Source organism: Perna viridis, chromosome 3 (genome assembly GCF_037379345.1).
Source record: "Perna viridis isolate PV_CMFRI_1.1 ecotype Kerala chromosome 3, ASM3737934v1, whole genome shotgun sequence".
Taxonomy (NCBI): Eukaryota; Metazoa; Mollusca; class Bivalvia; order Mytilida; family Mytilidae; genus Perna; species Perna viridis.
Genome location: NC_142447.1, coordinates 2554118 through 2668415, shown reverse-complemented (window position 1 = coordinate 2668415; position 114298 = coordinate 2554118). Strand labels below are relative to the sequence as shown.

The 114298-nt window shown below is 32.0% G+C and overlaps 3 protein-coding genes across 6 annotated transcripts; 2 read left to right on the top strand and 1 right to left on the bottom strand.

The window, feature by feature from the left end:
- Positions 1-31137: 31137 nt before the first annotated feature.
- LOC148620646 (anaphase-promoting complex subunit 4-like) lies at positions 31138-87813 on the bottom strand. 3 transcript variants are annotated; one of them, XM_088574318.1, is made up of 27 exons: positions 87738-87813; positions 86026-86193; positions 84222-84321; positions 82095-82302; positions 80536-80568; positions 79356-79400; positions 78439-78544; positions 77868-77975; positions 76768-76851; positions 75774-75869; positions 73470-73531; positions 72049-72091; positions 71287-71363; positions 70360-70512; positions 67693-67748; positions 66505-66551; positions 66267-66332; positions 64888-64956; positions 64566-64653; positions 63678-63775; positions 61998-62059; positions 61022-61051; positions 60086-60187; positions 59621-59707; positions 32616-32789; positions 31928-32036; positions 31138-31396 (listed from the first exon to the last, which is right to left on the bottom strand). In XM_088574318.1, exons 2-27 carry the CDS (start codon positions 86140-86142, stop codon positions 31181-31183), a joined length of 2436 nt encoding a protein of 811 aa, XP_088430444.1. In that variant the 5' UTR covers positions 86143-86193; positions 87738-87813; the 3' UTR covers positions 31138-31180. The 3 variants fall into 3 exon arrangements, with proteins under 3 accessions (XP_088430444.1, XP_088430445.1, XP_088430443.1); XM_088574319.1 differs by having other exon boundaries at positions 87694-87782; XM_088574317.1 differs by having other exon boundaries at positions 87644-87775.
- Positions 36354-51085, top strand: LOC148620647 (uncharacterized). Its single transcript, XM_088574320.1, has 3 exons — positions 36354-36871; positions 49076-49589; positions 50346-51085. Exons 1-3 carry the CDS (start codon positions 36788-36790, stop codon positions 50648-50650), a joined length of 903 nt encoding a protein of 300 aa, XP_088430446.1. The 5' UTR covers positions 36354-36787; the 3' UTR covers positions 50651-51085.
- An 8-nt stretch (positions 87814-87821) lies between the features above and the next one.
- Positions 87822-113008, top strand: LOC148620645 (rho GTPase-activating protein 19-like). Of its 2 annotated transcripts, none has more exons than XM_088574316.1 (13): positions 87822-87906; positions 103964-104197; positions 104626-104718; positions 105033-105242; positions 105514-105734; positions 106276-106362; positions 106866-106958; positions 107765-107929; positions 108673-108753; positions 109215-109304; positions 109709-109801; positions 110639-110968; positions 111702-113008. In XM_088574316.1, the coding sequence occupies exons 2-13, from the start codon at positions 103972-103974 to the stop codon at positions 111795-111797; spliced, it is 1785 nt and encodes a 594-aa protein (XP_088430442.1). In that variant the 5' UTR covers positions 87822-87906; positions 103964-103971; the 3' UTR covers positions 111798-113008. The 2 variants fall into 2 exon arrangements, with proteins under 2 accessions (XP_088430442.1, XP_088430441.1); XM_088574315.1 differs by lacking the exon at positions 87822-87906 and adding an exon at positions 97586-97693.
- Positions 113009-114298: the final 1290 nt, after the last annotated feature.

Sequence of the window (114298 nt, the reverse complement as noted above, 5' to 3'; positions counted from 1 at the left end):
AAAACGACACGCTTTGAGCACAATAATTCATATAATCCCTTCTCATACCGGACTTCTATATAATCTACTCGTTGAATATGTAGGGGAATCAGAGGGAAAATTGAACCAATCACTTATTGATACTTTTCAATTGTTAAGATTTAGTTTGGCACATATTAGACACAAGAACTAAATTGTGTATAGCTTCGGTTTCATGATATAGACGAAAATACTTGACTGCATGATGTATGTGATAGAGTAACGATCGTATCGTATCCAAACGCCACAAAATCATGTAATGTATACATTGAATACTAAGGAAATTCTCTATATACTAATAATTTAATTTGACCTGAAATGAAACTTTAATTGGTGAGTTCTCTTTAGGGCAAGATAGGTAATTTTACATAGACTAACTTGGTACTGTGACGTCATTAAAGTCGGTTGGTTCGCAGCCCGCGATTTAAATCATTTAGAACAAAATAAGGTTTTGATGAGTAATCAAATTTGTATTTTGACTAAAGACGATTAGAAATTAAATTACAAGTGTTGTTTAATAAATGAACCACGGAAACTCCATTTTATCATTGTTTTACTGCGGGCTGATCATTTATGTCGCATTGTTTTGCCATGGGCGATAACGAGGGCTTTAGTGACGATATAAATGACCAGCCCGTGGTAAAACAAAAATAAACGGAATTGCTTTTTTCCCTGATTTGTTGTGATTTTAAAAAGGACTAATTTCTTCATTTTTTTTAAGGACGCAGCCTCTGTGTTGCACGAAATGTTGGTAATATGTTTATCACTTTTTTCCCATGGCTGTGGTCTAAAGAGCTTTGAAGCACATCATATTAGAATCACAATTTTGGACCAAGTTATTCTTGCTTAACCTACTTTATGCCAGTTAACGTTTGTTTACAAATCGCTTCGCGTAAACTGCCTTTAATTTGGTTATTTTGCACAATTTTTTATCAAATGTTAATTGATTGTCTGTTAGTTTGTTTTGTTTTGTTTTGTTGTTGTTTGTTTGTTTGTTTGTTTTGTTTTGTTTTGTTTTGCTTTTATTTTTTGTTTTTTGTTGTTTTTTTTTTCTTTACGTTGGATGAGAAGGTGTTTGCGTGTTATTTATGATTTCTGTGCAGCTTATGTTTTATGTTTTATTTTTTTTTATTTATTTCGTGTCATCATGAAGCCAACTTGGCTAAATGTATGATGTTTAAGCTTTCCAAAAGAACATTTAATTACACACTTGAAAGTTGTAATCAATAAAATCCGAAATAAGGGCACTACAATAGAAATACCCAGCAGTTCTGTAAACATTAAGATGTCAACTCTACCCTAGGTCATTTCATCTTTAAATTAAAACGTTCCTTAGCCTGCTTTGAAAATTGCCAGGGCCCAATAGGTCAGTGTTTAGAAAATAACAGGGTGTTTAATTATATCTCCTCCCCTCAACCTCCGGTAACCCTGATTATCACAACGCTCCTGTCTTCACGGCAAAGTGCAGCACAATCAGTTTCTTTATTCGAAATGAAAGATACATAAAGGCTACAGTTTTTAGCCTCAAAGTAAACTGTGAATGTGTGGAATGAGTTTCTTTTGTTTAATGTCCGTGTTCATACAACAAATTTGATCATCCACTTCACATCATAAATGCATCGTTTCTCAAAGTTGAATATTTGTTTTAGTGCAACCGTTAAAGAGACAACGAATTACATAGTAAGCATTGACTTTCTTTGAAAAAAAGAGAAAACTCTTTATCTTTGCAAAATTTGGTTGTTTTGTTATGAAACTTTTAAATCGGTTTCCGAGCCATCCATCGTCGCATTATTTTTTTTTATTATTATTTGACATACATACGATATAAACATTACATTAGAACAAAATTTAATTTTCAATGGGATAAAATTTACCATGTGCCATACATTTCATAGGATCTGCCTGATTTTTACATGAACAACCTCTTAAATTTTGTTCTTTCACAAAGAAGATAAGTTGCCCTATCTCAGATATTGAAGGCATTCAGTTAGTAACACTGGAAAATTCGCGTTGTGCTTCACGCCTGAAAGATATTAATACATGCTTTTGGTTATGTTAAAAATAATCTACAATCAAAGCACGTTTAATTGATTATGGCTACGTCAAAGTTTTGTTTCGTTTTTACTGTTTTTATGAATTTTTTTTGCCTCTTGAAATATACATTTTAAAAATAAAATCATGATTCTCTTCATAATACGTATGACAGTTTTAAGATATTTAAGATAACGTGCGTCTTTCTGCGCTTAGTTAATTCTTCCATGACATTTTCTTAAACTATAATAGGAAATATTGTTGTAGATCCAAGTTTTAGTGATTACGATTTAAACCAACTTGATGGTCAGATGCCCGATTGATAAACCATCACTTTTTATAAGTCCTATTCAGTTAACAAAGCAACCGCATCTGGAGCATAACCTTTGTCCCATGATCTCCCGAGCGGCTGAATGAAAGTTCAAAGGGTAAACGACCTTCGGATTGTCTTTGGAATGACCAGTGGTCATCACATTTAAATCTATTGCATTCAGTGTATCTGGGTGAAATAAAAGACCCAAATGTAATTATATTACTCGACATAAAACTAGATTATTTAGCCATATGAAGTCTTTAAACGAGTCTGATATTTAATCAATCTATACTATGATAATTAATCGTGTGCCATTTTTTACCTCTTTAAAACTTAACTCCAACAAGAGTTACATACGTTTTACAACCTAACTGTGGAGTCAATAGTCAATGTAAAGAACAAGCGAGATGCAATCACCAGCCGTACATAACTCTTAACCATGGCATTAAAATACTTCCATTGGTATAATTTCTATTGATTTTGTTTGCGTATTTGTTTGTTTGTTTTGTTTTGTTTTTGCTTTGTTATTTTGGGGGTGATAAAATGAAGGGTAATAACAAAACTAATAATCTCTAGACAATAGTCCAAAGGAATACTAGTAGTCAAAAGGAAATTCCGTATAACAAATGGGTATATAAGGGTAAAAACCGAAAAACACTGGAAATCAATGCCATAATCGTAATTTGTTACAGGAATTTCCGATCGGAATGATGGGTTAACATATTTTAAATCTTCTATAAAACGCTTTCATATAATAGTTAAGAAACGATTGTTTTTTTTATTTTTATAAAAGTGTAAATGCACTCATTTGACATGAAGCGGTGAAAATGCTCCTATGAGTCTCGCTTTCCCTTGTCGTACCTAAGCATTCATTCCAAGCAAGTAAAACTGATTATGGAAAACATTGTTCAATGTATTAGTCTAAATTTACTTTTTATGACTTCAATAGAGATATATTATGTACATAACTCTATTTTTTTTACAGCTGTTGGTGTATTTTTCAATGTCTTTCAGACAATAATTTGTCTTGTTGTGTTTTCCAACTGTGTTTTGAACTGTTTGACAAAAGGAAAGAATTTGTGATTTTAACACCATTGAAAAGGGGACTGTTGATCTAATTACCATGAAAACATGAGACATGATAAAATGAAACACTAACTCAGCAATTTTCGCTGTTATTTATCAAACTTCGCTGTGTGACTTTGGGTATCTTTTTCTGTATCAAAAAGTAAAGAACGATAGGAATGGAAAATAACAGATTTTATAGTTCGTTTTATAGCTGTATTTTTCCCACCACTGAGATTTGAGCTAGCACAAACATTTTTAATCCCGCCACATACTTTTTTTGCCTCTCCCAAGCCAGGAGCCTGTAGTCAAGTAGTCAAGTGGTTGTGGTTCTCGTTGTTTTTATATTCATGTTATTCGTTTTTCGTTTTTTTTTCTGTAGATAAGGTCTATTTTCGTCTTCTTTATACATAGTTTCACTTCATTTGTTTTAGGACCTTTTACAGCTTGCTTTATGGTATGGGGTTTGTCCATCATTGAAGACCTTATGGTGCCCAGTAGAAATTTAATTGTTATTTGTTTGGCTTGTGGTGGATGACTGCCCCAATGACAATCATACCATATTTCATTTTTTTTATATAATGCATGCAAATCAGATGTTCAATTGCTTTTGCCTCGTGCGTTTAACATCTAAGTAAATATCATGAGTATATTAGTTATTAGCATTATCTATGATATATTACCTATTGATTATATATATTAGGGTTTTGATGACTATTGTACTTTTATTTTAGAGCAAATATGGGAGTATGGAATATTTGAAGCTGACAGATGAATTTTACTGCACAAATAAAAATCGCACATTGATTGCAATAACTAATGCAATAATTTCTGAGTATAACAACCATTTTTTGTTTAAAAATATCTTCCATTGCAACAAATATCATTGTTTTGTCTTGTCCTGTTTATTTGTTTCTTTTTAGTTTTTGGTGTTGTTTTTTTATTATCCCGTCAACAATTTCAAGGCGTCAATTCTTCAATACTGTGACAAATGTTTCTGCCTCACAGGTGTAGCGTAAAAGTGATCAGGGATGATACCGGACACACAATTTAGCGCTTTGTAGACACGAAAGGACACAAAAACATTCATTTTACGATACGACAGATAAAATCTATAAAAGAGAAAGTGTTGTAAAATTTCCTTCTTCATTTACATACTTATCAAATATGAAAATCTAGAAGTATGCATAACAAATGAGCTATTTGAATGTAAATTTAATGTGCTATTTCCCATTTTACATGGTCAATTCATCATGCTTAAAAAAAAAATAGTTGAAGAAATCTATGTACACGAGGACGAAAGTCTTGCTATATTTGATTTGTGAAACTGGAAAAAGAAGGGTAATAATAAATTTACCGAACTGATAAAATACATGCGGTAGTCATAAGGAACATACTATAGAGAAGACCGTAAAAGAAATGCCAATATAACGGCAAAAACCGGAAAGCTCGAAAACCACCGCAAAGGTCCTGACTTGGAACAGGATTTTATTTAAAATGAACCTAAATTGAACTTTGATTGTCATTATTAGGATTTTGTTATTTAATGGTTTGCTCTCTTCCTTGTCCACTCTATTGTACGTCTTATACTATTGTCTGTTCGAACAATTGACTAGACGATCATGCAAATAATAAGGACGAGTACAGTTCTTCATTTTTTTCACGATTTTCAATGGGTCATTTAAAACAAGAAATTGGAAATTCAGAACACTTTAGTCCAATAATCTAGAAAGTACAAATAAGCAAGAAATAATGCTTCAGTTTAAGGGAAGGAAGTGCCTTAAGAAGTCGCGTTTGTTCTTTAAATCGATCAACAACTATTTTCTGCGTTAATTCTTCAATTGATCTCTTTTCAGTGACCTGCCATTTTACGCCAAATACGCCAGAAGTGGGGAACAGTATAGATAAATGAGGGTTTTTTTTTAAGTTGGAATATCGTCTATTATAAACTATCAAATTAAATAGGCAAACTATTCTTATCATTAGTCCTTATAATACTAATATATGTACACTATTTTGTGATACAGCAACTACTTGATTCAGGCGCAAATCCAGGGATTTTAAAAGTGGGGAGAAATAGAGGGGGTTTTCAAGGCTTTTTGTGCTCAATATTTGACCAAATTTTCAGGAAATTAACATTATTTACAAACAGAAGGGGTAAATTCAAGCGGTGTCTTCTAGCTATTCCAACATTTTAAAAATATATATTCTTGATATTCCTACATGCAGAGAACAATGGATGTTGTTTTAGTAGGTTTTATTGTTTTAGTAATTATTGCCTAATTAATTTTACAGGTAAATTTGGGATTCAACATTGGATTTAAACATTTTATCAGCAAAATTATAATGCGTTTTAGAGAAATGTGGGGCTATTTTTGCCAAATTTATATTTTTTTTCATAGTAATAAACATCTAAAATATAGACTTAAAATGTTGAAATATTGGAAAAAAGATAGAGACTGAAAATTAAATTCAGTTAATTAATAAACAAACGAAGGAGCCGTCCATGCCTGCACCTTGCTCCAGTACCACGCCGATGGTAAACGTGTCCCAAGAAAACGCAGATACCGAGAGATCGACTCCAGACTGACAACACTAAAGATTCGTCTACAGAACCAGGAACTCACATCAGTCGTTTGCTTACGCTGCTTCTCATCTTTTGCATCTAGAGTAGACTTGTGAACTTTTGATTAGTGCTTGAGCTGTTGTGCTTTGTATGTTTTATTTATGCATTTATTGTATGATTCTTTTAAACAAATCATGTGTACTTTAACTTTATTTACTGCTTTCTCATTTATTTACAATGTTATCAGTGCTTGAATATTATGTACTTATAAAGTGTGTATTATCAATGACTTATTGTCATCATGAATATTGAATATTTAATAAAATTGTGAAAAAAATCATATTTTTTTATTTGTTAAAAAAGAAAACTTTAAATGACACCTAAACACTTGCAAGTCTAAAATTCATAAGAATTTTCACATGAAACCTCTACAGATCCCAAATAAAATTTCATACATACAGCAAAAATGTGACAGGTAACTCCAACACATTTAGAATTCCGATTAAAGTTTTGTTTTTACAGTATACACAAACTTAATCCCTTGTTTATACAACCGTTCTGGCTATTCCTACATGGATTTTATAATTTTTACCTATAAATTTTAGAATGTTGGAAAAGCCAGAATAAACCATTCCAGCTGCCGGACCCAATCGGTACATCCTCAGCCAATCCCGACAATGCTCGGAATAAGCGGAATTAGTCGAGAAGTTGCTGGCGGACCCATCCGTCAGATCTGGCATTGAGGTGAATAACATAGTTCAATAATAAGAGGCCCGTGCAGGTCAGGGTTTTAAAAGAATAGGCCTGCAGCAGCGCTAAGCTTGTCGTAAAAGGCGACTAAATAGTGCTCAGAACCCTAGCCGGGGGCTAGGGCGCTTTACCCACAGAGCAACTGGGATAGGTGCCCCAGGTGGTTGAATGGGGTACCCCAGGCGTGTTACATGCTGGGGTTGTCAGGCTATAATACGGAAAACTTGACCGCAAACCATAGTGGTGCACCGTGTTGGGAAAGATGCCACGTTCCTCGCACGTTAAAGAACCCTACTGTGGTATTCTCCCAGAGTAGGAACCATAGGGCTCCGCCACAGGATGCTTAATTGCCCGACCCTACCCACCTCTCCCTATTTCCAGTGGCAATCAAAATTTGTCGATCCCATTGTCCTTGTGTCCCATCCCTTTTTTCATTTCATCATTATTTCATGTTCATTTTATCATCAATTTCATGTTCATCGTCTGAATATAGCTGAAATATTGCTGCTCGGACGTTAAACCCCAACAAACAAACAATAATAAGACAAACTACGAAATTGTCAATTTAAAATTAAGCGTTTTCTAATTGTATGTAAGTAAAAAACAAATGTACTTATATGTGTTATTTTCTTACAAACAATGACGTAATTTCTTACGCTAAATAAACATTTCAATTTAACACATTATCGTTCGTTTTAAACTATAATATATATATATATATATACACCTAGGAGTACGAGTCCTATTACATACCAAATGTCTCACTTAAGATACAAGAGCGAAATAAAATCAAATGGTATACAACTATCCTAAAAGCCATTAAGAGTACATTACATAGGTTTACACGTAAACCATTGGGAGCAGTAGGACCATCGAAAGACCCTCGAAGTATTCATCTTTCTCCTAAGGTAATAAATGATCATCTTTGATTACCATTTAATGAAAATCAATGCCCTGAAAACATTATTATAAACGAGCATAAATATTATGTCAAGTGATGGTTTGAAAGGCAAAATTATCATCTAATTAAGGATGGAATTTTACTTTATCACTGAAAGTGTTCAATATGTTATTAATTATTTTTATACACTTCATTCGCAGTGCTTATCGAAAAGACGCCCGTTGTAATATTTGTATAATATTTTGCACTATAATTTCGGTTGAGCATTAAATATTAACACAACTTTGTGGCGTCTATAATTATCTATGTTATTTTTCGTAATAATTATGTAAACTTAATTGATTACGTTCTCACGATTTGACGACTCAGTATACAAATAAAAATAAACACAAACACAAAAACAAAAACAGCTTTGACACAAAACTTTCGATGTAAAGAGAGAGTGAAACCGATAGATAGTAAATAAAAAAAGAGACGAAACTAGATAAAGTGTTTATACCATATTCATACGTTTCCTCATAGGAAGTTTTTAGTTTGTGTGAAATTAATTCTTAAAAAGTAGAAAGGGTGAATTAAGAGCAATACTGCAATTTATTCAATTTTCCTCTTACCTAATTTTCCGACTACATAATCAAGATTCCTTTTTTTAAGAAGCCAAACATAGTGTACAAATGTCATTTTGATATTACTACTCACCTACGTCTTTAATATAGGAGGTAAAATGTACTCCTTGTAACGAATGATGCACTCCTTTTTTTATAAACATTGTGGACAACTATACATGCCCTTTGCAGAAAAATGTACCAACCTTCATTAAGATAGACTTAAATACGGAAAAACTGCGAAACTTGTCTTTGATTAAATCTTTAAGAAACCAGAATTTATTTCAAATGTAAGTCTACAACCACAACCCAACGCAATTTGGTTGGCATAGGCATCACTCGGTCATCGTGGTCATTTTATCAGTTAAAGGATTTTATCTGTTATACATTCGAGAACTAACACTAAAACATTAAAAAAAACATCGTAATGTTTTGTTTTCTTAATACAATACCTTGTGTGTAGAAACGTAGTGCACCAAAAGAAACAAAAAAATATAGAGATTTGAAAAATCGTAATCGCTCTCATATGCCCTTATATAGAATTAAGCAATTACAACATTACGACAGTGTCCTTAATATTGACAAAGATACCATTGATTTTCTTCTATCCCAAAACTTGTAACGAAAACAAACTAAACCAAAGATGTTTTATTATCCATTCTGGCCCAAGCGCCACTAAACCCGAAAAGTTACTCTGTTTGTGACGTCATTTACTCCACCGACTTTGATTGGAGTTATTATATAATATTCTCTGACTTAAGTATTTTTCAAGTTTTGTGGCGCCAGGACCAGTTGTTACAAAGACAAATGCTACAAACCCATTTCGAGAACAAACGACGAAGGGTACAAATAAACGAAGTAATGTAACATTGATCAATTGAGGAAAACAGGCAAAGAAAGGTTTTCAATATTCATTATTTTTTTTGTGTGTGAATCTGATAAAATGTGACTTGCATGGCTCCGAGCTTTTTGTAATTCATACAAAAAAGAATGTAATCCAAAAACAATGACCAGACATGGAAAACAGACATACAGAACAAAGAACATAAAGTAACTAAAATAATACATACAAAGTAACAAAACAAATGAGCAACTCGAACTCCACTAAAAACTGGGAGCATGGACAAGGTGTACTGGTATGCTTTTCTAGAAACACCCGCCGAGTTGCTAATGAAAGGTCAAGTCCGGGGTAGACGAAAGAGAAAAGGAAAACTATGATACATTGAATAAATCAGTTTTCATGGCGCAGATGGATACACCATAACGATCCACGAGTGCATGATGACGATCATAAAAATATCAATCAATTTTTCTTCAGAACATGAATTTGATTTTTACATTCATAGTTGCATATCAATACAATTAGAAAACATAAACATAACCATATTACGATAAACATTCTGACACGGGAAACAAAACAATAATTTACAAACTACAAATAAGTAATCGTACGTATCCCGTATTAAAACGGTTAAACAAGAGATAAAATTAAATTTATATATAAAACGATAAATAAATTAGTCACACTAGTCATATGGGACTTTAAAAAAGCATATAAAGGTAAAATACATTTACATACTAAGTGGGTCAAACACTTGTTCACGGATATTACGATTCCAGTTTTTGTAATTTCTTCTTATAATAACTGTTTTCATAATGTCACTTTTTGCTAACATCATCAGACAACTAATTTTCACAACAATAAAGAACACTTACTTCCTCTCCTATAAAGTGCATGTGGGGGAATGTTAAATTTCAGCGTTGTGCCACTTGTAGACACATGTTTCATTACAGCGTCTCACAACTTGTAGAGAAATGTTTCATTAGATCGTTTCACCACTTATAGGGAAATGTTTCATTACATCGTTGTACCATTTGTGGAGAAATATTTCATTAGATCGTTTTACCACTTATAGGGAAATGTTACATTACATCTTTGTATCACTTGTAAGGAAATGTTTTATCATTTCGTTGTACCACTTGTAGTGAAATGCTTAATTATAGCGTTGTACAATTTGTAAGGAAACGTTTAATCACAGCGTTGTACCACTTGTCGGGAATTTCTTTAGCATTTCGTTTTATACCACTTGTAGATGAATGTTTTATTACAGAGTTGTACCACTTGTAGAGAATGTTTTATTTCATAATTGTGCCACTGGCAGGCGATTTTTTTCATTCTTTCGTTGTGCCACTCTAACATTTCATTAAATCGTTGTACCACTTATAGGAAAATGTTAAACTTTAGTGATGTACCAATTATAAGAAAATATTTTATCACATTTTTGTACCTATTGTGGGGAAATGTTTTATCACATCGAACAAAATTATAAATATTTCCGAACAATTACATACAATTATGATACGCTTTCATGTAGTGCAAGCAGGATCCCCAATATCATAGCCAGGGTTGCAATAATCATATATGTAGTCTTTTCATCAACTATTTCCTGAGTCTTTTTGTTTTTACAGTTCTTATAACTTTGTGAAATCACTATAGTGTAATCTGGCATTAAACCTTGGGCCATCTTGTAAAGATATGAAGGATAATTCAGTGATCAAATTATTACGGAAAGACTCAATACATACTTACATTTATTGACAATATAGAAAATTTTCAATAAGTATTTCATAATAATGTAGTATACAGAGACAGTGCTTATTCTTAGTCAAGTGTCAAAATGCAATATCATCATATATTACGAAGTATCTTTAAATAGAAATAAGTTACAAAATTCACCACATATTGTATAATTATTAATTATCCTACCAATGATTTTGCATAATTAGAATCCAATGATTCATTTGATGAAAAAAAGTCATATATTTTTATTGTTGATGCAAGGTAGCTTTGTAATAATAGAATGAACGATGATTTCCATATATTATCCTTCAAGTAACACGATGCTTTCGAAAAGTCAGAGTGAATGAAAATGACAAGGACTCCCCCGCCCACCCCATCCCTGCTTGAAGAATTGTGGTATATTTCAACATATTGGTACAACATTTTTAATATTACAACCCATAAATCATGATTTTCAGGTGAACGCATTATTAAATGTCGTTTATCTATAAACTATCTAAAATCTATCAGTAACACTGATTGGCTGTGGGATACTAAATTTATATTTTCAGACTTATGGACATAGTTAATTGTCTGTTTTTCCCCTCTGGTCTATGTTCCTAGATTAAATTTTTTTGATTTCCGATAGACTCTTAAAGTTACGAGATATATCTATCAGAACAGGAAGAAATATAAAGTTGCGACTTAACCCCCACCAAAATGAATATATTAAATGGTAATTAATATCAAGCTTCGTGCCTTTTGTTGATTCTAATTAAATAGTAATGTTCTAATTGATAGGGGTTTCTCATCCTGTCTGGGCACACGTTATTTCATAGTAGTTATTTTCAGTCGTAGCATTGTTGCAAGACCACCATTATTCACAATGCTATTTTCGTAGGGTGTTTCCCTATTTAATTGAGTTCTAAAAACAAACCTTACGAAATTCTCAATTTAACATGGAGTTCCCTAAATATATTTTATGTTTAGATTAAACAAGCAATGACATAAGCAAGGCTCAAAAAGAAGAATATTATTTTATTCATTAATACTCAGTGATCCATAAAATATACATTTAAGGTTGGCTAGCATACATTGTAATTTTTTTAGTTTCTTATTGTGCATACATTTTTTTATTTTATTATTTTTTTTCAAATATCCACCGATCGCACACATTTCTATATATTTTTTTTCTCCTCGGCTTAATATTGTGAATACACAGGAGACATATTTTTTGTTATTGCGATATAAATCATGAATTGCATAACCATTTAAGAAATGATCGAAATGTTCAAGTGTGCACACTAGACTTTGAGACTATTTAAGATAAATAAATATCATAGTCATTCCTCATAATTTAATTTTGGAATTGAATTTTAACGAGTAGATCTTCAAAAATCTGTCGGGATTAATTTAGGGACGTTCTAGGCCCGCTCGCTATGACATCACGTCACATTAACCGTCATCGCTTTTGTGACGTTCTTACACTGTTCAGCTCCAATACAAGTGTCAAAACAAACTGATGTTCCTTTTAACCTAGGCGAAACAAGAATTACATTCGAACCACTCTGTGCTATTTGTACCGTGACAAGTATTATGACTTTTGAGGAAATTCGATGAAATCCAGGATGACGAAAATTGAACAGTGAACATCCAGGAGCTAACGAAAAGCATCCACATTCCTGTGAAGAAACAGGAGACTTTATAGTTATTAGATCAAGAAGTTAAACGGAATTCGGAAGAAGCGGATATAGAAGCAGAAATCGTTGATTCAGATATGTTTTACCGATTTTGACTGGTGGCAATTTGATGCTGCACATTTGTGCTGAAATATACCGGTATACTGGAAATAATGCACTGTAATGGAGGCGGGCGGTTAAGCACGCTATTAAACCTGGTTTTTGGTGTACTATACTAAATTACATTTAGGCGCACTGTTTCGCAAACGAAGTTGACCTGGTCTAACTTTGTAAAATTAAAATTAAAAGTTAAAATTTGTTGGATATATTGTTTAAATGTAGTTAAGCATTTATACATGGACAGAACTTTAGGAACTAAAATTGCGAGAGAATGAATCGAAAAAGGAGTTACTGTTTTTACCCTTTTTCACCTCTTCCATGCATGCTTTCATCTGTGCCCGTAATTAAGTGCCTGATATTTTATATAACATAGATTTATGTTATTTTTGGGAAGGCATCCTTGATTTGTAATAAAACTCAGTAATTTTTTTTCAGTATGTTACCATGGCTAATTGTGTTTATGACAATAATCACTAATTAACTTATAAATTGTTTGAACCTCCAAACACCAAGGATTTAAAAAAAATATATGCGTTTAATAAAAAAAAAACACTTGAAATGTCTGTGTGGACAGCAAGCTTCTACTCTCGTAGTGGCATTAATTAAATGTGGTATGTGGATACTTAAAAATTCAAAAAACAAAAAAAAAAAACAAAAACAAAAAAAACAAAAAAAAAAAAACTTTAAAACCTAAAATCCCGCAGCTTTTTGGATATTAGCTCTTTCGAAACTTTTGACTTTGACTTTTGAAAAATTTTGTTTTTCTTGGAAACAATTCCAAATATTTTTCTAAAACATCGCAGAAGGGCAAAATGTGCTACACAGGCAAGCAGTTTCGCGATATGCTTGATTTTCCCCACTGATAAGATGTTATCACATTTGGACGAGCTATTTTTCAACAAAAAGTTGGCATTCCAATGGGCAATTACTGATTGTGTTGGTATTCATACAAGATTGAATTTCTTCAGAATTTTGTGAAGAATAAAAATGTAAAAGATGCTAAATCCTTTTTAACTCTGCATACAGATACATTGATGAGGCATTGTCCATCCAACAACCCTTCCTTTGGTAAATAATTATCCACCAGAGCTCGAGATAAGGAGACTCCAGAAATAGTTTGTTCTGCATCTTCTTTGGACCTACACCTCAATTCGACAACAGTGGTCATCTCAGTGCCAAGATTCAATGATCAAAGAAACGTCTTAGTTTTAATATTATAAATTGTCCTTACCTGTGCAGCAATGTACCTTCATCTCCTGCATATGGTGTTTATATTTCAAAATTGATTCGCTACGCTAGAGCAAGTACTAACTACTCTGATTTCTTTGAACACCATACATATCTGCATAACAAACTCTTGAATCATGTGTTTGAGGCAAAGCGTCTCAAAATGTTTCTTACCAAATTCTTTTTTCGGTATCATTCCTTGGTTGAAAAATACTCAGTTTCTTCTAAAAAAATGGAGTAATGATTGTTTTTTTTTAATTTTTTTATTTTTTTTGTAAATTGTTCTTTGAACCGCTGACTTCCCGATAATGACGCAATACTTTACAAATTTAATGTAATATTTAATCAACATTGGTATATTCACGCTGCAATGGAAGAGGGTGGTTTAGCGCGCTGTAAAACCTATATTTAACCCACCATTTCGTTTGAAATGCCTGTACCAAGTCAGGACTATTGCGATACCAGCTGCTCCGGTGGTGTAATAACCATTTACCAGATTTATTTTGGACTTGACTTGATTACGGATCAGACTAATGTTCGGTAATTTTTGTTGTTACCCTTATTCAGAAACTATTACTAGGTTTTCATGTTTTGCGAAAATGCGAGATTTGTAGTTGCAACAATAAAACTTGCATTTCGGATTACTTTGCATTCTTAAAAGATTTATATCATTATCACCAAAAACATTTTCTCCTTAAATGACAAAATCTCAATAATTTATGCATGCAATAGTTTCCAAGTTTATTGTTATATTTCAAAGCTACAGTTGGAACTTCTTGTCTCTGACATTGATCTGAACTGAAGGCAAATGGCTAATGAATCAATTGAAGTGAAAAAAGCAAATTAGAAGAAGAAATGGAGCACTTCGTTGGCGTTATAAGCAGAGATGGTTTCTTTGCACGCTAGTCCTAAATGATGTTACTGTAAAAGTGAGATAAATAATAGGACAAAATAATATAAGACATCAATAAATCCTTAAAAGATGGATTTTGTAACCTTATTTTTCTTAAATTTAAAATAATAAAGAAAAACTGAACATTTTTTTTTCTTTTTTTATTGAAAGTGAAACCAATTGGACGTTTTCTTATATAAAGTTTACGAATAAAAAATGTTCATATTAGAAATACGTATTAAATTTTGTTCTCGATGAATTGAATTCTACATGTAGTATTGTAATGGAAGTCAGTATATGACCTTTAATTTCGGATTTAGATTTACGAATTTATCACTGTCACATATTTTTGTCCCTGATATGTTTCATACAAAAGCTTTTTTCCAAACTTGATATAAATTACTGTGAATTCTAACATATGGGTTGGTAAAAGATAACAAATAGAATACGATAGGAAAGTAAATAGTATCATAATTCAGATTCTTATTTACATAAAATCATTCATCCTAACTTTTTATTCTTTCTAAATGCATTAAAAACATGATACTTAATCACCTACTTCTCCATATGAATATATAGTATAAGATTGTATGCCCAAATGTCTTGCTTAAATGCCATTTTATTTTTAAATTATAGATGCATATCACAAATATATGTAGCGAAAGTTATGACAGCCGCCATGACTCACTATCCTGCTCCTATTGCCCACATGTCTTCCTTAAATGACTTCTTTTTTTAAGTTCAGATGCGTATCACAAATACAAATACATGTAGTAAGTGAAAGCTTGCGAGATTAATAAAGCAACCATGGTTCAGTATCCGGTACTAAGTTAAACATTAAAATAGAGCCTTTGACGATTCGCTTTGATATTGATATGTTGTCATTTTGGCAATTATTATTTTTTAAAAACTTTACCGGTTGACCTAAACCATGCTCACAGATTACACAGTTCACCTGGCAGGGCTCCCAGTTTACACAGTTCAACTGGTCCATACTTCTAGATTACACGGTTCAACTGGTCCATGCTTTGAGTTAACAAGGAGTCTAGGTTTCTAATTTATTCTTTAGTTCCTGTATGTATTATTTAACTAAGCATTGTTCAGGGAGTTTGGTCTGCCTCTCATATTGGTCTAGTCTCTGTGTCCAGATTATGAATATCAAATTTATAATTCTTATTATAGTTTACTTGCATTGATTTATATTTTGTCAACGTTAAATAGGAAAAAATAATGCATTGCTAATTGACGAAATCTATATCCTATAAAAATTGCGGTCTTTTGACGTTAAATCTGAAGAAAATCGGGCCTTTTGGATCACCCTACAAGCATTTCATATTCCTATCGTATTCCTGTACAAACATCTTCAGACTATCTAATAGTGGTATTGTTATATATAAGCGTGCAGCTCTAGGCTGAATGGAGTTAATTCCCTTTCCAACTATCACGATTGTTTAGATATATGGTGTCTCCCAAATGCACGACTTTTTCAAAGGTACATAATTTTGATGTAAATAACAGTTACCGTTCTTCTGGAGTCGATCAGTGTTTTATGATATTTCAAGAAGATATACATTTGACCATGTAGTATGGCTTTACTCTATTTAAGTTACGTTTAACATGTAATACGTGCAAATATTTATTTTTGACAAATTTTATTTAAATGTTTACAGAGAAACCTTTCTATTTTTAGACTGTCTACATATAATCTGTTCGGATTAGACAGTTGTTTGATTTCTGCAGGTTCAAAATGAAAAAAACTAATTCCTTGTAGATTTGTTATCGGTAAATACATGGTTCGGTTTAGACAGGTTTCACTGTATATGATATTTGGTAAAACATGTCATCCGCTTCCAGTTCGTAATTTATTCGACTTCAGTTGATGGACTAAGCAGTCTATAATGGGCCGAGGATATGTAATGTAAACCAGGCGCGTAGCTGAGGCCAAATTGAAGTGTAGGCAAAATTACGGCAGGGGGTCTGGGAGCCGCTTTGGGCCCCCAGCAGGTCTAGGGCTTCGCCCCCCCCCCCGAAGCTCCGCGGAGATAGCGTTTTAGAGCATCATTTATGCCTCTCCTGGATGTATTGGCAAAATTAAGTGCAGGCAAAAGCTTTTTTGCCTAACGGCAGCTACGCGCCTGTAAACTTTATGGTAATAGAATAGTTCATACTTTCTAGCGAGTTTTTGTGGCATGCATGTCAACAAATCAAATTGCTTTTTACTGCAGAACCGTACGCACTTAGTTTCTTAAAAATATGTGTTTCCTGAATACTTGTAATAGGCTACAGTTTTGTACGTCAATAATAGACCGTTATATGAAGCCCAAAATGATTGATGGCACAGTAATATTGAAGCATGTGTCTAGGTTTGAGGCAATTCAATTTACAGAATAATGATAAATATCCATATTATATGGCTCGACAAATATATACCTCCGAGCAAGCCTTGTGGTCGACATGATTTTTAGGAAGGGACGATCATGGCATGTGATTATGAAAGAGTAATCAAAGGAACCAAGGTTATAAATACAAATGATCTTGTATATGTTTCCTCTCTTTACAGCACTATATTTTTGTAAGGTTCTATTGTGGCGTTTATGACATATGGAACCATATTTATGTTGTAAAAATGAAAGCAATTCATTAACTTAAGACGATACAATTTATGTGAAGTTACAAATTATCATTAACGAATTAACTGGTTTACTATCTATCTTTACCTGAAGTAAAGTATGATAGATAATTCTGCTTTGATTTGGCAGCTTGGCAGGGGATATAAATCATATTTTTGGTGCTGAGTACTTCTTGTATACAGTTCATGTTTGGACGTCGCCCTTCCTATGTATTTGGTTTTATTGCTGCGGATGAGGGCAGAAAACGTGTGCAAAGGACGCCTACCTTACCGGTGCACCTGGTCAATGCTACCAGTTTTAGTGGAGTCCGAGTTGCTCATTTACTTTTGTTACTTTTTATGTTTTATTTTAGTTACTTTATGTTCTTCGTTGTGTTTGTCTCTTTTCTATGTCTGGCCTTTTTCTTTTGATTTCCGATAGAATATTGGTTCCCTTATTACTATTGCGGCATTGCATTTTTATACATATAATTGTAATTGTATATATCTATTGATAATTGCCATTTACTTTAGTGATGGTGTGGGTCAATCAGCTAGGTCCTTTTGTAAGTATACTGAACTTGTAGAAAGCCAATATATACAAATTTGAGTCACTTAAGTCAAACAGTATATGAGATGTTTGGTTCCTTCATCAACGTAAAATTATTAAAAAAAATCACCCCGTAATGATAATATATAGTCGAGGTCGTCATGTGAAAGCCTTGAAATACAACAAAATATGGGGCAGAAAGAATATACTCTTATAATAAGCAGTTTCAGGTGCTGCTTTGTTTACAAATATCGCATATACACTGTTATTGCTCAGACCCCAGAAGTGATAAATAGAAAATATTTATGGTAATTGCTAAATAATCGAAACAGCTGATAACGGCATGGTTTATATTTCATTTAATGATACTACTTTCTGTAAAACGATACTTGTAACCTCAAAACAAAATAATGACTTGCTAACAACATAAAATATTTTTCACACATTTTAATATTGGATGTGTCATAAATTTCTACATTTGACGCCTATTATACAAAACAAACTACTGCATGGCTGTTTAGGCTATTTATTAAATTATCCCCATTATATTGAAAATGTTCCTTACATCTATTAAAGAAATTTATATAATCAGGAATATTTCGTATATTTCTATACAGCATTTTGAATTATGAAAATTATTCATCTTGAACGAATCTTTGGCTAATTTTATCGGCATTTCGGACACAATGGTTGATTGAACAATCCACATCTTTCCACATGTCTACCAATTGTTTTGGATATGATTTTTATCTAGAAAATTGGGACCTAAAATACTAGTAGAAATATATTTGTCCTACAATAATCCTTCATCATTTTTACTTATAATAAACTACTTTCTGCTTTTCGTATATAATTATGATTTAGCATAGAAACTAACGTATACTTACTAATAATGACTTTTTCAATTATTATTCTATTTACGTGTGTATATGCTGGAAACCTGCCGATTCTGACATAGTTACCCTGAAGCTAGTTTGTTAGTATTCACAAAGACTGACGCAATTTTACATCTGTACTTATTAAATGGAAATATGATCCACGTTACGCATGCCTGGCACGAGTTCATATGTATATCTTAAATATCTTTTAAACATATATAATAATTGTCAAATCAATGACGTCTCTTCATCAAATTACATGTTTTACAATTATCCATGTACTGCATAACATTTGTCAATGGCATGTCTTCAATTTTGTACCATTCATTCATTTCACAAATTAAATCGTCATTAGTATTCCAGTCACATCTTTTAACAATTCGTATAACCTTAATTTTTAAAATGACAAACTCATGTTTATTTTTCATAGATTTCTTTTTATCATTTATGTTTTTAGGGTGTTTAAAAATTTTAAAATGACATTACGGGTAGTGTTGACCTTACAAATTATACATCAGCACTCTATGTGCAGGTGAATGCACTTCATGTTATTTATTTAATATTCGAACAGATTGAACTCACGGGTTCCTCGTTATTCCTAAAAATCATTTTTGTCGCGTCTGCTTCCTGTTGGATATGAGTAAACCGAACAAACTTGTGCTGTAAATCATTTTGAATTCTGACATAAAATAGCATATTGATAGTCAGTTGAGCAATATTTTATTATTTAGCTGTGATTTGTATAGTTTAAATAAAGAGTAAACAAGGAACCAAGATTCTTGCGGAAATCAAAAGAATGTAATCCAGGGACTAAGACCAGACATGGTAAACAGACAAACACAACAAGGAACATAAAATAACCAAAATAATACATACAAAGTAACAAAAGTAAATGAGCAACTCGGATCCCACTAAAAACTGGGAGCATGGACCATGTGCACTGGTAGGGTAAGCGTCCTCTGCTTTTCTAGAAACACCCGCCGAGTTGTTCATAAAGAGCAATATGCAATTGTTGAGAGAATTGAGACTTCAAATAATTGCGACTTAATAATGCAAAAAATAAGTCAACAAACTGAATAAGTAAATTTGTATACGAATATATTTGAGAAGAGTTTGGTAGGTCGTTGAAATGTATGTATGTATGTATGTAAGTATGTATGTTTGTATGTATGAGTACTCAAGAGAACAAAAATTCTAACGGAAATCAAAAGAATGTAATCCAAAAACAGAAACCAGACAAACAAAACGAAGAAAATAAAGTAACTAAAATATTACATTTGAAGTAACAAAAGTGAATGAGCAACTCAGACTCACTAAAGACTAGAAGCATGGACAAGGTGCACCGTTAGGGTAAGCGTCCCTGCTTTTCTAGAAACACCCACCGAGTTGCTCTTAAAAAGTCAAGTGCGGGGAAGATGATAGAGGAAAGGAAAACTTTGATACTACAACATAAACCTGTCCCAGAAGCCTAATTGTAAGAAGTCTAGTGCGATACAAAAAGTCTGCGTAGTTACAGCAAGCTTTTGCATAACTTATGAGTTATCATATGAAGCTTATGTAGACAGGTGCTGTAGGGATTTTGCCACAGATGAAAGGAAAGTTGACGATGCGGAATGAAAAAAGTCATCACGTTTGTCGTAAAGTGTGGTCGATAATTTTCCTTTACAATCGATCTCTAAGTGTAGGTCAAGATATGAGGCAGTGTCTGTAGCATCCTTTTTCTCAAGTTCTTTTGGGTAGATGCTATGTATCAACGCCCAAAACTAGGGTGATCGTTTAACGCTAATACGTCATTTATATAGCGGAAACTGAGATTAAAGAATCTAGCTAAATCCTGTTCTTTCTTTGGAATCGGATCAGCTATAAAGTCAGTCTCGTAAGAGTGAAGGAAATGGTCAGTAAGTAGAGGAGCACAACTTGTTCCATATGAAATGCCAAACGTTTGTTGAAAAACGCGTCGACCACACTGGACAAATATGTTGTCGATCAAAAATTCTAGCATTTTGAAAACATCTTCTTTTTATTTGGAAGATGACTTGGAATTATATTTTACAAAGTATGTGGAATCTCTACCAAGAACTACAGATTTGTATCTAGGTGTACCCTCTTTTTTGGAAAAAACAACGATGATCATGTTTTTGAGTCGAGATTTTAACTGAGTATAAGGAATAGAAGTATACAGTGTTGAAAAATCAAAGGTTTTAATCCAATTATATTTTGATAACAATCTTGAACTGATATGTATGTATGCAAATATGTATGTATTTATGTATGTATGCAAATATGTATGTATTTATGTGTGTATGTACTTATGTATGTATGTATGTAAGCTTGTATGTATTATGTTTGTATGTATTATGTTTGTATATGTATGTATGTTTGTATGTGTGTATGTATGTATATGTATGTATGTGTGTATGTATGTAAGCTTGTATGTATGTATGTATGTAAGCTTGTATGTATGTATGTATGTATGTATGTATGTATGCATGTATGTATGTATGTATGTATGCATTGTTTGTATGTATGTATGTATGTATGTATGTATGTGTGTGTGTATGTAAGTATGTTTGTTTTTGAGTATGTATGTATGTATGTATGTATGTATGTATTTATTTGCTTTTAAAATATATGACAACAAATTTTAAAGAGAAATCCTGCAAAGGAACAAACATAAACAAATCACCCATACTTTACGTTTCTGTATTACAGCTATAAACATTTAGAAAACGACTTCAATAACATTAGCGGTAAATATAGAACGTTTTCAGAATAAGAAGTTTAAGCTTTAGAGAAAAAAGTATGTTGCTTAATATCAAATTCTAATTATACTTGATACAAAACTCACATCAAGGTGGTCTGTGAAACAGAAAAATATTTTCTTGATAGATATAATAGTTGTAACATCTTGGAATTCTCGTTAACTTGATGGCCTACAACGTTATCTTAAACGATTTTGCTTTTATGAGTCTTTACTGATAGTCACGGCTTCATTTAAGCATTCTCATTTATTAGATGACCTACAATGTAATCTTAAAAGGTTTATCTCGTATAAGGCTTCTGATATGGTCATGGTTGCTTTGAATCAAGCTAAAACTTCATAACATTTTCATATTTATGAGTATTAATGAAAGGTAAAAACGACTACCAATGATTTTATTTAGATCTATGAATTCCAATTTGTTCACTGGTGGTATGAAGTTTCTGAAGCGTCATTGTTATACTTTGATAATATCGTTAATGTTTTGCATGGAAGTCAACTGTTTTACAATAATTTAAGATTTTGCATTGTGATGCAGGGAAAATAGTAGTATTTATTTCCCTGTATTAGGTTGACCAATCGTGTACCCTATTCAGGTAAAAGGAAGTAGAACTTTGAAAGGGCAGATTGGTGTACTGACAGTTTGTAATGATGATTTTTCTCTCGAAGATTCTTAAAAGGATTAAAGTTTTAAAAAAAAATTAAATTTATTTTTTTATCCTTCAAAATTCATAGTTTATGAAATTTTAAAAAGACTGCATAATACAAATGAGTGCGGAACCAAAAAAAATGCAAAACTTCCGGTACCTTCAAACTTTTGATGGTGGTTGAAAAAAAGATGGTCAACCTCTATACCCATGGTGATTTTTTAGTCTCTACATGAAAATATTACAACAAAAAATGGTTTTTGAGTCCTAGTTTTAGTTAGAAATTACTGAAAAACTTGAAAAGGTTAGTATTGTCAGCTATAGGAAAATAAATACTACATCTACGTTCTACATCAGAAATTCCGAAAAGGGAAACTGAAACTAGGACGAGACTTCCAAACCCTATTACACAGAGAGGACTGCCTCATATTCCAACCTATTGTTGGAGATTGAAGACGAAAGAAGACTACACTATACGACAAACACGACGACTTATTATTTAGAATTCTACATTTGACATTTTTCTGTGGATCATTCCTTCAGCCCTGTGTATTGAGTTTTCATATCACAATCAAAGCCTGTCTAAGCTACACGGGTTTTATGTACCGTGCTCAACTTCTTACAAATACGCTTTGTAATAAGGTTATAATGTTATAAAACTGAAGTCACCAAGTAATAATGTAATGGTCAAAATCATAAACTCATTGAACATATTGTGGCAAAACCATCATCATCGTTGTAATTACGTTATATTGGTGCCATATTTTCACGTCATTTAGCAAAAAATGCCGAAAATTGTCAATTTTCATGTTTTATGAACATATTTACATTCAATAAGTTATGTCCACTAAAAAACAACTTTACACTTTGACATATGGTAAACTATGTAATAATGAATGTATTCATGAAATAAGAAGTTGGTTATTTTATCGGTGTGGACACCATTTCTTTGCCAAAATATGACCAGAAAGTGACCAAAAAGTACAAAATTTTACAGAATATTTGAAAATTTGTAAACTTTCAATGCATGAATTATCAGAAGTCTTTATGTTTTCATCTTGGTTATTCCAATGGAAGTTACAATACTCATTTGATCATTTTAAATGTTCTGAAGGCACTGAAAATAAATCCATTTAACATAAAATATATTTAGGATGAGACCCAAAACCCACCAGTTTTGTGTAAATAATCAAACTGAAATTCGAATTCTGCGTTTAATGACACTCAATAAATTTACAAAGTTTAAAATCTTTCAATATAAATTCATAATCCGGACACCGTCGAGGGACAGACAGGCGGATATACGGACATACATTTTTTATTGGTGTCAGGTAGTACCTCACAATTTCGTGTTGCGGAGTATAAAAATTATATAACATCTTTAGTCAAACGAGCAATTTTACTGTCAATAAAATCGGCGGTTATTTTGCGAAGACAAAGAAAATCAGATTACATCCATCTGGTATAGAAAAAGAAATGTATACCGTTGAAAATGTAAAAATAGAGTTGTTTTGAAAAAATTTTAAACTATTTCTTATGATCTTCAAAAAGTATGTAAATCGAAACTTTAGTGTTAAAGTAGTAAATGGACTTTTATGGATCATTCATGAAGTAAGTTGAGTAAAAGGGGTTGAAAAAGTTTACAGCTACACAAAACGAACAACTACGTATCATATAGCATAGTATTGAATACCCTTTTTTTTCTTACTTAAAAAAATAAACGACGAACTTAGTTTTCAAACATTGTTTAAGTAAGAAGTATGTTGATCTAGACTTGCTACAAGTCTCTGTAATATATATTTTATTTGATGAAATATTATTACTATCAAATATTCATTCACTATCCAACTGCTGTACAGTTGTACAGTTTCAAATTCCCGAAATTAGAAAGGTACGTTTTGCATTGCAGTCGAAAATACAGATATATTCTTTCCAAAACAGGTTTAAAGGAAATAAAATGCATTTGAAGCTTTCTTTCCCTTCTTGTTTGTATGTTCCCAGCAGTACAATCTGTGGATCAGTAAAGTAAAAATTCTGATGTTTTGCAAATTGTCTTCTGTGTGTATTTTCTAGACTTTTGTTGGATTTGGACTCCTTCTGATTTATTTATTTATTTTATTTATTTTTTTGGTGTTTTTTAAAATACTGTTTTTCCGATTAAGCTAACTACACGATGTGATGAATAAAGACCACACTAATATATATGGATCTCCATATAGAAACGGAACGCATATATTTGTCCTTTCTACCTTGTACTACCTTTCCTATATTTTTTCTGCAACAATTTTTAACACAAACTGCATTATTTATAATGACATTGAGTTATCTTAAGGATTCTAAGCAAATTATTTTTCTCATGAACAAAAGGTAGGAAACTGAGGAAAAATATGAACCTAGATCACTAGAATGGACTTTGTGCAGGCGGTATTGCCGTAGATGTCACAGCGGTACGAGTTCGAGTCCCGCGGAGGGAACGACCAAATATTTGCATCGCAAATTTGACAGTTCTAACATCGTTGGGAATTTTTCAGACCATTCTATACGTTTACTTTATTTTCCCTGTATCAAGTTGATCCGATGGAGCAGTGTAGCGAATAGAGTCGTCACATTTGAGACGTTTATATAATATTGATATGCTGTGACATGCATCATTAATTTGATCCTCTATCCTACATAATAACACCTAAGTGAACCGTCCCGTACTACCATACATCGTGTACTGTCATTAATCCTACGAGGAGGAATGACCCGGCCAGCGAAAGCTATATTTTTATATACCCTAGCTGGCCGAGTGGTCTAGGGCGTTGGACTTTGTGCAGGCGGTGTTGCCATAAATGTCACAGCGGTACGAGTTCGAGTCTGCAGAGGGAACGACTAAAAATTTGCATCGCAAATTTGACATTTCTAACATCGTTGGGAATTTTTCAGACCATTCTATACGTTTATATATCTTCCCTGTATCAATTTGATCCGATGGAGCAGTGTAGCGAATAGAGGTGTATATCAGAATTTATTGGCAGTCTTCCATTCTTCCAATAATTTATTATACAACACATTATTTTTTGTTTGCAATGTATTTTTCTTACACTGGTGACGCTTAGGTTGTGTTGTCTTTCAAATGGAAAGTTATGAAACAAAGAATGTTGTTTAATTTCAGGACAAGGCATTCCCAAGAAGCACGTGAACATGAAACATGCGATGAGTTTAAGGTAACATCGTGTTAAATCATTGACAGTTTGTTTTTATCTTTCATATATGACGTTTTACTCCGATGTGAATGTCGAATGTTTTCATATGAAGCCCCCTTGTAAAAGATATTTGAAATGGCCAATATTATGTGTTTGTAAAATAAGACAGCACATTCTATCGATTCCTACTAGAGGACCGATTATATGACAGTATACGATCGCCTTGATGAGTGCATCAGGAAAAGATTCCCCAGTTTTTAATGAAGTCCGGAGGGCAGATTTATTCGTTAGTGTATGGGTTCTTAAATAAAATTCATCGGTGTTTTGTCTGTTTCCTGTGTCCACTGATAATTATTATCCTGCTCCTTGTTCTGGTAGTGACCTCGTTGCTTTTACTTTCAATATTTAAAGCATTCTAAAGAACATATTGATATTAAAATATGTGATATTTTAACCCATAAATCACCTCTCACATTATTTTCAGAATTTAAGGACAAATTCAGAACACTTACCCTACCGGTACACCTGGTCTATGCTCCAAGTTTTTAGTTGCTCATATACTTTTGTTTATTTGTACGTATAGTTTTAGTTATTTTATGCTCTATGTTGTGTATGTCTATTTTCCATGTCTGGTCTTTGTTCTTGAGTGTATTCATTTGATTTCGGTTAGAATCTTGGTTCCCTTGATTACATTTGCATGATTCTTCGAATAACTACAACTTAAAGACTCACAAATAGGGCAGATGATGCATTTATCGCAGTCTTAATGTGCTCACATTCTTATTACTTTATTTCTGTGTCGTAAATTTTGATGAGTATTTGTTCCTCGACTTGCAGAATTATTACTTGTTCAGTCCATGCAAGTCCGGCTCTCAGAATTAGTTTAGTAGCTACATGTCCCTTTAAGATTTAGCATAGTAATTCGTATATGCCGAATCTCAAAATCAGTTTAATTAAAAGAATTTATTTCTTCTTAGGAATCTTTTCAATGAATTCTGAGTAATTCTCCGCAATGTTATCAGTAGAGAAAACCATATGTATTCTCTCTCATAGCAACATTTCTCCATTTTATCATATTCAAGAACTAAAAAAGGGACTCGGTATCGAAGCATGTTCGAGGTACAGAAAAGGGGCTTGAATGAGACACATTGGTAATGTACGGTCTCTAATTATCTAGAAACAGCAGTCCTCTTTCAAATACACCTTGGTGCAGGTATCTTCCTTTACAATATTTGGATTCGAAAATTGAAGTGAAAGTCATAGACTTTTTTCAAAGTTTTGATATGGTTATTATAACATTTCCACACACGTGCCCTCTGTTCTTTATATGATAATTATGGTACGATTTAAGGTAAACACTGGTGATTTAACATCGTAGTTAATTAAAATCTTATCAAAAACACTCATTTAATCCATAAACAAATTAAGAAAATGGCTTAACAAACAAAATTTGTAATCGGCAAAATTTAATTGAAAAGGTTACTCCAGAATATACAAACAACATAAATATTTATTTTGTAGTACTGAGGTTACTATAACAAATAATTAAATTTGATCGTGTGTCCTAATTAAAGTGTATCACTTATCTAAATATGAACATTGGATTATCTCTATTATCCAACATTGTAGTAGATTTCTTCCAAAATACAAAAATACCGATCATATTGATACTTAAATTTCGTAATGTCGTACACGTGTTTCGAGCAGCAATCTCTCATTGCAGCATTAGACCCAACTGTTTATTGGCACACACAACGATCGAGATAATCCATGACAAATACCCCAACGATGACCGTGGTAATTTCTCCAACTTTTGGGTGGAACTCGACTGATTCCCTTCGTAGACCTAAAACCGCTACACGAATTACAACGTAGCACACCGCTTACTGATCAAATCGAGTAAAAGATTTGAAACATCAAATTTACCTCCGCACAAAAGACTTCCAGAAGTAAAGATGACTTCCTGACATCAGTTTTCTGATTGTTATCTTTGTAACTATCTGTAATTTTCGGTTCGATTTTTGTCGCCGTCTTTCGTCATTTTACTTTAAATTAATAGTGGATAAAGGATGATTATATCATTAATTAATCATCATACCCTACCAGTGCACCTGGTCCATGCTAATAGCTTTCATTAGAGTCCGAGTTGCTCATTTACTTTTGTATCTTTGTACGTATTATTTAATATTTTTATATTCTTTGTTATGTGTGTGCGTTTTTCCTGTCTGGTCTTTGTCCCTGGATTACGTTCTTTTGATTTCCGCTAACCATCATAATGGCACATAATGCAGGATTTGCGAGCAAATACATTCAAACAACAGAAAATACTTCTAACACACTTGAGTGTTTAAGTATTCATTGTCACTTAAACAATACTTTACTATTTAGCTATGACTTGTATCGTTGCAATAAAGCATACAATTGCGACAACAAATAAATGCGACTAAGAAATACCAAATAAAAAAGTCAATAAATAAATAACTTAGTATAGATATATTTAAGGAAAGATTGGGTCGGTCGTTGAAATGGATGTATGTACAAAATGATACCTTTGCAACCGTCATTGCAAGAATGCAAAACCGTAAAATCCGACGTTAAATCAAAATTCCGTGTTTTGCATCAATGACAACATTTTTGAAAAATTTGCAGATTAAATGATGATAACGGGAGTGATAGATATGGATTTAAGGGCCACCACAAACCGTCTTGTTGTGAAAAAGCTAAAAAAGAGACAAAATCCGCTTTGTCTACATTTGCTTTTTAACGAATGTTTGATAAAACGGTACAGGTATACCACTGAATACACGCTTCTGCTTTTAGCTTGATCACTGTATCACCTAATGCTCATACCGCTATATAGATTAACGAAATTGTCATTTATATCGGAACAATTTACTTAGGTTATCCACTTATTTCCTCAGGAAATGACCGTAATTTGTTCCCTTGATTACTCCTTAACAAACACCAGTGTTAAAAAAAAACGTGAAACCGGCGTTGGAACCTTACAACCTGCTTTTGTGGGTTCGACATGGTGTTCTCCCTCTTAAGACCCCCATTGTCTGAAAAAAATTTCTACTCCCCCATACACCTTAACATTTCATATCGTGCAAAATACAGTGGAATTTTATCTAGGGAAAGTAACCACGTTGTATTCCGGTGGTGATATAAAAAACACTATTTACCGACAGATTCATTAAGACGACTGTATATTATTTGATGTATTGTGTCTTGTACGAAAAATAAAATATTTTCCAAATTCGACATTTTTTTTTTTTTTTTTGGTTTGTTTTTGGTTTTGATTACTTCTTGCATGCAGTTTGTTTTTTATTAAGATATTCCTATGCATATGAATCTAATTCTGCTGACGAGAGTTAACGTGTACAGCATACCGACATTTGTAATATCAATTTTGTATTTAACAAAATAATATCATTTTAGTATGAAAAAGTCATCTAACAGACTGACTTCGGTCATTTTTGACACTAGGATAAAATTTAAATCATTTTAATGTTCAAAATACTTTAAGTATTGTTATTAATAGCAAAACATAAAATAATTATCATGTGGAAAATATTTCAGACATGGTCATAAAATGTGATGTATAGGTGTTTATTTGTGGGATTTTAAATGGATATAGGATACATCATACGCAAGCCTGGCACGAGTTATTTACTTATCTACGAACTATTTACATATGTTTTATTAACAAAAGATCATTTTGTCCTCAAATTTCATGTCTTAAACCTTATTACAGTTGTCAATGAACAAATTGGCGTCTTTTCAAATTCTTTCACATTCGAATTCTCGATATAATTGGTTCTGCGTCCTGGGTAATTGGGATTGTTGTAAAATAGTGCTCAAAAGCTTAAAATATAAATTAAATGTAGGCAAAAAGTTTGCCTTATGAAAACTATTAAGTCCTCTCATTTCGGTGGTTTCATTTTTATGTTCAGTTGGTGTACAAATTCAAAATAGTATTGTTTGAATATTTCATCGTATATTATCTAATTTTCGATCGGACAAATCAACTTGCATGTAGAAATATCGACTATTTGCATGGACAAATACACTGAAACCTGTCTAACAGAACCTCTTTCGGACTGTATAATTCCGTCGGTTTAGACAGGTGTTCGGTTCATCCAGGTTCAAAATACATTAAAACTGACACAATGGGACTTCAAAATGTGTCTGGTTTATACAGGTTTTTGGTTTATTCAGGGTTCGGTGTATACAGGTTTTTGGTTTATTCAGGGTTCGGTGTATACAGGTTTTTGATTCAGGATTCGGGGAAAAATCTGGCAAAATTAAAAAATTATGAATAATGAACAGAAAATATTAGCATATAGTTTATGGTATATTGAAGACAGTTCAAAGTTATAATAGTTTTTTTGGGGAAAAGTGAGGTATCACACTGTAATGCAAATAAAAGAAATTATTGCCATTTTGGCATTTTAGAGAATATCTTTAAAAAAGGTTTCATGGAAGGACTCGTGTTTCTTTTTTACCATGACTCATGATTTGCCTGATTCTTACACAGAATATCTTTTGAAAATATATTCGGCGACTGTAAACACCTTACAATGCGATAAAACTTTTTTTTAAAAATCTGGTCGTACAAGAAAAACAAAATCCATACTTGCGCCAAATTTCATAAATACCTCTCACTTAAATCTGGATGTGAACAAAAGCAGTAATCTTTTAAAACGGATGTATTTCATCATTCATAACTCGCTGGACTAATTCAGTACTTGTCAACATATTGCAAGTATAGCCGTCATGTCGCGTGCATGTTTTATCCAATCAAAACACTGCATTAACTGATAAGTACTCGCACCTGCAGAAAATTATATAATTATAGTCTTTGAAGGAAACAATTAAGACGGTGCTTAAGTCTTCCAAGTAGGACAGTTAAGGTATTTATACGCAATTTAATGTTACATGACACTGGACTGAGAATCTTAATTAAAAATTGAGTTGAAAAGATCGCAAACATAACTACCCATATGAATGCAGAAAAATGTATTATTTTTACTTTATAAATATCTAATTGTACTTACTTTTAAGATAAGTTTTTAAATGTTCATAGTTTATGTCACTTAATGAATCACTTACTTCGTTTTCTAATATACGTATGTCATTTATTCAATAAACGATGTCAGCAACGCCTAAAGAAAACAAAATCTACAACTGTAATGCTTTCAAAACTTGTTTTATACCTTTGAAAGATAACTACACTCCGTTTACAACGAAGCAAAGGTTTTGCCTTCTACAGCCATAGTGATATATTGATACTAAAAGTACTTTTAATGGTTTGTTTTCCCGTCAAGAACTTTCTCAAAAGATAATTCAAACCTGAGCATGTTGCATATCAAAGCGATCTATTTGATCTAATATCTTTGGTAAAACACACGAAGCTGTTTTCAACGTAGAGTGGAATACACTTACCAGCATAAAACATCAAGTGAGCTTTCTTTGATCAAGACATCAAAAGCCCTTTCATTGACATTTCTATTGTTTGTAAAGTTCAGATTATTTGACAAAGAAACAGCTACTGTTTGTTAAATTTACATTTATTAAAAGCTCTCAGTGCCACCTCTAAGAAGTACTAAGTGTAATATAACTGAAAAATCATAGATTCAACCTTTGATTTTTCTGCGAAAGGAGTTGAGAAATAACATTAATGATTTTGATAATGTATAGCTGAAAAAAATACATGAGTTCTAAAAAAGAATCAGAAAAACGACCCAAAAAAATTTAAACGAAAGAAACACACAAAAACAGTTTTCTATACCACTAATTTTCATTTTAATTATTTTTAAGTTCATTACACATTACTTGGACCAGTTAAACTGTGATTCTCTTTGTTTGCTTCTGCTTCCATGTCAGTCTCGTCCTCCGCCTCGTCTATTGTCGTCTCCTGTTGGACAATATGGCTTGTATCCTCCATGGCACTACCATCAACATCGTCATCCTCATCTTCCTCTTCTTCATCCTCCGCATCCATCCAAAATAACCTGACCCTTCGCCTCGAGGAAAAAAGCTAAAATGTTAAAAACATCTTTTCCTGTTAATTAAATTGTAAGATGTCTTATTTCTTATGTCATGGGGTTTCCGAGAGCCTATTTATTAGAATAGGTATAAAAATTCAAGGAGAATTTTAATCTTTATCTGAATAATAAAAATAAAGAAAATCAATATTTTTAATATATGATATGACGAGAATAGGTATGGTGAATATTTAAAAGAGACAACAACCTCGCCAGAATGAAAATGTCAGCCTAAGGCCACCCTTGCATAGAAATTACTTATGTTGCAAGCGTATATTTCATCTCACTTTTAACATATTAATTTTCGCGGTAGTTAATTTTTGCGAATTCTGTCGAGTGAACATAATTTCTGTTCAAAATCAATTTTGTGAGTACAGTTTATAAGCTTTTTGTCCAACGTAAAAAAAAAACCGAAAATACATTAACAGTTATTTAAGGAACATTTATGAGACAGATTTACATGTATACTTAAGCCGAGGACGCTAACAAACGGGCAAAGAAAATTACACGAAATAGTTGCTTACCACAGCTGCAGTTTTTCTTGTTCCACTAACAGCAAAACTACTAGCTTTCATATTTTCCAGTTTTCTAAAGCAGTTGCTTTCAATTGCACTTCCTATATCTACACAGTTGCTAAAAGTTATAAGATGCAATCACTTATTTGTTCATAATGTTCAAGAACAGAAATAAAAGGATAAACGTACTTGTCTTACTTCTATTGTGGTAGAACACAGAAAGAATACAGATGCTTACTGACTGAATGACTTGAATATTTTTTTTTAAATAATATGGTCTGACCGGCTTCTAAAATAAGGTGGCTAAGTCTTGTTAGTTTTCTAAGGTCAAGAAAGCATTCGATATTGTTATTCGTCAGGCGAATGATCTGAATAGTTTAGTTATTATAATCCGTTCGGATATATGTTCGTTCAAATTAATTGTCAAACCAACCAATGAGTTCTTTGGTAACGTATTCGCCTTCATAACAATGCTTTCACAGTTTCATACACCTGTTGACCTAGACATATAAAGTCGTTTAAATGTTGCTAATGATAAAATATTATACGCTTTTCTACGTAATTTTTCATTCAGCTGGAACCTCGTTACTTCATAATTTTTCTTTGCATCAAACAAAATCGAATATTATGCGCAATGTAGTAAACCCCCTAGGAAATGTACAAAGATAAATAAAACTTCCAGTACGTGTGTACTTACACTTGTGACTGTATGTCCCCTCTCTCATGTAGAGCTGTGTATGCCCCATCCGTCACAAGTGATAAAGACAACTGAACAAGTACGGGAATTTGATCATCAGTATTTTCAATCAGCAACAGTGACAGGGTTTTCTCATCATAGAAGGCTAAATCAATTATCTTATGGTCCTTGCAACTGTAAGTAAAAAATAAGTAAATAATAAATCAATAACATGTCGTTCAGAATAGGACGTTTGCAAATAAAAAAATTACAGTTGAATCCAAACACGAAAATGCAAATTTCGGAATGCTGTATATGCATCTCTCAGCAGCTGTATAGTACTCCAAAAAATCACAAGAAGACATGGATTCGAAAATTAATAGCCGAGAAAGAAAATAACAGATATGGTGAAATGCAATGAATGGACTAGCGTATAACCTAAATACAAAATAGTAAATAATTTCAGAGATCACAAAAACGACTTCCACAGGTATACACACACCTTTACATAAGTTCTGAAAGGTCCCGACAACGAAAGTAATAAAAATCCACGGTAACAGAAATAAAACTAAAAAGAAAACATAACGACACGAAAGTATATTAATGACCAACATCTTCTGACCTGACAGTCGGGTGTCTGTGGTGAGCTTAAACTAGTTTTATAAGACCTTATCCATCCCCCATTAATGGAAAATCAAAAATAAACCAAATAACAAATCAACACACAATAAACATTCAACTCTGGCCATGGAATACCTCAACATTCAACATATAGACAAAATGAGATGTCTATTTAAAGAACGCGCAGTTACTGAAAGCTAGCTCAGAACATATTAAAGAATGACAATACCATCAAAGCATTAGAAGTTATCGTTTTTATTTACGTATGGGTGCAATTAGGGTTCGAACATCTCTAGTTTAGAAAACAAGATTCAAATAATTGGTAATAATTTGAAAAAGCGTATACTTTACAAATAAATCTATTAAGGGCAATTAATTAATCTATCTATTGATAAATCAATTGGATCTTATTTGAAAGAATGTGCTTCAAAGACGTATAATAAGTACTCAAAACCGAAAATATTAAAAAAGGAGGCAAGACCCAGTAGCGAAAATTTTTACCATTTACAATGCAAGCAATAATGGTGTAATGAATTGAATAATGTCAGACAAGTCTGATATCAATAAACGTTGTAAGTCTACGACAAAAGTAATCAGGAATTACACTAAGGCACATTCAACCGATGAATGACCTGGCAGTAAAAATATGTTTTCAAATGAACTGAAGAACCGGAAGAATTGTAAGCAATTGTATATTTCTGAAATTTCGAGAATAGAATATCTGGTCTATTTCGCGAACACAGAGTACCATTGTGAAGCATTATTACAAGGCGAAATATTTTACATTACACTGTTCCTCGATTCAAACCTACCAAGGCTATTTATTTGGAATGTCACAATTCATAAAACAGACTTATCATTTGTGCCTAAATACAATAACAATAATAAATGAAATGTACATTTCCCTTCTAATTCCCTTGATATGTAACAATCATATGAAGACCTAAGTTTCCAGTACGAATTTATCATTAGTGTCAAAATTTCAAACTGTAGAATTCGGTGCAATAAGTTCAATAGTATAAGCTCTCATTTCTGTGAAACGTGTCAACGAGTGTAAAGTTACCGGGATTACATAATTAATGTCTTTGCCTCCTAGGGATATTTCAAAGACGGACCGAAAAAAAAAATAACCCAACTAGTGCAATGAAGGAAAGTACAAATGAATTTTGTTTTATACAAGAAGTGGAAAACTTTTATGAACAATATTCTTCAAATATTTACTCCATGGAAAGTTATTTGCTGGTATCAAAGTTAGTACCGACTTGAATAACTACTAATTAAGACCATGATATATCAGTTTAATACCGAGTGGTGAAAATTAAACCCGCCATAATTTTCTCTTACAAAACAACCCACCAAGCTTGATATGACAATCAAGTGTTTCTAAGAAAGCAATGAACTAAACACCAGGCAAAGATGCCGCAAAACTCCTGATCTATGCTCCGACTAAGCGAGTTTCCCTCTGTTTCCATCCTAGTTGGCTTACAATTAATTCCCCTACATGTCGTGAATTTACGGTTATCGGTTCCATTCTAGGGAACGGTTGTTTATAGAGTAAAGACTATACTATTTTAAACGTAAACAAAAACAAACAAAAAAAATATATAATAAAATATTATAATAAGTTTTCAGCGTACATGCAGTTCCAATAAATCTGTTCCTGCCTAAAACAATTTTACAAACTTTTTATTTATTAGTTCAATTTATGCAAATTTAAATTTAGAATCGAAAAGGTCAGCTGTTTACTTGATAGGGGAACTCCCAAAGCTGTAAAAAAAAAAAAAGAACAAAGCAATAAAATGTATTTTAAATACTGATCTAATTAACAAAAATTGTAGGAGTTATTGGACAAGTTTAGACTAATTATAGAGAAATCCCAACCAGCTACAAATGGAGAAAGATCAATGTCAGTTAATGGTATTATTTATGAAAGCTGATCTATTTTAGATCTGATTGCAAAACAAAGACTTGTGAAAGACTGTAAAGACGGTTGAAGCACGTTCTCCAGGTGGGTACAAAACCTTATGAACAGTTGAGTAATTCTTAAATGCATACTTACGTTTTACTATGCGAAACTCTATGCAAAAATGACACAGAAACCCGTTAGACTAAGACGGAAAGGGGTGCAATGATTGGTAAGTGAAACTAATCTATTAATAATGAGTCTTGCTTAAATTTCATATCAATGAATGCACACGTTTATAGCTGTAAGACGGTATCCAAGTACTCATGGCGTCACTGAAGCGATAAACAGGATTTGGTTGCATAGGTTGACACTTTTTGCTTTTCTTTAATAATAATAAAAAAACGGCATTTGTTAGAAGTAAAAGCGCGAAGACCATGCGTAGAACGAGGAGCGGGACTAAGAGTAGAGCAAGAATTACGAAGACAAAATGCTATATAAATAGTTAAATTTACAAAAATACTGAAAGAATACACTAAAATATCGACGAAAATGTGAGCAACTTGGACTTTACTAATAACGAAAACCAGTAGGGTTGGGTAGGAAAATCGTGTTCCTATTAAAACCAGTAGGGTTGGATAGGAAAATCGTGTTCCTATTAAAACCAGTAGGGTTGGGTAGGAAAATCGTGTTCCTATTAAATATTTCAAATATCTGGAATTTTAATGTCACACCATACGTAATCAAGAAGACGAAAAATTATTACACAGGACGACGAAAAATTATTAAATAGGACGACGAAAAAAAATAAACAGTTAATCTAATATCTCATTATACGTCGGAAATGCGTTCATAATTAATCATAATTAACATAATTTACTAACGTGAACTTAAAAACACACAATATCAATCCCAATGATGCATTAGATAGAAATTCTATACTATTTTCACTTGTTCATATATAGATGGGAATTAAATACCTGTTATTATAGGTAATGGTCTACTTGTATATTCTTAAAGCGAAGGTTAATTTAATATAAAGCATCATATTTTACAGTCATTTCAATTCATTGTGGTTAAATGGTTATGATCTATGACGCCCCGCCCATTCCAATTCATTCCATTAATAGTAATTCGCTTCATGTCCTTTTGATTGACATTCGTAACACAGGGAGCCCGAGACATCGCATTTAACTCCTCCCACAATTGTACCACAAATTCTGTAGTAATCCGTGCGAAGTACTATGTTACGTTACCGTGTGATGCAAACTTTTATAAAGGAGGGAAAAATAATGTATAAACACGGTATCGTTGAGAAAAGTTAGACTGCGAACCCCTTTGATCAAGACAGATAACAGTTTTATCGTTTCAATTCGGGACACTCAGTGCTTATCGGACGTCAAACATCGTTTATTAAAAACTGGGACATCTAATATTAAAGATAAACTTTACCAATAACGGATTACCGTGTGTACTCGCAGATTGGAGAAAACACTACGTGAAATAGCATAAAAACTTAGAAATACATGCACGTTTTTTCCACACACAGGGTAAAAGGACATGGGAAAAGAAGCCAGTTCACCACAAGAAAAGATAACTTAAAACAATTTTCACGGCATACTCAAGTCGTCAGGATGTAGATGGTGAAAGGACCTTACATTAATAGGATATGTGTAAATTTTCCAAAATGACGGAAAGGATGATTGCTCAGTGTTTGATTCTCGTTTACATCATAACTGCATCACATGCGTTGGTAAGAAACATGTTTTCATTTTTTATGTTTTAAGTAAATTTCTTGTGCGTAGGTAAGAATAAGGCTTAGTGAATATACTATCCGGTTACCTAAAATTGTAATTCAGCACAAAAAGTTAGAATACCCATTTCAAAACACGCTGCTACACCTTCTGTAGTATATGTAGTGTCAGCTTAGAGCTCCTCCATAATCGAAGTTGAATTAAATAATAGTGTAGAGTGATGCCAACATAAACACTTTACACGTAATGACAGAAGCTTACTATAACGTGAGGGTTTAAAAAAAAAGTAAAAAGTAGCTTCATCATTTAAAAAGAGCATACTGTAATAGAGCCTTGAGCAATACCTGAGACAAGAGAGATAGATTCAATTTCATTGCCACAATTTTCTTTTCTAAAGCATCAATAGAACTGCTGTATAAAACCCCAGGGTTCATCCCGAAAATCACACAAAATAACCATAAAATCGTCACAATACTGGAATTTGTCTAAGGAATGTGTTCAAATCTTGTTTAAATTTGCATTTACTTTCGTAAGAGATGAAAGGATGAATTGCATCAAAAAACGACAGTGACAGGTAATATTAGGTTTAAAATTTCTACAGGTAACCTAAGAGATCGTACTTAACTGTCAGTCCCTGTAACAATTGGGCAGGGGGAGGAAGATATCCACTACACAAATGCAAGCATATGTTTGCTACTTGGGTACCGTATACTTGTGTAATTTGAATAATGTTTAAACCATTATATTCCAACCGAGCAATACAGGGAGTTGTAACTGTAAAAGGTACAAGTACAGAAAAAAATGAAAACAATATCAAATTCATATATTTGGCGTTGTAGGGATCAACTAGTCGTCTTTTTACTACAAGATATCATTTCGAGTCTGATTGACGGGCTGTTGACATGCAAAATAAAAAAAAATGTTTTCCATTATGCGGTTGTTCCAGTTGTACCACAGATTCGAACTCTGTTGTTTCAGACGACATTCAAGACGAACCGGAAGTAGAATAAGTAAACGTTAGTTCGTACTGGGTAATGAAACACAGCAAATAGTTGGTATACAGTGCCTCCTGATCCTTACAAATACTGGTATATAATGAGGTTGGGGAACAAAAATAAAGCAATTCAAAAAGTGAATTTCTCCTCAACCAAGAGAGATTTAATATAATGAATGGGACTTGGTATTGAGTCAAATTGTATAAACAGTTTTTTTTTCAAATACTACTTCTAAATAGTAACTAGAAGTTGCTTGATCACGATGAATGTATAGACATTAAGAGTTTCCATACTTAAGTAAAGCGTGTTATTATGGAGACATAATATGCATGATGTAATACGGGTCAATGTTTAGGTCTACAACAGTGTGCATCAGCTTGTACTTGAAACGTTAACATACAGCTGTTGCTGTGTTTACGTAAATTGAGAAGGACAAGACTGTACTATTCAATGATTGTAATGTTATGTCTAAAAGTCGTCTATTCAATTTTTTTGTACGTCTTAAAAACACAATTGAACCTCCAAGCACTCTTAAATATATGTACGAAATAAATCAACCTTTATAGCGTAAGCTAACAGTGTTAACTATTTGACATGACTGCAAATGGAAATGATTCGTATAGATATGTTTATTTCTAGCATTTAAGACGCATACAATACTGAGTCAGACCAGAGTTCATGTAACTTCACGACTGTTCAGTGGCGGAACCACGGGTCTAGGTCTTAATCCCCTTTGTGTTGGAATATTATGTTAATTTCGAGCAATTTTTTGCAAAAAATGAGCAAGTAATAGCATAAAACCCCCTTTTCTGCAATCCTCCTTTCATAATCTCAGGATTCGGCCAGAACTTTTTTTCCAAGTATTCTGAAACAGCCCAAACAGTTACAGTGCTACAGTGATAGTGATACTTAATACTATGTTAAATATCCTAAACATGGCTGTCAAGTTAATTCTATCTACTATCTACAGTGAAATGAAAAGTCATAAAAAATTTTAAAAAATACCTTAAACGAGATTAAGTGAAAAGGGGACTAATTGTTATTATTTAAGAGTAACTATCTACCGTGAACAATATAATGCTTAAAGCATATTCTAGTTTTGTCTAGCAAACCGTGCATGGCAAATCTTGTCAAAATATTTAGAATACACTTCAGTTATACAAAATTAGAATAATGCTCTGGTATTAGTTTTATTTAAGAAAGGATTTGCATCATAATAGAACATAATAATTGACAAATTTACTGCAAAGAATAATGTCAAATCCTCTTAAAATAAAGGATATACCGAATGGTACGCTTCAAATCCATACACCAAAAACAGATTTACTGTTTAATCAAAATCCCCTACCACCATTCAAGCCTTGAAATCCACTTGAAAACCTTTTTAAAAGGGTTTATACCCAAACAATAATAATTCACCCTTGACACACTGTAACCTGAGAGGTAGACATCCGTTTGTTGGAGGCTTAGGTGGTCCCGATTACTTATAATGATAACCGGTGATAATTGCTATGATAGGTAACTGTCGCAAAATCGTTGTCTTTGTCGTTTGTTAGATCACTTACCACTTCAAACTACTCTATTCTAAAGAACAGTATGGTCACAGATAAACGAGGCTAACAAAAAAAAAATATTGGGAAAGAGGGATGACAGCCGAAGATCATACAGTTATCGTTGATAGGGGATACAATCGATACAGCATAACAGCGGAACCAGGGGTCAAGGAGTCAGAACCCCATTTTGTGGAAAAATTGTGCTTATTTCGTGTAAAATTTTGGCAAATTGAGCAAATAATAGCTTGGTACCCTACCGGTGCACTTGGTCCATGCTCCCAGTTTTTAGTGGAGTCCCAAGTTGCTCATTTACTTTTTGTTACTTTGTGTGTATTATTTTGGTGAATTCATGTTCTTTGTTGTGTGTGTCTGTTTTCTATGTCTTGTCTCTGTCCCTGGATTACATTATTTTGATTTCGGATAGAATCTTGGTTCCCTAGATAACTTTCAAAATCAATGGATCTGTCCCAGTGCACTCATCTCCCATTTTCATCAGTGTTTTCTGTTCTTAAATAAGTGTAACATGAAATAAGGTGTATAATGCACAGCTCCATTGTTACCCCTATAGCATATGTCTAGAGGATAAGGTGTATAATGCACAGCTTCCTTGTTTCCCTTAACTTTATCCCTGTGTCTAGACGATCATTACGTCTGAGACCCAAACTTCTTTGAATTAACTAACTTTCTGTACTTTCAATGAGGTAGGATATTAACAAGGTAAAAACAAGAACCACAATCAGTTAAGCCTCAAGTCTTTGTAAGAATCAAGCAGTAGGTGAAACATGATATGGAAAAACCCACCATGTTGAAAGTTTGACTGTTTGCACCATCAGAATCAAGGTAAAATACAAGATTTTCCATATCATTTTGGTAAATTGAGTTATAATTTCATTGAAATGCACTGAAAATGAACTTTTCAAGGGCAGATAACTGTCAGAAACCTCATTTTTCTAACATTCTATTGAAAAATTTCTGAGCAAATTCAGTAATGCAAAGATCAAATAATGGTCTTTTCAATTAGAGAAAGCATCCATCCTTCAGTGAAATTATATTGTCAGATCATGGGATTCTGACATGCATGTTTCTGACTTTTCCCCATTTTGCCTGATTCTTACAAATACTTACGTATAAGAAGGATTATCTGAAACAAACACTTACTTGTTTTGGTCTTACTAATGGTTGTTGAATGGACTCAATCATTATATTGATGTTGTTTAGATAGACTTTTAACAACCATTATAGTCAAGAAACTTGAAAGTAATTATCGACTTCAAACAGAACTAATACTGAGACTTGTAAAGCAAATCTTACTTCTATAATTTAACATAATGAGAGTGATACTATTTTTCTTGAAGTTGGTTTGATTTTAAACATATAGAAAATTCCAAACATTATGTAGGTATTGTTAGCTTCTTGGGACATTTACATTATATGTGTAGTCTGTAGTGGAATGCGTAGCATTTACACTTATGTGAAGTGTTTTTTTTTTCTTTTCTTTTTTTTTTTTTTTTTTTTACAGAAATGTTAAATTTTTTGGGTTCAAATCATCAGGACCCCATCCCCTTTATTTAAAAAAACAGCTCTTAAATTTTGGTTTCATAGTATTAATTTTTAAATCCTATAGGTTTTATTTGATAAGTATTTGTACCAAGTCCCGTCTACCATAAACTGATATTAACTGTAAACTTGTACCAAAACCATATCGTATAAACCTAACTCCTGTTTTATGAACTTGTAGACATAAAACTCGAACCATTTGTTTATGTGGCTTAATACAAAAAAAAAATATAATTATGTAATTTTATACACAGTTTGATAGGCCAACATGTTACACAATAATCTAACGTCAAAACCTGTTGACATAAAGCAAATCTGTAAATCAGGGGTACTGATAAAAAAAATCAATACAAAATATCGATTTCGTGAATATAAAAAAGTCGAAAAATTGGGAGTGAATAAACAAAAAAACAACAATGAGGCATTGATATCATACCTTGTTCCATGATCTTACTTTACAAAATATTTTCAAACTGTTATATAAATCTTTCACCATTCATTTTCTGATTGTGTTGTAAATACTTCTTATCATGTTGACAAGGGATGAGAAATGAGTTATTGTTGTTACCACCAATTTAAAATGTACAGTGCAGTAGTATCGTACTAAACTGAACCATGAATAAACATACATGTATGACCTTTCCAAACCAGATTTCTTCTGGAGTCCCTTCATATCAATTTAAATACATTTTGAACCTGGATAAACATAACACGTCCTAAACTGCTTTCAGTTCCAAAGAGGTTAAGTTTAGACCAGTTTCGCTATATTGTAAAATTGATGTGAAGGGCCAATTCTGATCAAAGAGATTTTATAGCTGACTACAAATCAGCTGCATTGCATTTAATTTTCTAGTTATTAAGTTAGAATGGACATCTCATTGTAAACTTGTCAGTGAGAATTTGTACGAAATTCAATTTTACTGGACAGTAATCATTAATTACATCAGGTGACCTTAACATTTCTCAAATGGATGAAAAATAAATACATTTACCGACAGCGATTACTGTCAAGAGATTTTCTCGCTTGAATGCTGACCAAATTAGGCTTTAACACACAGGTCTTTATCATGTCCTTAAACTAACCCTTAGGCTACTGATATGGCTATGGTACAGAAGCTACTAGAGGCAGATGGGACAATGATGACCATTTGATAAAGGACAAAATGTCAAATGGTCTTGTTTTTGTAATGTTAAAGGCTGTTCCAGTTATAGAAATAAAAATAATTTAATGTGGACATTCATTGAATGTGTCAGCACTACAACAGATGCTTAAAATGTAACCTAAATAAATAGATGGACAAATCAAAGATATTGCGTTTTGTTCTCTATGTACAGTGAGACCTGTCTAAACCAAACCTGTTTTGTACTTTAAAATGTGTTCAGTATAGACAGGTGTTTGGTTTAACAAGGATCAAATTATGTTTACCTGATATTAAGGGACTTTAAAAGTGTCTGGTTTAGAAAGAATTCTCAAAATTATTCGGCTTCAACAGGATTCACTGTACATAATATATTAGAAAAGATAAGGAGAGAAGCCAGAAATTATCCAATACCACCGAAAGTATGCTAACCAAACAAATATAAAACAAATGTAAAGTAGGAGGGACAGGCAGAAAACTGGGCAACATGCAAGGTTTTCCCCAAAGGAATGCAGTGGAAAACAAAAAAGGAGGGATGGTTGGTTGGAATCCTTACTTTTTTGGACAATTTTGATTATTTTTGTGCAAATTTGGACAAAAATGAGAAATGGTTGCCCAGAATTCCCCTTAGATTCATAGAATCCAAACAACAACTCCAACACATCATTTCATAATTCCCTAGGTCTGACCATTATGCATACATGCAAAAGCTTTTCATGTTTTCTGTTGGCATATCTGCATATCTTTGACTCCGACAAATATATAAATAACTTATATAATGTCAGTTACTAGACTGCCAACCAAAATCTTGCAGGGATATGACCATCTCTTTAACCATCAACAAATAATTTTGGCACCTAATTAATTAATGGCTAACATATTTATATAGAATAAGGACTTAATGTTCATGTTTCACATATAAATAGTACAAAACTGCCATTAATATGGCAACATCTGTAAGAGGGGTCAACAAACAGCATTGTCAACCAACTGTTGTCAACTTACAGTGAAATCTAGCTAAACTGAATGCTCTTCGAGACTTTAAAATGTGTCTGGTTCAGACAGGTGTTTGGTTTTTCTAGGTTCAAAATACAATCAAACTGTTTGTAAAAAGTGTCTGGTTTAGACAGGTTTTGGGGATTACAATGTAAAATGGTCTGGTTTAGACAGGTTTTAGGGATTTACAATGTACAACAGTCTGGTTTAGACAGGTTTTGGGATTTACAAGTGTCTGGTTAAGACAAGTTTTGGGATTTACAAGTGTCTGGTTTAGACAGGTTTTAGGATTTACAATGTACAAGTGTCTGGTTTAGACATGTTTTGGGATTTACAATGTACAAGAGTCTGGTTTAGACAGTTTTGGGATTTACAATGTACAAGTGTCTGGTTTAGACAGGTTTTGGGATTTACAATGTACAAGTGTCTGGTTTAGACATGTTTTGGGATTTTCAATGTACAAGAGTCTGGTTTAGACAGTTTTGGAATTTACAATGTACAAGTGTCTGGTTTAGACAGGTTTTGGGATTTACAATGTACCAGTGTCTGGTTTAGACATGTTTTGGGGTTTATAATGTACAAGAGTCTGCTTTAGGCATGTTTTAGGGATTTACAATGTACAATTGTCTGGTTTAGACAGGTTTCGGGGATTTACAATGTACAAGGGTCTGGTTTTGACAGGTTTTTGGGATTAACAAGTGTCTGGTTTGGATACGTTTCTCTGTACAGTAACTTTAAAATTACAGTTTGGTTGTCAAATGCCTTAAAACATATTCATGGATGATGATTCAGTATATCATCTTCAATAATATTATGGATTAGCACTGTTGATGAGAATGCTCCTATAGGGTTAACATATCAATGTTTGTCCAGTTAACATAAAAGCTTAGCTGAGGATCACCATAAAAATGCCATTTAAAACCTTAAAATCTTTACCAAAGGCACAAATGCCAAATGAAGCATCTTTCAAATACTTATTAAAATTTCTCATAAAATTCTTGATCTATTATACAACTTTGAGTTGACGGTGGAATCCAATAGTTGGTCATAATCTGTCAGGGGTAAAATAGAGTATTCCACCCTCCTTTTTGTACATGCTGAAAGTTCATAAACTCTTTAAATGTATTATACTATAACATATTTGTCAGGTTATAAAAGGGAGTAAAGAAAAGTAATAGTAAAATTACAGAAATTGGCTGCTGACTCATTAATAGGGAAGGAAGACAGCACAAACTAGTAAAATTGAGAGTAAACTGGAAAAATTAAATTAGCCACTGTTTCTGACTTGGTATAAGCATTCTAAAGCGATATGGTGGTTTATATGGCTAGCCAAACCTTTGGTTTCTATATTGGCCATAACTGTTCCAATGTAAGTAAAATTACCAGCGGTCCTTTTCACAAAAAATTGTAAGTGTAAAATTAGTCGTAAGTTATGATGTCATAATAGAGTTAAGTATTATGACATCATGACTTACGACTAATTTTACTCTTATGATTTTTTTGTGAAAAGGGCTGTAGTATTATTTTGGAATAAATTTCTACCATCATGCAGATTTGTTCAACACTAATTAATCAAAATGCTATTCATTTTGTAAATACCTATCTACACTTTTATCAATTTTTCATTCACAGTTTCATACTTTTCTACCCTAACATTAAAAATCATGTTATTTCTAAATAAGTTTTGCATTTCATAAAAATCTTTGTAAATGTTCCTGAATGAATTCTAAAAGCTGAATTCATATTCTAACCAAAGACTCCTTATAGAGCTGTTTCATAGTCATAAACTTTCATGAGATCATTATCAAACTGAAAAGCACCATAATACTACAAAATTTCATTTTAATCTTTAATTTAAAAATCACAATGAAATTAAATGACCTTAAAACCAATTAAAGTTGAGAAGAAAAGTCTGGGTACATATATTTTATCATTAAATTAAAGAAAATTGAATTTTTTTCTTTTTTTCAATATTCAATATATTATCTAGTAAAATCAGACTTTAAAATGTATGATTGAGTGCAAACTTGGAAATTGATTTTTGAACTCAGGGACAAAAATTCAAAGGTTTTAAAGACATTTTTTTTCTTTACCGAGGCATAGCATGTTTATGGCAAGTTGACAAAATTTGTGAGAAATTGTTTCAAGTTGTTTCAGTTATAATTTTTTTGTTAAAATTCAGAAACTGTAATTATAGTGATTCAAGACTTCTTCTTTTAAAAAAAATATGACAATGTAGTTAAACAAGTATAAAACAATTTATATAAAATTAAACAATTATAGATCGAAATTACCAAAGTCCTATTAATGGTATTATTTTAATACTTTGCCCAGTGGCATTTTGTGCTGCTTTTTTGAATTACAATATTCTGGAAACAATTACTGAAAACTGTGCAATCTTGGCTGCAGTTTTATTTTCGCTACTTTCACAGTAAGTCCCGTAACATGAAAAGTAATCTGTTATAAAACTTACTATCGCAGAAAATTTTAATAAAATTTGAAGAACAACCGCAAATTTCAAACTGCACAAAAGCAAATTGATAGCAGAAACCGCAAAAAAAAAGATAATGCAACCATTTTCCAGTTTGCAGTAACTGTAATAGAAACCAAAGGTCTAGGACATTATGAAACCTGGATTTAAACCCACCATTTTCATTGAAAGTACCTGGACCAAGTTTGGACCACTGCAATTATTTCAAACTTTTCAATTTTTCTCTTGTTGTTGTCATTTATTATACAGATTTTTCTTTCTGACTATTCTTTTTGACTAGTCTTTTTGGTTATTACTTGACTTTATCATTTTAGTAATTTTTTTATCAATCTTGATTTAGTATCTAAGCTGAAACTTCATCTTACATTTCTGTTATATACATGCTGAAGTTCAGTCTGAACTACATTCTAAGGAGGTAGACCTAGGGTAAGGGACATAACTCTTGAAATCAGTGATATGTTTGTGTCATATTCAATTTCACAAAAGCCTATCAAGCTTTCATTTGAAACAGAATGAAATCAGTCCAAGTTACTTTGCTGCTTCCATGAAACTGATGAAAAATGGTCAACACAAAACGTTCCAATGACTTGTAAGAGTTGTGTCCCTTACCCTGGGTCTACCTCCTTAAGTGAACACACTAGCGACAAAACCAGCTATGTTTTAAATACAATATTTCATATGATACCAACACTATCATACATATTCAAGATAGAAATCTAAACATTTTGATGGAAGGTTTACCGTAACCTCTCCTAACAACCATTATTATCCAAACCCTATTGTTTTTGGTGCCCAATATAACAGGAACTATAACTCCAACCTATTGTCTTTGGTCTAATATTACCAGAACAATTAACAAACATATACTATCGAGCCAAGAGAAGACAATGAAAATATAACAATTATGATGAGTTTGTCAACTAATGAGATAATTAAATATTTAGCCAAGGAGAGGACAATGGTAACTTTATAATATCATGATTTTTTTCAGTGATAGATAGGAATTATGATATTATATATCATTTACTGTGAGAATTTCTTTATAGAATATTTCTCATTGTTTGAAATTCCTACTTATACCAGATAAGGGTATTGTTTTAGATTAATGTTAAATTAACCACAATATAACGAAGTGTGCCTTTAATTGAGAATTGTTTTTGAATGTACTCTCAACTATCTTAGGAAAACCAATAAAGAGTTTTGTCTTCAGAGTATATAAAGGGCAATTTTCTCAGACAGCAAGGGCAATAACTTATTAATAACTTGATCTGGATATTATCAAATGTTTACTTAGATGACTTGACATGCTAAATTTCAAAATTTAAAAAAAAAATGCTTAAGATTCTGAACAAATTTAATGACAGACACACAGACAGACATGCTGACCACCAGATATAATAAAGAAAATTTCAGTTTTGAAAACATACCAAAAACTTTAACTGCAATATTTGTTTTGATACCAGATTTTTATTTCTGTAACATATTGGTTGCTATATATACAAATAGAGGTTTTAAGTACCAGTCCGCATAAAATTCAGACACTACCAATAGTAAAGTGATTCATGGTCAAGAAAAACCCACCAAACAAACGATGCTTTTTTAGTCTACATATGCTATATTTTCACACAAAAACAACCTTTCCTGCATTCAGATTTGCACTTTTTTGAAAATCATACATTTATCTCCCACTTAAAGCAACCAAATGAAGCCAAATCAAGAAAGATAACTCTTGCAAAGAGCAAATGTCATGTACAATCTATAATTTTTATCTCAAAAGCACAACAACCAAATGGAAAACTAAGACTGGTTACATGATCAGTTACTGTGTCTGAACAAGAAATATAACTGAAGTTGGTGGGTTTTTGACATGCACGAATCACCTTCTGTCTGATTTTTAGAAAGACTGCTACTTAATACTTTAGCGTCATTTTAAATGAAGTTTTTTTTTCTATTTCAATAAAAAGAAAGTAAATTCTTTGAATACTTCAATACTTTTTATCAGGTTTGATCAAAAACTGGAAAATTAAAATATCTACATTGCAAAAAGCCTACATATCTCCTTTACAAAAGAGCATTACATACTGAAAAGTGCTTTTTCATTCAAAACATCTGCACTTCATATTTTACCATTGACAAATTAAAATTCATTCAACAGGGCATAGTATCTTAAAACTTGAGTCACCAAACTTATTAAAGTGATACAGCTAAAGAAGATAAAGTTTTCCGTTGATTAAATATTTGTCAGATAAAAATATACAAACAGTAATTAATCAAAGAAAGCCAGACATATAAAGACCAACTACAAAGCCTTTGTTTGTTTTATAAATTCACATGTTTACATTTAACTACATAGCATCACAAAAAGTCCAAAGTTTGAGCAGGTACGAAATTAACCCTAGTAACCTTTAGCAGTTTAAAATATCAACAAAATCTTGAGAATTTTACCATATTACACAATACGACTTATAAATGCTGTTAATTTCTAGATCTCCTAGAAGGAACAACTGATCAAACCTTTCTGCTTTATCATACAAGCTCAAATCTAAGGCTGGATTTAATTTGACTGTTTACTTAAACATTCATTAAATAGGGATAGAGTGTCATATTGACCAAATTACCTTTTCAAGTTTCATTGAAATCAATTCAGTAACTTTTTATCTAAATCTTTCGTATTTCTATAGTGAGAGATGAACCTCCCATGTAGTCCTTTGAAACATAATACCTACATGTAATAAGACTTTACTCAATGTAAGACTGGATTTCATTTTTATTTTATTTTCACTTAATGGATTGAAATGAACTAAAAAGGTGCATATTGAATTTTATCATAATTACTCAAGCTAAAATGAAACTGAAATACAGTGACAACCAATCATAGTCTCCATAATTATTATGATTAAAGCTGATATCATTAAACAGGAGAAATCCATTACAAAATCCTTCACATGTATATTTTCAATAATGATAAGTTCAAAAGATAGAAGAAAAAATTACTGACATCAGGTAAACATTTCAAATACATATCATTTCTGCATATTTTAGAAATAATCAATGGGGCTGGGGGATAGAGGTAGGGTATGGTGTCGCACTCATTTACATATGAGTTGGGTCTTTAAATTCAATTATTCAATACACGTCCTGAGTATTAGCATGGTATAAAACACAAATAGAAAAACCACTCAGTGTATAAATGAATACAACAGAACTATAAAAGTCCATGACTGCATCTCAGTTGCCAAGAGGTAGATATATTGACTAATTTATCAACTTATATTAAAAGGATGTCATAGTAGAATGGAAATTAGGATACGCTGCAATTATTAGCATCATGGCGTCAAAAACTGAACTCTGTTCTCATCATTGGTACTGTAAATAATTTCATTTCCTGGGTGTTTTCTCAACTTACGTATTTACATTGAGATAAAATTCATTAAAATAAGTCAAGCATATCCTATTTTGCTTTCTTTTTCAGATCTCACTGCCATCATTTGCCAAGATGAGAGAGAACTACCCAGGATATAAACACTTTGGTGGATACTTCCACAACAACAGACTCATAGATATGATTGGATGTAAACGGGACTTACTATTACATGACACAAGTGCCTTAAGACTTTCATATGCCTTCAACAAAGTTGGAAATGAACATTCATTGGGGAGGAGTATAATCCATTTGTCTCGAAAAGGAGTGGACAGTGTCACAGGAAGAGATGGACTTCAGTATCTTTACCATCCCATAGCCTATGGTCCTTATTTAGCCGACAAGTATGGGTATCCAACAATATCAAAACTGCACCAATCTGACCCTATCAGTACAAAACAAAACTTCTGGGGAAAGCAGGGTATTTTAAGAGTGATAACATACCGAAAAATTAAAAACTTACCAGTTGGACATGTTGCATTATGGGATTGTGATCACTTCCATGAGACAAAGGATTGGATTTCAGGACATAGTCTTATTACTGTGGAATTCTGGGAAGCCCCAGGTAATTTGACAAGTCTTCTAACTATTTCTATTATATCATCATGCTGTTTTCAAAAATATTTTAAAGATTCAATGGCCTTGTTCCTGAATCTTTTAGTATTTTTCTACTGGTAGTTTATTAATACTAAAGCTGGCCCACTGAAGCTAAATTTGGAAACATATAAGTTGATGGATTTATCTTTTCCTGGTTCAGTGGTTAACTAACTATTTGAGAGAGAAGATAATTTCTTATTCCAGCAAAACTATGCATTTAAACAAACTGATCATAGAAGATAAGTTGAAAAAGGAATGACAATTAAAAACAGGAAAGTCAATCAATAAAAGAGAAAAAAAATCGCCAGTACTGAGACTTTTCTGATGTTTTAAACTTGGAAATTAATGCGATAATTTCATTATTGCAAAAATGTAATATCTGAATCACAAGCATTAAACTAACACTGCAGAAGTAACTATGGTACTACAGCTAGATTCCTTTGTTACATATATAAATCCTACTTTTAAGTTATAAAAAATGACAAAAATCAATTATATATACACCCAGTAGAACAGAAATTTGCAATATATGGAATGACAATCCAACACTTAAAAAAAAAACAAAAACAAAAAAAACAAAAACAAGTTGTTGATATACCAGTCAGCATTTTTCTAAACATCAGTAGCAATGTTATGGTCGTCCAAGAAATAATTGAGGTGTCTTAAAATGACAGTCTGAATATAGCATCAACATAAACTGAAATGTTTTTTGTTTGATTTTCAGATTCAAATTGTTCCTCACGGACAGCAGGATTTAGGGACACAAAAACAGTTTCTAACTATGTGGCACCAAAAGGACTTCTATCACAATCAAAAAGTCAGCCTCTATCAAATCTTCCAGCAGCTAGTCCTCGGGGACATCGTCATGAAATATCTTTACAGGGTAATCAAGCTTTATCATACGATCCTAAGGAATTGAAAAAGTTGTTAAAAAACAAAGCGTTTCGTAAGAAATTTATCAAGAAGTATTACATGAGTAATGGGCATTTGAGACATGCAAAACACAAAGGAATTAATACAAAAACATGAGTTTATGTAAAAAGTGAGGACAAAGACATTTCAGAGGAGGGGGCAGTCTTGCATACAGTAGTAGCAAAAATATTGCATTTGACATTTTGCTTTGGGTGAATTGTTTGCAGTTGTGTGCACCAGCGGGAACTATTGCTTAAAACTTTCCTCAACAAGTTACAACGAATTTCATATCATTTCATACGGATTATCATCAAACGTTCCCAAATGGAGTATAAATCTAGAACATCAATGCATGGATCAACATCTGACAAAGCCAGTGGTTTTTTTTATCAATATGTGTTCATTTTATGATTTATTGAGCATTTATGAAATTGTGCTGTATTGTGTTAGTGTTATAAACATTATTATTATGGATAAGTTAATTATTCAAAGCTAGTCATAATTGTCGCAGTTTGTGAAATAATTTTATAAATAATTTGTAATAAGTGTTAATTACATTTTTGTTATTTTGTAATGTTGTGTGAAGCAGATCTCTGTTATAAACATTAATATTGGGATAGCAGGATTGTACAATGTTCTTATCAAGTTGTTTGATTTGGCTTTCAAATTTATTACATCTGGTGGTAACAATGGGATAAGGGTAATCATACTGTGACCTCATACAGAAGTTAAAGTTTACATTCAAGAGTGGCAGGATCCTGGTATTCCCCAAGTTTAAAATCAAAAGTTCTTTTTAAGAATACGAAAAAAAAAACAAATGTCCTCAATGAAGGGTTAACAAAATGGTTGAAGATCCAGGAATTTTTACAGTCCTTGGCCAGAAATTGAGAGTCCCAGTCCTCAGACATATGAATTTGAACCCCTGAAGAAGTAAAATGGCAGTCATTTCCGAAGAACATATAGGGGGATGGCTGTCAACCTCCATGAGGTTAAAGGATAAGTAGGATAATTAGGGGCATCATGTCTTCCATGCTTCTTCAGGCAGCTTTAAAACAAGAAAAACTATTTAAAAAAAAACATGTAAAAAAAAACTTTCAAAATAATAATATGCCAATAAACTTTTTTTTACTGTGAAATGTATTGAATAAAAATTTTAATAAGAATTGGAGTCTTCCATTCATTACAAGCATAGGTGTCAACTCTACCATTTTTAGGGGGAGCCTCCCAATATTTCATGAAAAATTCAACATTCTCCTGCATACATATCTGTGTCAAAGCAGGAGATTTAGCCCCATTTGTGTCAATTTCTCCCCTCTTATTTGAATTTTCAGCTAAAATTGTTAAAAAAAATATGTCAATTACTGTCAAAATATGACGCAAATAACAAGAACTCTGCAAATTTCCTGCTCTGAGAAAAATTGGAAAGGGAGATTTAGAAATTTTAAAGGTTAACACCTATGGTCACTGGTAAAAAAATATACCCAAAAGTTTTATTAAGATTGCTCCTTTCAAAGAATTAAAATGTGAACAACGTTCACCTATAAAAAATTCACTTCAACTAAAAAATGATTATGAATAAAAATTTTGCACTATAAAGTTAAAATGATTATCTTTAATCCTGTCCTATTGAAATATATAGTTTCCTAAATGAGAATTTCATTGCTAAAACTAGTTTGTAATAACCATGAATAATTTACATTTTACTTCCGATCTTAGTTTAAACCACTCAAAAAAGCCAAGAGAGTGTATGATCTCTCAGTATAATTATTCAGGGTGTCCCAATTTGTTCATAGAGGACACTGAATGGGAAATGAATTAAAAGGTGATCTATTCTTTCTTTGATAATGGCCATTAAAAATGTATTTATAGTGCCTCCTATACCATACAGATTTGGTTCAATTTGATAATAAATATTCTGCTTAAATTCAAATTGCTCAATTTGACAATGAGTTTGGGTCTTATTGAAGTATTTTTAAAAATATTTAATATCAATGAAATTACTCTCCTTGAAATATTACTGGTAGTTAAAATACAGTTATTACCATTATAATTATTGTAAAAGAGAATATTCTATTATGACTTGCTTCAAAGCTTTTTAGACTACAGCCATGGTAAAAAAGTGATAAACACATAACCAACATTTCATGCAACTCACAGGCTGCATCTATTCAAAAATATGAAGAAACCAGTCATTAGAATCAAAATTAATCATGGAAATTCAATTTTATCCTTATTTTACCATCAGCTGGCCATTTATGTCATTATTTAACTCTTTGATATCACTTCGGGTAAAACAATGCAACATAAATGGCCAGTCCATGGTAAAACAATGATAAAATGGAGTTTCCGTGACGGTAATTCATTCACCTCTTCATTTTAACAGTTACCGGTAAGTTAAAATGAGATAACAAATCCCTGCCCCCCCCCCCCCCAAATCATCTACCCAAGTCCTGGACCTACCATGTTTTACATTTATTTTCATTGAGGACCTTTCATTTTGGCTGCAGAAAATGTCCAGGACCTTTTATTCTAAAAAGAAAAACTTAAACCCCTGGAAATACAAATGTAAACAGAGGACATTCTTACGCGATAAGATAACATGATGAGTAAGGGATCGAGAATTACGATCATTTTTTTTTTTGTCTCGGACAAGAAACTCTTTAATGCTATATTGGGTTGCTTTTGACAAATACCACATGCCATTAATGATAAAATGTAACACCAATTAATTTTTTGTTGATGGCATTTAAAATTTTTGTGTCATTGTGACAAGACCATTTGGACGGAATAATCGTAATAATTGTCTTCCAAACATTTCATTTAATACTGGATATTTAATCTGATAACTTTTAATCCCTTCTAAATTAGTTTTTTTATCAAATTCCTCCTTTGTACTGCATGTCAATATTTTTGCACCTCATGCAATGGTTAGATAAGTGGCACGTTCATTGTGCAGGTGTTTGCCGATCGACCATTGTTGATATTTCCGTTAGAGGACGGAATCCTTTGTTAGTTTGAACAATATGAGGGTACATCACAAGTCCATTGTGTAAACTTCCTATTCAGTTGAATGAAGGTAATGAAGAAGCCATGAAAATTTCAAGTACAAGTCTTTATAAAAGACGGGCAATGGGGGGAAACAAGGTAATTAACAAAATTTGTCACTCGGATCATGTGAATTCACTCTTTAACAGTAAGGAACTTAATTAACTCAGCAATTATTGCAAGCATTGAATATTACAGTTTTTCTTTTCTTTTAAGACCAAATTGCAATTCAGAGAAAAATACCTAATCAGTTACATTAAAAATGCAAAAAACATGAGTTTTACTTCTTGCAATTCAGAATCAGTCTTGTTCCTAGCAATAACAAAAACATTCAAACAACTAACTAAGGCAGGACCTAACTTGTTGTATTTTAAGATCTTATTCAAACTGTATGGGGTAATAAGGGAGCTTACTCTGTATAGAAACCATGATTTCTTCCAGGAATGCCTGGACCCAATAGGCATTTCCAATTAGAATCAACAGGGGGATTTTTTCCAATAAATATGTTGAGCTTACTATATTATGCCTGATTCTTATGAATATTTATAATCAACTGTAGTTGTATTTTAAATATGAGTTTATTCAACTGAACAAATTCTAAATTCAAACTATTTTGCAGCTCTCAGCCAAATTTTCTTTAAAATCACTCATCAACCTTTTAGAATTTTAGTACACTTATACTTATCCATGTAACAATCAAAACCATTTACACTTAAGACAGCTTTAAAAGATAAACTTCAAGTCTGAAATTTGATGTAATGATCTTATCAAAAATCTATTTTTACAATATTTATTTACATAAAACCGATTTCAAGCAATGGTTCATATTCATTTTGTTTATTTTTTTTGGGTAAAATATTGATAAACCACAAATGTACTATAAACAAAGATTGTTGGTACAAATGGCAGCTGTATATAAGTTTACATGTACCTGTTTTGTGTATTGCTTGGGATTTATTGTTTCATTTCCATGGAAATTTTGCTCAATCAGATCATAAATCATATTTTCTAAGACAGAGATTTCCCGTGATAGAATTCAGAATTAGCAAAACATCCCAAGGATTATCATACAAAAAGACCACTATTTTTTAATCTTTTAATAACCAATTCAAAATTTTATTAAATGAAGAGTCATATTTAGAAACCCCTCATTTCCTTTCTGAAAATAGAGTTATCTCCCTTATAGGAGTTATCTTACCATAGAGCAGGAATCTTGCATTAAATACAAAAAGCAAAAATCGTTTTGTTTTCTTTCTGCATGGAGACTGTTAATATGTTCAATTGATGTTAATGTTAAAAGTCTTATAACTTTGAAATGAAAATGGGAAAAGAATGAAAAAGAAACCTTCAAGGAAGACATACAATGTACTGAACTATTATCGTTATTCAACAAAGCATTTTATCATATGACTTGCTGACAGACTAATAGACCGATGGACAAACAAACTAACTGATGGTAAGCAGTATACAATAATATGTCAATCAAAAGATGAAAACTTTGATGTTGACTTGGGACTGTTAAATGTAAGGTGAAATTATTTTTGCTAAAAAAAAAAAAATTAACTGCTCCTGAAACATTTTGCCATATTATAAAATTAACGCTTTGTCAATGTTACACATTTTTTAAAATTATACTTGTTCAATCCTTACTATTGGAGACTTTGTGAAAAAGATCATTTAATAAAATCACAGATTCTGTCCAGTGGAGATATTTGGAGGTATAAAGCAGAATAATATTAGTTAAAAAAATACATTGCAGATTAGACATTGAAAAAATATCTATTCCCTAAAAAAGGCATTATCATTTTACTTGTAAAACTAAATACTAGTATTCATGATCCAAATAATTTTCATCATTTCTTGTTACTGGAAATATGTCATTGTGTAATTTTGATGTTATGACCATCACATGAAAACCAATTTTGATGTATATACATGTACTTGATTATTGTTAATTATTTATTGTTGATTTCAATGTTTTGTGTTGTGGAGATGAATTTGATAAAATCAAAAATAAATTTACTGAACCAAAAGTTACTTCCTCTATTTTTTACAAATCAATGTTTGGGTGTCAAGAGACACGCAAACTGATTAATATCAATTTGATGATTTTTTTTCGCTTGTTATATTACTAGAACAGTCATAAATGTAAAGAAATTTCTGTTAAAGGACAAAAAAAAAAACATGACAACTTGATTGATTGATTAAAAGTTTAACTTGCACTTAAAGACATTCTATGCAGTTCAGGGAGTTAGAACAAATGTGTTAATCAAAAATAGATGCCCTAACTTATACCAATCAATAGTCCTTTTTCATATTCCCAACTCTGGCTTCGTTTTTTAAGATTTTAAGCAAAGGGGAGTAACTTTCTACAAATTTATCATCCGACAGACTGTTTTACGGTCAAATTTGAGCAATGGACAGCCGTAGACTTCAAATTCAAGTATTCAATTTATTAGAGCCTTGGTAAGTACTTGTATAGTTTTAAATTACTAATTTCAAACTATTCTGGTACTTACCAAAGTGAAAATAATTTAAGTTTCCAAGAAAAATATGTTTACTGCTTTCCCTTTCCCCAATGACACCACCACCAGGTAGTCGGGTGTTAGTGGGTTATGTCCCTTTGAAAAACTTACACTTAGTTAATTATCAAACAAAAACTAGTGACATATATGTAACCTATCATAATGATGCTGTAAAAAAATCAATTATTCCGAAGAAGGGTTGCCAAGTTTTAACTAATACAGATTTATCAAACAGATATATAGTCATTCTGACAGCATCTTAACTCATACGAATAAAAAGCTTCGTCGACAGCAGTGGTCAAACTGTGAACAGTTGGGGCAAGTGTGGACACAAAAATAGTTTTTGACACACTTAAGCATAAGGGCTCACAATTCATTATGGGCACAACACATGGTTTGAACAAAATATTGCACAAAATTTTAAATTCAATTAAACATTTTCAAAATCAAACCAAAAATAAAAAAGCAGTTTTTTTGGAGTGTGGCCCCTTTGACCCATTGTAACTTGAAAACATAAGAGATATATGTAATATGTATGAAAAATGCTGGCAAGGAGTCTGGTGAGAAACCAAATAAAAAAAAAAATTTCAAAATCGGAGCAAAAATAAAAAAAAGTAGATTTTTTTAGGCTGTGACCCCTTTGACACCTTGTAACTCGAAAACTGTCAGAGATATCTGATATCTGATTGAAAAACACAGGGATTTTTATGAGGTATCAAATATTTTTTCCAACACAGTTGCTATACTTTAGCTTTTTACCCTTTGACATTAGGAACGCTCTTCTATAGATCGGCAAGTCACCTCATCACAATTCTGTTTCCCGATTGGCCTAATACTGGTAACTTATTGTCGTTTAAAAAAAGAACGTATTTGAAAATTTGAAATTGGGTTCGAAAAACTGTATCATACTTTGGCCCCCTTGAAACAGTCCAAAACACATAAAATCTGCTGGATTTTCTGTTTACAAGAATTAGATAAGGTACACAATAAAAAAAAATAGAATAATTAAAATCAGGGAAAAAAACAAATATCCTACATAGGTTTTAATAAAACACCTATTTTTACCATTTTTAGTCCAAATCAAATAGGAACCACCTTTAGTGGTTGGTAAAATCATATCGAAATTTCAGAACAATTGGTCAACCACAACTTAAATTATCACACAGAAACAAAGTGTCCCCAGATGATGACATAACATTATACGACTGCAATTTTTTTTCCAGTTGTATAAAAAGCAGATGCATATACTCAGCTTTGTACTGATCAAACACTGTTTGGTTTAAAATAGGTTAGATTACTGTGTATGGAATAGGAGATATGACTAGCACAGCCATCAAGCTGTGACATCATCAGGTCTTCAATTATTTTGGATTCAAACCAGGATGTGGTAAGGTTCCTTGAAACAGCTTTTCTACTGAGAGCTTTACCAACATGGTGAGGCCTGTGGTTGATTTCGCAGTAAGTCAAAAGTGTACCATAAGTCTTTTAATTGTTATGACGTCAATTTAGAAAAAAAAACCATAATGAGGTTATTACTTGCAACAAATTTTATACTTACTCGAGATATGTACAGAATTAGTAAACAAAAGCTTGAAATGTTCCCCTGGTACTAATTTCACCAGCAAAATACATCTACAGGATCAATTAAGGAGATAGACCTAAGGTAAGGGACTTGGAATGTTTGTATTCAGCATTTTACATCAATCTTATATAAGCATCTAATTAACTTGGATTCATTTTATTCTGCTTCAAACGAAAGCTTGAGAGGTTCTGGTGAAATTGAATATGATACAAACATATCACTGAGTTCATGAGTTATGTACCTTACCCTAGGTCTACCTCCTTAAATCAAACAAAAGCTTAGCATTAGGGGCTATTATAAATCAGAGTTCAGTCATAATCATTTCATAATGATAACTGCTAATATCTTTTTTAATTTTAACCATTCAATTAATCTACAGATTCTTTATATTAATACCTAATTAAGAGAGTAAAAGCGAGATAACTCTACTTCACACAGGAATAATTCATTTATGAAGGGAAAGACATTTTTTGCATAAAAATTTTTGCATGAAAAAAAAAAACAAGTCTATTATTAATTTAGATGTACATGTATTAATTTCTGTTAACCAGGAATGAAAATAGCTTCAAAGACAAATAAAGTTTTTGTCAAGGGTGCTGTGTTTTTAATATTACAATGATTTTTTTTTGTATTTCAAAAGATATCTTTAGCTGTCATATTAATTACATGTACTATTAATATTAAGACTAAATACTGTATTACTTTGCTAATAACTTGAACAAAAGGTTCCCTGCAATGTTACTTTGAGGATACTCCCACTCATTGACAATTTCTTTTTTTTTGGCCACAGAGGAAGATTTACAAATGAAAGAAAAGGTCAGAAAACTTATATCAAAGCTACAAACCTGACAAGAAATAACTCTACTGAGGAAAAACTGAAAAAAAATGTGTTCATAATTTTCATGTTTATATCCTATTTTTACAAAGTCTTAGTCCCATAAAAAATATGGCAGGAATCCAGCAGTATTAAATTTGGATTAGTGAGAAAAATACCAGCAGTATTCGATTTCTTTAAATGACTTTTACTTTTCAATTTAAATCTAGTACAAAAAATAGTAAGTAATTTCTTTGCAATAGAAAATATTTTTTTGTAACTACATAACATATTTACTCATGTCCTTTTGGCAGCTTCTATATAATTTCAGGTTTCAAATATTTTATAAAGTTCAAACAACGTATAATTCTACTCAGTTCTAGCTCACAGAAGAAAGTTTTTTTTTACTCAAACCTTATGGGTATGGAGAATATCAACTCAAATCTTATAGGTAGGGAGAATATCAACTCAAACCTTACAGGTAAGGAGAATACAAACTTAAACCTTATGGGTACAGAAAAAAAACAACTCAAACCTTACAGGTAAGGAGAATTTCACCTCAAACCTTATAGATAAGGAGAATATCAACTCACACCTGATAAGTAGAGAGAATATGAACTCAAACCTTTTAGGTAGAGAAAATATTAACTTACTTCTGTATAAAATATAAAAATTACAAAGCAAAGAAATCAAGATGTAATGCCAAGAATACCCCCACTCAACCATATCTGTCAAATTAAAGTCGTACAGTAATCAGGAAGTAGATAAGTGAGGAACCTGGATACAATACAAGACATCATGCAAAAGCAACAAATACCAAATATCTAAACACTGCTTCCAATAGAAGCTGTGAAATCTGTAACCAGCTGACAGACAGATTGACAGAATGACGAGGCAATTGCAATATTATTGGAATAAAACTTAAATCTACCGGTATATTGGACTTGTTTTTAAGAAGCAATCCAAAAAAAATGCAGAACAGGGAGAAGAATATAAAACCTGAAAAAAATCAAAACATGAAAATCCAGCATAAAAAGGCTGAATTTTATTCGAATCCAAAGAAATCTTGTCTATTATTAACTTCACTGGCTGATCATAGATGTGATAGAAAAATTACTCACATGAAAGATGCTTGATCACCACTATCATCATGACAACCTTCATGCATTAACTGTCCTATTTCAACAGCTACCCCCTCAGTCTGATAACTGCAAAAATGATGTTATAAGGTAAAATAATGCACTTATTTGCTCATCTTTTTGAAAAAAGTAACTTGTCAAATAAGGCACTATGAAATTGGTCTTGTTACATCCTGTTACAAAATACTGTATGAGAATTTTTTTAATTTTTTTTTTTATGTAAAATTTATCAAATAGTAGGATAGTATTTTTTCTTCTATATGTCTAACCAAATCTTTACTAATTATTCCATCCCCATAACTTCACTTACTTTGTTCCACATTTACATAGTGCCAGACTTCATGTAAACACTTGAAACAATCCAAATTCTAATTCACTAACAACCCCCACACCGCACCCTTCACCTCTATCCAATGCTACCCTTATTAAATGCACACCATTACTTACTTGATTCCACATGTTGGCTGTCGTAATATATAAAATTTGTCACAAGGTGTGTGACTTGCTGTGAACACTGTATATAGCATCTTCTTCTCATTACATGTAAATCTTAAGAAGTTAAAAAATGTACATTACAAAGCTTGAAGTTGTGACAGTAAAACTATAACCAACATTTCAAAATATCATAATATCTGCTTTTTATACATGAGGTAAATTAGAAACAGTTATTGTGATAATTTGACAGGGTTGTGAATTCAATATCTGCCTAGCAAATTGGAACTGCATAAAATCAAGAGTTATTGTCCAGTTTTTTCATAGTAAAAGGGCAATAACTCAATAAAGCAACTGTGATGTAAATCAATTTAAACCTGTTTTGATCATCCAAATCATTTTGAAAGATTTGGTTTAGCAGTACTCTATTTAACACCCAGTCACAAAATTTTGTGGATGTTTGAATCAATATAACAGGTACTCAGGAGTATTTAGTACCAGTCCACACAAAATCCAGACACTACCAATGGTAAAGTAATTCATGGCGTAGAAAACCCAACAAACAAATGATGCTTTTTCAGCCTACATATGCTATACTTTCACATAACGATAATCATTTCTGCACACAGATCTGCACTTTTTAGAAAATCATACATTCATCTCCAACTAAAATCAACCAAACGAAACCAAATCAAGAAAGATAACTCTTGAAAAGCACAAATTTCATGAACAATCTATATAATTTTCACCTCAAAAGCACAAACAAATGAAAAACTAAGACTAGTTTTTGTTTTCAGTAACTGTTTCTGAACAAGAAATAAAACTCAATTAAGTGGATTTTTGACATGCATAAATCACCTCCTGTCTGATTTTAAGAAAGACTGCAACTTATAAAGTTTTGTTCTATTTCATGTTCAATTCTGTTCAATTATCACTGACTAAAATACTCACTGGCAAGATTTCATATCAAATTTTTGGTCACTGAAAAAAAAAAATACAACACCATATATTAAAATTTAAGATACAAAAATGAAAACTAAAATATTTTACAATTAATATTTGCAATCTAATATCAAGAATGCATGCTCACAACCAACAAGCCCACTTATAAGGATATAATTGGAAAAATGTTCTAACTTATGGATCATTTCAGTATTCTTATTATTACTAGCATTTTTAAACAACAGCTAAAGCACATGATATGCCTATTTGCTTATTGCTCTCTTAATATAGTGTTCAAAGAACCATAACTCAGAAATGAACAATAGTCAAAAAATGAAAAATGAAAAGAAGCCTTCTTCAATGAAAACCACCATTGAAAGACGTTCAAAAAATAGAAAAAAATGATTTTACTTTTACATTATAGTTAAAACATAACAAACATAAAAAAATCTTTTCTAATAGGGACAGAGCATCAGAGACATCCTATACCTGTAGGGCCTTGGAAACAGGAATGGCTCAAAAATAGCTCTGTTTGAAAAGACATAAAAAATTTGAAAGTGATTGTTTGAACTTTTAAACCAGGTGAAGAGGGAGTTTTTAAAGAAGTCCCACATATTCTGGTTCATCAAGAAATTACCCATAACAAAGACTTGACAAATAGCTCCATCCTTCAAACCCAAAATTTAAAATCACATTATATTTTACTTAAGGAGGTAGACCTAGGGTAAGGGACATAACTTGAAATCAGTGATACATTTGTATCATATTTAATTTCATCAAAGCCTATCAAGCTTTCATTTGAAACAGAATGAAATCAATCCAAGTTACTTTGATGCTTACATAAGATTGGCATAAAATGCTGAATACAAATGTTCCTATGATTTGTAAGAGTAGTGTCCATTAAAGTAGATCTACTTCCTTAAAGCCTGAAGTTTAAGAACTGCTTGGTACTCCATACCGTTATATCATTTATCATAATATCTACCTTTTGTTCCTCTGAAACAGTTCTATACAAGAGGTACATCTTAATGACTGACCAATCACAACCTGTTAAGTAACAACATACCAGGTACTTATATAATAGTTTACAGTTATAACATCGGTTTATTGGCCCCATAATTAGTCCAAGGACAGTTGCACTGGGTCAAGTATTGCTGTATTAGGCAGAGGCATAATACTGGACCAATATGAAAAAAAAAACACTCTCTAAGACACCTTTATTAACCAGCTGTGACAAAAAATATCACTAGGTATGTCTTGTTTCATATTCACTTTCAGTTCACGTTTATGTTGCTGGAGTATAAAGGGCCAAACACTGTTTAGGATGTTTTTGGGGCCAGCTGCAGCCTGACCACTGGTGTTAGGGATACCTCCTCATTCATTGAAGATGAGCTGACATTTTTCATCCCAGTGAGGTTGTTGTTTCTTAGACATATTCACCATATCCAGTCTTATTATATATACCAATAAAATTTCAAATTTCTTGCAATAAAAAATGTGAGTTGTACATCGTTATATAACTCTGCAGTTAGTCAAGCCTGTCAAATCAATAAGGTTTGAAAGCTGAACAACAAAAGCAAAAGTTTCCAGAAGTAAAACAAAATCCATATTGAGCCTGGCCATATTTTAGCCTGTTTTCTAGATTGGTCCTGTTTTTCCATATTGAGCCTGTGTCTGTATCTGACCAATTACTATAGTGATATTGAATGGCTATTTTCATGTAAACCTGTATTAGGTTCAAGGCAATTATATTGGGTCAAGGTTAAATGTACAGGCTTGAGGCAACACCAAGGGCAAATACAACTGATCAAGACCTATCATACAAATGTTCAAGGACCTAATACAGGTTTTAAACATAGACCAAGGCCAATGGCCAAGGTAGATATCTCTTTTAAGTGTTCCATTAGCATAATACTGCATGCACTATCTGATATAATTACTTTATTACATTTATCAGTAGAAATCTAACAATTTCCCACTCAATGAGTTTTTCTCCATCACAAATTAAAAACAAATATCTAAGTATACATTTAATTTCCATGAGTAAAGTATAATCACTTTTTATATGTATTTGTTTTGGATGTCTGTTTAAAGTGAGCAAATTTAGGCAAATACCTACTGGATATTTGACCAACTGATATTCACAGAAAACAATTTTATAGTGAATGCAAACAGCTGACATCAGATGTGCAAGATAACTTGTAATCAAAACGCCATGCATACAAAATCACAAAATATGGGTGTGTCAAAAATCATATACCGTTTAAGGAGGAAGACCTGAGGTAAGGGACACAACTCTTACAAATCATTGGAACATTTGTATTTACCAATATTCATCAATCTCATGTAAGCATCAAAGTAACTTGGACTGATTTCACTCTGTTTCATAGGAAAGCTTTAGTGAAATTGAATATGGTATAAACATATCTCTGATTTCAAGATTTCTGATGTCCCTTACTCTAGGTCTACTTCCTTAAATGGAAACTATTAAATACAAAATGTAATGATAATGTTTGTGATGTGTAACTGTATGACTGTAGTTGATATAAACCCCAAAGAAGCTTATGTTTCATAGTTAAACTCTATTACTTTCTGAATGTATGATATTACATTTTCTGATCCTCAATAATACTTAACCCATGGCACAATATTTATCATAACTTACAGATGGTTGTGTAAGGGCAGATTTAATAACATCTTCTACCGTCTCCTGTAACTGTACCAGAGAACTGGAACTCTTCACAGGGTAAACAACATCTGAATCTGAAAAATAGTCAAACTAGAACTGTCTGCACACATACAAAAAGGTACAACCTGCAACCACTTGTAAACCTTAAAATTGGATTACCACCCCTTGGAAGCAGTTATCAATGTGCAAACTATATGATATCCAATCTTCAGAAAAAGTTTCATTGAAATCCACGAAATGATTTTGGAGGATTTACAAATAAAGGTACAAGAACTTTCTGATAAAACATTGTGATACCTATAGACTCCTAAGTTTACAAGGTATATAAATTTTTTTCCTACAAATTTGGCCTAATCCACAAATATTACTAACTACATTTATACAGGAAATACTAAAAAATTCTTAGCATGCTTTGATAATACAGAAATTCAAACTTGTGCTGTAACTGAAAAACACCTTAAGAAATGTGGTATTTTCTTACTGAAGCAATTTAAGTTTTGCTTACTGTGGAACACCATGCTTGGTTAAGTGACCCTAAGGTTTTATGTAAAACTAAAGAAGAACAGTACAGCCATCAAATTTCTAATTTTTTTCCACCCTAGACTTGGGTTTTTTTTTCCATGTATGAATTTTAACTTTTAAGCTTTTCCATCAAACAACTTAAGAGTAAGGTTAAGTTTTTGGACCCCAAAAAAAACTAACTGATGATGACTGTGTGAAAAGCCATACTGAACTTTTTTTTGGTTAAAATTACGCCTCACTTTTATGGTCATTGCCAAATTGACACTTTCTTCCACATATTTTACATGCCAGGTAAATATTGTCTCTAAAGAAGCACTATCAGTATTTTATAAACAAATGTACCTCTAATATGTAAACTTGACCTGGTAACCTGTACCCATGGGTTAGCTGATATATATGGTGGATAATGCAGATCTTCTTTCTTCAGATACTGAAAAATAGAGCAAAGTTGAATGTTATCTTTATCAAAGAGTATTACAAAAATATTGAAAATTTTAATAAAATGCTTTACTGAATTCATTGGGTTTTTGACACACATGAATCACCTCCTGTCTGAATTTTTAGAATGCTACTTAAGTCTGGTAATCAATTTTAATCTGGAAGGATTGAAATAACGTCAGATGTAACAGCCTGTCAAAACAACAGGATTACAAGAATACCTTACCTGTCCTACTTTTTCCAGTTTGAATCCAGACTTTTTTTCTGTCAGTTCAGAAATGGAATCTTCCTCATCCTGATAAAAATAGTGTAAAGCAATTTACAGTTAATGTCTTGGTTCTCAGGCCATTTTCCATAAATAGAAATGAGAAATGCCGAAAGACAGTAGGTGTGTTTTCATTTATTTTAATGACATAGCGTTGAAAGGAGGGAGATCCTGAGAAGAAGAAACTGTAGGTGGATATAATGCAGAATTATATATTACTGTCCAGTTTTAATAATAATTGCTTTCATTCTTTACTTAGACCTGAAACACTGTAAATTTAACACAAGATCAATTTTAAAATGTGGTTGTGTCTGTGAATGTGATGTGTCATTATACCCATGTACAATAGGTTTAGCAGAAAACACAGTAGTGTTCATAATTCTCTATGTATAAATATGTTTGCTTGCTATTTTAACATTTTTAACATCTCTGTCACATTCAGTAATAAATCCTGCCTCTTTACGCAAATGAGCAGAATTCACCTCAAATAGCTTCCAATAGAATTTTATTGATAGGTGGTAACGCTCATGCCTGGTGAAACTTATCACATCCCAGATAGCAGAGTGATGTGTAGTAAATCGGGAAGTTGTTATTATGTCTCCAGACAATATTGGGGTGTCGATAAAAAGAGTAATCAAGGGAACCAAGATTCTAGCAGAAACCTAATGAATGTAATCCATGGACAAAGACCAGACATGGATAACAGACACACAAAATAAAAGAAAATAAAATAACCAAAATAATACATACAAAGTTACAAAAGTAAATGAGTAACTTGAACTCCAGCAAAAACTGGGAGCATGGACCAAGGGCACCGGTAGGATAAGCATCCACTGCTATTCTAGAAGTACCCACCAAGTTGCTCATAAAAAGTAAAGTCCAGGGTAGACGAAAGAGGAAAGGAAAACTATGACATGCTGAACAAATCAGTTTTCTTAGTGCAGATGGATACACCGTAACAATCCTCGAGTTCATGATGACAACCATAAAACTTCTGTAGTGATGACTTCAATCTTGTTAGCAACATAACCCTGTTCCAGAAGCCTAATTGTAAAAAGTCTAGGACAATACAAAAAGTCTGCTTAGATATGGCAAGCTCTGGCATAACATAGGAGTTGTGATATGAAAACTCCATATGCAGATGCTGAAGGAATGTTGCCACTGATGTAAGGAAAGTTGCCAATATGGAATGAAAAGTCATCACATTTGTCGCACAGCTTGGTCAATAGTTTTCCTTTACCATCGATGTTGTTACATTACAAGTTACAAATTACATGATATAAATCTTAAATTCAACTTAGAATAAACATACCACAGAAAAGTGATCAAAATAAACATACCACAGAAAAGTGATCAAAATTGTCTGTCAAGAACTGTGCAACAAAGTTGATATCATGTTGTGTCATCTGAAGAAAAAAACAACAAACATTATTCCATAACTAATATAAACCATCAACTATTTCAAAAATGTAAAACTAAAGGAGGCAATTTCAAAAATACATCACAAAAGTAGTTAATTACAGAATATTAGCCTTCAAAGGAATAAAATAAAAGGCCTAAATGTTGAATTTATATTACCTTGCTAAGTTCAGCAGGAACTTTTTCATCTGAGAGTTGTAGAATTGCTGGAAGATAAACAAAATTATTTTAAAAGTGTTTGAAGATTATAACCAATTTATACACATTTCATTGGAATGCACAAAATTCTGTAGTACCGGTACTTGTATTACACAGTCTCCTTGAAGGGTTATAACATTACAGAGCTTTCCTGAGACTGTTCTTCTTAGGAGCATAACTTTGATTTTTTAGTGCCTGATTATTGCCAATGTTCTGATGGCATTTCAAAACAAACAAAAAATATTTGATGGAATCTAAACAATAAAATATGACTTTCTACTATATGTTTTGTTTTTTTTTTAAATCATAGAGACAAGGAAATTTAATGACGGCACGTAAGGTTATAAAAAAATAGTGTAGGATCTCAGGCACCGCCACATTCCTAAAAATATTCCTGTGTCTGGGATTTTTATTGTAAAATTTTTTTTTAAAAAACTACATTTTTTTCCTGTCCTTTCTGGAAATGGTTTTGCTTTTATGAATTTGTCGTTGGGGTCATTTGCACATGGAAAGGTTAAAAATATTTCAGCAGATGCAGTAATTTGACATATATTAAAACATGACCACGAATAATGTGGAAAATTGTTTCTTTAAGAAGATTTTAATACCATGTAGTCTGAACTGTATCATAAATATCTATCAGCTTTAGATGTATATATCATAAAATATTCCACAGGCAATTTCTACCTGCTTCTGACCAAAAGAAAAGAAAAAAAGAAAACCTGCCCATCCACATCATTTTTTTTAAATGTGGCCTGAAAACCTAGATATTTTTTGTATGGCCTATTTATATAGATAGCAGTGAATGAGTAATGTTCCCTGTGTAATAAATTTAAAGTCAAATGTGAAATTAATCCTGCCAAAATGTCACATGGCTTTTATATTATTTGACGTCACTGATTATCCTGGACAAAAAATTTGCTAATGAAAATCTATGATTGGAAATGTTGATAACACTTAAAAAATAAAAGCCATAATGGTAAAATCCTGAATGAAAAAGTGGAATTCATTTTTAAAAACAGAAATAAAATCATGTCTGTAAAAGAATTTGTTTTACAAAGGCAGTAATAAAGCTGTATCTCAGAATTATCCAGAGAAATGTTCTTCACAGAAAAAAATGCATCAAGGGTTTAATTCTACAGCACTTACCAACATACAACCAACAGAAGAATGCTTTAAAATTCTTTATACTCTCATCTATCACTCTGAAATGATTCAATAAATGCACCATTAATTGACTGACAAATTCATGTTGGAGAATCTGACTCTCCAAATCTCTCATCATTGATAATAATACCTTTACATTATTTTCCTGATATTAAAGATCACTCTTTAGGCTAAAAACCACTAATTCCACTTTCCATAGGCTTCTATGCTAATTTCACAATATTCAATGGCTTCTCTGGACTTTACCTTAACTTTAACCTGCAGAGGACTATATATCAGCATGATTCTACATATGTCAGCTCACAATCCTCAGAATGGCATGTGGAGTTAGCAGACTTGCAGTGCAGTACTGGTCACCGGAAGTGAAGTGTCTATAAATAGCATGGGAAATCCCAGTGTTTTCACAAGATAGGGGTATATTTAAAAATCATTATGGAGATTAGGCTTCACATCACAAGAAGCAAAATGCACCTATAAAATGTACAGAAATGTTTTTCCTTTCAGAAACTGTTTAAATTTTTTAAATAAGATGAGAACTTTTTTCACAGCACTATGAGGAACAGGGGTAATTTCTGCGTAGGACTATTTTTGCGTACGTTCCAAATGCTCATTGGTTGAATTGGTGGTCTGTAACCTAAACGGTCACTTTTTGTCTTAGAAAAAATAAATAACTATACAGGTATCTTCCTACACACATATTGAATGCATTTGCAAAGTTTCAGTGAAATGTGACAAGCACTTTTTTAAATATTTGATTTTTAAATATAGGGTAACCAAGTTGTGCGAGCAAAAAAGTGACAATATTCTACCATACTTAAATGCATTAAATATTTGCAAAGAACTTTTTCTGACTTTTCAAATAAAAAATATCAATCACAACTTGTTTTTTAACAATATTAATGAAGAAATAGTTTTAAAAGTAATCATTTTCTGAGAAATTGGTCTATTTTTAAAAATTTATTTCTGACATGCCTCCCCTTTTTCTTGATCACATGTCAAAAATCCTAAATCTTTAAATTTTCACAAAAGGTGATATATTTGGCTTTAAATTTGTAAATACAGTGTTTTCACATTAAAACATGACCAGTAAAGGGCACCTAAAGCAAAAAAAGTACTCAATAATGGATTTTCCATGTTGCCATAGGGGAATGCTGATATGGCCTTAACCGCAGTAATGAAAGTGAGTTTTTCCTCATTTCTAACCTAATTTTTGCTCAAATCTACACAAAACTTGATTTCAAGTGCTTATTACCACCATATTTAGGTAAATATAGCCCTCAAAGTTTAATATTTGATATTTTTACTAAATTTTCTACACTTTTTACAAGATAGGACATAAAAATCAGCCAAAAAGACCAATTTTCCATAATTTGGACCTATAACTTAAAAAAATGCATATTTTGAAGGATTTTTGTAGTGTATTCCTCTCATGGCAAAGTTAACAAGATCTTCAAGTAGTTTAAAGCTATTTCAAGAAACTTTTCATTTTGCCATGGCTTAAGCTTTAAGGCTAAAAACCACTAATTCCACTTTCCATAGGCTTCTATGCTAATTTCACAATATTCAATGGCTTCTCTGGACTTTACCTTAACTTTAACCTGCAGAGGACTATATATCAGCATGATTCTACATATGTCAGCTCACAATCCTCAGAATGGCATGTGGGGTTAGCAGACTTGCAGTGCAGTACTGGTCACCGGAAGTGAAGTGTCTATAAATAGCATGGGAAATCCCAGTGTTTTCACAAGATAGGGGTATATTTAAAAATCATTATGGAGATTAGGCTTCACATCACAAGAAGCAAAATGCACCTATAAAATGTACAGAAATGTTTTTCCTTTCAGAAACTGTTTAAATTTTTTAAATAAGATGAGAACTTTTTTCACAGCACTATGAGGAACAGGGGTAATTTCTGCGTAGGACTATTTTTGCGTACGTTCCAAATGCTCATTGGTTGAATTGGTGGTCTGTAACCTAAATTTACTTGTAAGGAATCTTTGAGTTGAAGGATTATCTTTGTGTTAGACCTTCAATCATTTAGATAGATGTGTTACAAACAGATTTTAATTGGACCTTTTATTATGACTGATACCAAAACTAAACCCTGCTGGATTCTGGATAAGAAAGAAAAATGTCATCTTCAATCAGCTAATTACAATGTAGAACGTAACAAACAGAAAGTTTCACATACTGTTGTGCTAGGTATACACACACTTGTCATTCCATAAATTGAAATCTATCAAATCCCAATGAAACAGGAGGGTGAAATCAGAAAGCACACCAAATCTTTTGCTGTTAATATCATACAACATCTACAATGTATACACCATCTATATAAAGTCACATACAAAATTTGAAATCGATCCTTTCAATAGAAGCCGAAATTGAAAACAGTGTAATTCCCACAAAACATGAAGTTGATATCAGAGAGTACCCAAAGTCGCTTACAACATATGCCTTATCTTGATAAAACTTCATACCAAATTTGAAATCAATCCACCATGTTGGAGCCAAGATTTTTGCGATTAATTTTTTTACAGACAGAATGACTGACGGACATGGTGATTCCAATATACCATCCACTTGTGAAGTGGCGGTATAATTTTGTGTAGCAAAGTGTAAGTTTCAATCAAGGTCCAGATTACTTACTGTTGTAATTCACTGGTCTTGAGAACAAACGATCCTACAGCCGTAACTGCTTCCTGTATGTGTTTGGTTGTCATCCCCAGTACACCAAATCTGTCAAACCATTGTGACATTCCTCGTAATTCACTAAGGTGGTATAGCAAAGCCTGGCTCACTCTAAAATGACAAATAATATGTCTAAAAAACACAGTAAAAAATTTCACAGCAGTTTTCATTTTTAGCTATTTTCTTGGAAACACCTGTGATGCAAAAGTTAATCTGTCATGAAAATCTTTAAAGTACATTATATTATAATACATTTGTATTGGCAATGATCAGAATTTGTTGCTTCACAAGTAGACTGACAGAAAAAAACACTAAAATTCCTGGTTTATTAGTATGTGCCAAGTCTGGTTGAAGGATGTTGAATCCAGAGTGTTTACAGGATGTTCTTGACATTAGACAGATAGATGGAAACATTACTACTGGTGTACTCAGCCACAATTTTGTCAGTAAGGCTGAGCCTATGTGTCACACTTTTAAAGTAGCTTTCCAGATAAGAATCATGCAAAATGTGATTTATGGTTGGAAAGCCTACATATTCTTATTTTTGATATTTTGTTTGAAATGTTACAGTAAACAGAAAGTAACATAAAACTTGTCATATAACCCTTGTTCTGAGGAGAAAATTATTCTATAGAATGTACCGTAAAATTCAAAATGAAGGGAGACAACTCAATGACACTAAAATACAATAGATACAATTGGATTTTCAATATGGATTATCTCCTGAGAGCAGACAGATTAGAATGAATAGTTATACATTTCATCGTATAAACCTATAAAGCAACTTAATGACAAAAATAAAAATGTGTAGCCTTTTTTTAGGTTTATCACATATTAAAGATTTTGCAAGATTCTTATAAAGACTGCTACTTAACATCTACTTACACTTGTAGATGGTTAATGACCAGTTTCTGTATATTGGTGTAGGAGGTCTCTATAGATATACCCAGCTTCTTTAAACCCTGAAACAAAACAATAAAATCATATATTTTGGTGTTGTCACTGCTATATAATTTGTTGTACATTTCATTTTTAAAAACTCATAATATGAAGTTGTCTGAAAGCAGATAACAAAAGGCTCACTTAGATACTGCACTGTGCAAAAGTGATTTTTTATAAACATGTACAAGCCAAGAACAAACTACTGGTACATTTCACCATAACAATTTTGATTGATTGATTGATTGATTGATTGTTGGGTTTGAACACCCAAGCAGCAATATTTCAGCTATATTCAGGCTTTGAACATCTCAAATTGATTGTGATAATGAAAAACCCATTCATCAATGATCCGAGTTTAGTTACTATTGGCTAAGTATTTGTAGAGATATAGGGAGTAATGTGTTTCCTCATAGCTTTGGAATCACTACCACAAAGAATTCATGGTAGTATAATGTAATGAAGTCACTGGTGTGTTATGCTTTCTAATAATGGCTCTGTCCAGCAGTATATAATTTATCAATTTCCAAAAAGTACAAATTTGCAATAATTTAAAAATTGAAACATTTCATTTAGATTCAAATTTATCATTTGGTAAAACTTTCGATGAAAATGTTCACCACTCTGGGTAAATAAATTGACATGATCACCAGCCTGTTGTAAAGCAAATTAAAAAAAAACAGGATTGTTTCTTAGATAATGACTCACCTTGTCTGTTAACTCATGCAACAGAAATGTCTTTAATTCCATGCTGAAATTATACAATAAAAAAACAAATATAGACTTAGTCAAAATGGTAGAACCATGTGCAAGTCAAAGTTATCAGAACATGTTCAAGTCAAAGTTATCAGAACATGATCAAGTCAAAGTTACCAGAACATGTCCAAGTCAAAGTTATCAGAACATGTTCAAGTCAAAGTTATCAGAACATGTTCCAGCCAAAGTCATCAGAACATGTTCAAGTCAAAGTTACCACAACATGTCCAAGTCAAATTTATCAGAACATGTTCAAGTCAAAGTTACCAGAACATGTTCAAGTCAAAGTTACCAGAACATGTCCAAGTCAAAGTTATCAGAACATGTTCAAGTCAAAGTTACCACAACATGTTCAAGTCAAAGTTACCAGAACATGTTCAAGTCAAAGTTATAACAACATAAACAACAATAAATAAAAACACTGACATTATATTGTAATTTGATTAAATTATTTTTATCACAGAAATAAATCACAGAAACTCCATTTTATCATTGTTTTACCATTGGCCATTTATGTCACATTATTTTAACTCGAGCGATAGTGAGGGAGTGAGGGGTAACAACACAAATTGCCAGCCCATGAAAAAACAATTATAAAATGGAGTTTCCATGGTTTATTTCAATTCTAATACGACCAGTTTCTTCATATTTTTCAATAGACACAGCACTTGGGTTGCAAAAAATGGCAATTGTTTTTGCATAAAATTCCATTGTGACATCTGTAAATGTGGGTAAAATTTATTTTTGACGCCACAAAAAAGACGGTCCTATTTCTAAGATATTGGTTATATGTTCATCCCTTTTTTACCATGGCTGTGGTCTGAAGCTTTGAAGCATGTAATATGAGAATTTCCAATAAAATGATTTTAATTAGAGACACATCCACTTTCACTTAAGTATTATCATATCTGTTTCCTTGAGATATGGATGCATTTTATATTTTCAAAGAAATAATTAATTTCTGGCTATTTCTGTAAAACACTGTTCTCCTCCCAAGTAGGTCAAATACACTGTTACCATACCATGGTCCACCAACTTCATAAATCACTGCTGAGTTCTATATTAAAACTTAAAATTGCATAGAAATGATGCAAAATTAAGGTTGTGCCTTAGTTGGGAATGTTCTAGATTATATGAAACAGCCCTTATAAGGAATGACTCCTTACCTTTATGTATATTTCATTTAAGAATAATAAATAAGCAATCTAATTAAAATTAGACCTATCAATTGTTCTGCACAGTCAATGGACATAAAATCTAATAACACTCCATTCTACTTTCTGTTCGGTCTGAATTTTATATGGACTGGTACTTAATTACTTTCAAAGGAGGTAGAGGAAGTACCCAGATGATATCGATGAAGTATCCCATACCTTGGTATACCAAATAACAGTAACTCCAGGAAATCATTACTAACTGTTCCACTGCATGCAGCCTAAAACAGTACATACATTGTACTTAAAATATAGAAGAACAAAAACATATTAAAAAAACAAAATAATTAACAACTACAATACCTGAGCCGATCCATGCAACTATAACTGTGATCGGGCAATGATCACCGATCAATTTCAGATCAGTCATCGATCCATCAAACCTATAAGTTAAACCGTTGATTGCATCACGTGGCCACTGAGCGGTAAATATATTTTACTAATTCTGTAGTTTCTTTGTCAATTTTTACACATATGTACTTAATACAATTGATTTAAATATGAATTAATAAATTTTATTTTACATTTGTTTTATTTTTAACAAAATACAATATATGTGAATTTAATACCTTAAATTCAAGGTAAATTTAATATGGAATTATACTGGATTCATTCCAATGAAACTTCTTAAATTTACATAAACCAATCATCCGTCATTTTAAATAACAAAACTGCAATCAGATTGGTCACCGGTCATCAATCCATCAGCGACCAATCAGTCAGCTGTTATCACTCCTTCATATAGATGCAGTTCAGAGACTGTAGAAATTTTCACTGTCAAGATGAATCTAATCTCGAACAAGTTTCTATACAAGTCTGTTTACAATTTTATTCTTTTAGTCAGTAGGTTTGTGAAAGTTTAATTCAATAAAATAAGTAATGGTAAACCATATTGTAGATCCAAAAACTTTTACCTGTCATGTCATGCTTAATGAAACAGCTTATAAAAAAGAATAGATACAAAATTATACACCAGGTTTTTTAGCCATCTTAGACATATATATACAGAATATTTGTAAATGTTTTATTTGTAGTCTTCCTTCTTGGTTAGAAAATTTAATTTTCTTATCTGAAACAAATCAACTTAATTTCCTGTGGTTTTACTTTGGTAGTTTTAGATAATTGAACATGAAAAAGATCTTATATAAATATATAGTCATACCTTTCTTAAGTGTTAGTCCCTGTAAGAATCAGGCAGTATGTGAAACATGGTATGAAAAAAACCATCATTTAGATAGTGTAATTTACCTATTTGTACAATCAGAATCAAGGAAAACAGACAAGATTTTCCATATCATGCTGGATCATTGAGTTACAATTTCATTGAAATGCACTGAAAATGAACATTTCAAGGGCTTTTAACTCTATAAAAAACCTCATTTTGAACGATTCTATTGAAAAATTTCTGATCAAATCCAATGATACAGAGAACGAATAATGGTCATTTCACATGGTGAAAGCATCTTTGAGTGATATTTCATTGTCAGATCAGTGGGGTATTGACATGTATCTTTCTTATATTTTTGCCTGATTCTTACTAACACTTACACCTAAGCAACCTTCCAATGGAGATCAAAATCACTGTCACATAAGACATGTGAACCTTATATACAGCTTAACTTGACATAGCATGCACTACATAGAGATATTATAATCATATTTTTTTAAGACAGGTTATTGTTGAATACAGGAGTTCACTCAATACAGGTTTGACTGTATGCTAATGTGTAAAAAAACACAGTAGTTAAGTAGCAGTCTTTATAAAAATCTGACAGAAGGTGATTCATGCATGTTAAAAACCCACTGAATTCAGTCCTATTTTTTGTTCAGAAACACTTACTGGTCACATAACCAGTCTTAGTTTTTCATTATGTTGTTGCGCTTTTGAGAAAAAACTCATATAGATTGTACATGAAATTGGCACTTTGGAAGAGTTATTGTTCTTGATTTAGCTTCATTTTGGTTTATTTTTGTGCGAGATGAATATATGATTTTCTTAAAAAGTGCAGATTTGAATGCAGAAAAGATTGTTGTTTAGCATATGTATAGCATATGTAGACTAAAAAAGCATTGTGGGTTTTTCTTCACCATGAATCACTTTACTATTGGCAGTGTCAAAATTTTATGTGGACTGGTACTTAAATATTACACTTACAGAGTCTATTTCTGTTCACAGGTATTCAAATATCCTATCTAGTTTTACAGCTATTTGTCCTTGTAAATCACTCATGTAAGTAAACTATTGAAATACCATACAGTGGGAAATTTCCATGAGATTCAAATTTTTGCTATATTCACAAGGTTTGGGGAATCCCAAAAATAAATGTTTGCCAAATTTAAGTCCAGATATTTTACATATGATTTTCATTCCATTAAATCTGAAGACATAAAAGTTGTAAAACCCCTATTCCAAGAGCAAATCATTTAATTTAGCAATTAGTAAAATTATCCGCTATAATGTACCTTTTTTTCTTGGGCAAATTTTAATAGTTTAGAATCCATCTCCATTAAAATATCTTCCCAAGATTCAGACATCTGTTGAACTGTCAACTGTAAATACTACAATACAAACAGATCAAAGTTCAAACTTTCATCTAACAACATTATAAGGATTAAACAGCTATTTTCGGTCATTCATGCATGTATGAACTGATCTCAGAGCTTCCAAACTTAATGAACGACCTTTTTTTAAAGGCCATCCAGGTAATAATTGGGAGTGGAGAGATCCGTTCATACATGCATGAATGACTGAAAATAGCTGTTTAATCCTTAAAATTCTATCCCGACATTTGGGAATTATTTTTTTTAAATGTGTTGAACCCAGTAGACTGGCATTCATGCATGTATGAACGATCTGGTGAAGTCCATGCAAGTATAAACTTTAGGGCAAAGACCAATCAAAAACGGCTAAAAGCATGAAGAATCTTATGATTACATATATTCTGGGATGTTTTAAGTGCAATATCATAAGCATCATTGTCCACAAGACACATCAGTTGAATTAATCAAGAGTTGGTGATTTTTTCATTGTTGCCAACATGACACAATACACTATATTTTGCTTCAGATGTCAGGAAAATTAAAGTATCACACACCATTGACACAGACAAATTTTTCACCATTCAGACAAAAAAAATATTTTTGTGTTATCTATAGCCAGTGCTTTGGCATGGAAATGATATCTTTGCCATTGGATGTGAGATTCCTAGTGTATCTGCTGATGCTAGATACTACTAGTCTTCAATGGTTTTATTCTTTACATTGATCTATGACATTTTTTATCTAAACTACTTGAAGTAACATAAAATAGAATTGTTTTTTTTTTAAATAATTACTCCAGTCACTCAAACAGATTATGAAAGTAAAAAACTTCTATAAGGTATATCAGATATCAATACTTCATAGGGGAGTTAAAGAATTATAAATTAAACTGGTATCTAATCAAAAAATTACTTACAGCTATAAGGGAAGCAACCTGACCACATTTCAATGCCAGCATCCGTAACTCTTTGTCTCGTGACGCTATCAGTGATGTATTATACTGTAATTTCAGAAATTGTTGCATTTATTAAAATTATATCATTTGAATTGTTCTATTGACCACGCTTCAGTATTTTTTTCGCTATTTAAGACTATTAATGTGGAAGTAATTTTTTGTTCTGAATGGAATTTTCTACTAATAATTTTTGTGATATCTGAATATCCACTTAGGTTGTGTTAAAACTTCAATAATGCTAACACTTAGTGTATGCCTTGAAGACAGACGTACAAATAGACAGTGTTTACCCTACATCCGTCAAAAGCATACAAAAATTAAATGAAAAAAATTTGAATTTCTTAATGAAAAATTTGAAATCAGTCCAGTTTTTCACTTGAATAGCATATCATAATTGTATCATGGAGCTATATGTTTTACCCTGTTAATCTCTTAGAGTTAATCATAACAGAATGTAATAAGACTGTAGTGCTATATGTTTTACCCTGTTACTATCTTAGAAGTTTATCATAACAGAATGTAATAAGACCATGGGGCTATAATTTTTACCCTGTTACTATTTAACAATGTATCATAACAGAATGTAATAAGACCATGGGGCTATACTTTTTACCCTGTTACTATCTTAGAGTTTATCATAACAGAATATATTAAGAACATGGGGCTATGATTTTCTAACCAGTGCAATTTCATTTCCATTGTACTGTAATTTTCAGGAATCAATGTTTTTCAAATTTTCATGGAGCTATGTGAAATTTCTAGGGAGAACTTTCTTGAACCATGATTAATACCTATTGCATAGTTATTTCAATACTCTTTTTCTTCACTGCAATGCAAATAATGCCTTAAATTCACTTTAGCAAAATCATTTTCAATTGTTCTAACTGCCTGACATTTTCTATATCAAGTTACTGCGGTGATACTAAACAAATATCAGCAATTTCCAATGACAATGTTAGGTCAAATTGATTGCGACATCTTGACAAACCATCATATCTCACCCTATCAGGCTCACTATGATATTTTCTGACTTGACACATGTATATTGTTGTGATACTTACAGTCATTGCTCTAAACAGAGTTTCTTTAGCAGCTTCATGACTGACTTCTGCTATTAATACAAGGCTTTTCAGGTCTTGTGATACTGCAGCTGTATGAACTTTCTCTATCTGGATAACAAAGCAGAATTGAATCATTTCTATGTTCAAAAGATTGTACCTCAATAAAATTGAGTTATCTCCCTTTCATGTACCAACTTGTTGTGTACTTGGTAAACTGTCTACATTTCTTTTTTTTATTCTTAGTTGGTGAATTTTTAATAAGCCTTGTTTGGTATGTATTCTGCCTTCAAGTTTCAATGTCATGAACATTTCCCTCTAAGATAATTCTTACCACCTTTACAAATTACATTTCTTAGCAGCATAGAGGGTGTTTTGCAAGAAGCAGGAACTGCTTACCCTTCCGTAGCACCTGAGTTCACCCTCTGTTTTAAGTAGTCTGCCTGCTTTTGTTTTTGCTGTGTGTACTTTTAGTTCTTATGTATAGTACAGTTTATTCTTAATGCGTAGTCCTTTTGGTCCAAAGATTTCCTGTAGTTTTTACCTTCAGTATCACTTTAATTGTTTTTATTACCTTACAATCATCCACATGATCAACGGCCATGACCACTATAGGGTACACACCATAGGCAAACATATGGATGTCCTGCTTCCCACAGCTAGCTATCAGTAAGTTCAACCTAGAAATGAGAAAATATGTTTATTATGCAAGTTTTTCCCCCGTTTACTTTAAAGCATGTACCAATTGGCACTTAAGTGTAGAGACTTCTCAATCATAAATAGGATACAAATATCAGAATGTAACAGGAGCAATTAGCAAATTTCTAAAGAAGACGACATACTGAAGATGCAGTTTATATTTCCTCAGAAAGGAAGGTTATAGACCATGTTTACAAAAGAACTATTGAAATCACAGGCAATGTGTGCTTTGGTAGCATAACATCACACTTACAGCGGTGTGAAATGATGCAAGAGTTCTTTCCTTCTGTAGGTAGATTTCCTTAAAATGCAGCTTTTTCAGAAGAAATGTGACCATAATTCATCCCAACAAACATGTATCACAAGTATTTTATAGTGACAGGTGAAAGTAAATTTGTTACAGAGAGATCAAATTTCAGTATTTTTTTCTATTTGTGCATGAACATGATAAATTGACTTGTTTTAATAATGGAATAGGATACAAAAAATAACTGGAAAATCTAACATAAGTTTATCAACTTTTACATGTGGCCAACTGCCAGCACAGAAGTAATACCAGTGGTAATATAGATGGTCATATGACAAAGGTGAATGAAGTGTATTGCATTGCTCCTGCTTTAGTCATGGAGGCTTGATATTCTTTTATTTGTCAGAATTCTAGTGGTCTTGACTTGCTTAACTGTTCACAAAGATCTTGAATTTAAATTATAGTCTCTGGAAAATATTAAAAGGTTTTATCCTCGATTCTCAATCAGAAGCATGAAAATCCTAGAGCTTTGTATTTTTTCTTACTCTTTTTGGTCTTTCAATTTCTTGCTGTCTTCAACATTCTCTTCCCTGAAAGTAATATATCACTTTACATCTTAAGTATAACAATTATTTTAAGTAAATAAAAACAAACTATACCTCCTACATAATTTTAAATTGGCTACTAACAATGCAAAAGCATCTTCATCACATTTGGGGGAAATAAAAAGTTTCCATAAAAATATGTCCTGAGAACAAAGAAACTAGATTTGAATGGTCTTCATAAATTTGATCAGAGTTAATGATCAAATTTATGAAGAAGAATTGTAACACCACCCCCCAAAACCGAAGCGAATGGAGAGAAACTGTAGTCGCCCTATGTCCACCCATGGACAAAGTGGAATAAATCAAATAAATCATAAATTTGATGCAATGAAATGTTTTTGTTTTTTTTTTAGCCTCTTCATTTGCAACACTGGGAGCCTTTTTAGTGGCTTAAATATCCATACAAGCTTTCTAATTTTATGAATTCTAAAAATTAGAAAAGCATCTTAATGTGTATGATATAGATATATACTAAATGTTAATAGGAAAGTGTATATCTAATTTCTAAAATTTGTAATCAATTTTCACAATTGTTGACCAGTGTGAAAAAACATTTCTTGTCCCTAGAGGGATTCAAGTTCTCCGGTCCTGATTGTCTGAAATAAAAAGGGGTGATTGGTTGTTGTGTGATTGTATCACATCATCTATAAAATCTCGTTGGTTGAAAGCAACATAATGACATTTCTAACATAGTTCTTCCATAACAACTATTAATGTTATAGACAGCCAATAGCTAAAATTTCCACCATGACACAGATGCCAAATGATGTTGGAGATTGTGTTTTAAAAAAATTAAGAGAAATAAAATCTACAACTTTAGCTTGTGGATTAAGATATTTCCTTCGCTGTGAGAAATTTCCATAATCAACTCACTATTGTTGTAGATTCTATATACTATTAATTTTAGAAAGGAAAATATAGCTTCCAAATATAGAGGAAATAAGGAATGGATAACACCAATATGTGATAAAAATTTTTACATCATCAAAATTTTAGGATATATCTATATCAATAGAAGTGTGTTATTAGGCCAAACCAAACATTAAAAAAAATGGACCAAAAAACTATTAAATGTTGTAAGATGTGATTTTATGAAGCTAGTAACTGAAACAAAACTTACACAGAGGCTCCTTTGGTGTTCAGTGGACTGTAGCTGAAATATAAATTTAAAACTTAAATTCACAGATGAATATGTAATGTTCTTGTGTTGCTTGTAGCGACTGTTGACCCATGCCTGGAGCAGTAATCCCAAAACCAAATGTTTGTTTTAATTATTATTTTTTTTTTGTTTCTGCCTGTTTTGCGTTTAGCTCCTTTGCTTGATTTGCTCTTAATTGCTATTTATGTTTGTATACTGTATGTGTCTGTCTTTTTATAACTGTTTGTCTTATTGCTTTGAAAATGTATATTACATGTATGCATGCACTGAATAGCTATTTATGAACCCAACGTCGGTTAAGTCGGTTATAAAAACAATTTATGTAGTATTGTTGTAATGAAGTTATTTGATTTTATTTTATTTTGAAATGCTCTAATTTTATTTTATTTTATTTTATTTCCTCTAATTTTACAATCTATTATTGTTATTTTCAAAATTTGAGATGTGATAACCAGTTCAATTTCCATATAAATTGGAAAGTAATACTTTGGTCACTCTTTAGAAGTAAAAATATACCTGTCTCATTTCCCCACATCTTAATTCATTTTTTGAACATATGGCGGGACCACTTTCAATAGAATTCTAGGTAATCTACCTGTGCTTTATATATTTTTTCTCAAAGTAGCAATGAGTTCTACATTTTTTTTGCTATTTTTCTATTGCATAGCTGTGTGAATTTTTTTTTGCCAGATATCATGATCAGGTTGACCATTTTTACATTGTTTATGCTGGACTGAAAACTATTTAAATTAGATCAACAACACAGTGTAGATCACGATCAAATTGTAAGACTGTCTAAAAATTGAAGCAGGTGTACAATAATGAAGAAGTTGCTTCTATGTTGGACATTATTCTTGCTCTAAAGCTGCATTTACATACAAGCACATCTTAAATGGTAATGAAGGAGAAACCACTTTTATCTAATTTGCTATAAAACTACAAAATGTGTTGACTTAACAGTTTGTGTAGACTAAACACTTGGTGACCTGCTCAGTACTCTCTTAGTTCAAAAAGTTACTTACCAACAAAAACTAATTTGGAAAAGGATGTTCACAAAAAGATAGAAACGATAAAGAAGTTCTGACCTACATACCCAGGCCCAGGGCCAGATAAGTTAAAAAGTACTTCAGTCTGAGAATGTTCTTAACTTCCATGGTAACTCCAATCAATCTTTGAAATTGAAGACATTACAAACATTTAATAATTTTCTCAGACTTAAGTATTTTTTTCAAGTTTTGTGGCACTGGGACCAGAGTAAAATAAATTTTGTAACAAACAGCATCCTCAACTTAATGATTAAAAGTTTTGTTTGAAAACTTTACCACATTTACCTTTTAGACAGGGGAAGTAACTTAATGATTAAAAGTTTTGTTTGAAAACTTTACCACATTTACCTTTTAGACAGGGGAAGTAACTTAATGATTAAAAGTTTTGTTTGAAAACTTTACCACATTTACCTTTTAGACAGGGGAAGTAACTTAATGATTAAAAGTTTTGTTTGAAAACTTTACCACATTTACCTTTTAGACAGGGGAAGTAACTTAGGTAAGAAATGATTGAAATCATCCTCTAAGTATGGTTCAGAGGACCATGTAGAACCCTCTGTGATTGATTGGTTAATCCATGTCAAGCTGGTTATCTCCCATTGCAGCTCTATAGTATGGAGAACTTCTGTGTTCTCGATATCATACAGGTTGATCTTGCCAGTGGAGTAGCTTACTGCTAAAACTGAAACATGAAATCAAACAAAATACATTATATGTATACAATTTTTCTTTATCACTCAAGCAATATCTTACCGTACATAGGGTGTTTATGTATACTGTCGTGTAAAAAACATAGTTTTTATTGATTTAGTCATGTGTGGTTGACTTTAAAGAATACCTATCTTTCTTTTGTGAATATATTTACGAACTTGTGACATTGAAAACCTTGGTGTAGTAATTTTTTGATTATATGAAGATTCCTTTCATTAAAATCCAAAAGCAGATTAAACCAAATCTGATATGTACCGTATTTTTCCGGATAATAAGTTATTTTTTTTCAGCAAAGTGTCAGCCTCAACTTATCATCCACTTCTACTTATCTACAGATTTTTCAAGAAAAATGTTCATCAACAATGCTTTTCATTAGATTTGTTTAGTTCACTTTCAATTGCTTTAATTCAAAATTTTTGGTAAACTGCAATCAACAAAGCCGTCACTCAAACTAGCGTTTGAATTCGAACATTAATGCCACATCCACATCATTGCCACTATTATGAATAAATACAATGATGTTAATAAAAACTCTGGGACCTTGAAACCATTAAAATATATAAATAAACTCTAACACTTTAACGAGACTCTTTTTTAACTTGAAAAACATTATCGAGTGTTTTGGAGTTATCGGTCCTTTAATATGCACATTTATACCCCTTTACGGTATGTTGTAACACATTCGCGCATGGCTCAAATTATAATTCAATTAAGGTATTATCTAAATTGCTAATTGCAACCAAAATTGCAGGTAACGATTATTTTTTTTTGTATTTTGTAATACCATGTGATATTGTTTACTAATTACCGCTAGTAATTATGACCAACTCATCAAACAAATTTCCTGCTTATTTCACACATGAGTGCCCACGTTTGTCATGTTTACAATTTCATACTCTTGATGATCTATGGCTTCAGAGCCGTTGACACACCATTCAATAAAAATAACTGAACTCGCGGACAATATACACTATAACAAAAAACACATATATTTATTCAATTCAAAAATCTTATACTTAGTAACATCGCTGGAACAATATGCTGTTGAAAACAAACTGCTCAACTCTGATGATGAATCTCCACTGACACGTAAGATATAAATGCACGTCTGACCCTCGACTAATTTGCCAAATCCGACTTATTTATGTTTTTTTTTCAACTTATACACCACATTGACTTATAGTACATTTTTGTAAACACTGTATGATGCAGAGGTGTTTACCCCTTTTTGTTATCTTCAGTAATACTAATGGAATTTTTCAGTTATCTCCAATTTCCATCATAATTTGTTAACGCATACCTACTTTCTCACGTAAATGTTCACAAAAGTGTCTTATTTCAGTTTTAACAGAGAAGAGACACTTTCTTCAAAACTTATGTTTTTGCATTTTTCAGAAACTGGCATTCTGATCCATGCTTTCCAGACCAATTGGATAAATATGATCGTTATCATTTTTGCTTTTTTAACAGCAGCGATTCCCATTTAAAACATACACCAACTGCCGGAACCCGGAGCAAATATGGGTTTTTTTCCGGATTGGTAGAAAAGTCGTACTTCATGACGAATCCATATTGCATAAATTTATATAAAAATCTGGGTAAAATACTGACAATCCATACAAATAAACAGATCTGTATGATGGTGACAAAGGGACATCACCATCTTGCATACATCATGCTAAGGATACCCCCACTCATACAGGAAGTTGATATCGTATACCAATCTTAATCACTTAAAACATATACCCCATCTATGTTAAGCATCAAACCAAATTTGAAATATAACCATCCATTGGGAGTGGAGAATTTTATGATGAAATTTTATCTATTCATTCCATAGAGTGAAAAAAAGCAAAGTCCATGAAACAGGAGGTAATCTTAATCTGTCACCTTTTCCATCTGGTCTCCAGGCAAGGGAAGTCACTTTCATATCATCACCAGGAGGTGCTACTGACCAAACTTTCTGCCATGATAATCTATGTAACACGACCTGCAAAATCATGTGTACATCAACATTTGTATTTCATTATAAAAGATTTTTCAACACTTATTTATTAAATCAACAGGAGTTCAAATTAGAGTGGTCTGATGTTTTGGACTATGGAACTTTCATTTTCATAGGTCCTGGACCTTCAACACATTTCATTGACACTTAATTGAGGACTTTTGGTTTTTTCAAGTGGACCATTGACTGTCCAAGGACCTTTGAAATTAAATTTGAGCCCCTGTATAAGTATAATTCTGTATAATAATCATACAGTGAATGATTCATCATCATTATAATCTTTAACCTTAAGTATCAGTTTTGGCAAAATTTTGGTACTCAGAAACATGCATGTCAAAAACCTACCATTAATACAACACAATTTCTCTCAAGCATGCGTTCTCTATTAAAAAAAACATTATTTGATCTCTGCATCACTGAATTTGTTCTGAAATTTTTCAAAAAGCCAAATTAAACTTTCATAATGGTGTCTTTTTTTTCATGCTATGTTTGATCCGCTGCCTGATTCTTACAGAGACTAATAAATAAGTAGCATAGGTGATATCAATCTCTCCAATGTACAGACCCAGGAACTAAATTTCAGATTTTTTTCCACTACCTAAATTTAGCAAGTACTAAAAATTTACATTTGCTAAATTTGAAGTTTTCTGGGTTATTTCTGGACTTTGCCTACATGACATATAGAATTCCACTAGCAAATTTGATAAGTGGAAATATTTTCAAATTTCAACTTGCATTTAGCAAGTATTTCCCATTAAATTTAATCACTGAGGCCTTCCTTTAAGAGGCAGTACCAGGTATTTTTACCCTTCTTAGTTACTAAAAAGTACCTCCTGAATTTTAAAATCTCATATACCAGTATGTTTATAAAGAAAATGATGAAAAGTACCTTCTACAAAATCCAAAGTACCTACACTTTAAAGAAATAATGTAACCCTTGAATGTATATTTCCCTAGAAATGTAGTGCATTATTAAGAAAATTTTCACCTCTTACTTTGCAGGACATTTTTCCATACTTTTTTATAGTAGAATTCTAAAGTAAACTTTATCAGCAAATATCTGCTTAACTCAATTTTCAATTACACTTTCATTGTTAAATTCATTGTGTATAAGGTGTTCTGAAGGGTTTCCAATCAAAATATTCTTGAGCTAAAATTTTGCATGAATCATTTACTGCATGCATTCGCTTGATTCTTATATTGAGCTGTACTTAAATATTACTCAGTCCATGTGACTCAATCTGACAATTAAGTTTCTTTTTAGCACCCAATAGCATTCGAAGAGATATATACTGTCATATACTCAATACTGTCACCAAGGGTAAAATAAATTGAGAAATGAAACCTCCAAACGATAAATTTCACTTTGAAATTAAACTGAATATCAAAACCCCTAGCAACAAAACCAACAATAAAGGACTTGTATTGAAGTTTTATTTTACATAACAAATATTACATTGATTGGATTTGTCTATTTGCTATCTATGGGAGAAAAAAACAACTAAGAATTCAAAAAGATCGGATAAGTTGTACTCAAGTTATCATAAATAAACTTAAGTTAACAGACACCAATGACAACAGAGTGATACAATTTTTTGCATTCATATGAAAGTCCACATAAACAAATAACTTTTTACATAATACATGTATAGTTGTATTCACTAGTGAATTCAAAATTTTCTGAATTACCTCCCCTTGAACATTGGAAAGTGCTACAAGGTCAAACTTTGGTGACCATAACATCAACTGTACATCAACAGAGACATGCTTCTCATCCATCTGTCTGAAAGCTGTTGAGTCTGTCATCTTCAGAGGGTTGATGCATACATGTACATGTAAACAATATCACTTCTAAGTCTGCAATTAAAGAATTCTTCAATTTAATTTCATTACGAAATTTAGACATTATTTGAATCTTCAAGGATCATTTTGAAGGGGTTTTGTGTTACATCACCCATAATCAAATAAAAAGAATCAAAATATATAACAAATTAAGAGATAGGCAGTCTTCAATCAAGGGTATGCCATTGTTACATACCCATTATTTTTGTCATGCTGGCACAATTGGAAACGCTTAAGAGTAATCATCAGGCCCTAATCAGATATATAGTGTTTTTTACCCATTTTACAAATTCTTGACACCAGAAACACCCAAATTTAAAAAAGCTCAAGTGTAAGACAGTATTAAGCTTGAAGACATTTTTTTTTGTTATGTTTCCATTGCTTTATAGTCATCTGTTTTAAAATATTGAAATGTACATTGTAGGTTTCCCACATGTACAAAAACATTTTGTTGATAGAGGTTCCCTATAAAACATACATGCAGTCTCTACTTACATGTACTTGGATGACATGTGCAAAATTATAACCAATCAAATTAAACAAGGGGTAGGAAGACAAACAACATTCGCTTTGTTGGTCGTGGTTTTGGATTAAATTTTATAAGATCTTTTGTTATCCAAGAGAGATAAGATGTATGCGAGTATTCAAATATTTTTTTTAGCAACAATCCTTAGATGCAGACTTATAATATGACTTCGCACCCTTGTCCTAGTTGCTTTCGCACAAATTGTTGAACCCAAGTACTTTGAAAATAAGTGTAATTGTCTCCCAAGACATTGTTGGAAACCAACAGTCAATTGACTTTGCTTTGTACTTGCCTCAATCACCATGAGGAGGTATGAAACATAGTCAACCATGGGTTTCTAACAATGCTTCCAAGAGAGCAAATTTATAAAATGAAAATGTACTTGAATTTAACTGGCTATGCAGTTTACCAGTGCTTATTAAGCTGTTAGGCTACAAGCTGTCACCAAACTTGAACAAACAACAGGGATTGACACTAACAGTAGTCCGGTAGTCCTGTGCCACTCTAATTTTGGAAAGAACTACTTGAAAATTTTTCATAGAAGTCCTATGGGCTATCTAAATTTTGTCTCATTTTTCACAAGAACTAAGAACAGAACCATCATTACCATCTTCAGACTACATGTACCTGTTTTACCTCTGCCTCTGATATAATCCCTTTTGCGATTAGCTCCGATATAGTTCTATTTTATTTATCATCAAACAAATGAAGTTAGTGTAAAACCCTGGGCAATCATAATGCATGAAAAAAGATATGCTTAGCCTAATAAATATGAACAGGTAAGTCCAATATGAAGCAGTCCCTGCCATGAATACATGAAAAAAATTCACACTGTCATAATTTTACAGTATGAGACAGATTCAGATACTGCAGTCTGCAGTAGGGCTTATTATTTAATTAATATAATTTATTATGTCAATTAGAAATCAATTTTCATACCGGAATGCAAAGCGGTCATTCAATGTGTAGTGAGGCTGTATGAACGATACCTGATTCACGAAATGTAGTTTTAACGATGTAATTACAAATTAACCTTAAGTTTGTCAACAACTACTGGGGGCTGACATATTGGTTTCTGTTCATCGTCCAATCAAAATACGAAATTCATTGCTCTTTACCAATCAATAACGCCGTTACTTTTTGACAAGAAGCGGCCATTTCAAGTTTTGAAAAAACCCAAAACCAAACTTCGGCCGAAACTGGTAAGAAAAAAAATCATATTAACTTTTGAATTTACTGCTTGAATTGTTTTATAAACATGGTTATTATCTTTCAGACAAGATAGTCTTACATTACTCCCAAACAATATAAAAATTTGTGTCCATCAAAATCCTCTCAGTCTCATGCTCTGTTCCCACTGACAGTGGGAACAGAGCATGAGAGGATTTTGATAGACATACAGTGGCACTGTACACTATGTAACAAATGTATATCATATGATGATATAGTTAGCCTTAATCAGCTGTGCTAGTGAGTTAACTCTGTAGGTCAGGTCATTTATAGAGCCCTGACTATAGAACAATAGGTCGTATGTTTGACTCCCACAGCTACCACCAGATGAGTTTCACAATAATGGTGCTGCAAACAACTAAACTATAGCCGGAAATTTGAATCATGGATTCAATAGAGGACTGGAAGACCAAGTTGCATAGGTTGGAAGGAGTCCTGGTGGTCTAGCCAGAAGAGTTCTAAGTTGAGTCTTAGACTCCATTGGGTTTGCTATTCGTTAGCAGATACAATAGAGAACCTTTGTGTTGTTCAGGTTTTCCTGTGGTACAGATGTACCTGTCCCTTGAAAATAAAAGGGGGCTAGGGGTTAAATTAGAAGGTTTTTTTTATTAGCCTGAAATTTGATCAATAAATGCTGCAAGTGTATAATATTACCATAATATTGAGGTTTTCCTCTGTCCCAGCTAATGGTTAAAGACTGAAAGTTTAACACAAATTGTATACATGATGTACATGTACAGTGTACATTTGTATATGAGTTTTAGCACTAACCATGCAAATTGCATTACTCTTTCCTTAGGCCAAATAAAAAGTATGTGACCGTGGTTCCACAAGCGTCACCTGTAGACCCTAGTTTTTACCACTTACAGTAGATTTTTTGCCAGAGTGAAATAAAAAAAGACTGACCGACCATACCCTCTTCGGGTAATCCAGATTTGTTTTCATATCTCAGTTTTCAAACAGCGCAGGTTCCCACAATTTTTGTCTAATGGCACAATGGAAATGGTAATATGTGTCGAATCAGGCACATCAAATTTTCACCATTTGAGATGTTTCTTTTATGAATCCTGCAAGTCAGTTCCATAATGCATCTGATTATAAAAAAGCCATTAGTCTGAGTCAATATTGTACTTGAAGACACATTATTTTCTGTTTTCCTTGCTGTACAGTCAATCAAACGTTTTGAGTATATTTGCAAAAGAATAAAGGAAATATTCTTTGTGCTGAACCATGAGGGAGGAATGAGTAAACGCCAAGAATGTTGATAAGAACCCTGAAGGAAGTATTGATAGTATAACTGAAATCTTATTCTAAAAGGTGTTGTAAATTCGTCAATTATGAATTGTACAAGTTGGCAAGTTTTGTCTGTGGCACAGCTTTCATTGGCACTCTTTAAATTGTTTTCATTAGTGGTCGGTGGGGGGTTTGGTGATTATCAAATGCATGTACATGTATGAATTCATATTTGAAGTCACCGACCAGTGATAGATACAAGTGCCTGTGACAGCCATGTGCAAATTTAAACTTCAATGGCTTTTATTTGCCAAGTTCAAAAAGTTGCTTCAGGAAGACAATTATTGTGTGGATCCATGTCCAAATTAAATGGAATAACTTAACTGCTTGGTTTTTCAATTTTAGTGTACACATCAATTTGCCTCCGAATTTAATTTGTTATCTAGTTTACTGTTATTTATTACCACCACTTAAATTTCCTGTTTTTGTTTTTGTAGACATCTTTTCTGATATAGGTTATTGAACCTTTCCAGATTCAGTATTTACGATAGAAAACAACAATGGCTGTGCACTTGCTTGCAGCTGCAGCCAGGAAACAACTGAAAACCTTAAATTTACAGCCTTTCGATGTTTGTGATATTGTTTAGTGATCAGTTGTTGTAATTGATGTTTTCATTGAATGCTTAGGATTACATCTTGTAGGAATTAGTAACTTTTTAAGCCAACCTCATGAGTTGTTTAAAAAAAATTGGAAAAAGCCAAAAGGCTTTTAAATGATTTCCAACCTACCAACCCTTATAGAGGTGACCAGAACCACACATTTTTCATTTGCCTTTACAGATTTTATACTATGATTGACCAAATACTTTTTCAGGATGTCACCTGCTTGACATGGCCAAGCTCCCACTATCAAATACAGTACATGTATACAGCCCAACTAGTATATACATGTAACACGAAAAGGTTGATCCCAAACTTGGGGGTACTTCGCTTCAACTTGTCTTCTTTTTTTTTTTAATCATTCAAATAAAATCAACTGTACTACTTTTTACTGCTCTGCAACCACTTTGCAAAAGAATAATCTAATAAATAAACACAGGTATCACCAGACAGGATTTTTTTCTGCTTAATAACGGAATGTCACTATTTCAAATCTGGATTTTACCTTTACAATTCTTTTTTTACTTCCTGTTTTGCCAATTTCCACTTTGTTTGTTGACCTTGTAAGATCATTTCTGTATCACCACCAAAAAAGTGTGGGTCAGGGACCTGGGTGTCAAAAGAATAAGCCCACAGCAGCACTATGCTTATCCTAAAAGGCACCTAAATTGCACTCAGAACCTTTGCTCTCCACGGAGCAACTGGGTTATGTGCCCCAGGTGGTTGAATGGGTTACCCATAGCATGCTGCATGCCGTGGTTGTCCGCCAATTGTATGAAAAACCGTACCTCAAACCATAGTGGTGCATCATGTTAGGAAAAATCGCCTGACCATACCCTATTTCCAGGGGCAATCGAAATTTCGTCAACTCTGTAATCCTTGTGTCCCATCCCATTTTTCATTTCATCATTATTTCATTTTCATTTTTATGACATTATTATCCGTTTTATGTCCATCACGTGGATATGGCTGAAATATTTTGACTTGGCCGTAGAACACCAATCAATCAACTTAAATCAAAATAAGGATTAGTACATACAAACTCCATATTTCTGCAATCACTTGGACCAAAAGTGAAACTCCTAAAATATACATCGTAGGAAGGTGACATTAGAAATATGGTAAAGTTTGTGTTCCTAGTGTTATCAATAGTAATATGATAAGTCCAGAGAACACCTAGTTCTCTAGTGATGTCAAGGAAATGACAAATCTTCCCTGTGTAAAAAACTACGGTAATTTACACTGTGTTCAAAATAAATTCAGTAATTTCACTCTCATACTTTCCACCACCAAACTAATATCAATCTGCATTTGAAAAAACATTTTGGTGTGAGAAAGGCTGAGAGTGACATTATCAAATTTATTTAAATAATACAGTGTGAATATCATCTTTTTCTAGATTCTAGTCTTGCTCTGTGTGCCAGTTTGTTGTTGTTTGAAGACTGACTTTAAGATTTGTCTGCAAAATCTGGACATTTTGAAATCAAAGTGTGGGGTAAAACGAATAGTTATAGGGGATTTCTCCTTGATTTTGAATTTTATTTAGTTTTGTATGGCAAAAAAAATACAGAAGTTAGCTTATTACAAAATGTATGCCAGTTAAAAAAAATATTTTTGGCAAATAGCACACTGTTCTTAAAAATTATTACCTGCACTCTTGGAACAAAAATGCCAGAATTGATGATTCAAGCATTAGATTTAAATGAATGAGACCTTGATTTTAAAATTATAAAGTTCCCTTTCCTGTGCAGTAGTATACCAGCTTCCCCTGCATATGGTGTTTATATTTATATCATGTACAATGTATGATTTGATTTTAAAAGCTCCTAGGAGCTTATGTTGTAATGTTGTACTATTTATACTATTGACGGTATATAAAGTTTATGCATTACATTGTATATTTCTCAGTTGTTAGTTAATAATGTATGCAAGGGCTAGTACATTTGTAGCTACTATACTGACTTCTTAAATTAAATGCACCAAATTTTTGAACAAATATTATCTCATTCGCTGCCAAAAAGCATTATTTCTGATATTCAGATCTTATTGAGAAGTATTCACTTTCTGACAAACAAATTGTATTGTCTGTATTTTTTTTATTTTTCATCTTGAACTTGGCCTATCTTCCAAACCAAGTCTATGAAGTAAAATATTTATTTTGAAGTTGTGTCTTCTTTGTTGAACTTGTACTTATGTATTTTAATTGTATTTAATTCCTTTTATTTTCACCTATTTATAACATTCATATCTTCTGTAATGTTTCGACTACTGATTTTACAATTTTGACCAAGGCAATTCTATGCTGGCCGTTTGTATTTAAATATACAGGAAATAGTTAACCATAATAGAAGCGGGAGGTAAACCATGCTACAAAACATAAACCACTGTTTCCATGGGAAATTCCTTCACCTGCTCCATAGCATTTTCCTAGATATTGCCATTGGTCATACATACTTTCCCTTTTGATTATTACTTTTGACTGTTGCCAAGAGTTTATCAGTTTGTTAATTTTGTTATTACTAGGGCGTATTCTAAAAGTGGATGACCAGAAGATATAGTAAATTCCAGTTAAAAAGAAATCCCATTGGACCTGTTGACTATTCATAGTTCATAGTACTAAAAAAAATGCAATCATTGAGATAGTTTAAAAACATTAACCAATAATCAAGTACCATAAATTGTCTTTTTGTTCTGATTTGATACATGTATACATGTATTTACCAATTTGACACAGGATTATGGAACATTGATATCCTTGTTGAAATTCTTTTTGACATGGTATTGGTGTGAGACAAGGATGTCCATGATGTCCTGTATTGAATGATCAGTTTTGAGAAATAAAGAACAATAACATATTTATAAAACTGATAGGAATCTGTGTTGTCATTTTTGTTATGTTCTATCTTTTTGTCAATGAAGTGTCACCTGTCTTACTTTATCAGCTTGTTTCCTAGATTCATTATCAGACTCTCACACTTCTGTACAAATCCTCAGGCTAAATTATTTGACACATTAAGCTTTATTTCTATGTTATCAAATTATTACAAAGATAGAGTTAATCTTATTTTTTGTTTCCTAAATCCTTTATGATTAACTGTTCTTATTGTGGAACTAATATATCATAAATTATCTCTGTAATAGAGATGTCCACTTACTTTGGTAATTATGACTTTGAAACTTTCAGAAATTGGGAGGTGAACATACTTCTAAAGATTATTAAGAGGACAGTTTTTAGAAGAAAAAACTGTTGTTGTTTTTTTATACAGTTTTAATATGTGTTCCCTAAATTACTGTGAAAATAAACTTTATCTGGGCATATGCATTTGCCTTAGACATTTTTTAGTGAAACACTTCATACAAAAGTTAAACAGTATGGAATCATTATGTCTACACCACAGGGTTAAAAGCAAATGAACATTACCTACCTTTGTCTATATGCAAAATGGCTTGGTAAACACTCTTGTTTGGGCATGTCTGATTCATTTGTTTACATAGCCAAAAAACAAATAAGTTGGTAGAATGAGTGTTATTCCTAGAATTTAAGTTATGAAAGAATGGCATTGGGAAAAGTATTGCATAATTGTAAATGTTTGGCATTACTTTTCTAATTATTTGGTTATTTCCAAAAAAATATCTGTTCTATCAACTATTCTGTTTCTTTCTGTAAAAGGTAAATTTGCCAACCAATTATATTTTGATTAATGACATTGAAGGTGATGTTTACATAAGATATTTATTTCTTTATTTTCCTGATTATAAGGGGAGATAATAGTGTTTGTGTAATTGATTTAATTAGCTGGAACACAAAAGACAAATACCTGCCCTGATTGGCAAACATGTGAAGATGTGCTAATTAAATTATCATTGAAATCAAGGAAACTAATTAACATAGTTAGGTCATTTGATGTAGGAAAGAATTGTTCCTCAAAGATTATAATAGCAAGAAATCAAGACCAAAATGGTTTTTGTTGAAGATGACAAAGTTTAATTATCGAACAAATTAGTACAATTACATGAAAAAAGTTAAATTGAAACCAAAACATTTTTTTCTTACACAGATAACTTAATTTTTTTAATCATTGAGTAATATTAAATGAAAAATAAAAAAAAAAACACTATTGTTGATTTTGATTAAGTACATTAAAATGGAGAGGACTTGTTGATAGTACTATTCTCCACAAGGAGACAGGGAATTAAGTCACACCAAAATAAGTTCAAACAAATCTTTAAATTTCAAAATGATTTCATTATTTTTTTCTTAAATAAAACTGAGTATTTATTCTCATGTCATCTAGATAGTATCAGGTGACTAGTCCAAACATAGTTTGAAAGAAATCTTGATTATTTTCTGAAAAAATTTAAACTGTCTTTAATATGATTGTGACTTAATTTAAGAAGTCATGTATTTTCATGAAAAATGTTTCTGCATGTATAAATTACACATTTGTATCTCTCCATAAGGGTTGTTGAACATGTACTTAGGCCAGAAGAAAAACTTATCTGTTAAAGATTACCATATCTTACATTTTTTTCTGCCCACTCTAGCTTAATTTTAATATTGGTATTTTCTCTGAAATGCCACTATACTATCATTTTAAAGTTAGGTACTATTGAAGTTAAGAAATCCTTCCATTAGTGTCAATGCAGAATAAATTTTTAAAAAAAAATAAAATACTTTCACATACTTACCTACCATATTTTTTTCATCAAAGGCAAATTTAAACAGAGGTATATATTTTTTTCCTGGTCTTATTGCCCTATTTTTTTGTTGTGCCTTACTGTTTTAAAGGGGAGATAATTAAGATAATTATCAGGATTAATCTACAGGAACATTATTGTCATTTTTGAAGTGAGTTATTAACGAATGTGTTGATTTCACTTTTTGATATGTCAGACTTTAGCACCCAGGCAAAATTCCAATTACCTAGTCTAGGGTCCCAAACTGTCAGGTCTAGCACATAGTACCCTAGGGAGGGACACAATTGACCATTGTCTACAAGAGGACAGATAAATCACAATTTATCCCTTGAATCTGACATGTACTGTTAATTTTACACAACAGGTATGAATAATGTTCAGTTGTATGGAGAGATATAGAGGTTGCATACAATATCTGATGATATATTGTCTAGACTTGTACACATTTTTTGCCATGACTTTTATAATTAAAAAATGTTTAAGGTACTTGAGAATTTAAAAAAAAAATAATTCAAAGTAATTTCACGTATTCATGTATTGTTTCTTATTCCCATTTTGTGCAATATTTGCATCTCTGTAAATGATTGTCATTGTACCAAATTATAAAGAAATATTTTAGGACCCTGCATAAAAAACCTGACCAGATCAAATTCTTGTACTCTCTAGTTTGTGTGTGGTATTAGTTTTAAATGTTGAGCACTTAAGCTTCTTAATGATACTATCTAACTCTGCCCCATATTTCTCCTATATCAACATTTTTTTTCAAAAGAAACAAAAACACACAAAAAAAACAGTTGAGAACTTGAAGCAGAACTACTTGCGTTATGAGGGAAATACTTACTAGTGCATTTAAAGTTACTTACATGTGATGTACATGTAGACAATTTGTCAGTATAGAATTTCAATTACAGGGTTTGACACTTAACTTTTCTAGTTAGGTAGCCCAAAGGACTTTCTGATTGATAAATTAGGTAGTCCTAAAAATTATCTTGTGGCCCTGTCTGCAGGTAAAGTCAAATTTTAAGAATTAATTAAGGTAGCCGGAAGGACTACCAATTAAAATTTCCAGGTAGTCCTTTCTCAATTTAGGTAGGCAGAGGACTACTGGACTACTGTTAGTGTCAAACCCTGCAAAAAAAATGAGGAGGTTGTCTCTGTATCTAAATTGATATTGATACTATTAAAAATAATCAAATGGATAGCTGTTATTGTGTCATACTAACATTTCTCAATATGTTTCACTTGAACCATCTAGCAAGTATAAGAAGATTGGCAATTAGATTATCAACAAAATATTTCCGAATTAAGTTAAAGAACAAAACAGGAGAAGCACTTGGTGGAAAGGCTTGCACGATGTTCACAGTGAAAGATCAGAAATATTAAAATTATTATGAAGCCTACATTCGATTTATACCAGCCTGTTTCAAAAACTTTTTCAGCTACAAACCAGAATCATAAATTTCAACTTCTTCCCTATCAACAAGTTAGCAAATTTCCACTGATTTTACTCTGGCAAATACGGAGTTGGCACTACTGGCTCAGTTGGGCACAGACTGTAACACACCAGGGGTTGAAATAGGCACTCTCCTGCCAACCCGAAGCGAGCAAATTTTATGGCGGGAAATTCAAGTTCAAGCATAACTTACTTACTTGCCACCTAATTTTGGATGTTTTATTTCCGTAAGGGCAAATTAAATTCCCTGAGGACCAGTTCAGTTTCAATTATACTTAAAATAATGAATGTTTCCCCTTATCTGGCCCTATCTCTTGGCTTTTGAATATATTTTAATTTTTTTTCCCAAAGTTCATCTAATACTGCAAAAACCATCATCTAAGCAGTGAAAAATGCTGCTTTGAGAATTCTTTAAAACTGGCAGAAAGTGGCAATAAAATTATTTGGATAGGGCCACTTTTTATGGGTAGGTTGAGTAAGGGGAAACAAACTTCATTTTAATTTTGGTCTGACTAGTTGGGCAAGTTTTCTCATTTCTGACAGACTGCCTTAAAATTTCTTAAGCTTCTATGTCTTATATACATGTACTATAGCGTTATCTGTGAGATAAGTATACAATATTTGTGTTTTCCCTTGTAAATAAATTAAATGGTTATTACATTAATTAATTATTAACACAGGTTAAAGTAAGAAAAATGAATTTGTTTTAGGTGCTTGTCTTGTCCTATTCAAGAAAGAAAAACTGTTATGAAATACTTATATATTAAAAGAATATTACATGTGCATATTTCTTAATGCCATAAAGTAGTTTTCAGTGAAGAACACTTAGTAAAAGGTAATTGAAATTGAAAAATGAGAGTTCTTTATATAAAGATATTTATGCTTCAATTAAAATACCAATATTGTTTTCTAGGATGACATTATAAAAGCTGTTTTTGAGTTCTTAAGGCAATAGAAGGATTGAACTGATTAAAACTTTTAACCACAATAACTCAGAGGTCAAGAAAAAGTCATTTCTCTCAATCCTTTTGATGTTTGACAGGTTATATTGAGTTGATGTTATTTCTATTATTATGAATGATTTGGTGTGTATGATATATTGTTCACAAAATACTTAAAAAAAAGAAGGTAATATGACATAAGCGGAAAATCATTTGTAAAGGATCTTCTCAATAAATTGTTTATTTTTGTCCTATTGTCAATTTTGTATTTTAGAAGGATTTTGTACAACCTCTGGCCATGTGACTTACTAACCAATCAGATTGCATGCTGAACCCCCATGAACATGGTTCTTGTTTTTGATTGGCCCAAGGCTAATGATCAGCTGTCTATTACCAATAGAATATGATTGATTTGTTAAATGTTTAACCTCTGTAGAATACAGCAGGCATATGAAATATTGTGAGAACCAAAACATTTGTGAAAGTTTGTTTACATAGTTGTGTTTTGATAGCACATAGTGTCAAGTTTTAATAGAATCTGATCAATAGGAGTGTTTTGATAGAAAGCTTGGATTGTTCTTGAAATTCCATGACCAGGGCTTGGGTGACAATGGTTTTATTTTGACAGTGAACTCTGTCATTAGTGTGACATTTTTGTTTTGGATTTTTTGTAATGAACAGTTTAGTTTGACAATACATATCTAAAGAGTATGTTGTCTACCCCTAAGTGTGCCGGTCGTGGTTTCATGTATACCAGTGTATTAGCTGATCAATGTAAGTTTATGGATAAATTGATGTTTTTTAATCTGACAGTCTAATATTGAGATTTTGATGATAAAAGAAATGAAGAATATTATTCCTTTACTCAATATATGTAGTGTCATTTCTACATTACTTAGGTATTGACATTTGTTGGACATTGCAAGGCTGATTTTTTATAGTTTTATACATGTACATAACTTCTTTTGTTTAGTAAAAATGACTTGTCATGATATATATCATTGTTGAATTTTTAGTCAATTTCACCAAATCATTTTAAAAAATCTAAGAATTAAATGTTTGGGTTCTTTTATATTCTCATGGATAAAATTAGTCATCGTGTTTGAAGTTTTATATCAGTGTCTTCCCATTAATAATTCATATTACAAATTACACATATATGTATTGATTGTCTTTTTGCAATGTATTTGAAGTTAAAAATCCCTATAGGTATTATAGTAACCATTCAAGGAATTTTGAAAAGGAGCATGTTTTCTTTAATAACTATAAGACTTCTCCTGCTTGTCTTAATCTTCTCCTTTTCCCTGAAGACCCTTTCATGCTGTTTTTATTACACAATTTATCCTATTGTTTAATCCTGAGTCCCTACTCTGTTTCACACCTTTATGTTAAATCTCCCACTAACCACCAGGGCCTAATAAAACTCAGGAAGGACTTTTTATTGCCAGAAATTGGCTGGGAGCCTTATAGAAGTGTCATTTTGTGTTGAACTTGAACAGTGTGTCATTTTTGTCCCTTCTAAATCTGTAAAATGAGGATATCAAACTTCTTAAAATTTGAATTATGGCTTTGTTGAGTCAAATTCATATGTTAATTTTCATAGTCTTTACTGGGTCAGTGAAATAAAAATTCTGATGTTTTCATTATTGTTATTTATGCTCATAAAAATTGAAAAAAAAATAAAATAGCCCTTATGTACATTATGCTTCAATAATTTTTTTTTTTTTTTTTATGTTAGTCATTCCACTTTCATTATTTTTACTACAGTGTTAAAATTACCAATGAAACCTCTAAAAAAAGTTTCATGGCGAACTGTAAACCAGGAAATGTTTGCAGTCTCTGATAAATATACATTCAGAGTTTTAAATTCAGGATCTTTCTGATAATTGCTTTATTATGTTTTTCTTGAAGAATATATATAAGTCACACAGTTTAAGTGTCAGATTACAGCTCTTACCATGAAAATAAGAAAAATAAAACTGTTCAGAAAATTTCAGGGTTTACAGAATCCAGATTTCAGATGAAGTAAATTCTAAATTGGATAACTGGCCATCAAACAGAAGAACCCTTTGATCTATATACATCACAAAGAAGATTATTTAGGATTTGACAGGAAATCTCACTAAATCTCTGCCTCTTATTAATCTTAAGTCATAAAGTAATATTCAGCATGTATTGATAAATATTGATTGTCTGTCCATTCAACAATTTAATGCCTTGAAAAGGGGGAAATGAAAGAAATTTTTGTAATTTATTGCCCCTCGTAAATCATAATTGTTATGTCAATTGACAATGTTACATAATTATATGACAGCATAAGAGGAGTTTGAATGGCAATTCTAGGGTCTTTGTTTATTTGGAAGTACATGTAGTTAAAATGGGAAAATTTCAAATTATTTGGTGGTTTTTAGCTGCTTAAATTGTTTAGATTAAAGCTTATTTTATTTGTATTAATTATAAAATTCAGTTCAATTGAAAGGATTGCCGGCAGATATTACTGTGGAGATGAGAAACATTTCTCAATTCTATTCAAATGAATAGCAAGATTTTTTAATTGTTATGAATTGAAAATTCATTGGTTCAATATGCATTATGATTTAAAAAGTTTCGCAGTTCGACGGATTTATAAAATTTATAAATTTAATTTTTTTTTTAAAGTATAAAAAGCTGATTTTGCTTGACAAGACCCTAAAATTTTCTTAAATAGGTATAGATGAGATTTTAACAAGGGCATTTAAATAAGACTTCTAGACAGACTAGGGGTTTATTAGTGGTTGAAGTAGTCCTTAATTGCTGTTATGCCTGCAGACCCTAGTGTCCAATCTTCTCAACTTAATATTTAGCCCTATCTATTAATTTCTGAGCATTGTGATCAGACACAATGCAAATACAGGAAGCATTTTTCCTCTATCACACAGAGCACCATTAATTTGGTTTGAAAGGTTTTGTTGATGGGTCAGAAATGTAGACACCATTTAAATTCTAGGTCCTGTGTGATAATAGCCTTTTCAAACTGACCTGATGAACTGAGACATAATGACCAAACAGAAATTAAAAGCAAATTTGGACATTTTCTCACAACTTCTTGCCATGGTCATTGTGTTAATTTGTTCTGAATGACAGACTGATTTGGCGTTGAAGATGAGGAACATTATTTACATGAATGTTCTAATGGTTGTTGATTAATGATACTGAAATGAAAACAGAAGGAGGAGTAATTGAACTTGGGTGAAAAATTACAGCATTATTAAAGTTTGACATGACTGTGAAAATGGCTACAAATAGAAAAAGAAAGTTTTCACCTTTGACGAGACTGGGAAAACATGGGTGAAAAGTTTGGTTTTGACCCTTGACATTTTTGAACTTGTGATGGGTCTTCATAACTTTTGCTCTGACCTTTATTTGTTATGCAAACTTTATCATTAGTAATCTCATGAATCCATTTAAAATTGGTCAGAAGTTTAACAAACCAATTTAATGGTGGGGTTGAGATTAAAGAAACCCATTCTGAGTAACTGGGGAATTCTGATCCTGTGGAGTAAAACTGACAGTTCAAATTAATTAAAAATTTTAATTTCTCTGTCTAGTCTAGATAAATGAAGTTATGTGCTTTATGGGCTAATCTAGCAAGTGGACAATGTTGAAATTTATCAAGAGGGTCATGATTTATGGTGAATCCCTAATCACTGAATGACAATAACTACAAGATAAAGTAGAATTCTGGCATGTCCATTAATTACTTGAAATGCAAAAATAATGATCTGTAGGGCCTTGAGCTGTCTGGTAAAATAAACTCTAATTTTCTGCAACACATCACATAGAAGTTTAATTAATATTTGAATTTCCTGTACCCTGTATGGATCATTAGCCACAGGGGACTTTCTGAAAAATGTAATTTATGGAAAAATAATTCTTCTTGATTTTGAAATTGTAAATTTCAGTGTCTAAGGGTTAGTTTTGTTATTGATTTGACATGTGAAGTATGCTTGTCAAATTTAATTTTAAGATGGTTCTATGAGGAGACATACACTTGAGTAATGATTAATTCAATTTTTATTAAGGAGAAAAGAGCTCAAAGGATTTATGCCTGAATTTGATATTTTATTTATGAGTTAGTAGCTAAAGTTTTTTGTTTTATTTGACCATAGGTTCTTAAGTTTCATTTTGTATAAAAAGATAAAGAAGTTAATTGTAAAGCAATGGCTAGAGTTGCTACAAGTCCCTTTCTGAATTTTTTTCATTGTTTAGATTGTTTGAAAATATGTTACTACAGAAAGGTCTGGGGTGGAGATAATTTTAGAAACTGAATCATAAAAGTGTTATTAGTAGAACTAACGATATACATGTACATGTATACATTGAAAGATTAGAAATTCTAAAGTATCTTTTTATGCAAATTGTATAGATATGTACATGTACATGTAATACAAATATGTACCTTGTATTGTATTTAATACCTGGTCTTCAATAGTTAGATAAATGTACAGTATGTAAATGACAATGCTTGAATATGCAACTTCAAATTCTACGATTTTGTGAATGTAAATTAAAATATTATGATACAAAATGTATGCAACTTGAATTCTACAATGTTTGTATATCATCACTTTCTGTAAAAATCTGTGGTAATATTTTAATTAGTTTGAAATTGCAACTTGTTTGTATTTCATAGATGTCAATTTCAAATTTAATGTAGATTTCAATCCCAGGAGTACAGCTGCACTATAAGCATCAGTGCCATCTGTTCTGGCTTTTTTACACCTGACTCACCCAGGGGCAACAATCTGTAGAATTTGTAGAGTAATTGCATCATAAGTCTTAATTTCAAATGGAACCTGATTCCAGGGAAAAAAGAAAATCAATTTGGTGTTTAATCTTGTTAGCTGCCTATTCATCCAAGTGTGAACCACCCTGGAAGTCACAGAAAGAAAGTTGTGAAATTTGATTCTGGCGAACAATGGGGGAACTCATTATGAAAACAAACACCAGCCCCCCTGGCAATGGTTGTTTCTAACTTCAAAGAAGGGACCTCATAAAAAGTCCATTTTGCAGTTAATGAAATGGTTTGTTGAGGGTCATCTTTTCATAGCCTCCAGTTATTGTTCAGGACAGTTATGTTGATATAAAGATTATATTTGCCCTGTAATTTGGGAAAATGGAGTGATGGTAATCTGAAAGAAAATAAACTTTCAATTTGCAATCATTAGTTGGTAATTAATGACATTTGTCGGGATTTGAATGCTGTCCTGTGATAGATTTAGATCTTCTTTTGTAGACAGGGTTTTAATTTGAAGGTCCAAATTTTCTGCTTGATGTATATCTAGCTGTTGCATCTTTAAATTTGAAAGGGAAGAAGCTTTTATAAGCAAATAGTTCAGTTCGATTTGTAACAAGATTTTGAAACGGTTGGTTCTCTTTGAGCAAACCAAGTTATTTTATTTATGTATAACTTGCCTTGGTACTGTGATGTCATTAAAACTTTCGTTCAGCACCTCATGGTTCAAACAATGAACAAATTCTTAATTTTTTTTTAAAAATTCCCAAAAGGGAACAAATTCTTGAATAATGAAATAATCTGAAACAATGAACACATTCTTAATATTTGAATTTAAATCCATTGAAGTTTTAATGTTTGAACAGGTTATACAAAATTACATGATTTTTGAAACTACAAAACATTCCTAAAATGAAAAAAAAATGTTTGAATTTTTGTTTATAATTTGTGTATTAGGCTGCAAAATTTAATCTTAAAAAAAATAATATTTTGAGTCATTTATATTACATAGACAAAGATTTGAATTGGGATCTAAATAAATTGGAATTCTGAGGAAACAGTTATTATGTTCAAAGTCTTGAATACCAACAAATAATGATTTAATTCATCCAAAAAAATAGAATTTCTGAAAAATTTCCCCAACTGTTTTCCATTTGACCAACCTCATCTCAGTTCATTTCAATAAGATTTAACCACTTGAAAAAAACCTCTTAATGCCATTATTGGGTTCCGTTGATGAGTTATTAACATGTGAAATTAATTAAATGGCCATGTTTTCTGTGTACTAATGGTCTGGTCAGATGTTTTTGTGGTTACCATTGGTCATAACTTGACCATAGGATTATCAAATTACAATCACTTTATTTTTTCCAAATAGTTTTGACTTTAGCTTGACCTTTCTTGTTTCATTGCATCCAGATTTTCATAGAAATCTGTCAACAATAAACTTCCAATTTCACACTGACCAATTGCTAAAGAGTCTTTTCTGTTGTATCCTTGGGTATCTCAGTACTCAGGTTGGGAAGCCATTTGACAAAGACAGGTCTCTGTGGGGGTCTAAACACTTTTAAATATGTTAGGTGTTACTGTGACCCCATGAATTCACAGCCTTGGTGGTGAGGGGATTTAGTGAGGGGCCATAAAAACTGGATAATTGACTTCGTAACATTTGTTCTATTGCAATTTGGACTGGAGAGTTGTAAAAATTTAACTGAATGTGATCAAAGCTGTATCTCTAGAGTGTATTCTGTATGTGTTACTTCTTTGGAATTTTTATTTAAAAGCAGTATCCTAAAGAATAAAGAAAATGAAATTTTGTAAGTTTTTGTCCTAAAAGTGGAATATCACATGTAATTTTTTTAATTCAAATGTATGTATGTTTTAAAAAATGTTTTAGAACTGAGGAATAACACTACCAGAGTTTAATTTTCTGTTTTCTTGTGCTCTGTCAATTGAAACTATTAAATTATTTAAAAAAATCTGATATTGTGGAAACAATTAATTTATATTATTATCTATTATTTTTTTCCATAATATCAGATTTTTTTAAAAATTTTTTAAAAGTTTCAGTTGGTACAAGTTAGCAGTGCATCACCCAAAGCCATTTGACTTCCTTTAGAAATATTCAAGTACAAGAATGGTTTCTCTTGTTGTTTACCTCTGAAGGCTGCTTAATCTTATGCCATATCATGGTTCAGTTGACTATACATATACAAAATTTGTTTTCTCTATTTTGTATTAAAAACATTGTTTATGTTTTTTTTTTTCAGCCTATGACATGTCAACACCTGGCCCACGACTGAGGCAGTCAGAGGCACAAAAAAATGTCTGCAGACTTAAGAACTGTATGCCGGAGAAATTCCAGACGCTGGTCCGGATGCATCTGTCCTTCCTGTTAGATCTTAATGGCTCCAAGCTGGACGAGATGTTCTCAGACACTAAAATGTTGGAAAGGCCAGAGCAGAGAAAGAGTAAATCATCTACACCATTTTCTAGGAAGAAGAGTAAGATGATGTTTCTGATATTGGCTAATCTGCTGTGTATTTGAAATGTCACTTACCACTTTCAAGGATGATTATTCTCTGCTTTTTAGCAGGATTTCACTATTTCAAATCTGAATTTTACTGTTACAATTCATTTTTATATTGCATTGTTAAATTATATTGCCAATTCTGGTTTGTTTGTTGTCCTCATAAAATCATCCCTGCTCTTTAATTTCCCTTTTTTGAAACACTGAACTACCTGAATTTTGGAACTTAAAACACCAAGTTGGAAAAAATAGATGTGAAGTCAAATTACTATAAACTGCTGTAAAAAGGGTCAGGAAAAGCTCAGTATATTTTAACATCAGGGTAAATAATATACTTAGACGATATTTGTGTGTGTGTGTGTGTTGAAATTGCTATAAATCTTTTTTTGACCTTGTTATTAGGCGATAAGCAGACTCCATTGTTCGGATCACCATTGACATCAGAGAATGTGGCCATTATCTACAAACTCATTGAGTTCCTGGGTAGACCTGAGAGTAAGTCCTGTTCTAAATATCTTATCAAGTGCAAATTTGTCCCAAAAAATCAAAAGTATGTTGATGTAATTGGCTTGAAAAGTTATCTTTTATGAAGATGATAAATCTATTCTTATAGTCTTGAATAGTTGTATGAAAGTTTAATTTCAAAGGAAACATACAGTTTGGTAAAATCCTTGGTGGTATGTAATATGTACATTTGTTAGCTAAAATTTGAATAATTAAAAAATATTGAATATTATAAAAGCATTTTTTTTATATATCTTTAAGTTCAGAATGAATTTACATTGATGTTACATGTATTGCTGTTACAGATATTCAAACGGAAGGATTGTTCAGAAAAACAGGGAATGTAGCCAGGCAGAGGTTACTTAAACAATGGCTGAGTGATGGGTCACTTGTCTCCCTTGATGATGGAACATTTTCTCCACATGATTGTGCCACAGTGCTAAAGAATTACTTGGGAGAACTTCCAGATCCTCTGCTTACAGAGAAAAATTATGAAGCCCATCTGCAAATTGTCGGTAAGACTTTTAAGGTGAAATGTCTACCACATGCCAGACCGCTTTTGTACTGAATTTATATTGTTTAGGCAGGTTTATTTTACAAGCGTATACAAAATTATAAATATATAGAAATAAATCAACTTTAGCTAATAGGTCCATTGTGAATAAAGTTTAATTTCCAAGGGATATACAAGTCTATAGATTATTGTACTTTTAATATACGAGAAATTTAGTATTTAATAGTATATTGGTAACCTGTATAAAAAAGTTGGGTTTTTTTTTTTTACAGAAATGGGTGCCAACCTAGTGCTAGAAAAAGAGAAGTCCAAAGCTCGTGCCAAACAGTTGAAGACGTTACAGATGTTATTCCTGCTATTGCCCTCAGAAAACTGCCTCCTGTTAGAATGTTTGATAGATCTCCTTCACAGAGTTATGAAAAGTCAAGGAAACATGATGACAGCTCAGTCACTGGGAACACTCTTTGCTCCTCATTTATTGTGCTCGAGAAAAGTAGGTTTTTAACATTATGTACACATAATCGTTAAACACAGTATTTTTTTCTAAATACCATGTCAACTTGAAAATTTGATGAGTTTCTAACATATATATACAAATTTTGTCATATCAACTTTTATGCAGTAGACAAACTTCAGGCAAGTTACAATGTAGATGCTAAAATATTGAAAATTTCAATGAAATATTGAATGTAATATTATGAAGAAATGAAAAGTAAAATTTTGATGTGTATTTTATAGCATTGATACCTATTTCAGTGCGAATCTAGCAAAGCTACTGTGTCATTGAGTGACTTATTAAATAGCTCTCTAGATAGAAATAGAAGTCCTATATTACCACAGAACAACTGTTTGATCTTTTAGACACAGTCTTAAAAGTTTGATTAGCTTTGTATAGTAAAATGTAGAGGTTGAGGTCACCGTGATTGATAGTTTTATTTCATATTTGTATTTGAAGCCATATAGCTTTTTATCAAATTGCTATAAAATACGAGGTATCACTTTTTTCTATGATGTATTTCTCCCTTTTTTTGCAGTTAAGTGCTTCAGATCTACAGTGCATTTCACCAGTTGTGTCCAAGGCAGTAGCCTTCATGATAGAGTATGGTTCTTCTATATTTAAGGTAAGAAATTAATTTAGTTTGTGAAATATCAGAAAATTTAATCATGCTGAGTTTCTCAGAGTTGTAAATATAATTCAATAATAATGTATGAAATTGGATTAAAATGAAGATATTTATGCCTATATCTATTGTATACATTTAAAAACTTGATTTTGTATTATCTTTACACAGTAGTTCTTGTTATTTGTTGTGTTGAACTAGTTTTAAAAAAATGAACAAAAAGCATAAAAAAAAACTATTTATTTTAGAAATTTAAATTTCATTTTTTCAATTTTAGTAAACTTGCTGTCATTTTGATAGAAATTGTCCTAAATTGGGCAAAAATGAAAATAAAATATTTAGGGAGGGGTGAAAAATCAGTTGAGGATGGGATGAGAATCTAGAATATTATTGATATTTTGGCCATAGCATGGGATTGGTAATATTGATATTAGTATCAATGGTACAGTTACAGTTGGTAGTACTCTGAAGTCACCTAAACATTGGTATTTTCTGTTTTTTAGATTCCCAAAGAGTTGGCAGTTGATGTGGCTAACTTCTGGAAGGAAATGGAGACACCAAACAAATACAGCCAGAAAACTGAAAATAAGGAAAATGTAAGTACATTATCAGGTAAAAAATGGAATGGTATTCTTATGCAGGGGAGAGTATTGAAGGGGAACTAATTAAATTCTACTGAAAGTGGCATATTGAAATTCAAAGTTTCATATAAAAATACCAGATGTTCAAAATTTCTATCTCAAAAACCATTATTGACATCAAACATGGATTATAAATGAACCAAGTTCAAGTGTATGTGACCGGTTTCGCTAAGAATTGTGAGTTTTAAATTAGTTGTAAATAACGATAGAGTCTGATGTCATAAACTTAATCATTGATATTATACTTTAAGGAGGTAGACCTAGGGTAAAGGACACAACTCTTACAAATCATTGGAATGTTTGTATTCAGCATTTTACATCAATCTCTTGTAAGCGTCAAAGTAACTTGGACTGATTTCATTCTGTTTCAACGAAACTTGATAGGCTTTGGCAAAATTGAATATGATACAAGCATATCGCTGATTTTAAGAGTTATGTCCCTTACACTAGGTCTACCTCCTTAATACATTTTTTGTGAAACAGACCATTTGCAAAGTAATAATTTTTGCATACTATATGAACAATTTGACTTCTTTTGAACCCTGCTACAGCACAATATAAGGAACATAATGTACATGTAGATATGCTACAATTTAGGAAACTTGCTTGGAAGATTTCTTTCAAAATTCTTTCTATTTATTTTTTTTCCATATTGCCTTGCTTTTATAATTTGATAGACCAAATTAAATGGTAATCATTTGGTATCTTGTATAATTGAAAAGATTTTTCTCTTCATTGAAATTTTTACTTTACTTTAACAGAAAGTTACAACAACATCGTCATCAGCTGTGAACACAGTTTTTTCATTCGTGGACAGAAAGTCTTCATCAGATTCAGATACAGACACACAGGTAGCTCTTGCTCAACTGTATGCCCATGTACAGTCAATGCCTGAGTCTGCTAGAAAAAAGAAACTTCTCAAGCAGGTATGGATGAATTTCACTGTGACGAGTTCAACAGCTGCACCATTTTTTTTCTTCTTTTTTATTTTTTTATTTTTTTATATTTTTTTTTTTTTTTTTTATTCCAGATCTTTTTGGTGACAGTTCTTTTTCTTAGGACATATACTCTTTATTCCAGATGATGCAGTGTTTTATTTATTTTTAAAAAATGACTTGACTTAAAATCACAGTAAGAAAATCTTGCAGTATGGAACTTTTAACATTACTTACATGTATGCTGAATTTATCTCAATATCATATTCCACAATAAGACATGCTTCAAAGTTCTTTAGACCACAGCCGTGGTAAAAAGGTGGTAAACACATGACCAACATTTCATGCAACACATAGGTTATGTCTATTCAAATATATAAAGAAACCAGTCCAATGAAAATCGAGATAAATCATGGAAACTCCATTTTATCATTGTTTTACCACAGGCAGGCCATTTATGTCGTTATACAACTCCTTGCTATCAATCGGCATAAAACAATGAGACATGAATGGCCAGCCTGTGGTAAAACAATGATAAAATGGAGTTTCCATGGTTCATTTCTAAATAATGCCTGCACAAAGAAGAAAAAAAAAGGAATGTGTGTTGATCTATACTGTGTTCATGTATTATACTCTTTACACTTGTATACAAATGATTTGATAGAGAAGTAATGCCCATTTTGCATCAGTCCAATTCTTTTTGATTATCAATGATGTTTATTTTTTGTTTCTAGTTTAACAATGCCAATGGTTTGAATGAGAGTATAAAGCCACGGAAGCACAACAGAAGTAGAACTCTTGGAGAGCAGATTAAGGTGAGCATGTAATACACTGATGAAGGATCGATAGATATTTTGAATTTTTGCCTGGCAGGCTCTAGTGCCATGAAACTTGAAATATACTTAAGTCTGAGAAAATTCATAACTGTTTGTGGCATTGAGTGGAATTACCATGGAAGTTGAGAATATTCTCAGACTTAGAGAGAGAGTACAAGATGGAAATAATTTTTTGTCTTTTCTGGCTTTTAAAAAACTGGATTCTATAACTCACAGCTGAAAGTTCACATGTATTGATGAGGGTCTTTTTACAAAATTAAAAGTTTTACTGATTTTACAAAACTCTAATGATATCAATGAGAACTGCTTATACTCATTGATTTGAGAATGAACTACTTGTGTCACATTTTATCGGATTAAAAGTTTTATGTAGTACTACCCAGAATTCTAACTTTTATGGTGACGTGTATGAGACAGTAATTTTGATATCTGTTTTGCAGGCTAAGTTTTCTAGACATTCTCGACACAAGAGAAGAGGCTCTAATGACCCTAACAGATGTACTGGGGGATTACCATGGACTATTACTAAGGTGTGTAATAATTATGCTATAACTGTAAAATTTTCTCATCAGTTTTGATTTCACATTTTTCGCACTAAGACCTGTAATATGAAAATTAAGCAAGATTTTTCACTCACAGACAAAGGAACTTTAAAGGTTTTTTCTTCTGATTATATTGATGTGGTTTTTGGAATCACCTTGTCATTCCAACCTTCAGAATTTCTTCAAAATTATTTCAAGTTCCAATGGATGGATTGATTTCAAACTTGGTGTGTGGCTTAATATTGATGGGGCATATGTTGTTTCTGTCCAATATCAACTTTCTATATAAGTTGGGGTATGCCTACCTATACCATGTGTATACATTCATGTTTGTATTACTTTTCTTCTCTAAAATGGGAGATTTTAAAATGTAGATTTTTCTATCTTTTCAGCCAATTAATATTGATGTGAATGATAATCTGGATAATGTTTTTACTGATGAAAATACTTGTAAATCTCCCTCCAAGTTGTTTCCTCTGAAAACAGTAAGTACCTCATCATTGTGAAACAAATGATTATAAACTCAGATTTGCAAATTCTAGTAAAATTTATCATTTTTCTTTTTATGCCTATGCAACGATAAGTTGGGGGCATATTGTTTTACCCCTGTCCGTCTATAATTCCGTCCCTGATTCTGTTTGTCCCATAAATTTTTCGCACTTTTTTTTAAAATCCTTGAAGATATTGAACTGCTTTTTGGTATGTGAGTTTGTCATGATCAGTTACAAATCGAGTATAAGTTTCATTCTTCTACGCTGAGTTTTACCAAAATAATGGGCCCAGCACTTTAAGAATTGTATTGAAATAATAGTTTTTCGCTTTTTCTTTGTAAATGCTTGAAGATATTTGACTGGTTTTTGGTAGATGAGTCTGTCATGATTAGTTACAGATTGAGTTCAAGTTTCGTTCAGCTATGCTGAGTTTTACTCAAAACCACATGCTGGGGCATCATTTGTGTCTCACAGACACAATAACACATCTGACAAAGTGCTTTTTACAATTATGAGTTATGATATAGCTGTATGAAGATTAAATGCAGGGGCATCACTTTATCTAGTTCCTTAGACATTGAGTATATATTTTTATGTAGTTGAGCTTTGAAGCAGTGTTTAAAACTTACATGTATCATATATCAAATTGTTAAAAATTTGACAGAAAGAGGACCAAGGATTTTTGTTCAGTTGGCTATGAAACTTAAATGGAAGAGACATTGAAAAAAAATCTGTACTAAATTCAGTACCTTATAAATAACACTGATTTTTCTTTATGTTCAAATTGTAATTAGTATTTAAAACATTTTAAACTTTTTTTTTATATTTTAGCCTGACAGTCCTGCTGTTCATATAGTAGACTTGTGTAAATCACCTGCCACACCGAGAATTAGGACTCCAAGGACACGTAAACGTCTCAGCAGTGGGAGTAGTGACGGAAGTATACCAGAAAAACGTCCAACTCCAGAGACCATCCCTTCAACAGAGAATGAAATCACTTACATGATCAAGAACCCACCTGAAACCTATATAAAGAACCCTTCAGAAACTAGACTGCTGGGTGTGTCACCTGAACTTCATGGGAAACCAATTGCCATGGTGTCACCACTATCATTTTCACCCATTACAAGTTCTATCAAAGACTGTCCACAGATCATGAAGGTATTTAATAATATTTAATAATGTATTTTTAATTCATGGTTCAGTGATTGGAATTAGAATTTTGAGAATAGACCATTTTTAATGATCTTCAGAATTGTACCGAGCCATATGTTCTTTGACTTTCTTTGTAAACACATAAAAAGTATTTGATTTTAACTGGACATTTTTAGGTGAAATGTGATTTTTTTGTACAGTGTATTAGATAAATTAAATCAGAAGAACATGTCACAGAATGATGTGACTTAAATTCTTTTTGAAAGAGTTTGCAGATATGTTTTTTTTTATTTAACAGAACATTTAACCAATGTTACTGGAATATATTGGGGAAAGTTAATTTGTTACATATCTGATAATGACTTCGACTAATGAATTCATTTTGATTTGAAAGCCTGACTGTTTAATACCCTATTTTTCAAAGGAACAGTTAAATTAGTCTGTTGTTTGATCATAAACATTCAGTGGTAGATCCAGAGGGGGGTGGCTACCCCCTTTTTATTGGAAAATATGATTTTGTTTTGTAAGTTGACAAAAAATGGCAAATATGTTATAGCAGATGCACCCCAAGGAACCTGGCCTGGCACCTTTCCTTTTCAATGTATCTGGATCTGTTCCTGAACATTGTACATCTGTCAGAACCATTTGTTAAACCACTGATAAGGGTGTAATTGATCAAATTGTTGAATGTAGACTTGCCTGTACGTCTTATTTCTTTTATTTTATTTTGTTATCATAGAAACTGATGAATACACCAAGATCAAGAGCTCCAATGATGGCTTTGCCAGTATCACCAAATGTGAAGACAAAAAAGTCCAAGGAAAGCCAATTATAGTTCTAGTCAAGGGACATCACTGACTGAAATGTGAAGGGGGAGATAATTAATGTTCTAAGGGAGATAATTGTTGTAATAGTGCTATTTACATGAATTTGTACAAAATTGTGAATACTCAAATTTTTTTATGGAATTGTACATATCAGCAATTTAATATTGTATTTTGTAAATAGGAGAAATTCAAAATATGGAGAGTATGACATCATTGATATAATTAGATTTTTAAATTTCACCAAGTGAATGAGATCCAAGTATGACATCAAAAAGTTGTTTGAATGTTAAAGTGTTATTTTTTGCTTTGTTTATTATTTAAAGTAGTTAACAAATTTTTAAGGTAGAAGAGTTTGATTTGTTGTTTTTTCTTCTTTTTTTTAGTTTGCCATTTTATTTGAAGAATAATAAATTCTTGTTTGTATTTGTGTGAAATGTTTATGTATACAAGTTTTATTGTTGTGTATAGATGCCTGGCATCATATTGTAAAATGTGTATAGTAAGTGTATGATAACAAGCTTATGTGTATAGCTTTAGGATAGAATAATTTTGTCAGATTCAACATTGAAAATTTGATACTAGAGGGTAACAAGTTCTGTCACTGATGGGAAAAATGACTATAATTTTTAATTAACAAATGAAAATTATTACATACAAACTTTTAATCAATGTTAATTACAATGGAAATTTTACTTTATATGGGTCTATGTATGATGCCAAAAAAAAAAATGAAATTATGAAATGTGATTTCATTGTTGGCTCTGATATAAATATTCTTCTGCTTCTACATTCCTTCCTTTGTCTGTCTTTCTGACTGCATTATTTAGTGCTATAATCTACATGTTACTGAATTGTATAATGGTTTGATTCAAGGCTTCAATTATGAAGCCTCTGAAATACCATAGATGTTAGTATATGCAATTGATGATACATCTCTCAAACATAACACTCTAAAAATGAGGGGTTAGGTTAATGGAACTTATATAATTATTATATGAGGTCTATACGTATTTCATCATTTTGTTTATGAATGGGTGAGAATGATTAAAATTTTCAATAATAGGGTAATATTATACATTGATTGTGTATGAATGGAACTCACCAGATTATTATAATTGGTAGTGGAATTAAACTCATGCATCTTCACATCATTTGTCACCAGACTCATATCGCCATTGTACCATTTTACATCATGTAGAACATTAAATATTCAAAACAATACTTGTCTGTCTTTGCTTTTTTTGAAGGATATACAATGATGTACCGCTGTTTGTGTCTATTCATTAGTCTGTCTGTCCATCTGTCCATATACTAGTAGTAACTCATTACTATATGATCACAAAAATTGTGGTGGTATCATGGTACAGTGCTTTTATCCTCATTGTCTCCCAACTTACTCCTTTGATTTTCATTTGATAAATTGAAGTCTTGGTAAAATTTTACTACAAGTATGGTATAATGTCAACAACAGGAAGTATGGTAGTGCTTTTTGGGGTAATAGCCAAAAAAGCGCCAGAAACAAGCATTTCATAAAAGTTTACTATACAATTAAGTGAAAAGATAAATCAAGGGAACAATGATCCTAGTGGAAATCTAAAGAATGTAATCAAGGTAAATGAAAAAAATGGGAGCATGGACCAGGTGCACCGGTATGGTAAGCGTCCTCTGCTTTTCTAAAAACATCTGCCGAGTTACTTATAAAAAGTTGTCCAGGGTACACAAAAGAGAAAAGGAAAACTATTACGCATTGAACAAATCGGTTCTCATGGTGCAGATAAGCAGATGGATCTTCATGAAATTGTAGCACAATGTGCCCAACCAAAAATAAAAAATCATATATTAAATGATATTGATATTGAAACAATATAAAAGTAAGAGATGTGGTTTGATTGCCAATGGGAGAGTGATGCCACGCAACAAACAATTAAACTTCTACAGGTCACCACATGGTCTTCAATGATGGATAAAACCCTTACCATAAAGCAAGCTATAAATGGTCCCAAAATAAAACATTTTTTTATGTCTGGACAGTTACTTGTAAAAAGTGTATAGGTCTCTATGAAATTGTATCTGTAAGGTTTCATACAACAAAGAATGGGTTGTGATTGAGTTTATGGGTTTAACCCTTACTGTAAGGAAAAGTGGTCAAAACTGCCAGAGGAAAGCATGTTATTAAACTTAGCTAAGTTTTTATGTATGGATCACTATGAAATTAAATGTTTTAACACCTTAGTTTGGCTAGGATTTAAATATTGGGAGGTCATTACATCCATGAAGGAATCAGAACCCAAGAAATAGGTCATTACATTGATATGAAATTAATGTCATAATTGGTTATGAGGTAAGTAATTATTTTTAGTTGTCCTCAGTCACCTACATTCAATTAGAAAATATTTACAGTTAGGCCAAACAAAAATAGTTGTTGGTCCTAAAGTATCCTTTTTAATCCTACTAGTGTTGTGGTTTACCTATTAAATGCGAAGCTGCACATGGGGTAAACAAATCCCGC

Bases quoted from the DNA above. Each gene is read 5' to 3' on its own strand.
- LOC148620645 (XM_088574315.1), top strand. From the start codon at position 97,630: ATGTTGTCTACCCCTAAGTGTGCCGGTCGTGGTTTCATGTATACCAGT. The intron at 106,959-107,764 runs GTAAGTACATTA...TTACTTTAACAG, and splicing joins AAACTGAAAATAAGGAAAAT to AAAGTTACAACAACATCGTC. The intron at 110,969-111,701 runs GTATTTAATAAT...TTGTTATCATAG, and splicing joins ACTGTCCACAGATCATGAAG to AAACTGATGAATACACCAAG.
- LOC148620646 (XM_088574318.1), bottom strand. From the start codon at position 86,142: ATGACAGACTCAACAGCTTTCAGACAGATGGATGAGAAGCATGTCTCT. The intron at 79,401-80,535 runs GTAAGTTTTGTT...TATTACTTTCAG, and splicing joins AACACCAAAGGAGCCTCTGT to GGAAGAGAATGTTGAAGACA. The intron at 66,552-67,692 runs GTAAGTGCTGTA...TTTATCTTCCAG, and splicing joins CTTCTGTTGGTTGTATGTTG to CAATTCTACAACTCTCAGAT.
- LOC148620647 (XM_088574320.1), top strand. From the start codon at position 36,788: ATGTGTAAATTTTCCAAAATGACGGAAAGGATGATTGCTCAGTGTTTG. The intron at 36,872-49,075 runs GTAAGAAACATG...TTTCTTTTTCAG, and splicing joins TAACTGCATCACATGCGTTG to ATCTCACTGCCATCATTTGC. The intron at 49,590-50,345 runs GTAATTTGACAA...TTTGATTTTCAG, and splicing joins GGAATTCTGGGAAGCCCCAG to ATTCAAATTGTTCCTCACGG.